Raw genomic sequence first — 144,179 nt, forward strand, 5'->3', positions numbered from 1 at the left:
TCTAAATAACGTTTCGTCGTCCTAGTGTAGAAATAAGAAGGAAAAAAAAAACAAGTATAGGATGGCGATTTTACTATGAGAAGTTCAATGTTGGTGAAAGAAAACAAGAATTCTACATTAAAAAAAAATAAAAAAGTCAGTCGTATCTTACAAGTAGTAAAACTTAGTGTGAGGATCCTCGTCAGATCCTTTTTGTAAGGATCCCGGGGATCTTCCATTCACATCCGTTCATCGTACATCGTGCAGCCAGTTTTTGTCAGGTACTGTTTATATTCAATTTTATATTAAAAATTTAAATAATTTCTGATCGCACGATGTACGATGAACGGATGTGATTGAAGGATCCGATGAAAATCCTCCTAGTAAAATGTAAACTGTGAACAATATCAATGATGATTAGTAGTGAATTATTGATCTGTCTTTTTAAAATCTTATCAAGAATATACTTCAACTTCCTCCTTGATCTTTGACCTTGTAACAAGTGTGCTACTTTGTTTTCCTTTGTTTTTTTTTTTTTTTTTCTTTTTTTCCTAATAGATTTTTGGCGTTGTAATAGTGAATTATCTCAGTGGTTAGAAAGTCTTTCTCTTAAACCTCCTCCTCTTAGTAAATAGTTCATGTTATAAGATAAATAAACAAATTAGTTATTTGGCACTCAGATTCTTGTCCCTTCTGGGGTTTTTTATTGGTTTTCACTTGAGTGAAATCTGCATATAGAAATTTGGACAACTGTGGGCTTGGAGTCTTATCGTTGAGATTATGTGGGCTGGTCCATTATCTGGCTAAGAGGCTTTTGGGCTTAGCAATAAATTTTTTTAAAACTCTTTAAATCCATCATGTCATATTACAAGTCTTAATAAATAAGGTCAAAAAAGTAAGAAAACCTTCTTCATAAAATGGACTTATCATATTGTTAGTTTTCATCTCTTAATCCTATTTGCTTGCCAAAAAAAATCTCTTAATCCTATTGCTTCTGTTATAAGATCCACTCTTCAGTTATAGATGGATCTATGTCTAGTTCTTTTTATATTATACAATAAGTTAGCAACTTGTTAGAACTTTAAGGTTTAATTTTTTTAGTTTTAAAAACGACACTCTACTTTAATTTAATTTATATTGTGGAGTTAGGGGATTCAAACTTGGGTGCATAAGAATGAGCACATAACTATACTCACGTCCACGTTTTAGGTTTTTAAATTAACTATGTCTATACAGGCATAGGGTTTAGGGTTATATTGATGTCCATTTTGTTTCCTTTTGGCTTATTTTTAGTTACGCTCTCTAGAACTTGACTTCGATTCTACTTTGCCATCTGAAACTCAAAAAGCTGCCACTTTACTTCTTGGAACTCATTTTTATCCCATTTTGTCCCTTGAAACTTGAAAGTCACTACTTTACTCTCTGAAACTTGATTTTGATCCTAGTTTTGCTCCCTGAAACTCAAAACTCGTCACTTTACTCCTTGAAACTCAAAATACGCTTTACATTGCCTTGTTTCTATTTTATTAAAAATAAGTTCATTCATTCAAAATTTATAAGTGGTAGTATGCCTAATTTCCTGCTGAAATGACATAAAAAATAATGAAATCAATGAAATTAATGATAAGGTGACTGTAGGTGGAGGAGAAGGGATGAATGTAAAGGCAACGGTAGAGAGAGAGAGAGAGAGAGAGAGAGAGAGAGAGAGAGAAAGGAGAGAGGGGTCGGAAAGATGAAACCCATGAATTTTTGTTTTTTTTTTTTGTTTTGTGCCGCATCATTCATAAGTGGGACCTAATTATGCCACATAAGTAAACATAACAGTTATTAATGGAATATATAGAAACAAGCCAAAGTGGAGTGAACATTGAGCGTTAAAGAGTAAAGTGACGACTTTTGAGTTCCAGGGACAAATGTGGTATTGAAATTTAGTTCCAAGGAGTAAAGTGGCAAATTGGTGATTTTTGAGTTTTGGTGGGCAAAGTGAGATTGAAATTAAGTTCTCAGGAACGTAACTAAATATAAGCCTTTCTTTTTTTAGTAGAGCTATAGCGTTGGTAGGTGGATTAGATGGTTAGCTGTTAAAAGGAAGAGAATATGTAAAAATTAAACTACACCATAATATATATGATTGCTTTCTGCCATTATGATAAATTGTCATCTACGACTTCTATTTTGTTTCTAGAACGATGCATTATATATAGTCTTCAGTTTTGACTATTGGCCAAAATCATCATGTATTAGGCTGCATCATGCATGAAGCTGCAAAACTAGTGGTGCTCACCAAATATACAAATATAAAGCATTTTCTTAGACAAGTTGCAAGTCCCATATTAATGCCAATATAAAGCCAACAGTTACGGCTGGAACTTGATTTTAACAAAAGCCAACCCAGTAGGCCATATTACTACGTACCTTCAGACCCTCCAACCTGACTTAATCCCTCCCAAACAAGATGTCTTTGTTTTCCGTTAGAAGATGCGTAACCAGCTAGGTTTTGCATGCAACACAAGCCTCAAACATCTACGTCAAACTATCTGGAATTTTCTGCACATAATTCAACTAAATAATGCAGTGTTGAGTGAGTAAAATAATTTTTACGTCAAGTTGTTCCTATCATGTGACAATGAGTTTCACGATAAATTTTTATTTCTTATGTTTACATAAGTCATTATATAGCCAGATCATTTTTTTTTTTCTTACTTTACACTTCGGCAATATTTAACAGCTTCAAAGAAAAAGAAAAAAAAACACACACACACACACGCACACATCAAATTGATGAGGCATAATATATATATTTTTTAGAGATACCGAACAAATTTATCCAAAAGCTATATCAACATGTTTGGTGTCAAATCTGGAAGCATTTTGAAATCAAAATCCAATAAAAATATGTCCTTTAATTTAAAAATGAAAAATGGTATAGAATCACGAACCATAAGTCACATTCAAAAGAATGAACACAAACTTATTAAAGCTTGCGTGATCCAAAGTATACGACGGGATTAATGTAATCCAATCTTTTGAAGTTTAACCACACTGGGTACGTTGCTTGCAATACTTGCATGTTGAATGCTGACCCCAATACCTCATTTTACACTCAAAGCCTGATCAAAGCTCATATATATTTAATATTCATGTATTTTAATACTTTTCAATCTATTTATAATTAATTTGGTATTAAAAAAAAAATGAAGGGAAAAAAAAATGGTCCTAACGCAAAGGCTTGTCTAACTCTCAAAGAAAAACAACCAAAACCTAAAGTTTACGAAAGTGACAAGTCAGTGTTTACAGGACTATCACAACATGCATGTAGACGTACTAGGAGAATGGAAAACAACGAGAGGAAGAGGTAAGCCTCGTTTCATTAATTGTGCCCTGATGCAGAATCTTACATGTAATCAGTTGTTTAACCCTTCGAGGACCAAAAATAAATAACATAAGAGGATAAACAACGGTTAAACAGAAGAATCTCCGGTGTGCATTTTTGTTGTAGTAAATGTTTCATTTTCTCAAAAAGCTAATCTCGTATAATCTTTCTTCTATGTTACATAACATGTACCTTTGTGGTTTGTGGTGGATATGAGAAGTGACAACGCCCAAAGCTTGTTTTTCTAGTGTTAAGACAAAGACTTGTCAGGATTGATCAATTATTAGTTGTATAGATTCTACACTTTGCTTGTGTGGAGATTCCTTGCCACCTTGGGATTTCAAATGAATGGAGAACCGTACAAGTTAGTCAGATGTAAACTATGTTTTGTCTCCTAATATATTGCATAGTATATGAATATGATTAAATTATAGTGCGGAGGAAATTACTATAAAACCCAAAGTAGTTTGTATGGAAATTCATGGGATGACCTCATTTTTAGCAAAAATAAAAGGATGCAGAATATACGAAATGGGGCGTTGACCTAAAATGTTGGGTGCTTTTTTCGCAAACTGCTAAATCTTCGTTCAAGGGCACAATAACGAAGATCTAACAGTTAGAAAGTTCAGAATAGAAAACATCAAAACTTATTTTTATTATAAATATTTTACTACTCTAAGTTACATTAAAAATGAGAATAGAGTTTAAACAAAATACGTAATGAGTTAAAGAAACAATTCTTAATCACCAAAGTGATCCACCATTGCTCGATTTTTTATTATTAGAAGTTTAAATTTGAGGACTAGTTTAAAAAGTTAATTTCCATGTGAGGAGATGCGGAGATGGGCAATGAGCCCGCGATAGTATCTTGAGATCTTATTTTAAGTAGAGACAATTTTTGAAGGACTACCTTGAACATGGAAGGTTTAATCCGATTTGACACACATATATATATATATATATTTAACAAACAATATCATTTATCTTTAGAAGGGTGGGGTTAGTATCTTGAGATCTTATTTTAAGTAGAGACAATTTTTGAAGGAGTACCTTGAACATGGAAGGTTTAATCCGATTTGCCATATATATATATATATATATTTTAACAAACAATATCATTTATCTTAAGAAGGGGGCTTAATCCGATTTGACATATATATATTTTATTGTTTTTAACAAACGATATCATCTATTTTAAGAGAGAGGGGGTAGACTAATCCTCACAATAGACTAACAATAATATGGTTCAAATTTGCAATTGGCGAGAATCGAACCTAAGACTTCTCACTTACAAGTGAAGAGAAATATCACTGGAGTAGCGACATATATTTTAAATATGAAAATTCTTGACACTTAGTCAAATCTTGTAATCTAAACATACTATAGAGAGAGGATTCTAGCCGGATTCTCTTTGTGATTATCTCGGGATTCTCAAATCACATATGTGTATCATACATCATGCGATAAAAAACTATTGTAATTTTTTTTATTTAAAATTAAATATAAACAGTACCTGGTGAAAACTGACTGCGCGATATACGATGAACGGATGTAATTGAATGATTCGTGAGATCCTCACAAAGATTATCTGGCCAGAATCCTCTCTCCATACTGTAAAGTTCAATTCATGATCCAGAATCTTGCTTAAAATCAACATCACCACTCAATCATTTTTTATTACTTGAAGCAAGTGAAGTAAATAAATGCAGCTTACGAGTTTTATGAGCTGAACTAAAAGCTCAAGTTCGACTTATTTATAGGACAAGCATTATATTTAATCTTAGTTCGTGCAAGTTATAAACTAAGTTTGAATGAGCTAAATACGAGTTATAATCAAACTTTTGGAGCCAGTTAAAACCTGAGCCTTAGTTTGAACTGTCACAAGCACAAAAAGGCTAAAAAAAGTATATATAATTTTCTTTAAGAACTGCTATTAGTATTTTAAAATTTTATTCTGCACTTTTCACATATATATTTTTTTTTCTAATTATTAAAAAATATTTCCACGGAGAAAAGGCTAAAAGAGTAAAAGTGAGGTCCAATATCCCACCAAAAATCCCAACGACTAGATCCAATCTTCGCCTCAAACAAAAGGAACGGCGCACATACATAACAAAATCATCATTCCTCAAATCAAATAAGCCCCAAATATTGGAATCACTATTCCCGCACTGTCACCCACACACCACCCTTTTGGCCTTTGCTGCCCCTCTACTCTTCTTCCTCCTCCGCCTCCATCTTCTCCAAGCTTTGTACTCTCCGACGACCCCAACACCTAATTCAACCCCGCCGCACATGTCTCCAATATGACCCGGACCCGGCCCGCCGACCCATACACCAACCGCTCCAAATCCACTGGCGGAGGCGGCGGAACCACCGGCATGAGAGTTATAGTCCCTCTCCAGGGCGTCGTCCAAGGCAGGGGAGGTCTGGTTTTGGGCTCGCTCATACCGTGCGCCTTGTTCTATTTCCTCCAGCTTTACCTGAAAAGACACCGCTCCAACCCCAACCCGCCTACGCCTCCGCCTTCGCCGGAATCCGAGTCCGAGCAGGCCGGACAGCTGGTGGAACTTCCAGTCCTGCCCAGGTCCCTGTCTCGGACGCTCCTATCGCCGAGGGGCACGGGTGGACCCGTTTACGTATCGGGTCGGGCCAATTCGGTTCTGAAAGGTGGCGAGTCGCCCTACGACGTTGGGTTGAGGAAGGTGGCGGAGGATCCGTATGACGAGTTGGGTAATCAGAATGGGGTTATTCAATTGGGTTTGGATGAAAACAAGGTGGGTCGAGCTTGCTTTGGCTTGTATTGCTTCAAGTCTTCAGCTTTTTTCAAATTTCAAAATTTTTTGGGATTAAATTTAGACTTTAAATTTGGGAATTTAATGGTGTAGTTATCGTTGGATTTGGTTGGGAATTGGCTTGTGGATAATGCAAAGGATGCGATTCTGGGTGGCGACGAGCTTGGAATTAGTGGTATTGTTTGCTACCAGCCTCTTGATGGATTGATGGAGTTAAAGGTGGTAAGTTTCATATTACTCTTATTTCAAGTTTGTGATTACAAATTATGTAAATTCCAATTGATATTAGAAGTTATGTCCTTTCGTGTAACGGTCCGAGTCGAATTTCGAATATATTGTTTTTGTTGGTTAACACGGGAACCTGATTTGAGTTTCAATATTGTACTCTCTGTATCGATTCGTATGGTTTGTTTGGTTAATATGGGAAATTGACTTTTGGCTTTGGCTTTCTATTTGAATAACAATTGAGATGTCTAAAATGGTTGAGCTTTTGGTGGAATATGCACCCAACTTTTCAGAAAGTGTGTCCAACTTATGACTCAAAATGGTTGAGATTTTGGTGCAAAATGTACCTAATGTTCAAAAGTTTTATCCTAGTCTAGGTCCGATTCAATAATTTGGGGAATATCAGAATAGCAAAGTCACTTGAGACAATCGGTGTTAAGTGGCTAACTGAATGTGGTTTCAATGTTTCTCCGAATGATTTATTGCCTGTAGAATACAATTAATTGCTTGTGAACTTTATAGTTGATAATCTGCACAAATCGGCTAGAAAATGGTATATCTTTCTAGAAGACTAGAACTAGCAGTTGTTGGTCGAATGCGAGTCTGTTTTCTTATAACTAACAGTTATAAGCACTCCATATAAACAGTGGCAGTCAGTTTTCTTTGCCCTGCATTGAGTTTCTGTGCCCTCTCTAATTTTTCCAGACCTGTAGGCAGTGGCAGGATTCATGTCTCAAGTCATGGGGAAGTCAGTTTTCTTCGACCCCTCGCAAATAGTATTGACAGCTGGTGCAACACCTGCAATTGAGATACTAAGTTTCTGCCTAGCAGACAGTGGAAATGCATTTCTTGTTCCGGCGCCGTATTACCCTGGGTAATAACTATTAATTAATGTCAACATTTCTAGAAAGTTTCTGTCTCTAAGTATCTCTACTCTCTAGCTCTAAGAATCATGACTTTTTGAATGTGATATGCAGTTTGGACAGAGATGTAAAGTGGCGAACTGGAGTAGAGATTATACCTGTTCCATGCCGTAGTGCTGACAAATTCAACTTGAGTATAACTGCTCTTGACCGCGCATTCAACCAGGCAAAGAAACGCGGTTTAAAGGTTCGTGGGATTATAATTTCAAATCCGTCAAATCCTGTTGGCTGTTTATATAGTCGTGAATCACTTTACAACCTTCTAGACTTTGCCCGAGAGAAGAACATACATATAATCTCAAATGAAATATTTTCTGGATCGATGCATGGTAGTGAAGAGTTTGTAAGCATGGCAGAAATTGTTGAATCGGAAGATCTGGACCGGAACAGAGTTCATATAGTATATGGTCTATCGAAAGACCTCTCTCTTCCAGGTTTTAGGGCCGGCGCTATCTACTCCTATAACAAGAATGTTCTGGCTGCTGCTAAAAAGTTGACAAGGTTCTCGTCCATTTCCTCCCCATCTCAACGGTTGCTCATCTCTATGCTTTCAGACACCAAATTTATCCGGAAGTTCATTGATACTAGTAGAGAAAGGCTCCGTGCAATGTACCTAAAATTTGTGACAGGTTTGAAGCAATTGGGCATTGAGTGCACAAAGAGCAATGGGGGCTTCAGCTGTTGGGCTGACATGAGCGGGTTAATCCGCTCTTACAGCGAGAAAGGGGAGTTTGAGCTCTGGGATAGGTTGTTGAATGTAGCTAAGCTAAATGTAACTCCAGGTTCATCATGTCATTGTATTGAACCCGGATGGTTTCGGTTTTGTTTTACAACGTTGACTGAAAAAGATATTCCGGTTGTTATGGAACGAATTCGGAAAATTTCCGAAACCTGTAAATCGCACAGTTGAAATATTGTTCATTCATTCTCCAGGTTCAGGTTGCATAGAATTTTTCTTAAGAAATAGCTCTTGCTGTAACTTCAGAGACACTCTTGTTTAGGTCATTACAGAGCTTTACACTGGATCCAAGAACTAAGCACAATCAAAATTCCAATTGACCAAGTCCAATATAATAGCTCCTTAATTTTAGGAGTAACTGGATGGCACGAGTATACTGCTACAGTGGTGTTCCGTGCCAATAACATATGGACGTTTATTAGTTTTTCTTCATATGTTCTTGTATAATCGGCAGAAGGATGTGTATTAATTTTTCTTCATATGTTCATGTATCATCAGCATAGGACGCTATCGTGGCAATTTACGCACGCCATACAAATTGCTCTCAAATTTTAGTGCTTTTCATGTGCTAGTTTAAAGAGGACTCATAGCTCATTGCATTTCTAAGCAATTAGGCCTTCAAATTTGAGATGAGTTTATATAGAGGGGCATGAGCAAACTGTAAAAGCCCTTAACCCAAATAGAATACACTTGGTTATTGGTTTATCTTGTAATAAAAAGGAGAAATTCTCCTACTGAACCGCTCACTATTACAAGGTTTTACTAATTCACACGTTATAATGTGGATGAACAACATAGTTGAAATGTTATGTACTTAAGGTGTAGTAGTGAAATGCTTTTCGGACACCATTTTTCTCCTACACACCTTAGTTTGTTTCTATCATTGAGTCTCCTATGATTTATTCAATTTAAGGGTTAAAATCAAACAGAGGTATGCATGGAGAGAAAAAGGGTACACAAACCAATTTTCACACGGTATTAGCAAATATAGACGTGCTATAACATACGTGGAAGCTGCATTGGTGTGACTCACCGCAAAAAATTACTCGCAGTTAATTCTCATCGAAGAGTTTCAGGAAAATTTCGTTCTTTCCTCTCTCCTCTCTCTCTCCCTCTCTCTCCATCCATTTGTGCACATGAAACCAGAACAAAATGCTACTACATTTCTTAATAAGTATTAGTCTATCAATGACATACAGTAAATGAATGTTTTTATTTGCAGGCTTGAAGAATGTAAGAAAACAATTGGTTTTGGTAAACCCCAAATGAATACAATGAATTGTATCTTTTTTTCCCTATATGCAAAACCCTCCTACTCTCCCCAACTAATCCAACCTTCATTTCAAATTAACTACTATCATCCTGACCTCTTCTCCGGTGAAGATGCATCGTTGATCTGATGCTGAGGCAAACTAAGCCTCCAATCCGTTTCTGATGGATTCAAGAACCTGAATAACCTCAGCCATGCTTGGTCTTTTCGAAGGGAGCTCAGATGTACAAATCAACCCTAATTTCATAACCTGAATCAGTTCATTCTCTACAAAATCCCTTAAGCTTCTGTCGAAGCAATCTGAAGCAAAGCCATTCTCCAATAACCCCCTAACATATTCACACAGAACCACCACCTCGTTTGCAGTTGGACTCTCTACCGGTTTCCTCCCTGTGACCAGTTCCAAAAGAATCACTCCGTAGCTATACACATCACACTTCTCGCTTAGTCTCAGACTCTGAGCCAACTCTGGTGCAACATATCCAACTGCATTGTGGAATTTGGTTAAACCGTAATTATCCAAGATGGGAAGCAATTTCCCTAACCCATAATCTGATAACTTTGGCTCGTATTTCTCATCTAACAGTATGTTGGTGGATTTAATGTTGAGATGCAGAATAGGAGGCCTGCAGTCATGGTGAAGGTAGGCAAGTGCTTTTGCTGTTCCCACAGCAATCTTAAATCGCCTAGACCAGTACAACTTACTATTGCCTCTGCTAGTGCTCGGACCTGGATAATGAAGGCCGTGTAGATTGTCAAACAAATTCCCATTTGGAACAAATTCTGATAGCATCAACTGCATTGTCGAGGACCAGTAGTAGCCTTGAAATGCTACTAAATTGGGATGCTGAAGGTTGCCCAGTCGTCCAATTTCTTGCTCAAATTCATCTTGGTTTCTGATCCTTCCCAGAGTCTCGAGCTTCTTCACTGCAATTGAGACACCACCTTCAAAATTCGTCCTGTAGACTGTACCAATTGATCCACCACCTATTATACATTCTTTGTCAAGCAACGCTTTTGTGCCGGACTCCCAGTCTTCATACCTTGAAGGCAAACTTTGGCTGAAGAGAACCAGCTTACCGATTATAACATTTGAATCAGTCGAGCCAAGTGGCGTGCTCTCAACAACCAATGTCACATCAGCTTGCTTCTTTCTACGGGCTTTGATGTTCATAATGCATACGAGACATACTCCAATAAGAATCAATGCAGCTGCAACAATTGCGATGATGGCAGGGACACGAAGAGCCTTGGGTTTTCTCGAAGTGGGAGTCATAGTACCATTACCAGTTGCTGAGCAAGGTGTGTCCAAAGGAGCACCACAGAGGAAGGGGTTGTTTATAAATGCATAGGAGCCATAACCTTGAATAGCTGTAGGAATGGTGCCTGAAAGCTTATTGGAGGAGAGATTAAAATAGGTTAACTTTGTTAGGTTTCCAAGGGAAGAAGGAATTGGCCCCGAAAGTGAATTTTGTGAAAGATCCAGATATTGTAATCTGGACAGGTTTCCTATGTCTGGCGGGATGCTTCCATTGAGCTGATTTTTATGGAGATCAAGGATTTCAAGGTAAGTCATGTTGTAAAGACCTTGAGGAATTTCTCCCTCCAAGGCATTACCAGAAACATCCCTGCAGAAACAACAAACATAAGATATTTTCGCTTAGATTCAAATGCATTTTCATGTAAATGTAAACAAGTTAGTAATGTATTTGGACTCACAACTCACGAAGAAACATGCAATTTCTTATATCATGGGGTATTTCACCAACGAGGTTGAGATTGTGCAAATCCATGACCTGAAGTAGCTGAATGCTTGCAAGGCTTTCTGGAATAGTTCCGCTTATTGAATTATTACTCAATTCAATCACGACAAGTGTATCCAGATTTCCAAGAACTTCTGGGATGCTCCCACTCAACCTATTGTACCCCAAATCCAAAACCTTGAGACTTCTACAGTTTGTAATGCTCGGAGGAACCTCTCCATCCAACTCATTCCATGAAGCATCCAAATACTCCATTCTCTCACTACAAGTTGTAAAATCAGGAAGCTTACCAGTAAACTCATTATGCGATACATTGAAATAAGTAAGATTGCTCGATCCAAGAACCTCAAATGGTGCTGAACCAGTAAACAAATTGCTACCGAGATCCAATAGCTTCAAGCTCTGGCACGCTGAAAGCTGCTGTACAACACTCCCTGATAAGCCGTTCCTTCTCAGTGACAAATAATCTAACCTGGGAATATCGCAAAGTCGCAAAGGAATGCCACCACTGAGGTTGTTGAAAGAGAAATCAAACCCTTCAAGATTCGAGCAATTCGCCAATGAATCCGGAATTGAACCCAAAAGAAAGTTATGAGACAGAGAAACAAACTTGGTTTTGTAACAGTACTTAAACAAAGCCGATGGAATCTGCCCGGTAAAACCATTCCTCGACAGGTCAAGAAGCCTAATGCTAGGCAAGTCACCTATAAACTCAGGAACCGACCCAGATAGCGCATTTGAGCTAAAATTGATCTTATACAATGATTGAATCTTGGCATACTCGTTTGGTATACTTCCTGAAAATCTGTTCCCAAACAATGTCAAAACCCTCAGATATTTCAACCCGGACAAAGCCGTAGACAGCACTCCACCAATGCTAGTATTCCACAAGACTATCTTCTCTACAAACCCAGCAGAGTTACAGAACACACCACCATAATCCTTGCAAGGATTCCCAGTAAAAACCCATGAGCCTAAACTATTGTACGGATCATTCGTTACATTCCCTTTGAACTGAAGTAAAATCTCCTTCTCAGTTACTGAAGTAACACCAATGATTGCCAAAAATAAAGCAACAGCAAAGCACAACAGGGCAGGAGAAAGGCGAAATGTATGAAGCTTTCTCATGCTAATTACTTACACAGTAAATATGTGCAGTAAAAAAAAGGGGTACCCGTTTGGCATTATGGTAATTGGATCTGAAGCAGATAAGATCCGATTCCTACTTTGCTGCCATTGTTGCACTTGTTTTCGAGTATCCGAAACGCCCCGTCACGATCATGGTAAAAAATCAGCATTTTTCACTTCTGGGTTTTGCTGGAATTGCAGAAATCTCTGAGAGTTCCACCACATTTGCACAGAAAGAGACGATTTTGGCTTCTGGGTTTGTCTCAGTGAAGGCTCAGGATTCAGGAACAACGAAAGATCCAAAATTTAAGAAGCGTTTTGGCTTCTGGGTCGAATCAAAGCACCAAAATTTGAGCTTTTTGGCTTGAAAGAATGGAGGAGGGACAAAGAGAAGTAACGGGAGGCAGGGAGTTATAGGGTTAATTGTGAAGGGGAAAAGAAAATTTGAGGAACATAGTGTGTGTGTCAGTGTGTGAGCTGTGGGGGTTTGGGTTGGCTGGAAAGAAGCAGGTGAGAGAGTGGGAGCCAAAAATTAATGTCACGGCTTATAATAGTCGGGAAGCTCAGCAGGTTTTCTGCCTCCACTTAAACTGATGCTCAACCACGTGCATGCTCTCTCTCTCTCTCTCTCTCTCTTTTTCTAAGCTCTGTGTACTATGGTCTGTCTAAACACAATGATAATGTTCAACTAACAATGAGGAGAGAGAGAAAGCAAAGTGTGTGTTTCTCTCTCTAGGACCAAGTTGGGTCTGCATCTCTCTCACAGCATTCATTCTTCCCCACCAACCAAGCTACCGATTCCCCGATTCCAGTCACACTAAACTATCCAAAGAAAATTAAAAGGAAAAAAAAAAAAGGAAAAAGAAAAAAGAAAAAAGAAAAAGGAAGAAAGAAGAAGAAGAAGGTGTTTTTAATTTGTCTCTACTATTAGTTGACAAGAACTCCTCTCTCGATCTCTCTCTGTCTTCTGCTTTTGCATTGAACCGTTCTAAGTAGACGACTTTGAGACTTTGATAAGACATTGGTTTCGTTGCTTCTTTTTTTTTTAATTGTTTAACAAATATTATTAGTTAATTAATCACTTAATTAAGCATATTGTTCTCTTAATAAAACAACAATTGATTTAGAAATCCATAAAAGAAGAGGAGGAAGAAAAAGTCTACTTTAACGTTGCATTTGCATACCTACTATTTTCCAGCTGGATGTGACAATCGTCTGCATTAACTTTGATGTCAAGTTCCCTCAACTCCCCATCTTTGAGCATGTCAAGGCAGAGATAGAATAAGTCTTGTAAAACTATCTCCGACTTCAAAGGAGATGTCAAAAATATCACATAAATATGTAACAGTTATAAATAATGTATCATTTAATCCAACAAAGATATCAAACCTGACATAAAAAAGAAGGCTGAGTGTCAGGACGTCAAAATGGACACCATGAAGCAATGGCGTCAAATAAGCTTTTTGTTATTTCTAAAGGCACTCAACTTGCCTTAGACCATCTTTAACCTTTGAAGTAAAACCTACAATTTGTAGCCTAGAAAATTTAGGTTTGAACCTAAACAGCTTTTTTACTTCAATCCTTATGGCCTAAAATTTTAGCCCCAGATTATTAAAGAATAAATTTAGGCTATTTTTTTTAAATTAACTTTAAAAAAAAAATTATGTAGACCATCCTAAATTAATTTTATGAACATTTTAACCTAAAAATATTTAAATTCCAATTAATATTGAAAAATCACTAAATCGACACATGAAACTCATTGAACCCTACAGAAGAATAAAATCGTGATAGAGATGGGTGGATTTTGGGTGTTTATAGAATTTTTGGGTGAATTTTGAGTTAAATAATCTTTTATAATTATTTTAGCTGTTTGATTTAAATTTGGGCCGTTAGATCTTTTTTTTTTTACCATTAGATTTGATTATGTTTGATTTCAGCCATTGGATTCAATAAATATATAAATATAAAACTAAAAAAAAAAATTTGATTGTAGGCCGTTGGAGTCTGACGCAAGTGATCGACATGCCCACGTGGGTGGGGCCATGCCGTTCCCTGCCCTTGGTGCGAGTGGTCGCGTCTGAAGTGTTCGTCTAGCATTCAAGCGTCGAGTTCCACTCTTACTGGTGGGGCCTACACCATTTTCTAGGCTATTTCTTGGACAGAATCTGGCATTTTTTTCGGTTTTAGCTTCTAACTTCAAATTAGAACTAGGGTTGGAATGGATTTTTTTTTTGGGGGGGGGGGGGAGAGGGAATAGAAGGGAAATTATAGGTTTTACTCCAAGGGTTGGAGTTGGTCTTACATCAAATGCCTAACATATTTAAGTGTTTTATTTTTATTTTTAAACCGGTAATCACACAACTTTTATTATTTCTGTTAAACATAAATTGGATTATTACTTACATGTTGGTTAACGTACTTATTTTTTATTGGTGACACATAATTTAATTTGCAAATTTAATTTAAAATTTTGATCTCTCTAGCATTATTAAAAAATTAAATATGTTTTTTACATCTCATATTTGCAGATTTGTATTGGAGATGTTTTTAGATCCTTACACATGGCTGACTGTGTCAATTTGTCTTTTCCTTCTCTGTTTTACTTTCCCCTCAATTGAGTACATGTTTACATCTATGCTCTCTGCATTTGACCCAGTTAGGAAGAATCTTCTCAGCAAACTTTGCAGACCCACCTCAAATTTGCTTTTAAAAGAAAATTGAAGAAGAAAAGATTGTTTTATTTGTAATTTTTATATACAAAATATGTTCCATTGTAAATTAATAAGTGCATAGAGGGAGACTCGAAGTTGAATGAAGAGAGTAAAGCATATTTGCATAAGTTAATTTGACTACGCCAAAGTCTATGAATAAATTGTCTTGAATATTGACGTTGCACGAGCAAAGAGGGATACAAACGTATGCTCTTGATTAACTAGGTTTTCTAGGATCCATCAAAATTTGAGAGAACTAAAAAAGTTATGTTATTAATTATTAATTGATGAATACAATAGAAGCCAAAAGGCTTATATAGACATAACCAGACCTTGGAAAGTTCATAGGAGGTCTTAGGAAATAAAAAGACATTAATCGGATAGAAAAATAAAAAATTTCGTTTTTATTACAAACTTTCAAATGCTGTTGTAGGAGTCAAACATCAAATTTGTAAATTTCCGTTTGCCTTCCTTCAGCCCATTTCATCTTCAATCTACTATCTCAACTTTAATTCTTACCATTTCGTCTTTAATCCAGCATTTCTCAATTTTAATTCTTCTTTCCAAAATTTAAAATATTTTATTTATTTTATTTTTTATATCAAAATTGACCGAACTCTTGTACTACATCAAATACAATAATATTACACCAAAGTCCCGAGTTCTACGGCCCGCTCTCCACTATCGCTTGTATAGAAAAAATACACATATTGTAACGGCAACATTTGGCTATTTCATTGGTGGTCCTAAATAGACCTATCATACCTTTTTTAATCTTTTATTTTCTGTTTTTTTGCCCACTTAATGCCCTCCTCTATCTGCATCATCGGACCCTTCACCAAGACGAAAACCCGAAAATGAAAAAAAGAACCGTGGTTGCACCACAAAATATTGAATTGTTTGGTTGGTTAGTCCGGCAAGCACGGCAGAGGACGGTTTGGTAGTTGTAAATTTCTTTTATTTCTCGGGACTCTTTTAAGTGTTCTAAAGTATCCGGTACTTCAAGTGTTATAGACGTTAAATTTTTGTGTAAAAAATAAAAAATCTTAATCTAACAGTTAAAACACCAAAAATGTACCGGGTACTCCGTGCACCCAAAAATATTTGTTCTCTCTCTACACAAAATTTGCTATTCACATTTGTTATTGCATTGCATGGAATCATCATCTTTATTCCTGAATTCAGATATTTTTTTTATACAATTATTTATTATATTTGGCTGTTGGAACTATTATATAATTATACAATTATTTTTTTATACAATTATTTATTATATTGTTTTGTAGGATGGCAATGGGACAACAACTTGGAACAAATTGTGTTATGAACAAAACACAATATGTGATGAAACAAGAGGCCTTGGTTCAATGAATTTTATTAAGATTTGGACAAATTCTGACTGCTAGTCAAGATAAAATAAGTAGTTCTCATACATGTATCGATTCATACAAGAAATTAAATTTTTTTAATGAGAAAATCAAATACCAAAATGCGCACCAATTTATGAATCAACAAGCTTAGCTAAGTGCTAATGATATGCTAATTTTTCAACTTCCTCCTGACCATTATTGTGTGATTCAGTTCACCATTCTAAGGGCCAGAAGACTCGTATAAACATTTCAACTTCTTTCTGACGACCATTGTGTGATTCATCAATGTTAAAAATCGAACCCAAAACTTGCCTTGTGAAATACGGGTCTGGAATTCGTCATTAACCACTGTTCCACCCCTTGTTGGCTATAATTTATAGATTTTTGGTCAACATAACATGAATAACCACAAAAGATAACCTCTGGCGGAATACGCTTTGCAAGTTATGACAATTTTATATATATATTTAATAGTTTAATTTAAGTTGAAAATTTCGATATTCCGACATTGTTTTCTGTTCTTTTAGGTAAACACGAATCGGTAATTAGAACCATTAGCAAGTAACAAGGCATCTTACAGTTTCTCGTTTTCATTATTTGAAGGAGAAAAACTAAAGCCAAACCAGCTGACTCGTCCTATGTGATCAAAGTATCGATAATAGCCAACGTATCAATATGCTAGAGAGCGAGGGGGGAATCTAAATCAATAAACTAATGAGTCGTTCGTTATATACAGTCAAGAATCTTGCAAGAGCTCAATTCCAATCATTGAAGCATCATTTCAATCATATACAGCAGATAATTAAGAGAGAGAGAGAGAGAGAGAGAACAAATCAACACTTGTTTTAAAGAAAAAACATGCCTGCCTGGTATAATAGTGTCAAGCATCTTGAATGCATGTCATGGCTGCTTCTCCTCCGCGTCTTCCACACTATTCATATTTGCATCAATTCAATACAATGACAGCTCAACGGAAGAAGCCCTATGGTAAAATAACTTCATCCCGCACCGTGTTTCCGTCTTCCTGCAACCGAAACTAGAACCATAAGCTTTAGTGCAGCAGTGGCTCTTCGTCCTTTTGTAATTCCTTAAGCTGCCTTTTTGCATACACCGTGAAGAAAATTGTGGTAGCCAGAGTCAAAGAGAAGCCAACTACAGTGAAGATTATCTGTGGGGCTGAAAGACCATGGCGCTCATGTGAAGCGTCTGCCAACGTCCGTATCAGGATCCCACTGCAATGAAATCAGGAGAGGAAGTTTGAGGATAAGTTAAAGCACAATTGATTGGTCCAAAATCTAAACGGAGCAATTTTCATGAGAAAAAGACGGGAAGAATGGTATTATTGATTAACGAACTGGTTACAATGAATTGAGACACCATAGAAGATGCCTTTACAATTGATCGGAACGAGGGCCACTACAACTCGGTATAAATGTTTAGGCATATTCTACTGCAGTAAGCAAGCTACACGGCAACTCCCTTAGCTACCATTACCAATAATCAGAAATTAATAGTGACGTGGTGTGAAGACACCAAGTGCATACTTGGGCAGGGAACTACTAAAGAAGGGCCAGGACAGTAAATGCAGCTTTCAACCATCCAACCCAGTGAAACTATATTGTTAATGGGTTTACAACCCCACATTTACATTGAATACGATCAATGGAGGTTCACCAACAAAAGACATTTGATTCAGTTGGCATTCTTTCTCAAACAAGGAAATTCCTAATTGTGAATCTAGCTCTGGAAACAGATTTAATGCACTTCCAAAATCACCTTAATACATGAGGCACTTATATGCTTATATTCTTAAAACTACTAAAACAGTTCAACATGTATAGATTAAGCACAACCCCATCTACCAGAAGATCTCATTTTACGAAAACATTAATTTCCTGGACTCCTCATAGGATTTTCAAACATAGAAGAATTATACAAATAAATACAATCCAGGTACCTATGCACATATGAACATGTCTTGTTGCCAATATACTCATGCGTATATTTATTCCATAAGATGTGTTAAAAAATGCAAGAGTCCTCAAACGATGGACATAAAGACATGACTGAACCTATGAGTGAGAGAGGGAGAGGTGGACATACGTGTAGATGGCGGCAAATGTTTCTGGCACCATTCCCGCCAAGGACCCTAACAGGTAAGGAACATACTTGACATTTGTTGCCACAGCAGCATAATTATAGATAATGTAAGGGAATGGAGAAATCCGGATTAATGTTACAGCTCGAAACTGATGAAACCAGTCTCCTTCCCCAGCTGATCTTAAAACGGATGCTCTCTTCGGATATTTTTCTAACCACCCCTGCATAAGCATCAAGAAATGTTAAACCACATTAAGTGCGTGCACACAAACACAGAGCATAAACCTGAAAGAAAAAAAAACAATATGTTAAACAGAATGTTACGCACTTGAATTTTGTGATAGAAGAGAGAGCCAACGAAAAATGGAAGTGATACACCCACAGCTGCTGCTGATATGATTAGAAGAAATCCATAGCCATAACCAAAAGTCATGCCAGCCACCCACATAGAAGGTGACGATGGTAAAAGTACAGTGGGAAATAATGCCACAGAAGCAAAGACTAGAACTGCAAGCACTGGAGGACTGAATGTTCTTGTCTCCCAGTTAAGAATTGGAATAATCTCCTATAAATGATATCATCAACAGTCAGCATAGTAAAAGACATTATGACAAAGCTAGCTGAAATAGGAAGAATATACAGAAATCATAAACAAGACCGCTGGATTATAACATCTAATAACCATGATGTAGACTTAATCTCCTATGTTTATTCACCAAAGCAGCAATGGTTTTAGGCAGACACCATGCAATGAATTAACGGCAAGATGCAATTATTTACTATCTAGTCTAAAATATTCGAAATCCGCTTAAAAGTGAAACAGAACATTGATTATAGTGAGTGTGCTTCAGTACTTAATGTCACTGCCACATAAATGACTACAGCCATCAACATTGCCAAAGTCACCGAAAATACAAGCTCCCAACTATAATCCCAAATGTAGCACATGACTCCCCATTTCACCAAAGCTTAATTTTTCACAAATTAGCAGTGTCTTACATTCCAGGAACATAGGACTTGCCACAAAAAGGAAAAAGGGCATTCTCAAATGTACAAATTCTTCTGAGAAAAGAAACGAAACCCATTTAATCAAAGACAATGGCAGTAACAAAATCAGCAAGTTGGGTTGATTGTATATTCAGAACAACAAATTGATGAATTCCAATAAAAAAACTCACACATCCCATTAACTGGACCAAAATTACAGAAATAAGGATGCCGAATACCGAAACACAATCAACCAGAGTTTTACATACAAGCCCTAGATAACAATTAAGCAAAACCCAAAACAAAAACACAGAAGAAAAATAAAAGAAGGGGAACAATTTACGTTATCCATGAAATATGGTCCGACCCATTTTGCAAAAACCCCAGCCAACAACCCCAAGCACATAACCAACAGTACCAACCTAACCCAATACCACAAAGAATCTAACTTTCTCGGAGAAGGTGGCTCCACCTCCGCCTCAAACCCCTCCGCCGTCCCACAACCGCCACGATCACCATCCCCCAACTTCATATAGTCCCCTTTGCCGTCTTCGGCCCCAATTCTCAAAATCAGCTCCGGCACCACCTCTCCCCGATCCTCACAATCGTCATAGGTCATCGGAAAACCCTAGGAATTTTATCAGGCCGCAGAAAACCCCCAATTGGTCCCAGTTTCGGTTCCAAATTGCGGGAAATTTGGGGGAAATTGGAGCCCTAGGAGAGAGAGAGTGTGCTCAATGCGAATGTTTGGTGATGGATCAGAAGGCCCGCGAGTCCATGAAGACTGGTAGCTGCGCAGAGGCGATCGAATGTATGAATTGGAACCGAAAAGCACACGCAAACGAACACCCAAACTCTCACAGCCTATAGGATTACATGACGAACATTTATATACAGCGATATAGATATTATATAACGTAGATGCTGTATTTACGAGACTACCACCCGAAGAAACGGTAACGTTTTAGTGGCGCGATGAGAACGAAGGAAGCAACAGGTGGAGTAACGGTTATATGTAAGCGGGGCCACATTGGATCGGGTGTTGGATTGCCGTTTCTTCACCGCCACGGTAGGTTTGGGTCTCTATGAGTTAGGTGAATCACCGAGTTGTATTTTTTTTTTTTTTTTTCAAGCACTCGCCCTGGGAAAAGGATCCTTGCCGGATCATTTTTTTGAAGATCCTATGATCATGACTATTTATCGTATATTATTCGGTTAATTTTTGTAATTAAATATAAATAATACCTAATGAAAATTGACCACACGATATACGATGAATGGTCACGATCACGTGATTCTCGGGATCCCCAGGAAAAGGATCCGGTGAGGATCCTTTTCACTTACTCTGTATTGGTATTTGATTAGACGGGTTTTATATTTATCTAAACTATATATTAATGGAACCTCATTGTCAACTAAAATTCTATGAAATTATCATTCTAACCTTCTAATTAAAACTGACCATAAATAAGAAATATGAGTAGTGATGTAATTTCACACAACCAAACTTTTTTTTTTTCCCAAAATCTCACCTACATGTGATTTTACACATATATCTAATTAAAAAATAAAAAATAAGGCTCTCCCACTTCTCTCCCCACTCCCATGTTGTCTCTCACTCTCTTCCTCTTTCCTTCCATTTTAAAAACAAAAATGAACAAAATTTCACACACGTTTTGTGTGTGTCCATATGCTAATTTTATTTTAAGTGTCATTATTGGCATTCTGAAAAGTTATTATGCATTGCAAGTGGCTCTTTACCACAGTGGTGGAAAGATGTTGAGCCATTGCATGACGGCGTGAGTTTGAACCCAGTCGGTGGTTAATCTGACATCTATTCTAACAAAATCTATTATTTGACAAAAAAAGGGTTATTATGCACTTTTTGTTTGTGAAAATAGGAAAAGATATCCTCTTCAGATCTTTCCCTCCAAAGCCCAGGGATCAAGTGATCCAAGCCTTTAAATTTTGATTTAACGGCTAAAAACAAATAAGTTAGTAAAAACTTATAAAAGTTATGATAATTTTTAAAATTTGGTTTAAATTTACCTTTGGCTAGAATCTAACCTAAGACCTCTCACTTACAAGTGAAGAGGAATATCACTAGACTGTAGTACTAAGTGACCCAAAGTGAAGAGTTATGCAAATCTCAAAAACCATTTTGACTAAAAAGCCAATTTAATACTATATGTCCTTATCAACTTAATTTTTTTTAACTTTGTAATTATAAACTTAACACATGTTAATCAATGATAAAGGGCTAGAGAGAGGCTACACAAAAAATGAGTAGAAGATATGCTCTCGGTGTCAAAGCCAGGCTAAAGAGAAAATTTGGGTTTTGAGAAGGGAGCAACGCCGACCAAGGTTCAGAACACGGAATATATTGTGCCTTGCTTGTAAAGTAATGCACACAAAGAAGGTATCTAGTACTCAAGCCATGCCCTATGCCCCAATTTACATTGTCCTCCACACACAAGTATTTTTTAATCAAAATCGGCATAATATTATTGAAGAAAAACAGAAAGTACGGAAACTTGAAGCGAATGAAAAGAAATGAAAAGTTACGAAGGATTAGTCAAGTCGAACTATAAATATGTATAAATATATCATCACCTTTCATGCATAAGTTATTGCTACAAGAAGAAAATGTGCCATCAAACTTCTAAATTTGCCCTTAATTTTTTTATTATTATTATATAATTAATTTGTTATCAAACAAAGAACAAATGGATCAAAGACAATACACGCATCGAGCCTTTATGCAAGCTTTCGAAATATTTAAGGATGTAATGGTATAGTTTCGAACACTAATCCGACTTCATATAGAAAATAATACAGAGAAATCTTGCTTACAATAATTAAATTTAGAAACCACATCAATCAGTCGGACACTCGAACCTACACACAGGGCACGTATGACCGGATTTGAACCATTGAACAACACATTTTGCATGAAACATATGAGAGCATGGCAAGGGCGTAACTTCTTCCCCACTCAACATCTTCTCCAAGCAAACCATACATAATTCAGCATTCGTACCATGATTTACTCCATCGGTTATTATAAATGCGTCCAAGGCCTCAACGAACACCTTGGTCGCCGGCTTTGGCCTAGACTGTGACAATTGATATTCACCCGATGCAGCCTCCATCACGATACTTATCTCTAGCAGTAATGCATTAACATCCTCTACTCCATAATTTCCTCTGTGATTAGTACTGCCACTGTTAAAATCATTGATCAACCCTGCAGCGGCTGCACGTGACTTAATTTCATTCCAATAAGCCATAGCAGATCTCATCGAAGCTTGGCTGTGTCTTATTGAGTTCGAGGTCTCTTCTTATGTTAATCATATCATATTGTTGATTTGAGATACTAATCTGCTTCTCAATCTTGATCCTCACGACCGGCTTCTTGCGTCCTGCAACAAGCATATCCTTAACGGAGTGACATATGTTGCTGATCAAATCATCAACGCCGTTAAGTGGTTCATCAGTGTGTTTAATATCACGTCCCTTCTTCCATCGTGGCTTATCCAATGGCAAATGCATGTCATCAACGTCGTTCAATTGCTTATCATCAGTGTGTTTAACACCATGCCGCGTCTTCCATTGTAGCCTATCCAACGGGAACGGGATCTGTATGTTACGTAACATATTTGATACGATGTCCTGAGATGGTAACGAGTGTATATCAAATATTAGTGTAGCAACCAGGTCTCGAATCGAACTGGTGGTGCCAGTGTCATGGTAGCTTTGGAAAACCTCCCAAGAAAATGAGACTTGAGGAAACTTTGAAAGCAAGTGATCATCTGGGTGGCCTGAGTTGTCTACCGTCACAACTATATTGTAGTCGTCGCCGAGGTCGTGGTTGGGATTGAATGACTGCATGGTACGTTTTCTTTGAAGGTGAAGCTGCGGCTTGTGGCCTTTATTATTGTATTTATAGTGATATATAGCTGAGTGAAGTCTCTCACTCCTACTAGGGTTAGAAATTAGTTTTCTTTTAGGAAATTGAGTGTCTGCGATTTCTTATTTGCCTTGATTAATAAAAACCTAAGACAAGTAGCTAGGTTTTAGAATTAGTTTAATTGTAGGGTTTCTTTATATTTCTGGTTTCCAAATCCCTTTAGGAAATCGGGCGTGCCAATTTGAAGCAGTAAACAGTGAAATCGGTTGGAAATATTAATTAGAAAGTGACAATCCAAAATTATCGTATGAATCTGGTGTCAACTATGTAGAAGTTAATGGAGAAATATTGAAGGAAGTAAAAGTCGAGAGAGAAGGAAGATGAATAACTGGTTCATGTTGAAATCAAGGTTGCAGCCGGTCTTGAAAATATCAGTATCAGTAGAAATATCGATATGCAAATTTGTGAAAATATCGACGGACATGTCAAATATCGATATCGTTGATTTAGATGTAAATGATGGAAATTTAAAATGAAATCTTAGGGAGTATCAAACATTATTTTGGACAAAATATAAGAATTTTTCCGATATTTAAAAAATGTATTAGAAATATTGACGATATATGTCAATTTTAAACTAAACTTAAGAACTTTTATGATATGAAGTGAAGTTTAGACTTCACCCCCCTTACATATTTTTTTTTTCCGACTTCTTGGATATTGCCATGAAAATATTGGCCATTGTTGACTCTAAAAACTACCAAGCCTACGTGGCATGCATGTTGAGTAACTAATGAACTAACTACATCCTTCGGTTATGTGCAGGGCGTGCCAACTCGTAGGCTGAGCTTGGCCGGGGAGTAAAATATGCTGATGTTGTGTTGAGCGCGCTGCTGACTTCTTGATCTTGCTACTGCGGCCGAGGAAAGAACACGTCTCGGCCTTCGGGTTCTAGAGCCTAAAGACAAGGCTGCTAGTTTTGCGAAGTTCATGGATCATCGACTCCGGGTTCGGTCACAGTTATTATATTCGTGAGAGTATAAGCACGCTGAACTGACACCATACTATAAGGACACAAATACTCAAAAGAGATGTATATCTTGATGGTAAATGTGGTTCGGCTGTCGAAATGCCGAACTCTAAAACTGACTTGTGAATATCCAATCATAAAACAACTTGGCGTCCAATGTGCTGAGCCTGGTAACCTATAACACCTCACTTCGCCGAGAAGGTTGATGAGATGACCTCCACCAACAAAGACTCAAAAATCCTTGTCGATCGAGACTTGGATAAATAACTAGTTGGTCTCGAAGCAATGTTGTTTATCCAAACCAAAGGTGCTCCTTGATCGACTGATTATAATGTTCTAGTGCTATTTATCCAAACTGAAATTGTCGTTGGTTGCCTTCACAGTGTTGTTTATCCAAATTTGACGGGGGGAGGGGCGAAATCAAGTAGTGTCTACGAATTGCTTCACGATAATTAGGTGGATAATCAAGCATTCGACGTCTATGTCCAGGGTCTGCAGGAAGATTAGCCAATATTTCATCTAACTCAGTGGCCTCACTTTGTTGTGAACTACTTGGAATACTTAAAGGAGGACTTCTTAGAATATTTGAAGGAGGAGGAGGACCACTTGGAATATTTGAAGGAGAAGGACCACTCGAAATGTTTGAAGGAGGATTTAAGCCTTGTTTCTTATAGTATCGTTCCATTACGTAACTGTAAAATGGAGAGGAAAAAAAATTCTTACACTCTTAATCCTAGAGTAGACTATACTAATATGCATAATAATTAAACCAACTAACAATTCAATTAAGCAATACCAATAAGCGTACAAATTATTCAATGAATAAATATTCAATTCAACTAATATGAATAATTGCATACATTATGTAATAATTCAATTAATTCATCAATAATCAAGAATTCAAATTTTAATTTTCACCCTAAAAAATAATTTTATCAATAATCATAGAATCAAATTAATAATCAATAACCATATTAGTGCAAAAATAACATTACAAATTACAAAGACTAAATATGTCCCCAACGAGATTTCATACTAAAAAATGCGTCATGATAGATTTATTATCAACTAGAGCAAAAACATCCGTGTATGATTGAAACCATCCAATATTGAAATTGAACTATTTGATCTGTGGACACTGGAGAGGAGACTAGTGTTGTGCTGGTGGGTGGCCTTCGGTGGGGTGGGGATAAGGTATGGTTCTCTGTTTCAAATTTGAACCGTTTTGCTTTTGTTTTTTCAAAAAAAAAAAAAAAAAATTGTGAAAACTATGTATTAAAGAAGTGCACCAAACGCACCGTTTTACTAAAGGGTGTTTTCAAACCCGAGCCCTATGTAAAACACACCGTTTTACTTAAATGATAAATAGTCTTCTTCTTCCTTCTTCTAATTTGCAAAACACCAGAACTCTGAAGCCCCGCTTCTCTTATCCTCCACCTTGTGCCCAGACTTGGGTGGTCCTCGGAGGTCCTTATAGCATGTTATTTGGGGTGATCCCGGGACCACCCAGGTCCCTTAATAGATCCACCCCTGATTGAACCAGTGGGTTTTCAGGTGAGGGGAGGGGCGGATCTAGAAATCCAGTCCTGTTTTCCGGCGAAGGGAGTAGCGTCCGCCAATCCTCGCCCTCACGTGGCTTCGCCACTGCTAAGATGTGTTGGCGAGAAGAAAGGGGAGAAGGATAAAATCTCAAGGTTGTTGAGAAGCTTTGCGCATGACAATTTATGTGTTGAATTGAAAGGGCCTGAATGATGCAGAATGCCTTGTATTTATAGAAAGCTTGCTTGATGTGTCGTACTATTGTAGGATCTGACTCGTGGAATACTATCCTGATGCCAGACGTATCGAGGCACTGACCTTCTCCCGTATGTTGCTAATCTGCATGTACTTGAAATTATCCTTGAGATAATTCTCATGTACAGGTGCATTTAATCTTCCACGTGGAAGCCAGAGAATGCCCCCTTACTGTTTGTCTCATCAGTGCAGACCCATTGCAGCCAAAAATGTAATCATGATCTTCCATCACCTTGCCATTTATCAAAAATGTAATCATTATCCTCCATCACATTTATATCCGTGCATGCATTCTTTGAATCAAATCATCAAGACTTTACTACCCAACTGCGCTCTAGATAATTCAATATATTATTAAGAGATAATTATTATGATAAAAATCACAATATTATTTTTCAATAATAATTGAAAATCATTTCAACTATTTTAACGTTCAACGATCTAAAATCCTACTCATTCAACGGCCTTCATTACTCGAACCGATGGTGTAAAATCGAGTTCAAACAGCCACATCAAAGAAATTTTAAACGCTAGTTGTAGCCATGCGATTTTTCATGGACTATGTACAGGCTTCATTTCAGAGTTGCAGCCGTGCGTTTTTGTTTTGTAATGTGTGAGAAATTTTCCCTCCTATAATCCCAATTCATAGTAAGCTTAAATTTTAACTGCTAACAATAAAGCGGATACCGCTTCTTAATCCTTTGTGTTTGCATCGACAACCACCTTTCGGAGTTTCTTACTTGAGCTCTTCAAGAGAGAGATGAATCTTGAAAGGAGGTTTGCACACCGTCTATGTATCATATCAAATGGGCACATACTGATTGCATAAACACGGCCAAATTGGTCCAAGGACGTGCCTTGTAGATGTACAAGAGCATCTGCGAAAGTCATATTCGCTTCATATCGGCTAAACTCATCGATTTAACCTTAGTAAACTCATATATAAGCTCGTCAGTGTCTCACTCTTACTTGTACGATTAGGATAAACGAATTAGTTTCCCGTTACGGACCAGGATTTCTAATTTGCCGTAGGAAGTGGATGACTAATTTTCGGTTTCAACAAGCTAAATATCCTAATGTTCGGGCTCTGCTAAGGATGCTAACTGGAACTGAAGTTAATTTCTCTCAATTACAAAGATGAAACTGAAGTTTACAAACGCTGAAAAAGATATGTACGCCGGAGTATATTTGTTGAAAAATGATGCCCAATGGAACCAAATTTGAACTGCCACAATATAGCTTCCCGCTAGACATTTTCCGAAATGTTCTTAAGCAAACTGTTATAAAGTAAAATTCAAAGTTTAATGGTACTCTTAAAATCCGATATACCTGTGCCGGTCATCAGTTTGTCGAAAATTTGAATCTACAAACAGGGCAGGTGTGGCCCGAGTTGAGCCACTGTATGATGCAGTCTCGGTGAAAAATATGAAAGCACGGCAAGCAAGTGACTTGATCCCCACTCAACATATTTTCCAAGCAAACCACGCACAGCTGATCACAACTCGAACCATCAAACACAAACTTGTTCAAGGCCTCGACCGATGCTTTGGTTGCAGGCATTGACCTGAACACTGCCTGATCTAATGACTCTCTCACAACCGTTTCTGTCAATGCCTTATCATCGCCATCCCTTGTATTTCGCCGCAACAGAGCCAAGACTAAGCGCATTTTCGCCAGGTTCTTATCACACTATCCCGAAGTCCCAATAGGGTTTCTATAGCACCCTCCAATCCATGAATATCATCAGCAGAAAGCATAACACTAATGTGATTAAGCCGTGCTACCGCGGATCCCCACTCTTCACGCAGTTGCCTGGCCCAACCCTCTTGTGGAAGTTGAAGTCCATCGTCGTAAATCGCAATCAACGCACGATTGTCCTGATGGTTGCCCAGTATTTCTGATTCCAACTCATCCCGCAGTTCCCTGGCCTGAACTTCCAACATCTGCATTTCATCAAACAATTGCTGTGCAACCATTTTAATCTCCTTCTCGATTTTAACAACTATGCCCAGCTTCCCATCACTCACCATGGCATCGACCCCATTAACTATTTTGCTTATCATGGCTTCCACGCTCTCTAAGGCTCTGTGCTCCTGCCAAAACGCTGCGTTTTCCACCGGAGACGATCTAACGGGAAGGGGATTTGCATGGCGGCGATCATGTTGGATACAACATCTCGTGGACAGGATGTGAAGGAGTGAAAAGGGTGATCAAGTCGGAGCCTTGCACTGTAGGCTCTGATCGGCCCGGTGATATCCAAATCGACATTGTAGCTTATGACCACGTTGACAAGAATCGTGATATGAGGAAGCGGAATCGGTCGGAGGCGACTCGTCAAGTGCGATAACTGTATTCTCTACCGTGACAAAAATTCCATAGTCACGGTCGTTGTTGGAATTGAAAGCTTGCATATCTGTCGTTTTCAGAGATTTGCAGATTTTCCAATTTTGCGATGTTTACGGAATATTTAGCTAAAGATGAAATGGTAGCAATTGTTCCCTAAATCCTCGACTAAAAATCTATTACTATTGATCCATTGACTTATAAAAATATACAGTTATGGTTCCTAAACTAAAAATTCATTACCATTGGTCCCTCAACTTTAATCCAACTAGAGAAATGATCCCTCAATTTAATCCAATTGTAGCATGATTCTTCTAACGTAACTCATTTTGACTAAATTCTGACGAAGTTGACGAAAATGACTATAGCTACACGTTTTGATGAGTTGAGGGACCTCAATTGTAGCAATGGTCTTTCTAAGATAATTTATTTTGACAAAATTCTGACGAAATCGATGAAAAAGATCATAACTACACATTTTGATGAGTTGAGAGACCAATAACAATGAATTTTTAGTTGATGGACCATTACTCCAATTTGATTAAAGTTGATGGACCATTGCTACAATTTACTCTTAAGCTAAATTCTATGACTCAATGGTGAGTAATGTACTCACTTTTTGATTCGCAAGAGGCCATTTACTATAGTGGTGGAGAAGAGTTGAGTCATTTTATACGGCATGACTCGAATTTCATCGATGTCTAATCAAACATCTAATCAAACAAATTTACAATGGTGGTATTACCTCCCCCCTTCTCTAAGTTGGATCCTTCAGTTTCTGCCGGTCTATTTAGGGCAAGTAGAGAAGTTTAACCACCCAGCTTAACGTGACAAGCAACGGAAACTGCATGCCTACATACTAACTTTAATTTGAAGGGGATAGGATCGGTTACTTTCCAGTTGCAATTAGTGGAATTAGACATCACTTTCGTTCCAAAGATGTATGAAAAAAAACTGTTAGATCTTATGTTACCAAGTCGAAACTAAATTTACTTCACCATTCAAGTAAAAACTGTACCGTTTAACTTCTTCGCTTTCGGTGAGGTTGCAATCAACGCCTTGACTATTTTTGCAGAACTCTTGGTGAAAACAGGACCAATACAAACCCAAAAACCTGTCATCGATTACCTGCATGGCAAAAGTCATTGAGATCAGTTACATTGCTTGGTCCACAAGTAACGTTCAATTTTGGTTGCTTGATTGCACTTTCTCTCTTTGCACTCAAATGTTTGCAGGGCATTGACATCATATTTTGACACAAACGTATGTGTCCATATACATGCTCTACCTTTGCTGATATTATGTGCTCCTTTTTTTACTACTATGATTTACATTTCTCCATTTAACACATCTTAACCTAGTAACAAACTAGGATGGGAGCATAATGTATATCTCTGCAGTTCTTGCTGCTCAGGGCTTCATAAAAGTCGAACAGGACACTTACGGAAAGATATTTACATCAAAACATCGAAAATGTGAAAGAGGTGAGATCACCTAACCTAAACTTGTATGTCTGCAATCACACCTGTGTTACGAGTTATGTTAATGTATCAAAATGTCTTCCGATGCAGCTTATTTTATCTAACAGAACAGAGATGTAAGAGCTTGTGCTTAACGTCAAGGGAGTAACAGATGAAATGTTTGCTGAAGAATTGAGTTTGAGGCAGTGGATAAACTCAGCACTCGCTGATAGGTTTCTCGAAGAGGCGGATATACTGGTTCATTGATTGTAGAAGAGGGAAGAAACATGAATGTCACAAACGAAAAAGAAAAAGAAAGAAGAAGAAAATTTCAATGAAAAATAAGAAGAGAGAATAGTATAACTAAGTTGATCCCTATAGATACAACACAAACTTTATCAAGTAAAATCTTCAATAACCTTTGGAATCAACACAAACTAAACCTTAAAGGTCCAATATCCTAGTGGACGTGTGGTCCAATATTCGAGTGGATAAGATGTTGAGTTCTAACAATATTCTAGTGGTACCTACACCGCTGATTTATTTGGTACATTTGACTGACTAAACGGCTTTCAATTCGAATGATTTTTTGTAGAGATTATCTTCAACTTAAGATTAAGAAATTGGTATATGACTTGTTTCTAATACTAATTTCAATTTCTCTTCACGCTTTTTTTTGTACTGCTCATGATCATGAAGGGCATTTATTTATTAATTCCTACAAGCAATGCATAATAGCTTAGTTGAGAGTATTTTAGAGATCAGAAAATAATTTGATTAGTTAGATCCTAATCGCGCAACTTTGGCCAAGAAAAAAAAGTGCAATGGTTTAGGTGCAAGAGAAATTCAAGAATTCACTACCTCAAGAAATACAAATGTCAAGAAAAAAATTGAAATTTCCAAGCTAATTCAATCTAATTATTTGAATTATACAGTAATTGATCTGTCTCCCAGTAATCGTATCCGTACATTATTTGTAAAATCATCATCAGTTTGAGTTTGCTTCTGCTGGCAACTTGAACCTACACACCGGGGACGTATGACACTGGTTTAACCATTCCACAATGCAGTCTCCGTGAAACATATGAGAGCACGGCAACCGAGTGACTTGCTCTCCACCCAACATCTTTTTCCAAGCAAACCACACACTATTGATTGCTGCTCGAACCATCTGCTCGTTCATCAAATACCAACTTCTACAAGGCCTCGACCGCTGCTTTGCTTGCAGGCCATGGCCTCAACGCTACTGCTTCATTTAATGACTCGATCCTAGCCGCTTCTAACACAATATCAAAAGCCCTCGTATTCCGTGTTCTTGCAAGCGCAGCTTCAGTAGTATTGCTTAATATTTCAACCCCAACGCTCGATAGGCGAAGTTGAAACGAATCCAGTCTTTGAATATCAGCAGATAGCACGTCATTATTCTTTTGTCTTACAGTTAGTGACTCCCACTCTTCCCTCAACCTTGTGGCCCTTTCGTCCAGTGGCCAAAGATCATGAAAGAAAGCCTATCATTCAGCCTGACAAACAGTGAGTCCAACTCTTGTTCCAGTCGAGTCAGTTCTCTGCTTCGATCCATTGCTGCCGCGGCTTGATCCTGATTCGCATGATATGGATCAAAACCAAATTCTTGTGTTCTTTCGAGGGTAACGTGTGGCGTGACGCCTCGAGTATTTAAACCGTCGCTTCTTGTCAAATTCCAAAAAAGTGAGCCATAAAGAGCCTCAAGCAATTGATAATCGGGGCAATCCCTTTCTTCTGCTATGATATGTATAACATAGTTACTAAGGTCCTGCATCTTAACTATAAGAAATAAAGTTTGTTGTGTATATGGCAACTGAGGTGCTGTTAGCTATATATATATATATATATGAACAGGTGACATTTTTTCAATATGAATAGGAATAGGAATTCCTTTTTACAATATGAATAGGTTTGTTTATAGTATATTGAAGCTTATTACTAAGAAATACATGAAAGGCCACCTTATGGGTTTCTAAAACTAAATTTCAATTTGAGTTTGAAATCTTTTATATTTGATTGACAAATCTAATTTGAAATATTTTAAGAATTAAGGTATATCTGGTAGTTTTTGTTTTTGTTTTTGTTTTTTTATGCAACGTTATATTTATACTAGGGATATGAGAATAACTGAGTATTAAACTCATCGTCTATGAAATTTAAAACTCATCGTAAGGTTAGTGTTTGTAGTAGTAGGTGGTGACGGTCACTTTGTTCTCCTAGCGGTAAAGTGAGTATATAAGATTAAACAATGTCAAAATTTTAAATTTGAGGATATTACAGGAATTGAAAATATTCATTAAAGACTCAATTTCGCTTTTTATTAAAGCAGCTTTTAAAAACAACCTACATACTGTTCGTAACGACTCGTCCCCAAATATTACTGTTTTTATAATTTTAATTCATGAATTTACGAAAATACCCTCTGAGGCAAACATGTTGACTTTTGTTGACCGAAATGTCGTGTCATGTAAGATTCATTCCCTTGGTGTAGTCTCGTAGTACTCATCATTACGAATGTGTGGGCGCAAGCGGAAGTGAATTTGGAGCTAAAATGAAGATTTTACAATTGGATATATTTCTCCATCATGGACCATTAGGATGGCGACATGTGGCAGATTTCTCCCCATTTTCTGGGGTGTTCCTTTTGCCCGTGACCTTTCTCATTCTCTCTCTCTCTCTCTCTCTTTAGAATTCTCTCTCTCACTAGAACTCTCTCTCTCTCTCTCTCTCTCTCTCTTTTTCCCTCTCTTCCTTTTTGTCTCTTCCTAGGAAACACTCTCCTTCACCTCTCTTCTCTGCAACCCTTTTCCTCTCCATTCCCGAGCAATACTTATACACACATACAAGGATACAACAGCAACAGCGACCCCACCACCATCATCTTCTCCCTCTCCTCGAGCATGGATGCCACACCACCACCACCACTTTCCTTTTCGATGAGCACACCACCATGAACTAAGACCTGCCACGACCACTAAATTAGGATCAACACCTTCAAGCTAGAGCTCAACACTATGCAAGAGCTTATGCTATTGTTCATCACCTTTTTCAAAGGATTCTTCTACGAGTCTCTTGCATTTCCAATTAGGGGTAAGCCTCGGGAAATCCTAAAAAGCCTTTCATTTTATTCCTATGGTTCGATATTGATCTTGTGTACATGTCTTGAATGAACGAAATAGCACAAAAATACATCGGGGGAACTTCCCCAGTTTTTTGACAAGTTTGATTCCTTGTATCCTGGGCTTCAATTTGATATATTGGGTTGCAAGGATTGGTTTAGTTTTGAGCTCGATCGGAGCTCGAGAGTTTCCTGGCCAAATTCCCAAAATTCGGCTTTCTCCTTCGTTGGGTTCGGTAACCTATAAGCCAATCGGGTCAAACCTGACCCGCAACCCAAACCGACCCAACCCAACTACTAATTCAGGCCTAAACCCAATCCAAAACCCAACCCAAACCTTTGGGCCTGTAACACCCCGCCCCCAAAATACTTATTTTCGGGAAATAATTCTGATGATAAGCCCAATTTAAACTCTTGTTTAATTTACTACCATCAATCATTATTCTTTGCTTCAATTCCTTAATTCTTAATTCTCACAAAACTATATCCATATTTTAATTATCAAAATATAGGATTAAATTATCAATTAAATCCCCAAATTTCTTCTATTAAAACAACTTCTCAACAAAAGATTAATTCTCGATTATTTAGGGCTGCATCTAACCCCTGTTAGACTATCTACATATCCTTGAGCAGGATCAAGCCCTTCATAGTTCACCATTCACTTCCTAACTCATTTCCAAAAAAACATTCAAGTGACTAACAATCACTAACTAGGTTCAAACAAGGGAGTCACACCAAATGCATATCAAATATGGATTCAGAATATTGAAATTAGCTTAAAAGGACATCATTGGCTCACTGGTTACGCACCGTCGCAAGTGGCGGTCGGCTACCCTGATTCGTTAGGAAATTTCACTATTTCTAAAAATTCCCAAAATTTACAAAAATGTAGATCAAGTCAAGGGAAACAACTTTTATACCTGGGCTGAAGTCCAATTCGGCCGGAAAACACCTCAAATTGCCCACAAATTGTTGAAAACCCTTAATTTTGGGAGTTCTTGATTTGACTCCAAAATAGCTTCGTCTCCCCCAACCAATCCTTGGGCCTTGCCCCTGGGGTTGAGGGAAGTTTATTGGTGGTGGGGACTGATGGTATTCGTTGTCGGAATCACTGGTAAATGGTGACATTCGCAGGACAAATCGAAACTTTGTGGCTTCGAATTTTAAAATTGAGTTAGAAATTTAGAAAAATAATACCACAAGGACGTTGGGCTCGTCGAGATCTTTCCATAGACACCAAGATCACCCAAAACGGAGGTCGGATGAGGGAGATACAATTAGGTCAAAATTGATGGTTCACGGGTCGAAAGCGACCCGTCTCCTCCCTCCTTTCCCTCATTTCTCCCCCTTCCTAATGGCTGCCTCCCCCTCCTTTTTCTTTCCCGCACTCTCCTTTCCTCCCTCTCCTGACACACCCCGACCTAAATCAGGGCATGCTGACCGTCATGTGAGAGTGACGTAACCATGTGTACAATGCGGAAGTAATAATGATATAAAGAAATACGAGTGAATAAAAACCAAACTACTAAAAGTACTAGCTAAAATAAGGTGCTAGTGCAAGATTAAGTGTGAAATACACAACTAGAGCATAAGTAGCCTAAGTGCAGTTAGGCAGGACAAGTACCAATTATACAACACCCAAAGGTGATCCTACATTTGTGATGTTCTATTAGAACCACTGTCGAAATCCCCGTGAGCCACCAAAGCACTTCTACCTAAAACCTAGAGGGGCGCAAAACAAAAAGTGTGAGTGGGTAAAAACAAAGCTTTCAAAATCATTTCATTTCTCAAAAGTTCTAACCCCTCGCCGTAAAACCTGTATAATTTCCCAGAAAATATAATATATGCTATATCAGAAATCATGCTCAGGATGAAAATCCATAGAAAGATACCATGCCAAAGTATCACAATGAAATGCCATAAGTAGTCCAATTAAAATATATCAATGCCATATATCATATCAGCCAGATCCACCTAACGTGACCTGCACAGCTGAGTTTATAGCTCATAACCAATCTCAATCATATCAAATCCCGCACACGAGTCGGAACCACCTAAAGTGGTATGTACGACAAGACTAGGTGTAAAATAAATATGCTCTAGTGCTACGATCACGTGAAGACTGTGCGAATGATCGCGAGTCACTTACGAGTCGGAACCACCTATAATGGTCTGTACGACAAGCGTGTGCACCAAACTTGGATCCAAGGTGAGCATATGGTGTAGAAGGTGAACATCACGTGAAAGGCTGTGCCCTAACTCTGGGCGGGAGCACTAACACCAGGGTGCAGGTTTATGAGCTCTCAATGCATCACATCATATCTCGCATAACTAAAGCAATCTCATGTCTTTAATTTATGAACTTACCTAGCACTTACCTGTGCGTCCGCAGCACCAATCATAAATATATGCAACTATTAATGCATAAATAAAATAGGCAGATACTTTGCATGGCATTTCAAAATGTATAATCATTCAAATTCATTTTTTGGGAAAAATCTCAAGTGTATAGGTATATACGGAAAACCAAAAACCCACTCACTGATATGTCAAAGGGTCATAGCACCCAAGCCTCGATGGACTGCGCTCGTCCTGAGGATAGGTCTCACCTATATGCGAAACAACTATATAAATGTTATTTAAAGCATATAACCAAAACTAGCTAATAACTTCTCATACAATGCTCAAATGGGATGTTTGAATATACCAACACGATCTACTCAACCTCATGAACATCTCCATATTTTTAGAAAAAAATTTCAACCACCCACGCGCCACCACACGCCGACCAAGCCACGGCCAGACGCGCCCTGACGCGCGGCCAACTCTAATAGAAACTTAATTGCCGTTTGGAATATTCCATTAAAACTTTAACAGAAGTTAATGGCGTTACCTGACGCCATTAGAATATTCCGTCAACTTTGACGGAATATTCCTCTCCTTCTTCGGCAAGCCTCATCGGTCGCCGCCATCAGAAACTCGAATTTTTGTCGATTTTTGGAAAAACTTTAAAGCGTCATATCTTTCTCATTTCTTAACCAAAATCCATGAAATTTGTACCAAAATGAAGCTTACCACGAGTAGAACAAAACCTTACCACTTTTAGGACTTAAATCCAACGAGATCTCGTCGGAAAAACCAACGATAATCCGGCCAAAATTTGAAACTCGTCAAACTAAGCTTCCCAACGTCCAAAACACTTCAAAATTACTCCTCGAGCTTCGTGAAGACGTCCTAGAGCTTCCTAGAACCTCAAAATTCACTGAAAATTCCACGATCACATAAACAATGCTCACAATCTAGGATTTCTGGGTTCTCGGGTTTTCGAAGGATTCATGTATGAATTTGTTCCTAAGCTCACAAGGAACACGTCGATGGCTTCCAAAACCTCGATCTGTGCCTGAATTGATTGGTTCACGAGTTGATCGTACGATTGTACGGATAATAGATGAAAATCGAGAGAGTGAGGAGAGAGAAAGGTCAACGGGTAAGGGTATGGGTATGTGTAAATTTAGTTCTAATTGGGTCCAAACAATTAGGACTTAACATATTGATCCACCTCTAAAAGCATGTCACACACAACACATCTGAACGTCCAAGGGCAAAATAGACATTTCACACTGTTGATAAAACATAATTCAGGACGAGCTGTCACAACCTACCCTCTTAAGAAAATTTCGTCCTCGAAATTCAAACAATAAATACAATCCACTAATAATCATAAAATAACCTTGGATACATATCTCTCATCCGGTCCTCTGACTCCCAAGTAGTTTCTTCCATTGAGTGATTTGTCCACAAAACCTTCACCAGGCGCACGGTTTTATTTCTTAGAACCTTATCTTTCCAATCCAAAATAGTCACTGGCTTTTCATCATAAGACAAGTCTGGATTAATTTCCAATGGTTGAGGATGTTTCACGTGCAATGGATCTGAGATGTAATGACGAAGCATGGAAACATGGAAAACATCATGCACTTTGGACAACTCTGGAGGTAATTCAACTCTCTCGGTGATCACATATGGTCCAATGTACCTAGGACTTAGCTTGCCTTTCTTTCCAAACCGTACAACACCTGTCCATGGTGATAACTTCAGAAACACCCAATTACCTACATTATACACCCGGTTAGTGGCATACCTGTCTGCTAAACTCTTCTGTCGATCCTGGGCCGCTTTCAGGTTAGATTTAATTACCTGAATATTCTGAGTAGTCTCATCCACAATCTCAGGGCCCACCAACACTCATTCGCCAACCTCTGACCAACATAAAGGTGTACGACAAAATTTGCCATAAAGGGCCTCAAATGGTGACATAACGATACTTGAATGAAAGTTGTTGTTGTAGGCAAATTCCATTAAATCCAACCGCTTATGCCAAGCATCACCAAATTGCAATACTGAAGATCTCAACCTATCTTCCAACGTCTGAATGGTCATCTCTAATTGTCCATCTGTTTGAGGATGATATGTTGTACTATAAAGTAATCTCGAACCAAAAGCTTTCTGGAATGCTGCCCAGAACTTAGAAGTAAATCAAGGATCATGATCCGAGATAATACTAATTGGAACTCTATGGTGCTTCATAATCTTCGATATGAACAATTCAACTAATCGGCTTAAAGAATACTTCTCCCTCACAGGAATAAAATATGCTAACTTAGTAAGCCGATCAACTATCACCCAAATTCCATCATAACCATTCTGTGTGCGAGGAAGCTTGTACACAAAATCCATAGTAATATTTTCCCATTTCCATTGTGGAATGGGAAGTGGCTGCATCAATCCAAAAGGCTTCTTTCTTTCTGCTTTGACTTGCTGACAAATGACACACCTACTCACATACTTAACAATTTCTTTTTTCATACCTGCCCAATAATAAAATGGTCGAATGGTATGATACATTTTAGTACCTCCTGGATGCATTACATAAGCTGAAATATGTGATTCATCAAGAATTGCTTTCTTTAATTCCATATTATTTGGCGCATACATTCTACTCTCCTGCATAAGCATGCCATCAGTTTCTCGAATTCTGAAGTCTTTCTTCTTCCCCCGATTCCTTGCTTGAATTATTTCTTGGGTCTCTTCATCATCCATTTAGGCTTCAAGCACTTGATGAATTAAAATTGGTCTAACTTGAAAATTAGCAAGTAAGTCTTCTTCTCGTTCTTCCACCCCTAACTTCACTCCAGTGGACCTTAAATCAGCAAGAAGAGGAAAATGACAATAACAAATGGCATTAAGTTTAACTGGAGTTTTCCTACTAAGTGCATTAGCCACCACATTTGCACGACCAGGGTGATACTCAATTGTGCAATCATAATCACTAAGTAACTCAATCCACCTCCGTTGCCGAAGATTAAGATTCCTCTGAGTAAAAAGATACTGGAGACTCTTATGATTTGTGAAGATCTTACATTTTTCACTATAAAGATAATGTCTCCAAATGTTCAAAGCAAAGATAATGGCTGCTAATTCTAGATCATGAGTAGGGTAATTCATCTCATAAGGCTTTAATTGTCGTGAAGCATAAGCAATCACCCTACCATGTTGCATCAACACATATCCCAAACCATTTAGGGAACCATCACTGTAGACCTCAAAATTGCCACTATCATCTGGGAGTGCTAAAACAAGTGCATGATTGAGATAATACTTCAACTGCTGAAAACTTTGCTCACAATTATCATCCCACTCAAACTTAACTTCTTTTCTAGTCAACCTTGTTAATAACAAAGCAATGACTGAAAAATCCTTAACAAACTGTCGATAATAGCCTGTTAGGCCAAGAAAACTCCGTACCTCAGTGACGATTCGTGGTTGTTCCCAATTCTCCACCGCTGCTACCTTTTGAGGATCTACTTGAATACCTTAAGCAGATATAACATGTCCCAAAAATGCCACTTGATTCAACCAAAATTGGCACTTGCTAAACTTAGCGTACAATTGATGCTCCCTTAATCTTTTCAACACCAAGGTAAGATGTCGACTATGATCTGATTTAGACTTAGAGTGTACCAGAATGTCATCAATGAAAACAATGAAAAACCTGCCTATATATGACTGGAATACTCGATTAAAAGCTGCTGGTGTATTCGTTAATCCGAATGGCATCACAAGAAACTCATAATGACCATAACGAGTCCTGAATGCGGTCTTAGGAACATCCTCACTGCTGATCTTCAACTGGTAATAACTGGACCTCAAATCAATCTTAGAAAACACACAGGCACTTCGAAGTTGATCAAACAAATCATCTATACGCGGCAATGGATAACAGTTTATTAATTGTTACCCGATTTAATTGCCTATAATCAATACATAGCCTCAAAGTCCGTCATTTCCTCCTTACAAACAAAACTGGAGCTCCCCAGGGTGAAGTACTAGGCTGAATAAAACCTTTATCGACTAATTCCTGCAACTAAACTTTCAATTCCCTCAATTTTGCAGGAGCCATTCTATAGGGAGTCAAAGATATAGAATCCGTACCTAGAAGCAAATCAATAATGAACTCCACATCTCGGTCTGGCGGCAATCCAGGTAAATCATCAGGGAATACATCAGGAAAATGTCTAACTACTTTAACATTCTCCACACTACTAGGAGCAACATCATTCAACACTACATAAGCTAAATATCCCTCGCAACCTTTTGATAACAACCTTTTTTACTCTTACAGCCGAAATAACACCATGCCTCACCCCACTACGTTCACCCACAAAAGTAACTTCAGGTAATCCAGGACGATGGAAAGTAACTTTTTTCCCATAGCTATCTATATTGGCACGATTATAATGCAACCAATATATGCCTAAAATCACATCAAAATCAACAATATCTAACGGGATAAAATTAGCTGGCATAACTACATCTTCCACCATCACTAGACATCCTGGATATACACAATCAACATAACATATCTCCCCTCTAAGCATAGCAAACTCTAAATCATACCCTAGAGGTGTATGATGAGGTTGCGTCACTTGAGCAAATGTATGAGAAATGACAGAATGTGTAGCACCACAATCAATTAAAACTCTAGCAAAGTGACCAAGAATGTTTAACGTACCCATGATCAAGTTCGGATGATTCTGAGCATCCTACAGAAAGATATTGTTAATACATCCCTAGGCTTGTTGTCGTCCCCCACGACCTCTATTAGCTTGATTACCTCGCCCATGTACACCTTGTCCCTGACTTGGCTGACCAGATTGCCTTCAAGTTCCTGCACTACTGGAAGCAATATCTACTTGTTGGGGTTGTCCTTCCTGGTACCACTGAGATCCACCAGCTGGAATGGGATGATACGGCGTATACCCTCCAGGACACTGAGGATACCCACTATGGTAATAAGGATCCTGGGAATACTGATACTGTCTTAAAGCATAATGAGTGGCGTCACCCTGATAATGGTAAACACCGTCACGAATCATCTGTCCATAACTACCAAACCCTGGAACTTGCTGGATCGGCGCTGGTGGTGGCAAAGAAGGTTGCTGGGGTCTCTTCTGATTCTGGGGACAATTTATAGCTTTATGTCCCATTTGCTTATAAGTAAAATCCACTGCTGCCCAGCCTACACTCTCCAAAATGCCTATTATTACATCTGCGGTACAACAGAACACTTCCTCTACTAGCATCCCCCTGCCTCTGGAATCCAGGACCTCTTGAAAATCTACCACCTCTCATCTAACCAGAGGCACTAAAACCTTCGCTGGAAGAATTGGAACTAGCTCCACTTCTCTTAAAGCTCTGAGTCTTGCGAGGTCATTGAGAATATTGACCTTTACCTTTATCATCTCTCCTCTAATTCCCATTCTTTTTTTCTTCTTCTTCACTCTCACTGGGCATATTTTCTGAATCCTCAATCCTCAATAAAATCTCATAGAACTCCTGATAAGTAGCATAGTAAGTAGTGGTCGCCATAAAGCGCCATTTCTTTTTAGTACCCAGCCTAAAACGACGTAACATCTCCACTAGATTGGCAGCAATCTTTGGATGACAACAAGACAAGTCAGTGAATCTCCTGCAATACTCATTCACCGTCATCTTCCCCTGTTTCAATTGAGTAAACTCTTGCTTCTTGCAATCAATATACTCAGGGGGAATAAACATTTTCTGAAACAACTGTTTAAACATTTCCCAGTTAGCAACTTCCTCTGGGGTCAATTGATAAGCCTCATGTCGCCACCGGGGTGCTGGTTCTTTACCTAAGAACCATGTAGTCGTCTCAACCCATCTTTCAGGAGGAAGACTCCCCTGACTCTGCATCACGAAAAGCTTTTCCAAATGGTTGAGCCACTGCTCTGCTCATTCATGTCTTTCATTTCCAATAAAATTATTCAGCTTCAAATTATAAATAGTCTCAAGAGGTGTCCTTTGGGGAGGACGAAGAGAAGACTGAATAGCATGAGCAATAGCTTCCCCTAACTAAGCGATATCGGGGAAACTAGGCTCAACAGAAGGACATAGATCTCTACGAGGCGACATAGTTCTGACAAAAGACACTAAAATAATTAGAAAATTCACAAGATATGCAGGATTGCAAAACTAGGCTCTGATAATAACTGACACACCCCGACCTAAATCAGGGTGTGCTGGCCGTCACGTAAGAGTGACGTAACCATGTGCATAGTGTGGAAGCAATAATGACATAGAGAAATACGAGTGAATAAAAACCAAACTACTAAAAGTACTAGCTAAAATAAGGTGCTAATGCGAAATTAAGTGTGATCCTACGGCCAAGGGTGATCCTACATTTGTGATGTTCTGTTAGAACCACTGTCGAAATCCCCGTGAGCCACCAAAGCACTTCTACCTAAAACCTGGAGGGGCGCAAAACAGAAAGTGTGAGTGGGCAAAAATAAAGCTTTTCAAAATCATTTCATTTCTCAGAAGTTCTAACCCCTCGCCGTAAAACCTGTATAATTTCCCATAAAATATAATATATGCTATATTAGAAATCATGCTTAGGATGAAAATCCATAGAAATATACCATGCCAAAGTATCACAATGAAATGCCATAAGAAATCCAGTTAAAATATATCAATGCCAGATATCATATCAGCCGGATCCACCTAACGTGACATGCACGACTGAGTCTATAGCTCATAACCAATCTCAATCATATCAAATCCTGCACATGAGTCGGAACCACCTAAAGTGGTATGTACAACAAGACTAGGTGTAAAATAAATATGCTCTAGTGCTACGATCACGTGAAGATTATGTGAATGATCGCGGGTCACTTACAAGTCAGAACCACCTATAATGGTCTGTACGACAAGCGTGTGCACCTAACTTGGATCCAAGGTGAGCATATGGTACGGGAGGTGAACATCACGTGAAGGACTGTGCCCTAACTCTGGGTGGGAGCACTAACACCAGGTTGCAGGTTTATGAGCTCTCAATGCATCACATCATATCTCGCATAACTAAAGCAATCTCATATCTTTAATTTATGAACTTACCTAACACTTACCTATGCGTCTACAGCACCAATCATAAATATATGCAACTACTATTGCATAAATAAAATAGGCAGATACTTTGCATGGCATTTCAAAACGTATAATCATTCAAATTCATTTTCTGGGAAAAATCTCAAGTATATAGGTATATACGGAAAACCAAAAACCCACTCACTGATATGTCGATAGGTCGTAGCCCCCAAGCCTCGATTGACTGCACTCGCCCTGAGGATAGGTCTCACCTATATGCGAAACAAGTATATAAACGTTATTTCAAGCATATAACCAAAACTAGCTAATAACTTCTTATACAATGCTCAAATGGGATGTTTGAATATACCAACGCGATCTACTCAACCTCATGAACATCCCCATATTTTTAGAAAAAAATTTCGACCACCCACGCGCTGGCCAAGGCATGGCCAGACGTGCCTCTATGCGCGGCCAACCCTGATGGAAACTTAACTGCCGTTTGGAATATTCCATTAAAACTTTAATAGAAGTTAACGGCGTTCCCTGAAGCCGTTAGAATATTCCGTCAACTTTGACGAAATATTCGTCTCCTTCTTCGGCAAGCCTTGTCGGTCGCCATCGTTTTAAACTCAAATTTTCACTAGTTTCTGTAAAAACTTTAAAACTTCATATCTTTCTCATTTCTTAACCAAAATCCATGAAATTTGTACCAAAATAAAGCTTACCACGAGTACAACAAAACCTTACCACTTTTAGGACTTAAATCCAACGAGATCTCACCAGAAAAACCCACGATAAGTTGGCCAAAATTTGAAACTCGTCAAACTAAGCTTCCCGACGTCCAAAACACTTCAAAATTACTCCCCGAGCTTCGTGAAGACGTCTTAAAGCTTTCTAGAACCTTAAAGCTCACTAAAAATTCCACGATCATGATCAGATGAACAGTGCTCACAATATGGGATTTCTGGGTTCTTGGGTTTTCAAAAGATTCACGTTCTAAAAATGGTATGGATGTGTTCCTAAGCTCACAAGGAACACGAAGATGGCTTCCAAAACCTTGATCCGTGCCTGAATTGATTGGTTCACGAATTGACTGTACAATTGTACGGATAATGGATGAAAACCGAGAGAGGGAGGAGAGAGAAAGGTCAACGGGCAAGGGTATGGGTATGTATAAGTGTATGTGGTCCTAGTTGGCAACAAAACAACCAACCACAAACTAGGAAAAATTTAGTTCTAATTTGGTCCAGACAATTAGGACTTAACATATTGGTCCACCTCTAAAAGCATGTCACACACACCACATCTCAACGTCCAAGGGCAAAATAGACATTTCACATTGTCGATAAAAAATAATTCGGGACGGGCTGTCACATCTCCCTTGTTGCCATCTGGCAACTTCTACATCGTTTTTTTTTTCTTCTTTCTTCTCTCATTTTCTTCCTTCCTAAAATATTAAATTCCTATTTTATTTAAAAAAAACTTATAACGTCCATAACTTATCCTTTCTCGTCTCGATTCACGAATGGCCTTCGCCTACGCGCTCGTGGTGTTAAGCTCAATTCAAAAACATTAAGAGTGACAACCGAAGATTTACGGATTTTAAATAATTAATTTCCAAACTTCAAACTTCGTAACTAGTTTAATTAAAATCTAATTTCAAATAAATTAATATAAATTCTTGAAACAAAACTTTAAAATTTCTCAATTCAAATTTTTCATAACCATAAATCAATAATTTTCAATTTTTCTCCACATATTCATATATTTAAATTTTCAGGGTATTACAGGGGCTATGTAATTGGCCTAACCCATTAACCCTAGCCCATTTACCCAGTAACCCAGGCCCAACCCATTTACCCTAGCCCAGATCCAACCCAACCCGAGCTAAACCCAAGTTCTATGGTCGATGCATGGACACGCGTGGAGGACTGCCATGGTCGGCGTGTGGAGCACAAGTGCCTTCGCGGAGGTACTGTGCTCCACCGCAGTCCACTGCGGCGACCACATGTGGTGCCGAAAACTCAACTTGGGGCGTGGCAGCACATGCAGTGGCACGTGGCCTTCTGAGCCGCCACCTTGTGGCAACGCGTGGAGGAACCCGAGGTCCCTCTTCAAGTTTTTCAACATGCCGAATCCGAATTTACTGTTCGTTTTCCCAAATTCCATCATTTTAGTTTAGTTTTACTAAATTGTCCCTATGTGTGTTTAGCTGCATCAATGGGAAGTGACTCCATCCTCACTGGCTCAAGCGGCTTCCGTGAAACAAAATATCTGTGAGTGGACCCCTTTTAAATTTGTATGTTTTTATAAAATATGAGGCTTGCATGCATTACATATTTCATGCATTGAATATATTTTATATTATGTTTTTTACGGATTTCCATACTTCTGATTTATTTAAATTGCTTTTACAAAATATTATGATTTATCGAAATTACGTTTTACTAAAGGATATAAATTATTGGATTCTCGCATATGGAATTCTATGGCATTTGAATATGATTTATTATGGATTTATGAGTTTAGGCTTTGAGATTTTGAGCTTCGGATTGATATCAGGTTTTGAGATATGTTTTTGGTGCTTATCTAACGGTTTATCATACAACACATACACACAACCGGGTATGTAGACGTCTATGGCCATATGACACAATTGATGATATTGATGACATAGCCCCAGCTTCATTAGCCCAAGGCTAGTGTCGTTGTGATATGTTATGTGTATATGTTTATTCTCCAGCGTACCTCGGAGTCGTACAGCTTCACCTTTGGGTGATGGATCCCCCATTTCTTCACTGGCGTAACCCAGAGTTGTACAACTTCACCTTTGGGTGATGGATCCCCCATTTCTTCACTGGCGTAACCCAGAGTTGTAGGTGATGGACCCACTGCACATACATATATATATATATATATTTATGTTATATCCTATTCTCTGGGGTAAACCAAAGTCGTACAGCTTCACCTTCGGGCGATGGACCATGGTTTCTTCACTGGCATAACCCAATGTCGTACAGATTCACCCTTGGTGATGGTTATGCCTTTGGGCCACTATGATACCCCTAGTGAGTACAGAGTTATCGAGATATACGGATTTGCCTTAGGGCGGCGATAACATCATCATCGAGCATTGTTTTACACATATATGTTTTACGAACCTTTTCCATCGCATGCTAGAGTTTTCAGAAAATCTACTATGTAGTCGAGGCACACAATCCCGGCGTCGGGGCACTCTTGCTTGGGCACCTTCGAGTCTCCTCTATGTAAGGCCCATTTCTCGGTTTGTACCTTTCTATAATATTTTTTTTTCACATTATTCTTGGTTAGTTGTATGCTCTGAACATGATTATGCTTTGGTTTAATTCGTTCTAATTATGTATTCTTAATTGTATGCATGTTTAAAATGGCTTCGTCACCCTCAAGTGTCGGCCAACACGTGCCTATCTTGATATTTGGGGATATCGGGATTAGGGCGTGTCATTGTTTTTGAAAGATGATGTTTGAAGACCATTGCTTTTAAAATAAGTGATGTTTTAACTTTGCCAAACTCTTTTTTATTGCTTAACTTTAAAGTGAAGCAGTTTTTTGCGAAAAAAAAAGAGAAAAGCAATACCAAATAGAGACTTAGCCAATCCAACTTAGCCCATGAAGTAGGGGTGGGCATGGGCCCGACCCAATTTAGATGGTCTGGATTGGACCCGTTTGAAAATGAAATGGTGCAGTACATATCCTATATTTTAAAAAAGGGTAAATTACACTTTACCACCTTAGGTTTGAGGTCTAATACAATGCCATACAACATCTTCAAAACATTTCACTTCATACCTCACCTACTATTTTATTTCAATATAGTACCTCCGTTACATTTTCCATCCATTGATCTGTTATAAGTTGACATGGCTGCCACAGTTGTGCCGCGTGGCTGCCAAATTTGTGCCACATGGCAAAAAAAATAAAATTTTTATTCATTTAAAAATAATTAATTAAAAAAAAGTTATTTACAAAAAATAAATAAATAAAAATAAAAACCCCAGCCCAAAACCCATCTTCTTCCCCTCCCCCTCCCCATTCTCTGCAACCTAAACCCCCATCCCACCCACCCCACCTCCCCCGCAAGCCGCAACCCCCCAACATCGCCCCCCCCAACCCCAACCCCAAGAACATCAAGTATATCAAGTACTTCAAGTACTCAAAATTTCAACAGAATTGAATTGACTTCAAGAACATCAAGTACTCAAAATTTCAAAAAGCATAAAAAGAAATTCAAATAATTACACTAGCTCTATGTATATACTTCAAAATTCAAAGCTAGAACTACGTAAAACCTCATCAGGATCGACAGAAAACTTCAAAAAGTATTGAAAAATTCATATTTTGCGGTGAATTCTTAGAGGAAGCACGAAATTAACAAAAAATGATCAAACGAACATGAATCAATCGCAGAGAAACTTACAACTAAGATTTCGCCGCCGAGGATCATGTACCTGAAGTTCATCGCCCCTATTAATAGCTGACCGATAAGGCAAAACGCGCATTTCGATTCTTCTTCTCCTTTTTGGATTGTGTTGATGAGGTTTTATGAGATGGACGAAGATGATGCAGGGGTTTTCGGTGGGGTAGGAGGGGGTGATGAGGGGGTTTTCGATGGGGTGGTTTGGGGGGGGGTTTAGGTTTCAGGGAAAAGGGTGTGGTCAGGGAAGAAGATGGGTTTTAGGGTGGGTTTTTTTTTTTTTAAATTTTTTAATTATTTATAATTAAATATTTTTAAATGAATAAAAAATTATTTTTTTGCCATATGGCACAAATTTGGCAGCCACTTGGCACAACTGTGGCAACCACGTCAGCTCTTAATGAACCAATGAATAGAAAATGTAATGGAGCTACTATATTGAAATAAAATAGTAAACAAGATATGAAAGTAAAATGTTTTAAAGATATTATATAAAATTGTAATAGATCCCAAACCTGAGATGATAGAATGTAATTTACACTTTAAAGGCGGACCTAACCCGATGAGTTCGAAACGGGTCCCCTTGTCTTTATTTTATTTTGTTTGGCAAAAATTTTGTCAATTTTTTTCACAGTTCCACGGTTGTTTGCCATTCTTCCCTGCTTAATTTTTTTCAATTGGAGACCTTCCAGGATACAACAGGGACTTCGTCCCTTTGCCTCAGCCACCGATTTCATCAACCCGCCCGATTTACCCTTCCCCGACTCCATAACCGCCGGTTCTGATATCTAGTATATATTGAGTGATTAGCTTAATCACTACTCGGGGTTTTAATCGTGGGATTATTAGGATTAATTCCTGCTTTTTAGTAGTGTTTGATATAAGTACCAGCTAGCAGTAGTCACTCTTGGTGTATAAGAGCACTTGTTCTGTGGTTTGTTAAAAGATGAGCTCTGCCTCCTCCTCCTTCCTCTTCTTCCATAGCCATTCTTGTGCTACTTGCAGGGTTTAATGGGGCATTGAGATTTGGATCGCATCGGATTCCTTCCCAGGAATCGGAATTTCGGTTGCACGAATCCTCCACCGCCTGATTCTTCGGGTTTCGGATCTGCCGTGTTCGATTGACGGAGATGTCTTTCTCCTCCGCTTGCTGTGGTAAGCGCCCTAGAAGGCCAAGTGCCCTTCCAGATCGAACAATCCGGCCCTCCCTACGAAATTGTACGGTTGTTTGAGTATTTGGGGAAGAGCCACCTAAGTTAAGAGTTTTTGTAATTCTAGGATAGTATTTCACCCTCTTCCTCCCTCCCTTCTCTGCAGCCAAAAAATGGTCTTGCAATTGCATGCTCCTCTTAATAACCACCACCACCACTACAGCCACCGCCGCCACCACTTGCAGATTCAGCGTCGTCTAAATATCCACCATCCACCTCAAATCCAGCTGCCTAAGCTCTCTTTCAGTATCCCAATCTCGCCGTCGCTACGCTTCTCTCTTGCTTCCCGGTCGATTTCTCCTTGTTAGTATCCGTCTTGCCATTTTCTGCTCTTTTTATTTGAATAAAAATCTAATATTTTCATTTGGGTTTATCATGTTTTGTTTGTTGAGTACAGTGCGATCGCAGAAGCTCTCGGCTTCGTTGGATTCGGGTTCGGGTCAAAATTATGCATCCGAACCACCGCAGGTGCCTCTCTCCCTGTTCTCTTGTTTCATTATTTTCCCCAAATATCTTTGTGATCTCACATCGAGTTTATTATGGACTTGGATCCTCTCCTGAGTCCAAGGAGAGAATTCTCCTGGCCAAATAACTAGGATCGTTGGATGAAAATTCAACGGTTACAAACAGGAAGGTTTCTTTAAAATTATAATAATTATAACCGTTAGATTTTCATCTAACGACTCAAATCTTTTGGTCAGAAGGATCCTCTTCTTGGGCTCAGGAGAGGATCCAAATTCGTTTATTATGATTAGGATAATGTAAACACGTATGTCTTGTGCTACTGATAGAAAATTAATCATGTTTTAAAAGCTAGAAAATTAATCATTTTTTTAAGGCTAGAAGATTAATTATTATTTTAATGCTAGAAAATTCAACTTTAATTGAGCTCAAATGTCAACTTAAATTTTATAACGACTGCAATGCATTTTGTTGGAGCACCAAACCCGGGGCTTGTTCTTGCCATTTGTACTATAGTCTAGTAGTGGTTTTAGGTTTGATTTTTACCAAAAGCGATCACATTACATGCTAGCTTATTGTGAGGCTTAATCGACCCTTTTCCATTTAATGTAGATAATATCGTTTGTTAAAAAAAAAAAAAAAAAAAAAACACATGGGTCGATCATGACTGGCCATGGTACCACGCCAATGTGCGCTTGATTGGCTGGGAAGGGAGAAGGGGTGACGGCAGGAGAGAAGGGAAGGGAAGGGAAGGGAAGGGAAGTGAAGGGAAGGTGGTCAATTTATTTTCTCAAATTATTTTTATATAAAAAATAGTAAATGAAGGTAAAATAGGTATTAAAATATGTGGGTGTGATGAGCAGGATGGGTGTCAACAGAAGCACTCTGAAATAAATGTAAAGAGAGACATGACTTATGGGAAAAGTTAGACCAACCCAAACTTCGACTTGGCGTCTTTCATTTACATACCTTATTAATTTCTGTTCATCTACACAAGGCATTTACAAAGTAATTCGAGTCATATTGATTGTAGTTATTTTATGTCTTGTTTCAGATCCCTCAACAGACTACGGTTTCTTTCCTGGAGGTCCTGAAGAAATCAAATTCTTTTCTGCCACACGTAACCCTTGCTAGCACGCTGTTGGCTCTCGTCTTTCCACCTTCTTTCACATGGTTTACCAACAGGTTCTTGAACTTTGTTTAGATGAATTAGTTGGTCAACATTAAACCTTGTTTAGATGAATTGGTTAGACAAACTGAACTCCTTTCAAGGAAGATTAATTGACTGTTGAACCACTGTGCTTAAACATGGAGTTTGGATGAATGTGGTTGTTAAGTGAAATACATACGAAGAATTTATACTATTTTCCTAGAGACTCAAAGATAGGGATAGAGAAGAAGTGGATTCTATTTTCCATTTTTTTTTCCTTATATAAACCTTTTTCTACGGTCCAGGTACTACGCACCTGCATTAGGGTTTTTGATGTTTGCAGTTGGGGTTAATTCCAGCGAAAAGGATTTCCTCGAAGCTTTCAAAAGACCGGCAGCTATTTTAGCTGGTTATACTGGCCAATTTCTTGTCAAGCCGATTCTTGGATATGTTTTTGGCACTATTGCAGTAGCAATATTTGGTCTTCCAACTCCAGTAGGTAAGAATATTCACCATGCCTCCCTGTCAAAACACTAGAATGAATGTGCTGACTGGTATATGTGATCAGGTGCTGGGATTATGTTAGTATCTTGTGTTAGTGGCGCCCAGCTCTCAAACTATGCTACTTTTCTGACGGACCCTACCATGGCCCCTCTAAGCATCGTCATGACGTCATTATCTACTGCTTCTGCTGTATTTATCACACCACTCTTATCGTTGTTGCTTATTGGAAGAGACTGCCTGTTGACGTAAGGGGAATGGTGTCCAGCATTATGCAGATTGTAATCACACCAGTTGCTGCAGGCTTGCTTTTGAATCGGTGAGACACCAACGCTGGATAATATTCCTTTAACATAGTTTATTTGGAGAGATTCTGACTTGTCTTATATAATTGCACCTTCAGGTTCCTTCCCCGAATATGTGGTGCTATTCAGCCATTTTTGCCTCCTCTCTCTGTATTTGTGACAGCTTGCTGTGTTGGAGCACCACTTGCCATTAACATTGAGTCTGTTATGTCTCCTTTTGGACTAACTGTTTTGTTGCTCGTTATAGCATTTCATTTGACGGCTTTCGTAGCCGGCTATTTTCTTACTGGCGTGGTCTTTCATACGGCACCTGATGTTAAAGCGCTACAAAGAACACTATCTTATGAGACAGGTTCCACCTTTGTCTCTTATCACTTATCAGTCCATAAATTTTAGGAATTTCCGACACTAATTAATCATTTGCTTTTGTAGGAATGCAAAGCAGCCTTCTGGCCTTGGCCCTTGCAAATAGATTTTTCCAAGATCCGCTCGTTGGAGTGCCTCCGGCAATCTCTGTGAGTCGATATCTTGACTTATTTACCAATTTTGTTTTCTTTTTACACCAATTCAAATCATGTCACAAACTTCTACAAGCGGAAGGGTTCTTTGAGCACTAACTTCTGCGTTAAGATTAAGATATTCACTATTGTACTTTGATCTGCAGACTGTGATCATGTCTTTGATGGGCTTCTCCCTTGTCATGGTTTGGGCCAAAAGGAAAGAAGAACAATGACAAAGCCCGTCTCAAATTGTCGGAAGTTGGCTCTGTGATTCTTGAGGACTTGCATATGGGGAGCTTTCTTTTTATATGTCGAACCGTATGGAGACCTATATGACTGTAGTTTCGTTGATTTTGTACTGTTCAAGTTTTTCATTTTATACAAACAATAGTGGGGTACGGAATAAATTGAACTTAGGATTGTTGATCTAGAAGTAAATGCTCTCAACTAGTTGAGCTACACCAGCCCATCCCTCTCCGAAGCGCTAAAATTTGTATCAACTTGTTTTGTATATTATTCCTAATGTAAAAATTATGAGTTTCCACATTTTGAATAAAATCACTCTCTCTCTCTCTCTCTCTCTCTCTCTTGAGTGTTATTGACTGATTTATTATCCGTATTTTTTGTGGTCAATGATTCAATGGTAAAATAGTGACTTTGTTATGAGCACTTGTATATAAATGTTTAGAATGGGACTAAGGATACATCAACCTTGAACTCTCTCTCTCTCTCTCTCTGCTTGCCCCCTTTCAAATGACCAAGCTTCCAATCGTTGGCAGCAAATAGCGCAACGTCTTTTGGCATGCATGTGAGAACAGCCAAATGATGCTTCAACAGCTGAGTCGAGTTGGATTATAGTGCACTGATTTACAGAAGGGTTTTAGAGTGATGAAAGAGAGAATGATCTCAGAGGATATTTAGGCCAAAATCTACACACATGCTTTCGGTGTGTAGTGCTTTCATTCATTCACAACTGTCCAAAAAGAGCCTTTAGGCTTATACATATAAGAGAGAGTCTATGAACTCATCTCAACCATTCAATTAGATGTGCCCTATGAGACACTGCCACATGCTCACATTTGGGCCTAAAGAAGCTAGACTTAATCTCAACCCTTGATCGATAATAACCATACAAAAGCTAGAGATTAACAATTAAAATAGAGGTTTAACCCTTAATTCCAACACTCCATTATAAGGCTTTAACCGATTGAACACCTAACTTGCTTCTCTGCGATAAATTAAGAAGGAATAATGAACAAGATGAGTGGATCATAGCAAAAAAAAAAGAAGTTGCTGACTCTGCGATAAATGACACAAGTGACTCCTCTTTATGGAAGTGTAGTCTTGACAATGGGCTCTTGCTCTACAAGAAAAGAGTGGTGTTGAGCCCTCACTCTGAGTGGAAAAAGAAAATTTTAGAAGAGTACCATTGTACTCCTGCTGCTGGCCACCAAGGGGTACTCAAGACATACCAAAGGGTCAAGAGAGGCTTCTATTGGCAAGAAATGAAAAGGAACATCAAGAATTATGTGGCAGAATGTCAGGTGTGCCAACAAAACAAGGTGGAAACCATTGCTCCACCAGGGTTGTTGCAACCCTTGCGAATTCCCCAAAGAGTTTGGACAGACATCAACATGGATTTCACAGTGGGGCTGCCTTTATGCAAAGGGAAGTCCGTGATATTAGTGGTAGTCGACAGGTTGTCTAAGAGTGCTCACTTCATAGCGATGTCCCACCCCTACACTGCAATTACAGTAGCACATGCCTTTATTGACAATGTGCTGAAACTACATGGCATGCCAAGCTCAGTGGTCAGTGATAGGGATCTTATTTTTGTCAATGCCTTTTGGCGAGAATTGTTCAAATTACAAGGGTCAAAACTGTGCATGAGCTCTGGTTACCATCCTTAAACTGATGGTTAAACTGAAGTGATGAACAGGTGTCTCGAGACCTAGTTAAGGTGTTTTGTGGGGGGGTCAACCAAAGAAGTGGGTTCAATGGCTCCCTTGGGCTGAGTGGTGTTTCAACACCTCCTACCACTCATTTGCCAAATTCACACCTTTCGAACTCGTATATGGCTACCCTCCTCCTGAAATTATACCGTATGAATTTGGTACTGCAAGGGTGGAAGCTGTAGAACAAAGTTTACTGGAAAGGGATAAGGTGTTATCTATGCTGAAAAACAACCTAGAAATGGCCTAGAATCGCATGAAGATGCAGCATGACAAGAAGAGAATGGAGAGGCAATTTGAAGTTGGGGATTCTGTGTATCTAAAACTGGTTCCTTATCAGTTGCAGACCCTATCTCCTCACAGCTACCATAAGCTTCAACCACGATACTATGGACCTTATGAGATATGTGAGAAGGTTGGGAATGTGGCCTATAAATTGAACCTGCCATCAAGCACAAAAATTCACCCTGTGTTTCATGTGAGTCAATTGAAGAAACAACTGGGAACTAAAGTGACACCGTAGACTGTTTTACCACAGCTTGTTGAAGATGGATTGGTAGAGGATACACCTGTTGCAGTGTTGGCAAGGAGAATCTATAAGAAAGGAGACGTTGCAGGAGTTCAATTACTGGTACAGTGGCAAGAGCAAGGAGAACCGGAGCCTACTTGGGAGGATTTTGATGAGTTCAAAGCTAAATACCCTTCATTCCCTCTCTAAAACCTTGTTATGACCCAGTTGTGATTGCCTTAGTCACAGTAAGAATTCAGCTAATAGTAGTAAGGACTAAAGTGTAAGGTAGTTAAGGGTATAATTGTAGGGAGTTAAAAGTATGGGGTTTGATTGTAATGAGCTTATAATTAGTAGAAGGTTTCACGGAAATGTTGGGGAATTGTAAGCACGAGGGGTATGCATGCCTCCGAATTTCATTGTAAGAAACAGACTTCCACAAATCAGTAGAATATCCTCTTTGGTTCTCTCTCTATCCTTTCGCCCTCCTTGCTTTCATAGCTACTGGTTCTGGTCGATTCTCCGGTACCGGTGTGGTTCCTAACAGACCCTGACCCTCGTCCAACCCGCCTCAGCTTCTGAGCTGCTGCCCTTGAATGAACCCTCCAATGCCCTCTCGTTGCCCACCTGGGCCATTCACGTGTCCAGCGTCGGTCGAATGGTGAGAGAGACTCATTTTGTTCTACTTTTGCAAATGGGGTTTTGTGAATTTGTTTTAATATTTGCATTTTCTTGTTAATTTTGGTTGGATATTTCACACTAGTGGTTTGTTGCTTTGGTAATTTGAATTTGGTTTGTTTGGTTGCAAGGATAACAGCAATGGCGTTGGTGTGGCAGTACGGGGAGAAGTCCGGGTTCGAATCTTGGAAAGGGCTGTCGTGGGGATGGTGAGTTTATATTCCAGTCTTTCAAATTCTCGCGATGAATTTCGGTTCGAAATTGATTGGTTTCGTGATCATTGATTAAACCAAGGAGCAGATTTTGTGTCTGTTAAACTTAGTTATCATGAATAATGTGGAACTTATTACTCCATTAACGTACTTTTAAGAGATTGTTGCCCCTTCGTTTCCAGTAGTTTTTCGGCTGAAATCATACTACTCGCATCAAATAACCAATTTTTTTCAAACATAAGCGGGGAGATGAATATCTCTGCATATTGTCGAATATCCTACTATTCCACTCCAACCCCACAATCCGAATAGAGGCCCGAATTGCAGAATACCAAGGAGAGGAAACCATCTTATTTTCCCAAATCTCCACAAACTCAGCAAGAAGTAACAGTTTATACCCAACGTTAGGAACAATCTACTCAAAAATTTCCAAGTGAAGAAGCAACGTAAACACATATGCTCAGCTGACTCGTCCTCGTCTTTACACTACACACTCTTCTGAGGAGATAAGCAAAAGCACAGGGCTTCCACTTTTTCAGAGCATAGCACATGTATTGGTATTATCATGAGCCAGCAAGCAAGATTTGAACTTTATGGGTCACCAGTTTTCCAGATAATTTTATTGATTTGTCCTTTGTGCTTCACTTGTATAGTTACCAATACTGGGTAAATGTCTCTAATATATCTTCGTGATGGCATATCCATGAGTTGACGATAAGGTCAAAAACTGTACTACGGAATGGTAGATTTCTGTTACCATGGTACTTCTGTGTTAACCATTGTTTTCCTGGAAAAAAAAAAAAAAAAATCTCCTTAATGCTCATCTAACTTGAATAAATATCGTCTTTGAATTTCTTATTTTGTTAAGTTACTTGGAAGTTAGAATATAAGGGCACTAACAAACAAGCTCACAAGTTACGACTTAAGTTGGCAGCCTCATGTCTAATTAACCAATTTTACAATTCAAACGGATTAGGGTCTCATATTTTAGAACTTGGCTTTCAACATGGTGTTGATATCATATTTAGTCTTAAGTTAAAAGTTTAATTTCCAAGTTACTATATATCCCTTAAGAAAGAAACTGGGGGTTGGGGGCTGGCTGGTTGAGGAGCTTTATATAGAGCTTGCTTTGGTGTTTTACATCTATTCAAATGTCTACTGCCTCAGTTTAACTTTTAGTTTATTGGTGTACGTTCCCCTGCTTGGTGGAGCACTATGTGCATGCACATGGCATTTCTTTTATAACTCCGAGTCTCTTGAGGTAAGAAGGGTGGCCTGAAGAGGGCTCTTTCTTATTCTATATTCTTTCTAAATTCAAGGACTAACCGCTGTACTGAATCACAAAAAAATCCGGAAATACATCGATGACTTGTAATAGAACTTATGCTTGATAGAAATATTAGTATCATATAGAGTCGACGAATGAGGTGCGTTCATTAAAAATTTTAAAATTCACAGACGAAAAAATGGCAAAAAAGAAAGTATTAATTTCCCTTATATATCTTGCATCTATAGTATTTTTGCCTTGGTGGATCTCTCTCTCATTTAATAAAAGTCTAGAATCTTGGTTTACTAATTGGTGGAATACTAGGCAATCCGAAATTTTTCAATGTTTTTTTTTTTTTTTCTTTTTAAATTGGACATTTTAAGAGGCAGGAAAATGAAATGGTTCAAACACAAAACAATTTGTTGATCATGATTGTAAATTGCAACAATCAGTCGCTAGATTCTTATGAATTTGTCCCTTCAATTACAACAGGAACTGAGTTTTGAGACAAAATATCTACAGTGACTTTGTTCCTCCTCAATGAGTTGTAGGTATTGGTGGCCCTTCAAGCAGCTCTGACAGTTAGAGGCAATGCCACAATGTGTATTGCTGCATATCGTATTTACAGATCATCCGAACGCTCCAAGAATCTTTGAAATTTGTATATATGGAAACACAAATCTCATTCCTACAAGGTAATATATCTCCTTGTCAGACCAGTGAAGTTGACATGTTAAGAAAGAAGGTATTGATCTTTATGCTGTGTGCAGGTATCTGGATGCAGAATTACCGAAGCTTCACTTAAGCGATGGTAGAAACTTGAGCATTGATGTGATGTCATTGTCATTTGGAAGCTTGTCACTCAAAGTGTTGAAAGGAGTCCGACTGGTCAGGTGCCCCCATGTTTCGAATGATAGCTTTAGTTCTTCAAATTGGTTTGATGGTCTATATCCTTTTCCTGATTTGTGAGTTTTTCAACCATGTGAATTTACTGGAAACTTCGTTGTACAATAGCCATTGCGTTGCTTGCACCTGAATTAGTGAATTAATATAATCCTTGCGTATTTTATGCATAGAATTTTATTCGTTGTTCTGTTTCCTTTATGCTTCGCTTGTCTACCTGTGATTTCTTTGACCAATATGATCCAAAACTGAGAAAGCTGAACTTTTTTGAAGCTTTTTAATGTTATTTACACTAGTTGAACCGCTTCGTAATCCCGCTGTAGATAACTCCATAAAGACAATGCCAGTATTCTCATCACTAATTGAACCTCTTGCTAATCTTGTTCAAATTCACTCTGGAGGCAATGCAAGTTCTGACAGTGTTTATTTAGTCCGAACCTATGCGAAAATTTTGTCATTTTTCAGCTTGTATGCTCATTTTCTCATCATAAACAATGGGAATTTTCTTGATTCAAATACTGGTAAGATAGCTTAGATGTATTACTAATTTGTTATCATTTTCAAATGAAAGCTCGAAGCCAATTTTATGGCATGGTACAACTTCCAAATTGCTTTGAATTGTGGCATAGTAAAACCCATTAACTTGCCGGTCCTTTCGAAAGCTACATGTCCTTTTTATGTGATGCTGCAATGTCTCCAAATTGCTTTAAACTTGTGGCCTAAAATATCACACAGCATTACTCTGTGTATGTTCTTCCTCTTTGCAGTACATGTCAATAAAGATGACCTATCCATATCTCTCTGGCTTCGCACTGTGTTCTCTCTAGTGAAAGCAATCCCTATTTAAGAGAGAGAAGGTCTGGGGTTTGCAGCTTTAAAGTTGCTGAAAGAAATAAAACTTAGAAAATCAATAGTATCACATTGGGCTTGTGTTTGATTTCCGACACGCTCCGCTTGTAATTCAAGTAATTAAAAGTATTTGATTTTTTTATTAGGTTGCGTGTCCATTTCTGGCTCCTCCCCTGATATGGGTTGCATTAAAAGGGTGTGACTTCAATGCTACATATCATTGGGTGTGGGTTCAATGCTACGGGTGTTTTAGTTGTTTAGCCCTTCTATATATAAATAGATTTTTTTTTTTTTTTTTGCCTTTTCTAAAAAATGGACCAGTTGGTGCTTCGCCACAGCAGTCCATCCTTTCGAGGGCTGGGAAAACTCGTAGAAGCATTTCAGCCTCCTCTTGGCCACCATTGTGTGATTCACCAGGCCAGGAATATAATCTAAGATGTGCTGTGTGAAATACTTTTCCAACCACTAGGCCACTCCTGTGATGGTTTAGATCTTCTATTTATAGTCTTAATCATTCATTTTCGTATCATTCAATGTTGCATAATATTGAGAAATTTTCATATTAAAAATATTGTATATTATACACCCCATAAACGTACGTATATAACTAGGTCACATGAGTTGTTTGCTACTCACTCTAATTATAGATCTGTCATTGACTGGGGTGACTTAATAATTAGAGTATATTGAAAGCAACCAACAATTCATGTGAATTTCACTCTCCAAGAGGCATAACTAATATACTACGTGCATTACTCAACCACATGTTCATGCTCACATGCCCTAAATTTGAAGCCTTTAAATTGATCAGCCCAATGTAATTTAAGTCAGTGGTTAGGGTAGTGTACTAGTACTTTGCATCTAAATTCGATCTTTTCTTGCAGAAATTAAAGTAGTTTAGAATATCTCTCGTTGGAAATAAAATAGAGAGAAAAATGATGAGCCCTCAACCATCGTAATCAGTACATGAATCAAGATGTGGGAAAGAGATACAAAAGGCTGCCTTGTACCTGCGGTGGTGGAACAACTGGGAATATGGCTATACATGTTGCTTTGGTGATGAAATGTTTCACCAAACTAAGAATATAATTACTTTATCTTTTTCCCTTTTGGAACTAAAAAGAACGATATGAACATTTATATCACTTTAAAGTTATGCCAAGAACATTGAACTCATTTCATAAGTCTGAAAAATTCGACTAGTCAATGTGTGTATTATAGCCATGCATGATTATTTCATTGGGACCATTTAGTGGTGCACGTTGGTCTCTAGGATTGTGACCCTTTACATGTCATTACCACAATTTTATTGGTGTATTAATATTGTTTATGTTGTCAAACAATTTAGCGTGTTATGTTACGATATTGGCAATCTAATAATTATAAACCACACAACACATTTAATGCAGGTTTCTATCAAATGTGTAATCCAAGTTAGGCAATTTGACATGCATGACATACTTTTCTTTTTTTTTTTTGGATAAAATACGATATGATTTAATTAAATGCCAAGAATAGGCTACTCAGTATAAGGGATGGAGAGATCCTCCTTAATTAAATCACAAATCAATGAGGGGGTTTCATCAAACCAAGTACAACCACCTTTGTAGAGGGCAAAACGAGCAAGCCTATGGGCAACAGAGTTAGCTTGATGATGAACATGGGACACAGTATCTTCAGTGACCAAGAGCAATAAAGATTTGGCATCTTCAATGATAGGTCCGATGGTAGACACATTCAAAGAAGACTCATTTAAAGCGGAAATGATCTAAAGTGAATCGCTTTCCAACGAAATGCTTTGTAAACCCCTTTCGATCACCATCAAAAGACCCTCTCTAATTGCAAGTGCTTCAATGTGAATAGGAGAGAAGATGTCCCCAAATCTCCTACTCGTAGCAGCCACAAAAGTTCCATTTGAATCGCAGAATATCAATCCCACATCACCCATATTAGTTTCCTTGCACCAGTCACTATCCACATTAAGTTTAAGCCTTCCAGGTGGAGGACAAGACCATTTCTGAATGGGAGCATGCCTTCTAGGCAGACGTGGCTTGAAGTTGATCCTAAGGTATTCTTGCCACCAATCAATGGCACATCTCATAACAGCACTTGGAGAGGGAGAGGTTGCCCCACCCCAAAACTTGAGATTTTTGTTGGAAATGTGCCCTAAAGCTAATCATATGATGATACTTTATGGGCATTTCACATATTAAACTAATTTGGTTTAATATAAAGGGCAAAGATTATTGTTTAAAGCTATCTCATGTAAATGTTATATGCTTAAACGATAAGTCCAGTTAGATTCATGAGATCATTCTCTTTCGTATACATATCCTAAACGTTCCTGATTATAGGATTGTCAATTGGGCATTGACAGTCCGTTAACATCAGTACATGCTATGTCTTCTCTTAGAGAGAGTGACTGGTCTCAAGTCATTGGTGTGATTGACACCAAGACAAACATGTAGGTGCTCAATAAAGAATGAGTCCACTGAACGTGATTAACAAAGAGTTCTCATACTCATGTCATGTGAGAACTCATGGTTGGGATAATGTAAAGTAGTCCTTTGACCTGAGGCATCATAGTTGTCTTATGGTTAGGTCCTTGATCTTTGACTATGTCAAAGTCACTCCGTTAGACAGTGTCCAAGACATAGTTGGGGTTAAGCCACTTAGCCATGGAGGCAAGTGAATGCACAACAAGGGATCTCTAACCTTGAAACCGTTTGAGGCAGAATTCTTTGTGATATGATTAAGAATCTCTGGCCATAGTATGAATGAAATTTAGGAAGTCATTCCAAATCACATTCAAGGTAATCATATAAGTAAGAGTATCATATTGGATATTAGACATGAATAAACTATCAAACCAAACAATGTGGTCAAGAGTATTGTATTAGAGAAATACCGTATTGCATTTTAATCCCAAACTGAATAGGTTCTCCATCTCTTCTAATTAGCTTGGGTAGCCATGACATACTGCTAGGTGTCACTCATGGTTTATGGAAGCCCTAAAGGTGTATAATCACTAAAAGGAGAATTGAAAGTAAGTCTCAATTCACAATCGATTTGAAGAGTTCTAATCGCCCACTGCCTCACTAAAAGGAACCTAATGGATCATACACCGTGTAAGGTAAAGATTGAAGAAACAATTGAGATGAGTAAGGATAATTAAGTGGTTTAATTATTTATGACTAGGATTAATTAATACGTTAATTAATCAAACAAATAAATTTGTTTTAGCTCTTGAGTAATTAGTGGACATCAAGGCCCATTGGGCTAAGAACCGTTAAGCCCATTAACTTAAGTTGTATGACAACTTAATGACTAAAGACTCAAAAGGGCCTAAACAGCTCAAAGCCTTTAGAAGGGCGGCCATATCATGAATGAAAATTTTTGGTTTTTTTGTCACTTAAGTGAAGTGACTATATAAAGGACTTGATAGCCAAAATTCATTAGGGTGCTCTCTTGAGGAAATTGGAGAGAACAAAAGCTCTCTTTTTCTCTCTAGGAGGCCGGCCCCCTTGGAGGGGATTTACTAGTATCAATCCTCCTCCAAGGTCACTCATCTCTTCTTCAAGTCCCTCCTTGGTGTGGAAACTTAGAGGTTCCCTTTCTTGGGAACTTGAAGAATCCATTCAATCATCCTCCTCCAAGAAATCCATGGAGCTAAGAAGTAAGGAATGAAGGCCCTCTCTCTTGGGTGATTAGCTTTTGCTTATGCAAAGAGGTGCTTCAAAGGTATAAAAGTTTCTAAACTCTTTTCTTTAAGATTTGAGTTGAATCTTGGTTCACCATAACTACTAGGCCTTGAATTTCATGGGTAAAGTTTTGTTTTTGAGTGCATACAAGCATGATTCTGCCTTTAATTGTTAATTGCATGCATAGATGTTGCTCAAATGAACTTGTTTTTAGAAAATTTTCCTTCAACTTCTAACATTCCAGATTGCCCAAAGTATGATAAGAATGCACTCAAAATCCAACGATCTAACTTCATTAACCATCGCCAGTGCCTACTCCTTCAGAGATCTTCCATAATTCTGCCCATGTCTTAGCCCTATCGAAGATGCAAGCCAAGTACACCTTGCAAACAGGCACTCAATCATGAGATGCCCTACCGTCTCAGATTCCACCCAGCAAAGAATACAAGTAAGATCCAACAGGACATGCCGTTTATGAAGATTATCACCAGTGGGAATTATGTTGGAGATAATTCTCCAAGCTGCCATTTTCACTTTGGGAGGGACATTGGCCTTCCAAAGAGAATCCCACAGCACCGAGAGGTGTAATACATACCTCGAAAAGGAAGCAGAGATAGTTGAGGGGAAGATCCAATTTCGAGCAACATGATAAACACTTTTTACTGTGAACAGACCCCGGTGTTATAATGTCATATTAATTAGTCATTAGTTCTTCGTATGCTCAAAGGAATGGGTCGAATTGCATCCATCTCTTAATAGAAATTGATGGACCAAGCATATCCAACTTCCATCTAGCATCTTCAGAAAGCTCACTACCATATTCACATTACATTCCTGTGATTTGGGAGAAAAAGTCGAAAAGTGGATGGTAGTGGCAGCCATCTATCACCCGACGCCATTATTGAGGTACCATCACCTATTTGCCACATGGATCCTTGCAAAATAACTTCTCTAGAGGCACAAATGCTACGCCACGCATAGGAAGCATTAGATCGAACACTCGCCTCAAGGAAGGAGGAGTGAGGGAAATACTTTGCCTTGAAAACTGAGACCAAAGAAGTAGGCTCTTGGATGATCCTCCACCCTTGTTTGGCCAAAAGTGCAAGATTAAAAACGTATAAATTACGAAACCCAAGCTCTGCCCCTCATTTTTTTTGGGCAAACACAGATTATCCCAAGCCACCCAATGGATTTTCCTAGAGTTCTTAGACTCATTCCACCAATAAGAAGCAAATAATTGTTGTAGTTCGTCACATAAATACTAGGGCAATAAAGTGGGATTGATTGCGCCACCACTTTGACTAGCAATTCCCTTGCCGCTGCAGTGATAGTTTTACCTTTCCATCCCTGCAGTTTCTTCCATAGACTTTCCTTGATATGAGTAAAACATGCCCCTCTATTTTAATCGATGAAAGTAGGGAGCCCCAAGTACTCCTCGTGTCGATCCACTCTTACAACCCCAAGCACCGTAGCTAGGTACCCCTGATCATATCGCTTAATATTTCTACTAAAGCAGATCGCACTCTTTTGGAAGTTCACTTGTTGCCCTGAGGCTCCTTCGAAACACACTAGAATCTCCTTGACCATCTCACAGTCCTCCTGTGCAGCACGAGCAAATATGAAACTGTCATCGGCGAAAAGTAAATGATGAATGGGAGAAGCCTCCTGACTCACAATGACCCCTTTGATGGCACAACATCGTTCCTTGGAGGCAATAAGCACAGAGAGTCCCTCGGCACAAAGAAGGAAATGGTAGGGGGAAATGAGGTCTCCCTGCCTCAAACCCTTCATCCAGTGTACATAACCACAAGGAGATCCATTTACAAGGTAATATATCTCCTTGTCAGACCAGTGAAGTTAACATGTTAAGAAAGAAGATAGTGATCTTTCGTGTGTGCAGGAATCTGGATGCAGAATCACCGAAGCTTCACTTAAATGATGGTAGAAACTTATGCATTGATTTGATGTCATTGTCATTTGGAAGGTTTCACTAAAAGTGTTGAAAGGAGTCTGATGGTCAGGTGCCCCCATGTTTCGAACGGTAGCTTTTGTTCTTCAAATTGGTTTGATGATCTATGTCCCTTTCCTGATTTGTGAGCTTGTCAACCATGTGAATTTACTGGAAACTTGGTTGTACAATAGCCACATAGTTTCTTGCAACTGAATTAGTGAATAATAATACAATCTTTGCGTATATGATCCTAAATGGAGAAAGCTGAACTTTTTTGAAGCTTTTTAATGTTATTTACACTAGTTGAACCGCTTCATCAATCCCGCTATAGCTAGCTCCTTAAAGACAATCTCAGTATTCTCGCCACTAGTTGAACCTCTTGTTAATCTTGTTCCAATTCGCTCTGGAGGCAATGCAAGTTCTGACAGTGTTTATTTAGTTCAAACCTATGCAAAATTTTTATCATTTTTCAGCTTATATGCTCGTGCTCTTGTAATAAACGATCGGAGTTTTCTTGATTCAAATACTGATAAGATAGCTTAGATGTAGTATTTATTTGCCATCCTTTTCAAATGAAAGCTAGAAGTCAATTTTATGGTATGGTACAGCTTCCAAATTGCTTTGAACCCTGGCATAGTAAAACCCATTAATTTGCCGGTCCTTTCCAAAGCTAGATGTCCTTTTTATGTTATGGTGCAATGTCTCCAAATTACTTTAAACTTGTGGCCTAAAATATCACACAGCATTACTCTGTGTATGTTCTTCCTCTTTGCAGTACATGTCAATAAAGATGACCTATCCAAATCTCTCTGCCCTGGCACTGTTTTCTCACTAGTGAAAGCAATCCCTATTTAAGAGAGATGAGGTGGTCTGGGGTTTGCAGCTTTAAAGTCGCTCTGACTAAAAGTTGCTGAAAGAAATAAAACTTAGAAAATCAATAGTATCACTTTGGGCTTGTGTTTGATTTCCGACATGCTTCATTTGTAGTTCAAGTGGTTAAAAGTATTTAATTGTGTTATTAGGTCATGTGTCCATTTCCAGCTCCTCCCTGGATATGGGTCATAGTAAGAGGGTGTGGCTTCAATGCTATGTATCATTGGTGTGGCTTCATTGCAACGGGTGTCTTAGTTGTTTAGCTCTTATATTTCTTTTTTTTTTTTTTTACTTACAATGGGACCAGCTAGTGTTTTTGCCGCGGCAGTCCACCCTTCTGGGGCCATGAAGACTCAAAGAAGCATTTCAACCTCCCCCCGACTACTATCATGCAATTCACCAGGCTAGGATCCAAACTTATTACGTGCTGTGTGGAATATGTCTCCAACGACTGGGCCACACCGTCATGATTTATATCTTCTATTTCTAATTTTAATCGTTCATTCTCATATCATTCAATGTTACATAGTATTGAAGATATTTTTTGTATTAAAAATATTGAATATTACACACCCCATAAACATACGTATATAACTTGGTCACATGAGTTGTTTGCACCATGAATACAGATCTGTGATTGACTGGGGTGACTTAATAATTAGAGTCTATTGAAAGCAACATTGATGTCATGCCAACAATTCATGTGATTTTTGGGTAAGCAACTCAACTCTCCAAGAGGCATAAACTAGTATCCTATGTGCTTTTATTCTCAATCACATGTTCATGAACACATGCCCTAAATTTTAAGCTTTTAAATTGATCAGCCCAACATATTTTAGGTCATCTGGCCAAGGTAGTGTACTCGTTCTTTACATCTAAATTTGATCCTCTCCCACATAAATTAAAGTAATTTGGAATACCTCTTGTTGAAAATAAAAGAGAGAAAAATAATGAGCCCTCAACCGTCTTAATCAGCGCATGAATGAAGATGTGGGAAAGAGATACAGAAGGCTGCCTTGTACCTGCGATGGTGGAGCAACTAGCTAAAAAGATCCTCTCTCTTTTCGTCTCTTTCTTGCATAACGAGTTCTGAATCTTCTGGTATGGCTACAAATCTTGCTTTGGTGATGAAATGTTTCATCCAACTAATAATATAAATTACTTACTTTATCTTTTTCCATAAGGCCCTTCCCCTTTTAGACCTAAAAAGAAAGGTATGAAACATATACTTAACTTTAAAATTATGCCGACAAGATTGAACTCATGTCATAACTCTGAAAAATTCGACTAGTCGAATTGTGTATGCTTGATTATTTCCTTGGACCATTTAGTGGTGCATGTTGGTCTCTGGGATTATGACCTTTGCATGTCATTGCCACAATTTAATTGATGCATTAATAGTGTATGTATTGTCAGATAATTTAGCGTGTTATGTTACGATATTGGCAACCTAATGATTCAAAACCACGCATGTACTGTATGTAGGTTTCTTTCGAATGTGTAATCCAAGTTAGGCAAGTTGACATGCATGATATGCTAGACTATGTAGTTAGAGAAAATATATTTCAATTGAATTTGTTTATATTCATTTATGTAGTGACTTACATGATACAATCATCTGTGAACCAATGTAGTAAATAATCCAAACCAGTATAATTTAGAATATATATTTTAAGAGAATGGATCCCTGGTTTTTTTTTTTTTTAATAGAATTAGTTGTGGGATCCAAACGATATCGAACTTCAAAGTAACTTCACACCTAGCAATCCCCTAGGGTATTGGGCAATCCAACCCCCAAAAAATTGGTGAAGCCCTTCCCATTAAGGCCATCTCTAATGAAGAGGCTAAAGGTCAAAAAGCCAAAAATGGACCTGATTTGTCCAAAAATTCATCGGCAACTGATGTTTGAGCTATAATTATATGGAGGCACTTTCCACTTTATTATAGAGGCACTTTCCCTGACGCCCAATTGTATATTCAAGCCACTCCCTCGACGCTTGACGTATACATGGTTTCATTGTTTTATATTCAAGGCATTCTCTAGCCCTTGAATATTTGCAGAAGTCAAACAATTAACACAGGTGAGCACTTAACACACACACAACTCTTTTTCTTGCATGGATGCTTATGTATATGTATAGTAATATGGATATCAATAATTGCATGTTCTATAACAAACATTCTGCAAAACTAATAAAAAATAGTTAGTAGCCAAAATTGTATTATGTTGTCAATAATGAAGTGTTGATAACACACAATAATATAATTGAGAAATATTACTTTACCATTTTACTCCATCTCTCTCTAGGTGATATTGATGCATAACCCTATTTGGGTTACAAAGAGCAATTCTATTGAAACATAGCTTGCTCAGTTGTACCAGTCTTAATCACGACATCATCTTCGTCCACCATGACTCCCATTGGTGAGCTTGACTGGCCAAGGGCAACGTTGTCGTTACTACTTGGTGGTAGCGTTCGAACACCGGTGAGGAGATGGAGAAAAACGGTTGATTGCTTTGATCAATTTGGTGTGAAATTATGGTTGCCTCCAAATTAAAAATCCAACTTTCTATGAATAATAGTTTATGTAACTCGATTTGATTTAGGGTTAGATTCATGGTGATTATTGGTATTTCATTTCTTTGGCTTTAGGTTTTCTGGGGAGATTTCCATTGTTGGTTGAAGGTGTTTTTCATGGTAATGATCTCAAAATATAAGTATACAAACACGGAATTTAAGTGGTTTGCCAATTTGACTACGTCCATTAGGATTGTGTTTGTATTTGTGGTTCACTAAAAATGAGATTTACAAAATATGAAGAAAGTAGCTTGAAAAGCCATTACATAATCTACACAAATTGGATGATAAAGAAGAAGGGAAGGGATATGAGAAAATGAGGATTTTCTTCTTTGCTGCCGTGGTGCTGTTCTTTCTCTTCTCTTCTCTTCTCGTTCATTTATATATATAGAATCGAATCATATCAAGGATGCTACTATGTTAAAGAACTTCACACACGTCTACATCTGCATTTCAAATCCACATGTTCTCAAAATATAAGTATACAAACACGGGATTTAAATGGTTTGCCAATTTGACTACGTCCACTAGGATTGTGTTTGTATTTGTGGTTCACTAAAAATGAGATTTACAAAATATGAAGAAAGTAGCTTGAAAAGCCATTACATAATCTACACAAATTGGATGATAAAGAAGAAGGGATATGAGAAAATGATGATTTTCTTCTTTGCTGCCGTGGTGCTGTTCTTTCTCTTCTCTTCTCTTCTCGTTCATTTATATATATAGAATAGAATCATATCAAGGATGCTATTATGTTAAGGATCTTCACACACGTCTACACTTGCATTTCAAATCCACATGTTCTCACTGCATTGGAACATTTGGAAGCTTGATAGAGTTGCATTTGAGTGAGAGTATTGCCTAAATAATTAAGATTCCTTTAGATTGATAAGTAAGCACTTCTAATACCTCAAAGTGTTTCCACCAGCATGCAAATAGACTAACATATACAGGCTATAGACTCCACCTCTTCACCCTAAGTATTAGCTTCTATTAATTACTAATTTCCACCTCATCCTTGGAAGAAAAATGAATCAAGCAAAAACTACTCAATTAGTCCCTCCTTAAGCTCTCAGCTCTTTGTAAGAAAAATATCAAACTCTATTGATAAAATTCCCACCTCTCACTCTATTAGTAATTACGTATATTTGTCCAATGATCTTAAACCAAAATAGAGGAAATACAATTACAGAGGGATACAACACTTTTGTAATATAGAAATAATATGTATACATACCTTTTTGTTTTTTTTAATACAAGGTATTACACAATGATTGATTCAAACTCAACAACTATATTTGAAAACGTCCAAAGGTAGTTTAGCTAAAATAACTAATAAATTTAAAATATAAACTTAAAACTAATAAATTATTGAGGGGGCTATATTTAGCCCCTTCGGTTAAAGATGGTATATGAGTATGACCAGACACTGTTTATTTAAAAATAATTTTTTGGAGGGCTATAATTATGAACGAGGCTATATTTAGCCATTTCGATTGGAAATAGCCTAACTTGGGCTCCAAGGGAGCCCAACATACACCCCCATGCCCTAATCGCCTGTCCAGTGATTAGGTGGAGTGACATTAGGCTAACGTCACGGTGGCATCAACCACGATTTTGAATTTTTTTTTTTGCCAGGCGCACCCAATTCATGCGAGAGGACGGGCACGTCCCCCACTAGGATTTCAGGGGTTCCGCTTGCAGGCGCACTAAGTGGCTCCAAATTAGGGTCTACGTGCCATTGGAAATCTGAATGGTAAAAAAAATTTGAAACCAACCCTAATGGATAGATGATGTGACACACTCTGGACTGTTGAATTTCAAATTTTTAGTAATCCAAATGTCCAGATTGATTAAATTAATGAAAATTAGAACAAATTATAATTATAAAAAAAAATTATTTAGTGTGTTTTTGTAAGTTTATTTGTTAAAAGTCTACTCGAAAATCTATCCTGGTGTGACAAAATTGGTTAAAAATCCTATCTAAAATTAAAAATAAATTATTTTTTTTTATTATTTTATAAAGTAAAAAAATATTTTAATATGAATTGCTTAGGCTATTCAGTTTAGAAACGAAGATACACTTGGAAAGTTTCTATTCACTAAGGGTAGTAATTACCTTGCTCAATAGCCTGGGGGGGGGGGTAATAGCTTAGGGTATATTTTTTGGGTGGAGTTGCTCTTAACAATGTGAATTGTCCATTTTTCAAGTTGCATCTTATAGATCATCCTTGCAAAATATTAGCCAAATTGAAAATATTTGAGGCATCTAATTGAGTTCAAAGAAATTAATGAAGGTCCAAGAAACATTGAAATTTCACATGACAATTGAATGGGCAAATGATTTCGGATTGAATTGAATTTTTGCAAGGATGATCTATGAATCAAGATTTACAACATAGACAAGTCAGATCGTTGAAGTTCGATGTGGAGTGGCTCCTATAACTAATTCCCATTTTTTTCTAAAAATGGGGCTCCCTTCATATGAAGGGCCTATCTAAACATATGACTTGTTAAGGCATCTCCTATGCAGAGGACTAAAGGTCCAAAAGCAAAAAAATGACCTGATCTGTCTAAAAATTCATCTCCAACCGATGATTAGACTATAATTATATGGTGTCCACCAAGCTATTATTTGGCTAAATGGGCATTAGGCTAGCCAAATGTAGCCCCCCTCTTAGCTCTTTTTTGAGGCTCAGCTCCTCAATTGAAATAATTGATTCAAATTCAATGGATACAATTGAAAACATCCAACGGTTGTTTAACTAAATTCACCAATAACTTTAAAGTATAAACTTAAATAAATTATAAGGGGTCTATGTTTAGCCCATTTCGTTGGAGATGGTATATGAATATAGTCTGACACTGTTCATTTAAAAATAATTTTTTGCAGAGCTATAATTCTGGGAAGATCTATGTTTAACCATTTCTGTTGGAGATGACCTTAAAGTTTATTGAAAGCAACATTGATGTCATGCTAACAATTCATGTGAATTTCTGGGTGAGCAACTCAACTATCCAAGAGGCATAAACTAATATACTATGTGAGTAAACCACATGTTCATGATCACATGCCCTAAGTTTAAATTGATCAGCCCAACATAATTTGGGTTAGCTGCTCATGGAAGTGTGCTCGTTTCTCGCATCTAAATTTAATCTTCTCCCTCATAAATTAGAATAGTTTAAAATATCTCTCATTGAAAATAAAAGAGAGAGAACAATGATGAGCCCTCAACCATCTTAATCAGTACATGAATGAAGATGTGGGAAAGAGATACAAAAGGCTGCCTTGTACCTGCGGTGATGGAGCAACTAAATATGGCTATACATGTTGCTTTGGTGATGAAATGTTTCATCAAACTAAGAATATAATTACTTTATCTTTTTCCCTAAGGCCCCCTACCCTTTGAGAACTCAAAATAAAGATATGAAACATATATATCTCTTTAAAATTATGCCAAGAACATTGAACTCAAGTCACAACTCTGAAAAATTCGACTAGTCAATGTGTGGTTACTTCCAAGGACCATTTAGTGGTGCATGTTGGTCTGTAGGATTGTGACCCTTTACCTGCCATTGCCAAAATTTTATTGATGCATTAATAGTGTTTGTGTTGTCAGATAGTTTAGCATATTATGTTATAATATGGTCAATCTAATGGTTCTAAACCGCACATGTAATGTAGACTTTTTTTTAAAAAAAATGTTTAACCATGTTAGGAAATTTGACATGCATGACATACTAGACTATGTAGTTAGAGAAAATATACTTCAACTTTTTTTATTTATCTAAACTATCTACCTCAACTATCTATCAATAAAAAGGAAAACTAATGAAAATGATTTGAAAAGTTTTAGTTTTAATAAAAAATCATGTTATAAGTTTTATTTAATGATTAATACAAGACCCATATTAAAGTAGTCCAACTAAAAATGGCCCAACTATAATAAATTATTATTTGTCGATTTTACCCCTAACTTTTTTAGGTTGAGTTCCAGATTTTCATCGTTAACGAAGTTCATTGTTGTTTTGCAGACCTTCTTCTTTTTCTTTGAAACAAAAATATAGGTTCTTATGCTATTTAATTTATATTTTGTATTATTTCGTTAAAATGTGATCGTCGTTATTATGCATAGTGTATTCAAGGTATTGTTTTTCAATTTTTCTTTGTCAGTGGAGTTCATCGTCTGTTTCTCCAGAAAATAAATTTGAGATCTGCATGCTATTAAATAATAACGATGGGTCACTGTTTCTGGACTGTAAAAATAAATTATTTCTGGATTTTAAGTAACAATGTTTCTGAAATTTAAGTCACATTTTCTGGATCCAAATGAAATAGACACACTATTTTTTAAATGTAAGCTATAAAATAAATAGTGAAATTCACTGTATTTGGATTCAAAGCAAAATAAGCACTCTGTTTCTTAAATATAATCAACTGATGAATGAAATAAAAGAAACAGTCAAAGGTTAAAACATAGATTGTTTCTAGAATCTAAGTCACTGTTTTTGTAATTTAAGTCACTGTTTTTGGATTTTGGTTATTTTCTTTCCAGATTGTGCTTGTTTGTGCATAGACAAAATAAACGTTGTATTTTTTTTTTCCAGAAATAGTGTTATGTTTTGGGTTCTCTAGAAACAGTTTTCTGTTTTGGTTCCTTTTTTTTAAGACACTTTTTCATCGGTTTCTGCCATTAAACTTCTTTGAACTTGTTTTAGCAGCTTTGTTCCGATGAATGCTTCCTTTTTCAACTTTGATGAACTTTGATTTGGTTGTTTTTGAAATGGAGGAATTTGATTTGATAGGAAGACAGGGAGTTATTATGGAGGTTTCGTGCTGGCTTGAACTTGGTGAAGAGTCAGGACAATATCGAATCATTTAGGAGTATTTATGGAAGTGTAGATTTGTAGCAGGTTAGGCTTGTAAGTTTAACCTGTGGACAATAGTTTTGGATGATTTTTTTTATTAAACTTTGAACCCTTTTGATTGAATAACATTTTGAGATGGTTTTTGGTTAGATATTTGTTGGCCCAAGCCATTTTCATTAAAGCTCCCTTAATAAAACCCTCTTTGTCAACCAAAAGAGGGTGAAAAGGCTATTTATTCTTCTATCATAACAAAAAGTTATGAGCAGTAATGTAATTTCAAAAAATTAAATTTTGCTGCTTTTATGTAAGCCTCACCTAATTGTGATTTTAGTATATACCTAATATTTAAAAATAAAAAATAAAAAACAAAAACCTCTCTCCCCACTCCCACTTCCACGTTTTCTCTCCCTCTATCGTTCCCATTTTTTTTTAAATAAATAAATTCACGCATACAAAGTGTGTAAACATATGCTAGTATTCATTTATGTAATGACTTCCTTATTGCAATCATCTGTGAACCAGTGTATTAAATAACAATCCACATTATACTAATTCAGGATATATATTTTAAGGGAAGGGATCCTAATTATTATTTTTTTATATGCAGATTAGTTGCGGGGCTCAAACGACATTGAACTTCAACGATGCAAACCGAATACTTTTCAAGTTACACCTCATAGATCATCCTTACAAAATATTAGCCAAATCGAAAATATTTGAGGCATCTAATTGCATTCAAAGAAATTGATGAACACTATGGTTTAAGAAACATTGAATTTTCATCGTGACAATTGAATGGGCAGATGGTTTTAGATTGAATTGCATTTTTACGAGAATGATCTATGAATCGAGATTTACAACATAGATGATTTAGATCGTTGAAGTTCGATGTGGAGTGGCTCCCCATAATTAATCCCTTTTTCTTTTTCTTTTTCCCAAAAATGGGAATTGCTCCATATAAATGGCCTGTCTAAATATATAACTTGTTACATCAGTGTGTTTCCTTTGTCATTCAAGTTTAATTTTCTGTAGAGACTATATTTGTAATTCAAAAGACAAGAAAAATATAATTACAGTTTGCTCACATTCACTGTTCTAAAATCCCTACCTAGACCCCGTCTAGGCACTAGGCGGCTGGTCACTGCCCCGATTAATATCTAGGCATTTGAAAATTAAGAAATGGCACCTAGACCTACTAAGGCGTCCGCCTAGACCGCCTAGGCACCCCCTTAGCCCACCAAGACCCGTCTATGTTGCGACTCACTTAGATAGAAAATAGATAACTTTTATTTTGTATTTTATTTTTTTCAATAAATTGTAAATGACTTGTTGAATACTTAAATGAACACACGTTATACGCTTATTTCCTATGGTTTCATTATGTTCCAATAACTCATAATATATATGTCATTCTAGTTTGTAGTTTATGATGAAATTATATATATTTTATGTATACATAAACACTTATTTACACGATATATAATAGATTTGATTAAATCCGCTTAGGTGGCCGCCTAGCCGCTTAGGTGCTAAGCCCCAGCCCGTCGCTCGATTAGCACCTAGCATCTTTTAGAAGCAAACTCATTTTCTTCCCATGAATATTCTTTTTTTTTTTTCCCTGTTATCAAATGATTCTTACATACCCTGTTTCTTTCTAATCTTGAATTGAATAATAAAAAAAAAATCAATAGACAAAAAATAAATAAAAATGTGCAAAAGAAGAAAAGGATTGTGTATAATCATTTTCCTTATCACTAAAATGGTTTTATTTTATTCTTCAATATATGACTTAGTTTAATTTTTTTTTTCTTCTTTTGTTTTAATTTAGAAAAGGCTTCATCTCTTCTTGGTATTTTCCTTTTATAGTAGCATTAACCTTGGAAGTCATCATCCGATTGAAGTGCAGTTCTGTGTCACGAAAGCTCATACAAATATGGAGCTGCAGACTAAGTGATTGGTAGAGCAAAGCTCATGCGTTAAAATCAACTTCAGACCACTTGAATTATACACTTTATCATTGAAGCTTGACATCTCATAAATAGCCTGCAAAATTAACTCGCATACAAAATTAAATATCTTTTATTTTGTACTATTCTTAAAGGTAGCTGAAATGGGATGTTTACTTCACCAGAAACCATAAGGTTATGTGAGTCCTAACACAAAATTCGGAAGAGAAGTGTTAAAAACTTTCTCATTTAGACATTCTCAATTCTCATTCTCATCATACAATGTTGTATGATGATTGGAACAGTTTGCTTTCTAGGTTGCTCTTTAAAGATCATATATGCAAAAAATTAAGTAAATTCGAAATCATTTAACCATATCTAATCGTTAATCAATACATAAGCATGTTTCTCACTTAAACGTTGATATTGTGACAACGTTAATCGAATGGTTAAATGATTTCTGATTTAGTTCTTTGCAGAGTTAATCTATATGGGGCGATCTAAAAAGTAAGTTCCGATCATCAAACAACATTGCAGAATGAAAAGGAGAGTCGAACCAAAAAAGTAGAATGAGAAGATTCAAGCGAGAAGGTTGCTAATATCCTCTATTATTATTTTTTTTTTTGAACAAAAGATATTATTTACACTATGGGATGGTGGAATAGGCTAAGCCTCATAATGAGCTAGTAATAATGTGGTTCAAATTCGCATGTGGCGAGAATTGAATCTAAGACCTCTCACTTACAAGAGAAAATGGATACCATTAGACCATAATACTAAGTGGGTGCATCAAATTAGAGCTCTAATTAGAGGGAATGCCATTCCTAGTTAATAAGGGATGGGTTTCCTAAGATTTAAGATGAAACGTAAAGTTTATTTTGTACAAGGGTATTTCGACAATCAAATGTTTTGTTATTCATATTGATTCATGATAGTTAATATACACTTTAAATTGAAATCTCTATTTCCATTTCATGCTCACACCAATTCCTACTCATTTCGATTCCTTCTTATTCCGATTCAAAATCTTTAGTAGTTAGAGGATGACAATTTCTTCACTGCTCCCACCACTTCCATCATTCCATCATTGATCTTTAAGGAAAGTAAGAAAAATGAAGTTCACTTTGTAGATATGTGTGTGAAATGAGGGGATTCTAACAAATCAATGTCAATGGGACCATTTTATTTTTCTCCTTTTGCAAAAGCATAACTTTATAAAACTCAAGGGTGCATGAAAGTTGGATTCTTTATTAAAAAAAAAAAAAAAGGGACAATGTTCAAATGGTTAATGCACTTTTTGGCACCATTGAATTTGAAAATTCGTTCATGAATGTACATTTCAAGGATTGATTCCTTTCCTCTCACTAGGGCTATGTTTTTAAGCAAAACTTACGTTTCTCTTCCTTCTTCTTTGCTTATTTATCGATCCTTCATCATTTTGCTAATCAGTGTTTGTACTCTTTGTATTCAATTAAGTTTTTCAAACTTTTTGCTCATTCATCGATCCTTCATTATTAGTGTGTATATTGAATCTTGGTTTAAGAATTCTACAATCAATCATGTGTGTCGTGGATGCAATGGGTTCGCTCATAGATTTGCACGGTTTGAGGAACCTTTGATGTAATTCAAGATAAGATGTTTTGTTTGACAACAAGTCCATTGTTTAATCATTGGTGTGTGGTATACTCTCCTTCGACTATGCTCAAAGCTATGAGAAAGTTGTAATATGACCACAGTATGCACCATCTCCTCTTATACGGTTACATTACATGAATGCATATTGTATTTGCGTCAAAATAAGTTTTTGGATTTGTGTATAAAAAGTTCTGGAAAATGAGAATAAAACAATCAAAATTTTGCACCATAGCGATTTGAGGCAGGTAACAATGTGATATCTATTTTTTGAAAATTGACACTTTTATTTGTGATTGATATGAGACTTCTTGCAGGCAAAAGATGGGTTGATTGAGTGTAATGTTGGAAAAATAAAGTTAACTTAATTGATATGACTTCTTGCAAGCAAAAGATGGGGTTGATTGATTGTAGTGTTGGAATAATAAAGTTAAACTAATGAAGGGTCAATACTCCAAGAATTTTTACACGTAGTAAATTGTCAAATTTCAAAAGACATGAGTCAAAATATTGTTGATAGAAACTAAAGGGGTGCAAAGGATAGCCATCCCTTTAATTAACTATCACTAGCAATTGGCACACATGTGCGATGATGTGATGATGTGAGGAGTTAAAATGATGATTATAAGTTTTTCACTCCAATGTGGAATAATTTTTTTTTTTTTTTTGTGTGCAAAATATACATACTTACCACTCTATCCTTATTTTATTAGTTCTAATTTGCTTTATTGTAATATGAAAATGGTACAACCAGAAATTAAAAGAAAGGTTGAAATGTAGCTTTTTCTTAATTATTAGTATAGAAATATAAATAGAGGGTGTTCCAGCAAGAAGAATTATAATATGAAATCTAGTGGGTGTTAGTAGGGTTATTTTAGTCAGTTCAGTGATAAGTAGTAGATGCACAACTTGGTTCAAAGGGTGCTTTCATTCTTTCATCTTAAAACTCCAAATGCATTGACTAAAGCTATTTTGAATGTATTTTTCAAAGAATATTGCCAGATACATTAGATTTGTAGATTATATTTTGTACACTAAATGATATCAAAATCGATAATTAGATTATTACTTAATCGTTGATAAACATGCTCATTTTCTATTGATGACATCTTATTTGGTTTGTTAATTTAGTTTACAAATTTAATCTTCCTAACATTACTTTTTTTAAAACGATTGGAAAAGCTTTTATTAAAAATATTTTTAGAAATAATTATTAGTAAAAATGCTAGTAAATCCTAAAAAATACTTAAAACGTTTTTTGAAAAAAACATATAACTAGTATTTCTTGTATTTGAAATTTAAAAATATTTTATCTAAAAATATCTCCGACTATTTTAAAAACATATCTAAAGAGTTCTTAATATGTGACGGGACCATCAGTCTCACTTTTTTTCACTAGTAAACCAGATCAAATACGCGCTTTCTCTATCTCTGTCTCTCTCCCCCTCCCCCCACTCACTTAATAACTGATATAACAGAAATATAGTTAGAGGGGTATTATTGTAATTGGAATATATGGCTATATAAGGGATTGTATAGCTAGTATTTCATTAAGTTCATTTTGTATACATTTTATCCATTCAATCAATACAATCTTTCTAGTTTTCTCTCTATCATCTTTCTTTTCCCTTGTACCAACTTTATATTTTGCAATGTAGTTAACATGGTATCAGAGCCACCAAGGCTGACGCCATGGATCTTGGTGGTCGATTCCTCTTCTATCTTTCTTCATTACTTTCTTTCATTTCCGCGTATTTCCTTATTCGTAATACCAGAGCTCTTTCTTCCTTTCTTTCTATGTAAACTTCTCTGAGATTTCGCATAGGTTTTCTTTGATTTCATCTGGGTTTCACTGCAAATTTTGCTTCCCATCCAACTCCGCCGCCGTCTTCCGCTTCAGCCACGACTCGATGCTCTTGCACTGGTTGTAGAAATTCGTCATATCCACCACCAAGTCCTTGATCACAAACATGTGCGGCGCTATCTTCGTCAGGCAGGCCAGGCCGTTGCAGCCGTCAATGTTCATGGCTCAGGAGCCGTAGATCCCTTCCTGGCAAGATCGCCGGAAGGTGAGAGTCGGTTTCCATCTCGTTCTTGATCTTGAAGAAGGCAGATCCAGACGGCAATGACGAAGACGCAGTTCCTCTCCGCCGAGGTTTCCATCTCGTTCTTGATCTTGAAGAAGTCAGATCCAGACGGCAATGACGGAGACGAAGTTCCTCTCCGCCGACCTCCCAATTTGCGGACGCAGAGAAATGGCAGAGGCAGAAATCAACCCGGTCACCATCTCTCTGTTGATTCCATCTCTCTGTTGATTCCGTATCAAGCCGGTCACCATTTTTGCGTTTCCGGGCTTCAACAACTGCGAACAGAGAGGGAGAGAAGATTTGCTCCTTCTTGGTTGGAATGGTAGTGTTCCTCGGAATCAAAACAGTCATCACACCTCCAGTGGTCTCCAAACCGAGAGACAGAGGAGTGACATCAAGAAGCAACAAATCCTGAACCTTCTCGTTACCCTCACCGCTCAGGATCGCAGCTTGCACAGAGGCACCATAAGCAACGGCCTCATCTGGGTTGATACTCTTGCAGAGCTCCTTTCCATTGAAGACGTTGATTGGTTCTTGGTGGAGTTTCTTGGTTCTAGAATTATGGGGTTTCAGCAAAGTAAAGGTCTGTGCATTCTACCTGTTTGTTGATTTGTCTCAGTGAGAATTTCTTTATGTTTGATGAATTCCAAGGCCGATTGTCATCGTCAACTAATTTGCTCGTCGGTTTCTTGAAGAATTGTTAATTCTGGAGGCTTAAAGATTTGGTTTTGGTTCAATTTCTGGTAGTCTGGTTGGTCTAGGAATGTTGATCTTACTTCCCTTGATAGTCTGGTATGCACCATGCGTGTGAATTCTTGCATTCTGGTATGTACAATTTTGTGGTTGTTCCGATTGTGGTTTGTGTCAAAATTCAGACCTGTAATGTCTAAGAAGATTGTTCAGCAGCTAACTGAGGAGTGGTGCAGTATTTTCCTTATTACAGCCTATAATGTCGAGTCTAACCAACTCAATTGTTAGCATGAATCTACAGTAAGTCCGGTTATACGATGAAGTTTGATGAAGTTGTAAACGGTAAATCCCACGAAGGGTAATTCCGTGATGTAAGTAGGTAAATCCCACGAAGGGTAATCCTACATAGCTGTTGATTTTCTGTTGTTGAAATTGTGAAGGCCAATGCCACTGTTAAGAGTAGTTGTATTTTGGTAAAATCCACAAAGGGCGATCCCGTGGTGCTATAGTTAAGGCCGATGCCACACTATAGTTTGTTATTTTTCTGTTTAAAGGCCGAAGCCAATGTTAAATGAAGTTGTTGACGGTAAATCCCACGAAGGGTAATCCCGCAAGAAGTTGTTATAACCGGCCTGAGGGTGTGTTACAATTTTATAAGAGGCTTTGTATGGAAAATTTCAAAAGGTCCAGATGAAGAAGGTACGCCACAAATCACTGGAAAGGATTCAAATAGTTGGAGAATGGGAAGTTGTTCTCAAATGTCCTGTTGAAAAGCTTCCAATGGGTACGTTTCCAGTCAAGGTTGCTATCCCAGTGGTTCCTACTATCAGAGTAATTGTCACCTTCCCAAAGCTTGAAGACTTACTCCAGATCAGTCTCAAAATATCTGGCTAGCTCAAACTTCACTTGGATACTCCAAGTTTAGTTTGAGGGGGGGTAATAACTGATATAACAGAAATATAGTTAGAGGGGTATTATTGTAATTGGAATATATGGCTATATAAGGAATTGTATAGCTAGTATTTCATTAAGTTCATTTTGTATACATTTTATCCATTCAATCAATACAATCTTTCTAGTTTTCTCTCTATCATCTTTCTTTTCCCTTGTACCAACTTTATATTTTGCAATGTAGTTAACATCACTGTCCCCAGTACGCTTCGATTGAGGAAGCAAAAGCAAATCAAAAGAGAAAAAACCCCGGATTTATCTGACTCACATCCCACACGATTTAGCTCCACTACCACTTGAAAAAACACTCACTAAAACTACTACTAATCTCCCACACAAACTGCATTCTTCAAACTTCAAATTTGAAAACTAGCATCTGGGTTTCTCCGGGAACTGTTCAAATTTGAAAACTGGCACCGGGATTTCTTCTGGGAATTGTTCAAATTTGAAACTGGCACTTGGATTTTTCTGGATTTTTTTTCCTGGGATTTCAAAGATAGCACATTTTTTTGTGTTCCTGCCCTGCCCATTTGTGAGCTGAAAGATCCATTTTTGAAGTTTCGTGGATTACAATGGCGGCGTCGGGCGGGTATAATTACCGAGATGGCGGTCAGAGGGGAGCTTTGAGGGTGGATAGGCCTCTCTCTGTAAATTCCAACCCCAAGTCTTCTGTCAAATCCAAGTCTTTGCCTGCTTCTGGGCCCCGCCGGAACAGTACCGGCTCCACCGGCGGCGGTGGTTCTGCTGGAGCAGGAGGTGAGGAATTTTGGGTTCTGGTGCATTTTGTGGTTTGAGATATTGAGGAACTTATTTCATGTTTTTTATTGTAGTGGTTTTGATAGGTATTGTGTGTGAAAAATTTGTCATTTAATTATGCACTAGTTAGATGTGTGTTAAGGAAAATTAGATTTGGGGCTTTTTTGGCTAGTACTGGCAACCTGTATTTGCATATCTATACAAGCAGGAAAAATACTTCCACAAAGTAAAAGAAATAAAGTTGCCGAATTCGAAATTTCACTTTCTGAGGATGGATAATTTTTCTAGATTTTTGGAGCCAAATTTTTCAAATTAGGGAGCATTTGTCGACCCAAAAAAAAAGGGAGCATTTGATTGTTTTTTAATAAATTGGGGCAGACTAAGTTATGCAATCATGTAATAGTATGTCTGTACAAATGGTATTCCACATGAATCAAGTATACAGAAATACTTTGGTCAATCAAAAAATGAGAAATAAATTATGGGGTCTTGTGTGGATTCTATTTTGTGCATACTTTATATGTAGAAAGCTCAAGCCTTTTTATGGTCCTTTATAATTAAGTTGTAAATTCATTTTAAATGCTAGTTTAGTAGGATATTTCAATGTAAAGTTTTGCCATTGTTGGTGAAACTTAATCGTTCTTTTCTTTTGTTCTTGTAAATGCTAATCAGCAAACTCCTCCATCCCTACTAGCATTACTTTTCCCAAATTGTAATTTTTGTTAATCAAAAGAGGTTCCTAGTATGAATTCCTTTTCCTTTCCCATACTTTAATAATTTATATTCTGAGTTCGTAGTTGTTCATTACTTCATTTGACCTTCTTTTATTGGGTATAGTTCTTGGAAGAGTCCGAGTAGCTGTAAGATTGCGACCACGTAATGATGAGGAAATGGTTGCAGATGCTGATTTTGCGGACTGCGTAGAATTGCAACCAGAGGTATCCTGCTTATACCTAATTTAGTTACATCTAACTATCTTACTGCTGTTTTAAGGTCACGGAAATTAAATCTGTTGTGCTTTATTTCAGCTAAAAAGGTTGAAACTTCGGAAGAACAATTGGGACACAGATACTTATGAATTTGATGAAGTGCTTACTGAGTTTGCATCCCAAAAGCGTGTTTATGAAGTAGTGGCAAAGCCTGTTGTTGAGGTGCATATGCGTAAAACATTAGTTTCCTTCTTGTAGTCATTTAAAGCTCTATTTTTTCCACTTTCAAACTGTACTTTTGGAAGTTTATTAATATCGGGAATTTTTTTGCTAGACATTTAGTCTGTTCCAAAGGTCCACATAATCTGTAACATTCATCTTACTGAAAGTTTTTCTTCTTCATCTCCTTATGTTTTGAATCGCACTATGTTTCAAAGACTATTAGTTGTCGCTGCTAGATTTTTCCGTTGGAAAATATTATGCTTTTGCAGTTAAGAATATTATACTCTACTTGTAACTGGTAGAATTTAACGTTACAAAATTTTATGTTGGAAACTATACCTCCCAACCCTTAGAGATTGGAGTTAAGATTTTGCATAAGCTTGTTTCTTTTTTTTTTATTTGTTTGTTTGTTTGTTTATTTGTTTAGGCATGCTTGAGTTCGTACAATGATGATAATGGAATTTGTTCTCTTAAAGAAACCAAATTATACTCGGAGAAACTCAAAGGTAGCACCCAAGTACCACTTGACCGTGTGCATTAGATATAATCAAAGAGTCTCTTAAGTTTTGGGATATCATGGACATATATGTAGATCTAGACAACAATTCCTAACTTGCTGCTAGCTCATTTGGGTGCGTATCCATGTCGTGCTATCAGAGGAGACTGAGCTTATTGGTTCATGCGGTTTTGAAGCTTTTTAGGGCTGTAGGCTGTACACGAGTCGATCATCTTGTGTGGGATTGTAGCCTGCTTTGTCTTTGTATGTAACGGGTTTCTCCCTTAGCAAGGACACCAGCTAAGGACTAAAGGGGGAAATTTGTGCTTTAAATGTCATTTGGCCGTCAGTTGGGAAAATTTCGAGTATGTATGCAGGTCTAAATAACCAAAATTACCAATTTTTGCTGGACATTTTGGGTAAGGATTTGTGGTCTTACACCTTACAACTATTGTCCCAAAAATCTTAAATTTATTGGGTGTGAGGCAATAAATACTTTATATCTTAACACTCCCTTCATATGTTGGAAATGTATAAGCATATGTATGTTTATATATCTATATTTATAAATATACCTATTCATACTATTAAGAAGCTCTTGTTTTGCTTCTATGTTTTGTGGAAGTTCCTTCAAGTGACATGCCATCTTGTAATTTCCTTCACCAGAGTGTTCTGGACGGTTACAATGGAACGGTCATGGCATATGGCCAGACCGGTACAGGGAAAACATATACTCTTGGACAACTTGGAGAGGAGGACACTTCTGCTCGTGGAATTATGGTTCGTGCTATGGAGGATATTTTAGCAGATGTATCTCCAGAGTCTGATTCTTTGTCAGTCTCGTATTTGCAGGTGGTTTTCCTCTGAATCTGGTGTTAATGATAGGCTTATATATCAGTATTATTGTTGGTTTAAAGATTTCTCATACTGGTTCTTTATGAATGTATGCAGCTTTACATGGAAACCATACAGGACCTACTTGATCCTGCGAACGATAACATTTCTATTGTGGAAGACCCAAAGACTGGTGATGTCTCAGTACCAGGGGCTAGCCTAGTTGAAATCAGGGACCAGCAGAGTTTTGTAGAACTACTAAGATTTGGGGAAGCTCACCGCTTTGCTACAAATACGAAATTAAATACTGAATCTTCCCGTAGTCATGCTATTCTGATGGTAAGTAATTTGTTTTTCCTGTTGTTCTATGCTTATGTTTGTGAAAGTGAATGGAATCCATTGTAGATTGTATTATTGATTCTGTTTTAGCATTAAGAGATATGTTTCTCAAAGAAATGGGATATCAAGTGCTACAGGTAAATGTAAAGAAGTCTGTCAAGGGAAGAGATTCAGCTCTTTCAAGCCAAAATGGGAACAATTCTCACGTGGTTAAAAGTCTAAAGGCTCCTGTTGTTCGAAAGAGCAAGTTGGTTGTGGTGGATCTTGCTGGTTCAGAGCGCATTGACAAATCAGGTTGGGGCATGTTATGAATGGAGATAAAAACTGTTTCCCGACTTATGCTTGACTGACTATTCCTTATTTTCTTCCCTAATACAGTATTTTGTTCTTGAGAACAGATAAACTTTGTTTTAAATCCTGAACTAATTATCTCAGAAAATTTAGTCCTTTCTTTCCATAAGCTTAGGGTTTCTATACCAGCCATTATTCAGGAATGGGGTATTATTGTAGAGGTGCAGCTGCCTTACATACTCATTTTTCTCTATCGTAAGCATTTTGTTTATCGTGGCAGGGTCTGATTTTGGTTGTTTGTTAATCTTTCATATGCCAGGAAGTGAAGGACATACACTAGAAGAAGCCAAATCAATTAATCTCTCCTTAAGTGCACTGGGAAAGTGTATTAATGCATTGGCAGAGAATAGTTCACATGTTCCAGTCCGAGATTCAAAACTCACAAGATTGCTTAGGGATTCATTTGGAGGTAACATGCGTTAAATTTTGCATTTAGCATTTTCTTGTTACACATTAAATTTTAGGAGGAAATTATAGCAATGGTCCCTGGACTAAAAATCTGTATCCATTGATCCCTGAACTCGTCAAAACGTTGAGCTATGGTTCTTTTCATCAACTTTGTTATAACTTCCATCAGAATGAGTCATGTGCGTGGAACGTGAGCTTGAATTAAGGGGCAAATAAGGAAAACCGAATTTTTCTACCGAAGTTAAAACACTAGTGATCAAAATTTAGCAAAACCCAAATCACAAAACTTCAATTCCAGCGCAAAGTTCAAAACAAAATCAAGTGAAATCAAAAGGGGCGGAGATGAAATTAAGTTTAACTCCACAACAATAACAACAGAAGCGGCAAGAAAGAAGCATTGGAGCCTCTCTGCAGAGTCCAGTGACGCCGACCACTCCCTCTCTTCTACAAGTCTTTGAATTGGTCAATTTCGCTGCTTTGCTGTTGACTTCGCCTTGTGGGCTACCCAACTGTTTGGCAGGTCCACCGTCTTGGCTGTCCAGCAGCTTCTGATTGACTGAATTTTGTGATTCCTTTTTGCTTTTCATCCTCTGGAGGTTCCATTTGAGCTTACTCAGGTGAGGGAGCTTAAAGGAGTGTCTAATCCTTTGGAGGTGCCATGCACATGAAATAGTATTTGGTTTTCCTTAGCTGCACGTATTAACGAGTGCAGGACCAATGGCCACAGATGTTTAGTTTAGGGACCATTGCTACAATTGAGTTAAAGTTTATGGACCATTGCTACAATTTCTGCACATATTAACGAGTGCAGGACCAATGGCCACAGATTTTTAGTTTAGGGACCATTGCTACAATTGAGTTAAAGTTTATGGACCATTGCTACAATTTCTTCTAAATCTTAGTAGAATATGCTATCTTCATTCAGGTGTATGCATTTAGATTTTTTGCATGGGTATCTCTCGAGTATGATTCTGGACCTTCTCAAATAGTTGGTGACGTCTGTTTCCAATAGATTAAAGGACACGCAATAGATTAAAAGACACTTGTCTGTCATAGATGAATAAAGAAATAATAAGTAAAATGTTGTATCGTTCTATGCTGCTTTTTTTAAATACTAAAAAAAACCCTTACATGAAGCCGGATTTGCAGTGCATCTTTCTTTTGACATTACTAACCTGTAAATTCCAACAGGCACAGCAAGAACTTCACTGGTTATTACTATTGGTCCATCCCCACGTCATCGAGGAGAGACAGCTAGCACCATCATGTTTGGACAGCGGGTGGGTATCTAAGTCACTTCCTTGTTTCTTTATCCTTTGAATTTTCCTCTCTGGACGAGATGGTAACTTAGTGTAGTCATAATAGGTAAATTTCTGCCAAATAGTTGGTTTTATCTGTATTACCAAATATCACTGGCAGTGAAAAAAAAATCATGGAAATACTTTGCGCAAAATATATGTGTTATGCATATCTGTTATTTGGAAGATGCTGAAACTCTTTTCCTACTTAGGCTATGAAAGTGGAAAATATGTTGAAATTGAAGGAAGAATTTGACTACAAAAGTTTGGCCAGGAGGCTAGATATACAATTAGACAAAATCATTGCAGAACATGAGAGGCAGCAGAAAGTATTTGAGGATGAGATGGAAAGAATGAGCATACAAGCACAAAATCGGATCTCAGATGTTGAAAGGAACTACGCAGACGCACTAGAGGTAAATTTTTGTACTGATATTTGAAAAGCTAGTTGCCTTTCATACGATATACACTTTTAACGTGTTTTAGCCAAAGAATTTTTTTGCAAATGAAAATATAGCTGGTGATATTTGTTTGCAAAGCAAAAAGAAAGAGTTTATTGTATTGTCTTGTCAGCCAGCCTTGAGCGTACTTGTGCTCATTTTTTTTCCCAAAGAATGTAAAGGCTTTATTTAGATCCATGTTTTTTCCCTAGTAGAAGGAAAGATTGAAATATCAGAAAGACTATATGGAATCAATAAGGAAGCTCGAAGAGCAGTTGGTGATTACTCAGAAAAAGCATGACAGTGAAAAAATCACAAATGGACACGAGGACAATGGCTCTAACATGATGTCAAGCAAAGAGGTACTATGGTCTAAACTCTAGAAAACAATGATATATATGTTTTGCATTTATTGTCATATAATTAAATCATTAATGTTGAACATCATGCCCCAACAATTCTTTTCTTAAAAAACAGACAACAACAACAACAACAAAGCCTTATCCCACTAAGTGGGGTTGGCTATATGAATCCTAGAACGCCATAGCATTTGGTTTTGTGCCATGTCGTCCCTTAGATCCAAGTAGTCCATGTCTTTTTCTAGAGTCTCTTTCCAAGTCTTCCTAGGTCTTCCTCTATCCCTTTGGCCTTGAGCCTCTATCTCGTAATCACATCTTCTAACCGGAGCATCTGTAGGTCTTCGTTTGACATGTCCTTTAAAAAACAGACCATACAACATATCTACACTGGACATGCATGCTATCAAATATGTATATCATGGTCGTTTGCTTCTTTTAAACTGTCAAATAGTAGCACAAAGTTGTCGTAATAGTGCTCGCTTGATTTTAGTTGATATGTATCTCACCTGCCCCTTGCCGAATTGATACTTTTTTGGCTCTCTTTTTCCTCTACGTATTGCGTGTTGAAGAGTCTTAACAGTTTTATTGTACATAGAGTTGCAGGCTGCATGTGGAGGAAATTGATGACCTAACAAAGTTGCTCCAGAAAGAGACTATGCTTAGGAAGGCTGCTGAAGAGGAAGTGCAAAATCTTAAAAGTCAATTGACTCAGTGGAAAAGGTCAGAGGTGAGTTATCACTGACATAATAATTTTATCTCATATAGTCAGTCTTTGACATCTTTTTGGTGTTACATAGAAATTATTTTGATGTTCTAGGCAGCTGGAAACTCTGAGATCTTAAAACTTCGTAAGATGTTGGAAGATGAGGAACATCAGAAAGAGAAACTTGAAGGAGAAATAGCAAGACTACACAGTCAATTGTTGCAACTAAGTTTTGAAGCCGATGAGGTGCGCCACACGTAAAATTATCAAGTATTTTATGAATCTGAAATTTTGAGACGTTAACTCTTACAATGATAGTGATGCTGTGAGCTGTTAATTTTTGAAACTGAATTAGAACTCTCGGCATATGAGGAGGCCCAATGGATCCCTCTGCCCATTTACTTCTGTACATGTCTATTTCATTCTGCATCAAATGGGCCCATAAGTATCACTCAAGTTAGGCAACATCTCATTAGAGGAGTTTGTCCAACAAATGAAATAGACAACATCTCACTACAAAAGAATATCCAACAAATGGGCCCATCTCATGATGAATCATGAAATATACCTGGATTTCTAATGGATATGCTTTTGTAGACAAGTCAACAACTAGACAGGAGTGGGCCGGGAAAAATTGGTGGTCTTGAGTCCCTTATGAGTCAAGTTAGGCAACCGCAGCTTAAAGATTCAGGAAATGGGGAGAAAGCCTCGATAGCAAAACTCTTTGAGCAAGGTTACTGTTCCTAAGCTACTTATTCTCTCTTCACGGTAGATTTTTTTTTTTTAAGTGCATCCATCTTTCCTCTTGTTTATTACTAACAAAAGGCAATATTATCAGTGGGATTGCAAAAGATCTTGTCATTGCTTGAAGCAGAAGATAATGATGTGCGGATTCATGCTGTTAAAGTTGTAGCAAATCTTGCTGCTGAAGGTGACCATTTTTTGTCTTCCTTACACAGATACTGTAGTATCACATGCTTATTAGTTTTTCAAACCATTCCTGATCTTCATTTATAATTATTTGTGTATACTTGGAAAATATAGTTGGGTGTTAGCTGCAGAACAATGCTTCATATTGAGGCTATAGAACTTCTTCTTTTAGTTTCTATTGTTTGTTGTGTTTTGTTTAGAATCAGTGGCAAGTGCAAAGGAAATTAGATGATACTTCATGATATAATTGTGCAAAGAATAAAAAATGCATAAAATAATATATAGGAATTAATGCTTGGATCAGGAATCCAATTTTCAGTCCTGTATTGATAGAAGATCCTCTTATGTTAATTTAAAAGAAAAGTATGGTAAGCTACCAAGAGGGTGTATGAAAAGCTTGGATGAGACAGGGATCTCCTTTCACGTGGTAACATTTGATTTCGTACGTTCTTTATCTATATTTGTACTGATTGCATATTGTATACAATTTGTCTCCTTGTGTTTTGGTCGACATGTCTCCCTTGTGATATGATTCGCGTGGGTTAGGATTGTCATGTTGAATAAAGCTCTACCTACATATCTGATATTTCTACTTCATAATATCAATATTTTTAGTGCTCACTGCATCAGCAAGCAATAACACGTGTTCTCCTCCTAATATTCAGAAACAAATCAGGAGAGAATAGTAGAAGCTGGCGGTCTTACATCCTTGCTGATGCTACTTGAAAACTCTGAGGATGAAACCATACATAGAGTTGCTGCTGGTGCAATCGCAAATCTAGCGATGAATGGTATAAACTTGAAGTCCACGTTCATAATTACAACATTGGCTGAGAAAGTCGCAACTCTCTAATATGCGCTTTAATTCTTCTTTGGTGTTTTAAATCAGAAACCAACCAGGAGCTGATAATGACTCAAGGGGGAATTAGTTTGTTATCTATGACAGCAGCCCACGGTAAAGATCCCCAAACCCTTCGAATGGTTGCTGGTGCCATTGCTAATCTATGTGGAAATGGTAAACTTTCTGACCTCTTAATGTTCAATTCCTTAATGATATCCTTAATCACACCAAATAAGCCCATCAAGTTGCTAAAATACCTAAAGTAATCATATTTACCTGAAATGAAAACTCATGAAATCTTTCAGAATTTAATGTTTTTCTGTAGCAGCAATTATTAAGCTCATACTCTAGATCACAGTTACATTGTCTACACTAGTTGGACACCATGGTAAAGCCATCTTGTATTCTCATATTGAGGGGCAGTGGGGGTTTTAATGCGTCACTAATTCACTAAGGGTCCGTTTGGGTGAAGGTCTGGTTTTGGAAATCCCAAATCCTATCCACTTTGTTTGGATACAATTTTGAAAGGGTCCTGAAAAGCCTGGGATTAAATTGGAGCTTTGGAAGGGTCTTTACCAAACAAGGAACCTAAAACCCCCTTCATTTGCTACTCCCAACATTAGTAAATTCCTTGGTCCACCAAAACCCCCTTCCAAACGGACCATAAGTGCTTGTGGTTGGGTTAGTCAGATTAACTCAAATAAGTAAACGACTCATGAAAAGATTGATGTAGTAGTTAAGGCTTAACTTTTAAGAGGTTATAATTACATCAAACTTCATCCAAACTAGGTATTTGGATTGTGGCAAGTCCATCTGGTATGAGAGGTGTATTGAGTTCGGAAATGCAGTTTTTACAATTGCATTAGTTCCTTTTTGAAGTGCTTGTAGTGGCGTCATGAAATAAAAGTTTAATACAAGTTAGTCTACTCTGCAGTTACTGACAAAAATGAAATTGCATTGCTCAGATAAATTACAGAATAAGCTACGGGGTGAAGGTGGCATCAAGGCGTTGCTAGGAATGGTCAGATGTGGACATCCTGATGTTCTTGCACAAGTTGCTCGAGGAATAGCAAACTTTGCAAAATGCGAGTCTAGAGCATCTACACAAGGTAAAGAGGCTATGTGTTCATGGAAAAGTTATTCCTGTGCGTGTCTTAAAAAAGTATTCTGTGCTTAGTTTCAATCACAGGTTATCACTGTCCGGCATTACTTAATAAATTTGTTTTCATCTTTTGATAAAAAATTGATTTATGAAGAATTCGTGAAAGCATATATAGTTTAATCATGTGGACAGAGTTAAAGTGGTTATTACCATTATTTCATTGTAGGTACCAAGACCGGAAAGTCTCTTCTGATTGAAGACGGCGCGCTTGCATGGATTGTACAGAATGCTAGCAATGACGCCTCACCAATCAAACGCCACATCGAACTTGCACTCTGTCACTTGGCACAACATGGTAAGCTTTCCACTTCCCCAATCACTATGAAACAAACTAATCTTCTGTCAGAATGTTTGCTCACGTTGTTTAGTTTCTTTTTCAGAAGTGAATGCTAAAGACATGATCACTAGTGGTGCCCTGTGGGAGCTGGTCCGCATTTCTCGAGATTGTTCACACGAAGACATAAGAAATCTTGCATATCGAACACTAACTTCGAGCCCTACCTTCCAAGCTGAACTGCGGCGGCTACGGATTGATAACTGAAAACTCATGGCATTATGGAAACAATGTGAAGGTGTGGGAGATGGAGCAACAAGTACCTGCCTGTATTAATCTCAAAATGCAGCAGCAACAAGCATGAAAACTTAGGCCAGTTAATAGTCCGAATATTTAGTTAATCACACACAAAACTCTAATTTGTTGATCCATTTATTGTCTATTAGTTCATGTTTCAGCCGAACATCCCACTGTGGCTTCTAACTAGTTTGTATATTGATTTGTATATGAAACAAATTGGAAATACAAACTGACTTATTTTATGTTTGCCGGAGGTAAATGATTTCCGCTTAGTTTCTTGATTTTTCTTTAATTCATTCATTCAAGACTAGAAATTTTACTTTTTATTTTTTTATCAAATGATATTATTTACACTAAAGAGGGAAGACGATGGTTTAGTCTTACAATATGTTAGTAATAATGTGGTTTAAACTTACCTTCTGTGAGAATCGAACTTATGACTTCTGACTTATAAGTAAAGAGGAATACCATTAAACTGTAAAATTAAGTGGGTCAAGACCAAAAATAATTAGATGAGAAGAAAAAAAATGTACGAAAATCATTTCTCCAAAATTGGTGCACTATCATACACGACAGACGGTCTCTGTAACATCCCACATCGCCCAGGAGAGTGATCCTTAAATGTATATTTCCATCTCAACCTAGCACGAGGCCTTTTGGGAGCTCATTGGCTTCGGGTTCCATGAGAACTCTGAAGTTAAGCGAGAAGGGGGCTAGAGCAATCCCATGATGGGTGACCCACTGGGAAGTTGCTCGTGAGTTCCTAAAAACAAAACCGTGAGGGAATGGTAAGCCCAAAGCGGACAATATCGTGCTATGGTGGTGGAGTGGGCTCGGGAAGTGATCCACCCCAGGTCGGGATTTGACAGTCCCTCACCTCCAAAAATATAGATAAAATGAAATAAAATAAAATGGATATTCGGGAATAAGGACAAACAAAAGATTACCCCTTGTATTCATATGTACAATCTCGTATTGACAATTCTAAAAGACACTTTCGGGGAGTAAGGTTGCTCAGTTGCAATAAAAAAACTGCCAAATATAAGAGAGTTCATACGGAGTAGGATTATATCTCATAATTTTTTTCCTCTCTTTCCCTTCTCTCTTATTTGAACGATCACGATTAACCCATGTCGACATTTTATTTTAATTTTTTTTATAGAAAAAGTAAGACAATGAAAAGTGTGAGAAGAGGAAACGGAAGAGGAGAGAAATATGAAGGGAAAATCCTACTCCGTGTTTATGTGGCGCATAGGAATGGCACATTTATTTCTTGAGACTTGTGACATACCTAGTGTTACTGTTACACTAAAAAATTACTAATTGAACTTTTGGAGGTATCTTAGTACTTTGTAATGATAGAATTTTATGGGGTAATTTTCATTATATTACTTCCTTGAAATATATACAAATACAATCCTTGTTCTATATGGAAACAATAATCAATAAAGGACAAAACAATTATTCCTTCCTAATAAAGGACTCTTACTATTTACAATATATTTACGTACTTATTTTTAATAACTCACATTTACACTCCCCCTCAAGTTGGTGCATGGATATCACTCATGCCCAACTTGACAAGTGAGTCACTGAACTTTCGACCACACACTGCATGAGTAAGAACATCCTGGATTCACAAACGATATTCATACAATCTTCTTTTCAAGCTTCTCTTTAATAAAATGCCAATCTACCTTCACATGCTTTGTTCTATCATGCTGCATTGGACTGTCAGCTGTATCTCTTGCTGACTTGTTGTCACAATACAACTTCATGGTCTCATTCGGTTTAAACCCAAGTCCCAAAAGAAGTTTTTGTAGCCAGAGGATTTCAAAATTTCCTTAAGCCATTCCTCTATATTCGGCCTCAACTGAAGACCATGACACCGCCTTCTGTTTCTTACTTCGCCATGTCACCAAATTCCCTCCAACAAAGGTAAAGTACCTAGAAGTAGACTGTCTATCAGTTACATGACCTGCCCATGTTTCCCATACAATACTCCTTTTTCCAGGTGCCGACTTCAAGTATGCCAAGATATGCATAACAGCAGCTATATGATTCACATTTGGTGAATGCATGAACTGACTCACAACACTCAGAGCATAGGCAATATTAGGACGAGTATGAGCCAAATAAATCAGTCTTCCTACAAGCCTTTGATATCTACCTTTGTCGACCAGTTTTTGACTTGGATTCAAACACAAATGATGCTTCTTAACAATAGGAGTCTCTACTGGTTTACATCCCAACATACCATTCTCTTTTAATAAATCCAGTACATACTTACGTTGAGACAAGAAGATACCTTTAGACGAGCGAGCAACTTCAACTCCTAGAAAATATTTCAAATCTCCTAAATCCTTCATTTCGAATTCGGCCGCATGGTTTCCTTGCAACTTGGACATCTCATCAACATTATCTCTTGCTATAATCATGTCATCTACATAAATAATCAAGGTTGTTACTTTATTTTGTATATGCTTTACAAATAAAGTATGATTAGAATCGCTAAGATGATATCCATTCCTTTTCATCACTTGAGTAAATCTATCAAACCATGCACAAGGTGATTGCTTAAGCCTATAAAGTGACTTACACAACCGACATACTCCGGTATTCCCACCATTGCTATATGCAGGAGGAAAATCCATATATACTTCTTCCTCCAAATTTCCATGGAGAAACGCATTCTTCACATCGAACTGTTTTAATGGCCAGTCCATATTTGTAACTAAAGAGGTAAGAACACGTACCATATTCATCTTGGCAATTGGGGAGAAAGTCTCTTGATAATCCACCCCATATGTTTGAGTATACCCTTTAGCCACCAACCTTACTTTGTATTTGTCTACCGTTCCATAAACCTTATATTTAACTGTAAATACCCATAGGCATCCCATTGTCTTCTTTCCTGCGGGTAGCATCATCACCTCCCAAGTATTATTTTTTTGTAAAGCCAACATCTCCTCATCCATTGCTTTTGCCCACTTTGGATCTTTTAGAGCTTCCTCCACTCAAGTTGGTACTTGAATAGACTCCATATTACTCACCAAGGTCTGACGTTCTGGTGTAAGCTTGTTACATGATACATAATTGGCTATCAGATACTTCACCTTCCTTTCAGGAGAAAACCTATCAGGAGGCACACCTTGATTTTGTTTTGGTGGCAGTTTATAAGTACTCACATTATTAATTGGACTAGTTACACAGTCATTTACGATACTTACCTCAGGCATATTCAGAGAAGATGTATTTGGCGGTACGTCGGAACTAGAGAGAGAGGGTGTACTAGGCTCGGCAAACACTGGTGTAGTGGGCTTGACAAGGGACTGCTAAACAACAGGACATCCCTTGGCAGTAACTGGCCGAGACTCTCTTATGGGTTTGTTCAGATTCAACCTCAAATCACCAACATCATCCGAGTTGTCAATACACTCGGTACCCACTCTACATTTGACACTAACAATTCTAGGTCTTACACGCTGTTCAATAATCACATCTCCCTCTAGATCCAACCAACTCAGATCACCAACAGTGTTCTCCCCCTGGTGATTTGAAGTGGAAGGTACGAAAATGTAGAAATATTCTGTTTCAGAAAAAGTCACATCCATGGTTACATACAGATGCTGGGTTTCAGGATGGTAACATTTATACCCTTTTTGGTGAGAAGAAAAACCCAGAAAGACACACCGTAATGCACACGGATCCAATTTACTACGATGTATTTTCTAAATATGAACATAAGCCACACAACCAAAGACTCGAGGGGTGAGAGTATTACTTGACACCACTGGAGCATGTTGTGTGGGGACTTGAAGAGGTGTTTAAAAACTAACCACCCGAGAGGGCATACGATTAATAACATACATGGCATAGGTAACTGCTTCAGGCCAAAAATGCTAAGGAACCGAGGCCCCAAGGAGTAAGGCACGGGCTGTTTCCAAAATGTGGCCATTTTTACGCCCCTATTTTGTTGTGGAGTATGCGGACACGTGGTTTCATGGAGAATGCCTTGATCACGTAGAAACTCCGACAACTCAAAATTGATGTATTCTCCTCCATTATCAGAATGGAGAACCTTGATAACAGAAGAATATTGTGTTTGAATCATCTGAGCAAAGGACTGAAATATGGCACTAACATCACTTCTATTTTTCAACACATAAAGCCATGTCATACAAGTGCAATCATTAACAAATGTAACAAACCACCGAATTCCTAAAGAAGTAGTAACTGGAGAAGGCCCCAAAACATCGGAATGCATAAGATCAAACGTAAGAGGTTTTTTATTCATACTAGGAGGAAACAAAGCACGATGACTTTTAGCAAGAACATATACTTCACAACGTAAGTTTGATTCATTTATTCCACTAAATAAACTAGGCAACATATGCCTTAAATATTGAAAGGATGCATGCCCTAATTGACAAAGCAATAACCATACTTCTTGTAGATTACTATCATGGAACACTCGTACTGCATAAGCTCTACCATGAACGACATCATCCACATAGTACAACCGCTCTCTCTTAGTGCCACACCCAATTATCTCATTGGTCTGAATATCCTGAAGTAGACAAAAGGACGGATACATTAAACACAATCTAATTGTTCAGTAACCTATGGTATGGAAAGTCAATGATGTGATAAAGATGGAACAAGTAAACATCGGTGTAAAGGGAAAGAGGTCGTGACATACACGGTGCCAGCACCAATAATAGGGGCACAGGTACCATTGGTAGTGGCAATATATTCCTTGTGAGATGTTGTCATACATTGAAACCTATTCTTATGATATGTCATATGATCCGTTGCACTAGAGTCCGGATTCCAACATGTATGATGCTCAGTATCGGAGGCCAAAAGACCATGCCCTACAATACCTGCAGTGGAGGATGAGTCACCATAGGTAGAACGAGTTAACAAGGTTTGACTCGGGTCATGAGAAGTAGGCTTGGCCTTCTTAGCCTTCGATGGAGCAGTAGCTAGGGAGGCACGACCTCCATTATTGCCCGCACTTCCACGCTCCTTTGCACGCAATTTTTTCTTCAATTCTGGAAACCAATCAGGCACTCTATGCTTAGCAAAGCACGTATCCTCAGTATGACGCGTTTGTCCATAGAAAGTACACTTCAAATCATCTTTATTTTCTCGGTTGAAGGGGCGAGAATTTAAAGATTGATTAGAAGGATTATTAGGACGAGGAGCACTAGCTGGCAGAGAGATCATGGCCATGGACGACAACCCTCCTTGATTGTTACTTCCATCCATCAATGTGGCATGTCGTTATGCTTCACGCCGAACAATAGAAAACACCTCTTCAACAGATGGTAAGGGTTGAGTACGTAGAATATCATTACGTACTTTATCATAACATCATCCAAACTCGCCTAAAAAGCATACACACGATCAATTTGAATTTCTCCTCGAAGAGTCTTGAGATCCACAGCACACTTAATCTTGATTGGTCACCTTTGATCTAACTCCTACCAAACGGACTTGAGATCAGCATAATACACACCAACTGGTTGGCCCTCTTGATGGAGTCTGAAAAATTTAACCTTAAATTCATAAATTTGAGAAATATCTGAACCGTCATAATAGGTCCGAGCCACCTCTTCCCAAACTTCTTTAGCAGTACGTAGGTGAATAAAAAATCCCATGATAGTAGGTTCCATGGAATTAATTAACCACCCTTTTACTATTACATTCAATGTCTCCCACGTCTCATACTTAGCATTATCCTCAGCCGGCTCCTTGGTACTCCTAGTCACAGAGCCTTTCCTACCGCGTCCAGCAATGTGCATCCCTAAAACCTTGGACCAAAAAGGATAATTTGATTCATTTAGTTTCACTGTGTTCGGTACTACAGATGCATCACCCTGAATAACAACATGATTCAATACTGGATTATTGGTTGGGTTACAAACATTACCCTCCAACTTCAACACGCCACTGCCTTCCTCCGATGCCATTCTACTTTACCCAAACAAAAAAAAAAAAAAATAGCAAAGCCGACACTGATGACCCACCACACTGTTGTACACTCAGCAATATCACACACACACTGCTGCACGCAGCAATATCACACACGCACAGTGACACTGATTTATGCGAGAAGAATTGGGGAAAAAAAAAAAAGTTGACTAAGCACAGCGGAAAAACTAGGGTTACGGCAGCCTTGGCTCTGATGCCAAATAGAATTTTACAGGATAATTTTCATTGTATTACTTCCTTGAAATATATACAAATATAATCCTTGTTCTATATGAAAACAATTATCAATAAAGGACAAAACAATTAATCCTTCCTAATAAAAGACTCCTAATATTTACAATATATTTACATACTTATTTTTAATAACTCACGTTTACAGTAGTTGCACCAAAACAATTGCTGAACCGAACATATCATCGGTAGCTTCACTTGATCGTGCATGCAATATTTTTTGTTTTTGTACAAAATTCATGCAAGTTAAGATCCCTTTAAATTAAAGATAATGTGTTGTGGTCTAAGTTCAACTAAAAAAGAGAGACAGAAAAGATAGGTGTAGGGAAATTTTTTGTGCCTTTTTGCGTATCTTGTATCTTTATTTATAGTAAACATAATGGACTTACTTGCTCTACAAGTAACAAAGCCTAAGATCTTCTAGATTACATAGGAAACCTAAACACAATGTACTAGGATTTATACAATTAAACATGCGGTATAATTCTTACTACAACAATTCTAGATATGAATAAATGATGCTTTGATAAATTAACACTTAGGTCTCATTTGGCAGCTCGAACTGTACTGACTATTTCCATTGAATAGAGCACTGATAGTATTGACTAAATAGTCGAGCTTTTGGTGAAATATCGGAATAAAAACTGACTATTTAATCTTGTGTTTGGTACTGTACTATAAATAAGAGGTCTTCATACTGATGTTAATTTTAAGAGAAAATTGATGATAAAATGAAAAAGAAAAGGGAAAAAACCATAACCATTAATAGAAAGAGATAACGAGAAAGGAAACACAACCCTCAGAAGCATGGAATTCCAAACACCTACATTCCAAGATCCCCCAAAGAGCCAAACCCAAATAAAAAAAACGCAAAGTAACAACCTAGATCACCAAAAACACCTAAACGCCATAAAATTCAAATCTGATGAAAATTCACACTTTGATTAAAACCCAAAAGGCAAAAAGTTCAGATACCTGTGAAAGAAGCAAGCTTCTTATCCAAAATCAAAACTTTGTATTGAAGTTGGAAATCTACAGTAAAAAAACCTAATTTCTTGTTGATGGAGAAAAACCAAAAGCCAGCGACATATTATAAATTTGTGATGTCAATAAACAGAGAGAGATAGAGCATAATAAAGACAGAGAGAGAGAGCGCGCGCAAAAGAACAGATGATGAAGACGAAGAAGATGATGATGACCCAACGGAAGGCAGCGAGAAGATGACTTCACAAACAGTGTTGCGCAGAAGCAGATTAGCCCGAAGGGAATGGAGAAACAGTCACATTCCCATTATTTTCAGTGAACCTTAAACCCAAAAAAGTCCCCTACTACTTCCTTCTTGGATTTCGCCAAATCGTCCGATGATCCTTCGTCTTTGAATTTTGAATCAGAGTCTGAATTTGGAGAAAAGGGTTAGTTGATAAACTCATAATTCATTAATGATCTTCTTGAGTAGTGTGGTTAATATTGTAATTGGATTGCTCATGTTCATTTTCATAGAGTCAAGTTCTTAAATTCATCATATTCTCTTATTCAAAACTCTTCATAACGTTGCGAGGACTCCCACATTTTATTTTGCCCGTAAATCTTCATTGGTTTTGATCTATAAAACATCGCAGTTTCGAACCATTGCTTCCGCTAATTTTAGGGTTTAAATTGAAATGTGTCTTCTTCGTCCTCACTCTACCGGTTTGTGAGTTGGGAGTTGCCTGAGTTTCGTTTACCAGCAATAATGGAGGCGTTGGTTTTGGGTTGTTGGGTGTAAAGATAAAATCCACTACTCTCTGTTGGTTGCAAAGGCAAATTTTCGTTTCCATTTTCTTTCGTAAAGGCAGTTTTGGAAGTTTGATTGACACATTTTGTTAGTTAGGTGAGGTGTAGAGATACATCTTATGAGTTAAATAAAATTTTCTTATAAGTTAGCGGGTGTGAAGTGTATAAAACAAGTGGAGCAGGATTAATTAATCTTGTGACTGTTTAACACGTAAGTGCACCAAATAACCCAGTATTATTCCTATCCGGTGCTTTAAGTGCCAAACGAGGTTTTAGATAATATAATTTTTTTCAATTTTTGATACCGCTAAAATAATTAAGTAACGAATTGCATGGATTTGTTGAAATGATGCTCTCAAGAACTGCTAAACCGAAATCTGGCAACAATAACATCTATTTTGGATCTTTCATGTTGCAGATTGTGATATATTGGGGAGAAAAGCAAGTGATGGATCGGTTCACCCAAATTTTCGACCACATAGGCATCAAATAATTGTGGGAACAAATTGGTGAGAAGCGACTCTAGAATAGCGGAACTTTATACATAACATGGAAATAAATAATATGTCATTGGATGACTCCCGAACGACAATTGTGCCTGTTCATATGTAAAAATTCGTGAGGTTGTAGTTGCACTTAGGTTAGGTATACGGAGAAAAGGATGATAAGTGTTCTTTGTTGAGAAAAAGAAGGTGAACGATACGTGTAACACCAGAGAAGCTACAAAGGCATAAGGAGGTGTGGCCGCACCTCCGGTCATCTGAAATCGATCTTAAGAGCGAGAATTTGCCCTGATTTCTCTGAAGCTGCCCAGAATGTTGCCGCTGCGCAGCCTTCGCTGCGCCTGACTTTTTTATTTAGAACACCTAAGCCAAAACAACATTGTTTTGGGCATGGGGAAAAAAACGAAGTGAAAGTTGAAACAGTGTCGTTTCGTTAAAAAAGATATAACATAATAGGGGATCACTTCGCTTGTCCCCCATTATACACGGAGTAAGATTCTCTTTCCTCCTATTCCTATCCCTTTTCCTCCTCTCATCTCACAAATTGCTTTTTGTCTTCTTCTGGCAATTAAAAAATTAACACAAAATATTGATGTGGCTTAACCGTAACCATTCAAATAGGAAAGGAGGGAAGGAGAAGGAGACTAGAACGGGGAGATAATCCCACTCCATTGTACACACTCCAGACAACTCGAGATAAAAAGAAGGCAGAAGCTCTGCATTGACCCATTGGAAGCAGCAGCCAGCACAGCAGCAAGACATCGCCGCACAGCCACTCCTTATCTTCCCCCCACCCACCCCCCCCACCCCCCGGGGCCGCGGGCGGGAGCCACCCCCGGAGCCGCGGCGGGAGCCACCCCCCGGGCCGCGGGCGGGGAGCCGTCGCCTTCCACGTTGTCATTAGCCACCAGGCTCACCACCGTCAATTTTGAGGTAAATTCCCAATTTTTAATTTACTATGAAATCTTGTTGTGAATTTATACTTTAAATGATGGATTATAAGCCTAGTTATCGTAAAGCAATTCGTAGATACTACTTATAAAAAGATCCTCGTCAACCTAAAACCCACTTAATGCCAAAAAAAAGTTATGAAGAAGGATAATCGATGTCTTATCACTATTTGGTTTGATTTATTTGAGTGGTTGAAGTATAGTATAATAAAAGATACTACATTTTGGTTCCTTTCATGTCAAAGCCACCAAAATAAATTGCAAGTAACTAAGGACCAAAGCTTTCGAACAGACTTGGAAAATGATGAGACTAAAGAACCATAAAAAAGCATCTTCAATGGATTGCCAAGGAGCATAAGGCTCGCCAAAAAGAAAGAAAATTCATTTTCACAAATAAAGCAACAATTAGAGAACAATGCAGAATAAGATGGTCAAAAGATTCCTCAGCAATATGACAAAGAACGCAATATGAATCTGAAGCCACTTCCCGACGTTGCACTAAATCATCAGTTAACAATCGCCCATGACAAGCTTTTCAATCTACTAAACCCTTACGTGGTTAAACTCAAATAAGAGTAGTGTTTAACAAGAGATCATGTTGGCTCTTGAAAAGTAATCAATCATGCATAGAGTAACTTAAAAATTAACTAATTAAGCGGACTTCAACAATGTACAAGGCTAGTAATTTCTCTTACTTGACAGAACTGTTACACGGTTAATGATTAGAGAAATGACTTATGCTCACCATTTTCTCCTTCTATAAACTCTTGTTTATGTACATGCATTATTCTCCTTTAAATTTATCAATCTAATGCCCAAGATAAACAAAGTTGTGCATAATGAGTAAGGAGGTGTGTGAAAATTCTCAATAATTATTCATGAGTTTTGAGTAGGTGAAGTTATAATAAGTGAGGTTTTGTTCACAGTTAGATAAAATAACATGTTAATTAAACTACATTAGTGTTTCTTAATTAGAATCTGTTGTTGGCTCAACACATGTTGCAAGGTAACAACAGGATGATAAAGAAAATTAAAAGTTAAAAGTAACTAGAAGAAGCAGCCGACTCCAACAAAGAATGGATAAGTTTAGTAAGCTTCTAAAGGTTGGGGAAAAGCAAGAGCAAAGTTGTAAGAAAGCAAGTTCGACGAGTACAGGTAGCCATTAGCTGCAGCTGCCTGCCCAATCCTTATTCTCTGAACCCGAGAGAGAGAGAGAGAGAGAGAGAGAGAGAGAGAGAGAGCTGTGGGCGTTTAATGGAAGAGTGGTGTTGTTGAGTTTGCCTCGAAAAGGAGCTTGCAGTGCACGTGTAAACCAGTACCAAAATATTTTCATGTCTCCATATCCCTAAATATTTCTGATAAAATCTCTCTCTCTCTAAAACAAAGGAAATAAGAAACACATGGAAACTCTAATGAGCCCATACCTCCTTGCTTCTCCTTCTCTTATGCACTGAGCCATTCCTTTCAAATATCAGAGTTTTAAACCCTAAACAATAATACTGCGACTTCGATTACTAAGTAAATACAGGTTTAGTAATACTTCTCTTTATTTTGTTAAAAAATATTTTAAGTTCGAATTCTCTATCCAAATAAAAGAAAGCAAACAAATTAACTATCAGAAATAATTTCTCTCTCTCTCTCTCTCTCTCTCTATATATATATATATATATATCAGTATATAGGTATAGTAATTATGATCAGATCTCACAAAACCACATAAAATATAGGTTAACGAAGAAGAGGATCGATGAACATGTTTGAACTTATTTGTTGATACAAAAATAAGTACTAAAAGATACGCAGAAGGGTTTGGTTTGAACAGCCCTTTCTTATTCATGGTAGAAAAGATTAATCAAAATAACAAGCCAGCTTGAAAACAGATTGTTCTTCTTGGATGTTGTTTCTCTTCATATTAAACAAGCTCTGGCAGTAGTACGTTTCACAAATAAAAAACTCACCAAGAATAATCCATGAAATATACAATCTTTCAATCAAACATGTAAAACATATGGTACGTGATCTACTTATCGAATATTAATTAATGCTAAAAACAAAACTCAAAAAAAAGAAGGAAAACATACTAAAAATCTGAAATGCTGATCGACGACAAACGCAAATTCTTCTATCCACATAGCTACTACTTAGCTACATAGTCGGTGATGACGCATCTGGTAACATGTAGTTGATGATGACAAAGTGAATTAGCTCTCGTGATGATCCAATAGGATGGTCCGGTGGTTAGAATGGCGGGCGGCCAGTAGCCCAGTACGCTGCCTCGGCTGGCAATTGCATGGAATTCAGGAGATTGGGAGGTAACCCATGAAAAAGAGGCGGATTTGAGTTTGCAGCTTCCGCCATAAGTTGTTGCTGCTGATGCTGTTGTTGCTGGTTCTGATGACCAACTCCGCTTGGAGACCCAAGACTTCCACCTCCTCCGCTTTGCATCGGTAGTTGACCCTCGTCTTCCTCCAGTGGAAGCCGCTCATATGCCGCGTTGCTAAACGAAGCCGCCATGATAACAACGGGCCAGATGCAATTAGCGTTCCCACAACGCTTCCCCCTACTACTTGCCCTTGCCCTCCTGCCAGATATATAGTTAAACCAGTTGCGGCAGGCGGGGCTGGAGGAGGCAGAAAAGACCCTGCTAATGACAAGATCTCAAATCGACCGTGCAAGGTCACAATAGACCCTGGGGAGGCGGGCTGCCTGAGGGTCACATTCGTGACAGTGCCGGTCCCGCTCATAATGCAGACGCCTCTCTGGCGCCTGCGAGCAAAGGTGGCAACACTCTCCACTATGTCGCACCCGTCGGCAATCTCCATGACGTGGGTGCGGAGCGCATTGGCGCTGTCCCGGGTGATGATGATGGGGGGCTTGGGCTTGTTCTTGGATCCAGCAGGTCTTCCTCGGGGCCTTCTCGTCATTTCTGATCCGTCACCACCGGACATGGTAACATTGAGCTCTTTGCCTAATTCACCTCCATTGCCACCGCTGTCATTGTTGTCGATATCCCGCTCTCTCTTCTGTCCCTTGTTAAGGCCGCTGCTTCCGGTTTGCTCGTCTTCGGAATTCTGTTGCTGGTGGTGGAACTGAGGATGCTGCTGCTGGTGATGCAGGTGGAAATCTCTTGTATGGAAAGGAGGGGGAAGAGAATGGGTGTCCATATCTTTATGCTTAAATTTTCAGTACTTACAAAACAAAACAACCTTATTCTTTCCCTTAAAAACAAAGAACCCAATAAAGTAGCAAGAAATTGAGGATAGAAATGAGTGCTAGCTAGCTAGCTAAAGCTAGAGTTAAAAGGTTCGTGTTGAGTAGACAAATTCAAAAGGAGAGAGAGAAAGTGGGATGAGGAGCTAGCAAAGAAAAGGAAAAGGAAGACTTGGGGTGTCTCTCTTTTAGGGTTGCTTTTAATTGTTTACCTTGTTTAGTGAACCAGGATTGAGCAGAAAGGAGGAGGGAGTCGCTGAGCAGATTTGTGGTGCCACCAACAAAACTGGAGCTGAAATAGGCATGCTATTGCTTCTTCACCCTTGGCTGTTGAAGGTACAGCGAAAATAAGGTTAGGGTTAATTTTGTTTGTTGAGGATTTGGGAGAGAAAAGAAGCGAGGAGGAAGAGATGAGGAGGAGAGAAAATAGGTATGGGATGGGGGGTGGTCTTGCTCTTTGAAGGATCGTGAGTAGAGTATTGGGTTAGGGTTAGATTGAGATGAGAAATAGAGAGGGGGATGGATATGGGTTTGGTTTCGGTAAGAGTAAGACTCTACTACTGCGTGCCTATGGGCGGTGGAATGGTCCCCACACCCCCTGTTTCTCTCTCTAAAAACCTCTTTCTCTCTCTGAAAATTAGATTGAATTAAGGACAAAGCTTGGCTCTCAAAGATTTGTAAGAGTTTACTTTACAAAGCATTACGTGGTTATCTTACACAACTTTGTGCTTATAATTGAAGCTGTATGAATTATAATCCAAGGATTATTTTTGTAAAAAATTAATGAAAATTAATGTTGTTTAGTTAATTAATTGTAATAGACAGATAGACAGATTGTAATGCATTTTGTAATTCTGACTATATAAAAATATACAGTTTAACAATTGAATGGTCTCATATTTTATTCATTTTTTTGTAAAGATGGTTTTACATAGTGATTTATAAGATTAATGATTTAGAAGAGGTTTTTGTGGATTTAATCCTCTGTTTTAATTCTTGAATTTGTAAGTCACCGTCAATTTGTACTATAAACTTTTATTTGACCAATTAGTCTCTGAACTTTTTATAAACATATAGCTATTAACTTCTTACCATGCGTCAGATTTTCAAATCCATTATTTCGTTCATATTTATCACGTGAAACATCACATAAGCCAGTTAAGAGAGTAAGGACTTCATTTTATATCTATCTCAGATGACTCGTTATACAAAAGTCAATATTTAGACTTTTCTTGAAGTTAAAAATCGTATTTACTCTTGACCGAGGGAAAATTGGGATCATGTGGCAAGAACTTGAATAATTTGTACAAAATTTTATTTAACATTTGTTGCATAGAAGTTCAAGCTAAAACTTAGAAAGTAAATTGACCAAAACCTCTAAAACAAAATTAGGTAAACGTTTTACATTAAAAAAAAAAATGTTAAATCACACTTTAGTCATTGTAATAAAAGTTAATAAATTAAAAACTTAGAGAACCAGCTGCCATATATGGGACCATTCTGTCTCCAAGTCTCTCTTGTTTTATTTAATCACATTGAACACCATCGAATCAACTAATGTTGTGAATGGCACTAGGTGTAATTCGAAGAGGAGGCAAGCATATGCAGCTGGCACACTAAAATTGGGCTCTCGTGTGTTTACATTGGCACCAGAGAGAGAGAGAGAGAGAGAGAGAGAGAGAGAGGGGGGGGGGGGGCGTGCTTCAATTTTCCATGACCCACATGCACCATGGTTCTGCAAATTCTATCTTTATCTTCGATAACGTTTGAACCTTAACGTTGGGCTCCATTGTCCACTTGCTTTTGTAACATGACAAGTGTCTATTCCCCCGCTGCTTTCGGGTCTCTTTCTCTAAAACTTCATCTTCCTTTCTTGGATGTCTACTACATGAGAGAGACCCTCATGTGTTCTTGTTTCATTTATCGATTGTGTCTTTCTCACACTTTACATGATTTTTTTATGGAATTTTAACAAAAAAAACTCCTAGTATTGTTCACTTTAACGAAAAACTATATTTTTACACTAAAAAGTCAATCCTAGTACTATTCACTTTACCTTTTATTTTGTTATTTTCGTTAAAACTCAAAGTTTTCAAGCTTTTTTCATTAGTTTTCTCTTCTTTTTATTTTTATTTTTTATCTCCATTTACTACATTAGTTACGTGATAAAACTGATATATCATGTAATATTAGAGCGAGCACATAACACTTGATGTATGCGTTAAGTATAAAAGAATCATAATAATAGTCTAATGAGTGAACTTCATTTGCCACAGGAGATGAGGGAAGTGAAAAATCAAACTTAGTATCTTATAATACAAGGAAAGAGGAAAGGAATACTATTAGTGGTATCTCATTTGTTTTTAGATACGTAACATCATTTGTGACCTCAATGCACATAAAAGATTAAGGAGAACTTCTAACCTTTTGATATGATTCTTAATTTGTACTTAGGTGAGTGCCTTTATTAGCTTATGTTTTCAATCTTTTGAGTAAGACCTTGAGATGGTTTCCATTGGCCCGGGTGTGTACTTCCGTTTGGCTTAGGGTAATATTAACTATACAAGTATCCCACTAAAACATAAAAGAAGCAAAACCAAACAGTACTTACTTAACTACGTGTTTCTCCATAAGCCACTTTACAATAGTGGAGTTTAGAATCTCATGCATGTTTAAAGAAGATGTAACCTTAAATCTAAATATTGAAACAATAAGATAGGAAAAAACAATAGATTGATTCCGTTGTTTAACTAGAAAGATGGGCCCCTTCATAATATTATAGATAATTGACGCTTATGTAACTCCAACATCATAAATTGAAGGTTTGATTGGTTAGAATAGGAGTTCCCCCAAGACACACTCATAGTCATGCGTGTAAGACCTATTTGTCAAAATCTCTCCTAAATTTATATTTCACTGTCAGTTTACCTTTCATGAACTTTAATTTTAAGCAAGTACCCACGTAAATTTTTATTTATAGCTCAATCCCCCACTATTGTTAAATCTCACCACATTTCATCCATAATTTCGTTAGTTTAAGGGCATCTACCCGGTTTTAACCCCCTCCCCACCCACTCCCAACCTCAAACCACCAGCCACCCAAATTTCAGATCAAATTCAAAACAAATATTTAGAGGGATAATTGACTGAAATTAAACTTCAGAGAGTAAAATGGCAGTTGGTTACAAGTTGGAAGGAGATTTCAAGAAATAGGTCTAGGTGGAAGTACATTTGCAGGAGCATAAAGAAATAGCCGAACATTGAGAAAGTTGCTTTTGAAGCACTATGATGGCCCTTCATTTTCAAGGTTTTTGAAGTGCAGAAAAAAGGTAGATTAACCAAGAAAAAATATATATGATTACTAATTGTTTGAAGATTTAAACCAATAAGAACATTCCTATTTTTATTTGAGCACTGGAGTTCTCAACTAATTAAGTGATTCTTGATAAGGACCTTAGAAATATGATCGGCAGCTTATGTGTACGTGTTTGTATATGTATGGTTATAGGGGTCGCTCAAGGTAACCCATATACGTCCATGAAGTAAAAAAAGAAAAAGTGTTACTTATACTCATCTTGTGAAACTGGTTACCAATTTAAGTTAAAATCAAAATTTTCATCTAAGTTTCGTCTTAAAGTTCGCATTGGATTCACATTCATAGTTGATAATTCATCTTGTGAGTATTTTTTTTTTTCCTCTCAGAATTTGGAGAAAATCATGATTTTGATAACATTTTGGACTACACCACGTGAGTATAATTTCCCACATTTTTTCACTACATTGGTTACCTTGGGACATCCCTACGACCACATGCATGATATATATGTATAATTTGGCCTGTTATGTTTATATAGTCAAAGCAATGCCATACGTTATCTTAAGTCAAACACTAATCATCCAATATTTTTAAGCAGGATTATCTGATTTGTAGGTAAATCTCATAAATTTCTTGCGTTTGCTTAGCTTTTCAAGCTTTGTAGGTTTTCTTTTAACCATTACTTTAATCATGTGTTTGCTCTACATTGACTAATACTCGCATGTCATGCCTCCAAATCGAATCATCCCATATGATACACTTCTTGAAGGTTCACGTCTTTTAGCACTCCATGTCACACCGATATCATCTTTAATCAGAGTCACAATTCAAGTATGATAGCTTAACTTAAAAGTCCCAGTGCAACTTATGTATATACCTTAATGTTGAATAATCACTAACCTGATGTGGGGGGCAATTGTATTTGATCTATATTATTCTTAACAAGTTACATTCCACTACTTTTAATCAATTTATTAGAGTATATTACATGGCACATAATATACATAATCCACAATATGTTTTTGTTTATGTCTTGCATATAAAAGCTATCCAAATGTTTATAAATAACATAAGCAATAAATCTTAAGTAGCTGATTAGTCAATAGATCAATAATAGACAAAGAACAGTCAAATATATAACATTTTTCTTGATATATATACATATATATATATAGAGAGAGAGAGAGAGTTTATCTATTTTTGAGAAAAAATCCAAAACTAAACTAAAAGACCAAATCTAGAAAACCTATTTGAATATATAGCTAGGGTAAAGCATTCGAGACAATTACATATGGAGGGACAGGGTGTGAAGGGTAAGGGTTGGTTGGTGTAGGGAAACAAATAGCAAAATAGCAAAAATATAGGTTTTAGCTATAGGCAGCATGGTTTGACCGCATAATCCAGAGTGTTGGGGGCGTGGGAGTGAGAGCAAAAGACGCGTGGGTGGCGCTGACAGACAGCAGAAAGAGCCACTGCACGAGCGCCGGAGAGTTTGCTGCCAACACTGCAGCAGCCTGCACTGCACACACAAACTTCAACTCGATCTTCCATGCATGTGCATATATGATTCCATCTGTATAACTTCAATCGATCTCATCCATCGCCATTGATCCACCACAATAAAAGTTGAAACTACTTCCAACACGCAATACCAGTTACTGTTTTTTCTTCTTTCATTCTTTGTTATTTGCCTTTGATCACAAACAAAAGTAACAAAGAAACAAAATTAAGAGGCTCATCACCCACTCTGCCCTTCTCGCATGCACTCTTTGAACGCAAACCCATGTAACAAAAGATGCTCTTTGTCGGTCTCTACCTCTCTTTGTGGACCCCACAAACCCTTTGATCGATCCACCTGTTCTTCAACTTTCATTTCCCTCCAAACCCTCCAAAATCCAAAACATGTCAAATAAATAGACTTTTTTAAAAATCTTTTAAAATTCTTATACCATCTCTAATTTCGGGTTAAAATCGACAATTTTTAATCTAAAAAATTTAGGTTTTAATTAAGAAATAGTTTTTTCTCCAACTCTTCTGGATTGAATTTTTAGCTTGAGATTATTAAAGAATGAATTTAGGATTAATTTTTTTCTTAAAGTAACTTTAAAAAAAAAAAGAAAAAAAAAAGTATGTAGACTGTATATCCTAATTTAATTTTATGAAAATTTTAACCTAAAAATATTTAGATTCCAATAAATATTGAAAAATCACTAAACTGATACCACGAAACTCGGGAAACACTATGAAAGAATATGAAACACATGAAATAATTTTTTTAAATTATTTTAGCGTTTGATTTAAATTTGGTCCATTAGATCTTTTTTATTACCATTAGATTTGGTATTATTAGATCTTAACTGTTGAATTCAATGAATTTATAAATATAAAATAAACAAAATTCTACATATATAGTGGACCAGCGCACTAACCTAGGGGGATTCTGGCATAAATTTGCCTCAAAAATGAGTTTTGGGTTAAAACAAACATATTTGATCCAAGGTTTCGAGCAAGTTGGAGTAGGTTTAGAACCTAAATTTGAGTTTTACTCCAAGCATTAAGAGTATGTCTAATTGACTACACATAGATTCTAAAGGTTTTTAAAATCTTTCCAAATTCTTATTTGACTACACCCCTAAGACACCCAAGTTGGTCCACACCATATGTCAATATATAACCACGTACCACAATAGTTGTTCATGTTGTTGCTATATTACAAATATATACATATAGAAGTATGTTCTTATGTCACCGTCTTAACGACATAATGTTGTCAGATTGTAAAACTAAATTACTTAGAAATTTAATATTTGAAAGTTTAATTTAGATTTATAATGGGACAATATAAACATTTGCCTCACAACTATTTTGTGCTAAGAAAACATATAATTATCGTTATACGATTACTTGGTTAGTTAATCATCTTGAGCTGGTTTTTATAGGACCACCCAAAGGATAGTACAAGTCACGACAAAACAATTAGCAAAACATTGTTAATTATGCGGATTAGATTATATGAAATTGTTTTAATTTGTGACAATTAAGTCGCACAATTGCTAGGAATATTCTTTTGCAAAGGCCGGTCATGGTAGCTATATCCTTTTGAAGAATTTTTATTTATTTTGAATAAACGATATTATTTACACTAAATGAAAGGGGGTGGACTTAGCCTCACAATGGACTAGCAATAATGTGGTTCAAATTAGCCTTTGGTGAGAATCAAACCTAAGACCTCTTATTTGCAAATGGAGAGAAGTGTCACTAGATCGTAGTATTATGTAGCCATTTTAAAGAAGTTTTAAGGTTGCTTTCTTCAACACTTACAATGTTTTGGGCGTCAATGCCTCAAATATGGCATATCACATCAATAATCAACTAACAACTTCAATTAGCAGGTAGCTGCCGCCACATATATATTATCACATTATTTCATAATTGATAGGCACCACAATGAAAGTTTGATGCATAATCCAAACATAGCCGGATCTTGTTTCTCCTATTATTTTTTTTTCAAATAGTTGACCATTTAAACTTCATTATTGTAACGAGCAATCCATATCACGGCTACTACATAATAAGAGAAATATTGGCATGGCCCAACGGCATGAACATTGCCATTTGACTTTGAAGTTAAGAGCTTAAATAGGAACTTAGTGAAACAAATGTATGATTAATTAATACAAAGAACTCCTACCATCAAAGTCTTACACCGTATGTACGAGACTACAATGTATTGATATTAATTTACTTTAACGATGGTGGATATATGCGTGGACTATAGTGAAAATTACCTTTTACTAGTATTAACTACTGTCACCCCACTATATATTAATATGAAGAGAGCGGGCTAAGCCTTACGCCATAGCAATGTGGTTTAGCTTCGCCTTTGGTGAGAATCGAACCTAAGACCTCTCACTTACAAGTGAAGAGAAATACCACTAGACCATAGTGCTAAGTGGCAAATTTACATGTTATGCAAGTGAGAAGACAGTTAACAGAAGGATAGGGGTAGAGTGGTAAAAGAAATATATATGGGTAATTTTAAAAAGTTGTTTTAGAACTTCAATCCTTAAAAAAGATTGAAATTTAATTAAAATTTAGTGTTTGTTATAAACTTATTATTTAAGTGTGATTGTGTAAATCCTAGATTAAAATTGATTCTAGTTAATCTTCCCTATTAGGACTTGTATTCCTTAAAGAAGAAGGATTTCTTCCCTCCCTTATTAAAGAAGAAAAAGGATCTCTCTCTATTCTTTCTTTGTGTCGCCGGCCCTCTCTAGCTCTCTTATCAATTAAATATAGGCCACAACACCTTATCAGCACGACGCTTAGGAATCTGACATGGAAGTTTTCTGCATCAAACCAGTTCATTAATATTATCACGCAATCAAGTTCTTTCAAAACAATCGTTTTTATCTCAATATTTTTGCATCCCTGGTAGCATCAACATTCACCATAATGCATGACCCAACTTTACATTTTTCGAATTTTAGATTCTACATAAATTATGTATGCATTATATTCATATTTATTGAATTATGTGAATTTGACATTACCATGAATTGCATCAAATATATGTCCATGCATTAAATTATTTATATGAATATGCATTGAATTAATCTGGAAATTGAAAAAATTATTAAAATATGAATTAGGGCTTCGTTATAAACCCTTCCACCATGTGAGTCGCGGCTGGCGAGTTACCAAGTTATGGAGCCACTAGCCTAGGCGTGCAACTTGAGTGGCTGAGTCGAGCTGCGATACCATAGAACTGGAGCCGAGGGCTCCTGGTTTTGAAACCCAGAAAAACTCGATGCCTTCAATGGCGTCTCCACAATAACATGTGGGCCTGCAGCCCAACCTCAACCTTGGGTCACCGTCACAATGGCCTGAAGCTCGTCCATCGACGAAGATTGACTGAAATTCCTTTGAACCTCATCAAATTTTTTTTTTCGAAATTCCAATTTGAATTTCTAGATTTTTTTGTTGAAATGTTGAGATTTCAAAATGTCCGTTTGTAATCATGCTTGAAAACACCCAAAAAGGGTACCCTCTAGTCTTCCCATCCAAGATTTGGCCACCTACAATGGCAGTGTTGTCATCTTCTCTGGCGACAACCCCTAGCTTTGCTAGGACTTCTTGGTCCAAGCCCGATACTAGTTTTTGAGCCTTGACTAGGTCTGAAAGAAAAAAAAGGGTTTTTTTTTTGTTTTTTTCTTTCTTTTGGGCTCATTACTGCAAGCCCAAACCCTCATCTCGACCCGCTTATGACACCAACCTAATTGGGCCTTCGTGTCCTCATGTCCCCGCTGCAGTGGAACCCAACCCACGCGGTAGTTGTGAATTTCCTGTGCTGTGACACACCAAATCCCAGCTTCACTAGTGCATCCGTGCTCCCCACCATACACAATTGGCGCTCCCTTTTGGGCTTCTACCATCTGGGCCTGCACTTGCAACCCAACTCTGTGCATATGGGCTTATTGCCCTGGCTCGGCCTGTCTCATATCCAGCCCACATTTAGGCATGGACCTCACACCACCAATTTTTCTCAGTCCACCCGTGGGCTTTGGTACATATTTTGGACCCTGAGGTTTAATTGTTTATTTTTTGGACAATTTGGGTTTTATAATTTTTCATCTGCACTTTAATTTTTGGCCCAAAGTCCAAATAATTAATTCAATTATAATTCTAGACCTAAAGTTTATATGAACTTGAAGTTCATATTGTTTCGAAACCTGAAGTTTCTAGAAACATGCCTTGTTTGAAAGCCTGAAGTTTTCTTTAAAAACATCACCCATGAAAACCCGAAATTTTTCTCATGAAACTTTAAACCAATACATGTATACTAGAACCTGAATGTTCTACTCCTATGTGAATAGATTGATTTTTTCTCCATTACACTAACCACATCTTATCCATTTATTTTGTGATAGGAACATGTCAAATTTGAACAAACTCGACTTCACCGCTTTAGAGGTCTCTGGAAAGAACTACCTCAAGTGGGTCCCTTCATTGCAAAGAATTTGCGTCTCGCCATTTAAGATGAGACGGACAACCCGGTTGGCGAAGTTGAGAAAGCCATTGCCATGATCTTCATTTGAAGACATATTCATGATGTACTACAAACTGAGTACCTTGTTGAGGAAGATCCACGATCACTTTGGGTCGCTTTGGCTGATCGATTTGATCACTAAAAGGACATATTCTTGCCTGAAGTAAGACATGACTAGCAGCATTTGCACTTCCAAGACTTTAAGCCTGTGAATGAATATAATTTTGAAGTTTGTCAAATCCGATCACTTCTCAAGTTTTGTAATGAGAACTTGACCGAAGAGGATCTCCTGGATAAGACATATTCGACATTCTTTGCTACTAATATTGTCCTGCAACAACAATATAAGGCCTAGAAGTTCACTAAGTTTTCAGATTTGATCTCCATTTTACTTCTCATTGAAAAGCAGAATGAGTTGTTGATGAAAAATCATCAAGCTCGACCAACTGGGGCAACTGATATGCCTGAACCACACTATAGCACGAACTAACACCTAAAACACCAACATAGGTGTGGTAAGGGCAACCAGAAGCCACCCCGTCAAGGTCAACAGAGCCAAGGCCCACCTAAAGGAGGAAACCGAGCCTAGAAGCGCCATAACCTCGCTCCCAAGACCCTAAACTTCAAGAATAAGGGCAAAGAACCTGAAACCATGGATGAGTTCATGTGTTACCACTATGGTTCAAACGACCATTGGTCCCGTGTTTGCTGTGCTCCCCAGAAAGTTGTAGCTAAATATCATTCTCGTCGTAAGAAGTTTAAATCAAATTTTGTGTAAGTGGATGAACCAAAAAGTACCAAGATGGAGGTTTCTGACTTTCAAAAGGGCTGTTATACCTATGGAAAACATAAACTATTTTTTTAGTTGAATTTGGAATAATGGGGCCGAATTCCACTATGTGGCCGAACCCCCATTATTTTTTGGTTTAATTTTCAACATTTTTTCTTTATGTTTGGATCATTTGTTGGTGATTTGTTTTTGGATATTAAGTTTTTAATTAATTACTACCCTTGAATACTTAAATTATTTTGAATGGATATTTGTTTTTAGAACTTTTATGCATGTAACCGATTCAAATTAATTTTTATTTCTAGGTATGACTAGTGGGAAAGTTAGTTGTCTAGCAGATAGTGCAACCACACACACCACTTTGCGTGAACGCAGTCTACTTCACTAACTTCATACCTAAGAATGCACATCTGACAACCCTCTCAGGTGCATCCAACCTGATCAAAGGATACGACAAGGCATGTACAACATTGTCCAATGGTACAATCTTGACCATTGATGAGGCTTCCAGAAGAATGTTGTTGAGTTTCAAGGACATTAGAGAGAATAATTACTACGTTGAAACGTATGTAGAAAACAAAGTTGAATTTATGTGCATCACTTCCTACGAATATAGCTAGAAGCGTATTCTAGAGAGAATGAAGCGTATCCCGAGTGGTCTGCATATTACATCCATACGCCCTATAGAGAGCCACTATGTGGCCGACCCTACCTTAGGGATCGCACACGAAATTACACTTTGGCATGATAGTTTGGGACACGTTGGACGGACAGCGATGCACCATAAACTCAAATCATCACACGAGCATCCACTAACCCGAAGTTTAGGTTCGATTCAAGGAATCGCATGTCAAACCTATTATATGGGAAAACTTATTATTAAGCCTTCTTATGACAAGATTCACTCGAATCCTCATATTTTTCTACAAAGGATTCAGGGGAACATTGGTGGACCGATTCACTTTCTTTGCGGACCATTTAGATATTTTATGGCTTTAGTTGACGCTTTCACTCGTTGGTCACACGTGTGCTTGTTGTCCATAAGGAACGCTACATTCTCCAAATTGTTGGCTCAAGTTATCAAGTTTAGGGCTCACCACCTTAATTATCCAATCAAATCTATTCAACCGGATAATACTGGAGAATTTACATCTAAAACTTTTGATGACTATTGCATGTCGGTTGGGGTTGAAGTTGAACATCCAGTACCCCATGTTTACACCCAAAACGGCCTGGAAGAGGCATTCATTAAGCGCTTACAAATGATTGCTCAATTGTTGGTCATACATACCAAACTCCCGATCGTTGCTTGGGACCATGCAATATTGCACGTAGCCATGTTGGTCCACCTAAAGCATGTTGCAACATAACCATATAGTGCCATTTTGTTGGTTACCAGATACGAACTCAACATATCGCATTTGCGTGTTTTTGGTTGTGCGGTCTATGTGCCGATTTCACTGCCTTAACGTACAAAAATGAGGCCTCAGCGAATGATGAGAATTTATGTGCCGATTTCGCCGCCCTTACGTACAAAAATGGGGCCTCAGCAAAGGATAGGAATCTATGTCGGATATGATTCTCTTTCAATTATTTGTTACTTAGAACCTTTGACAAGTGATTTGTTTACTGCTAGTTTCGCGAATTGTCACTTCTATGAGACAATCTTCCAATCGGGGAGATAAGAGCGTTAACGTTCCTGAAAAACGACGCGAATTATCGTGGACGACTCCCACTTTGTCTTATTTAGATCCCTTCACCGCTCAGTCTGAAACTGAAGTGCAACGTATATTAGATTTTCAGAGCATAGCTCAGAGCATGCCAGATGTTTTCATCAATCTAGCGCAAGTGACAAGATCACATATTCCAGCTGCGAATGTGCCTACAAAGATGGATGTACCAAATGTACGATGAACTTCTCTCTTGGAGGCCCAGATGCCATTTTGGCTTATCCACGTACATTAGCAACTAGCCAATCATCTGCCCATACATAGAAACGTGGTAGACCACTTGGTTCAAAGGATTCACACCCCCGAAAGAGAAAACCCACGACACAAGCCCTTGAAGAGCCTACCTTGAATTCGACTGTCGCATACTCATTCTATCTAACTCATGAGGAAATTGTAGATTACAGAAACGTCATTGAAGAGACGAATCTATCTCTCGAGAATCGTAAGATTTCGGTCTATTATGCTAGCTTGAATGATGTTTGGTGTAGAAATGAGATGATCATCAACAATGCATTAGCATATGTAGTAGCTACTGAGATCATGTTGAGCGATGACATTGAACACCATTTCGTTGATGAATGTCTACGTAGAACCAATTGGTCAAACTGGAAACAAGCAATCCAAGTTAAATTTGATTCGCTTACGAAACATAAGGTGTTTGGACTTGTAGCTCCTACTCCTTCACATGTGAAGCCCATTGGCTACAAGTGGGTTTTCGTTCGGAAGCGTAATGAGAAGAACAAAATTGTGCATTACAAAGCTCGTCTTGTTACGCAAGACTTCTCACAATACCCCAGGATTGACTATGACGAAACTTATTCACCCGTTATGGATGTGATTACTTTTCGCTACCTTATCAGTTTGGTAGTTTTCGAAAAACTGGGTATGTAGCTAATGGAAGTAGGAACTGCATATCTCTATAGGGATCTTGATACGAAAATTTATATGAAAGTTCTCGAAGGACTTACATTGACTGGATCAAATATTTCCAAACCCCGGAACGGGCTCTCAATTCGACTAAGGCGTTCACTCTACGGTTTTGAAGCAATCCAGAATAATGTGGTATAACCGTTTGAGTGAGTATTTGAGTGGTCACGGATATGTGAACAACAAACTATGCCCTTGTGTGTTCATTAAGAAGTCACATTCTGGTTTTACGATTGTTGCAGTTTATGTCACATGAACCTCATTGGAACTTCTGAAGAGCTCGAGAGAACTGTCGCGCACCTTAAGTCAGAAATTGAGATGAAAGATCTAAGAAAGACTCGATACTGTCTTAGTCTCGAGATAAAGCACCGTTCAGATGGAATCTTAGTACATCAATTGAACTACACCTAGAAGGTGTTGCGCCGCTTTAACGGGGATAAAGCAAAAACTTTGAGTGCTCCTATGGTTATTCGATCGCTAGATGCAAAACAAGATCCCTTTCATCCAAAGGAGGACGATGAAGAGATTTTGGAGCTTGAAGTTTCGTATCTAAGTGCGATAGGCACTTTATTATACTTAGCTCAATGCACTAGACCCGACATCTCATTCGTTGTTAATCTTTCGGCAAGATACAGTAATGCACCAACATGTCGACACTGGACTGGTGTTAAAGACATCTTCCGCTACCTCAAGGGTATAGCGAATTTGGGTTTGTTCTATCCCTACAAATCTTCAAGTGATGCCGCACCCCTTATCTCGAGTCAATTCTCGCCTTGTTAGTTATGCCGACGCATGATACTTATGTGATTCGCATAAGGCACGTTCTCAAACATGTTATGTCTTTACCATTGGAGGCACCACAATCTCTTGGAGGTCAACTAAACAAATCTTAGTTGCCACTTCGTCTAATCATGTTGAAATTCTCGCCTTACATGAAGCAACTCGGAATGTTTTTGGTTGAGAGTAGTCGTGGGCCATATTCAAAGCTCATGCGATATTTACCCCGTCATTGACATCCCGATGACGATCTATGAAGACAACATAGCATGCATCGAATAGCTAAAGAAGGGTTACATTAAAGGAGACAACACCAAGCATATTGTGCCGAACTTCTTCTTCTCACATCAACAACAAAAGCATCAGAAGATTAAAGTCACGCAAATCCGTTCACAAGACTATCTGGCCGACCTCTTCACCACATCACTACTGAAGGCGACGTTTCAGAAGCTTATTCAAGGAATTGGTATGCGTAAACTTTTTGAGTTGTAAAATTGTTAGTTCTCTTTGGAATTACGTCAAACTCAGGGGGAGTATCATGAAGTATACTTGCTTGATCTTAATGTACTCTTTTTCCCTACGATTAGGACCATTTTTCCCACTAGGTTTTTCCTACTTGATGAGGTTTTGACGAGGCACCTACCTTGGGTTGATCATATCCCTGATGACGTCCCGTAGACATTTCATTTGACTTTGCATTTCTAACGCATTTTTCCTTAGCCTATGGGTTTTGTCCCTAGTCGGGTTTTACCATAGTCATTGAGTTTTTTGTGTGACTTACTTCCTTATGCAAGTTCCTACCTTATTTAAGACTAGCATGTTCCCATAATCAGTGCTGACAAGTCGACTTCCTCAACTCTACATGATGTTGAATTTACTTGAGTATTTTCACACTCAAGGGGGAGTGTTATAAACTTCTTATATAAGTGTGATTGTGTAAATCCTAGATTAGATTTGATTCTAATTATTCTTTCCTATTAGGACTTGTATTCCTTTGAGGAGAATGATTTCTTTCCTCCCTTATTACTATAAATAAACGCACTGCGTAGGAAGAATAACACATCCTCGACACAATCATACAAACACATCTCTCTCTCTATTGTCTTTCTATGCCGCCGACCCTCTCTCCCTTGTCAGTTAAATATAGGCCACAACAATTTTAGATAACATATTTGATTATAATCCTTTGATGTGTACTTTAATTCAAATTCATGTCTTGTTTTAATATTTAATGTGTATTTTATTAAATGTTTCCCATTAAATATCTGGATTTATTAATATACACATTTTGATTTATTAATTTTATTTAAACTTTCTGTAATATATCCTTATAAATGTCATTAAATGAGAAAACACTAAAAATATAGTGCACACATAAGAAAAATATGTAAATACATAAGTGTATTGAAAATAATATTAAAATGAATTGATAAACCTAGCAATATGCATGTATCGAAATATATTATAAGGAATTAATGTACCCAAATGTTTGTACTAATATGTATTGTATTAAATTAATATACCTAAATGTCAACTGGTTAATAGACTTTGTTCTTGCATCCGAGATTTCTTGTTTGAATCTCCCTCTCATAATTTAATATAGATTTCCTATCTTTTCAAAAAATAAAAAAATCCATTTAATATTTGTGTTTTTTTATAAAGATTCACTTCGAGTCACTGAGAACAATATTGGAGCATATAGAGAGGCTTGAAAAAAAATCCCCAAATCAAACAAGAGGTTGGTTTGGAAGTCTTTCTAACTGAAGAAATCTCCCATAACAACATCGAAAGTTACCGCTGGGCTAATCTAATGGAAAAAATTAATCCTGCTTCGAGCTAGCTAACAACCTAACAAGAGTTACATGAACAGTCGGTCAGTAGTTTGCATTTCACATGCACCGACAGTGTTACAACGTACCGTAATCAATTGAAAACCCTAGCCTGTCTTACTCTTGACAATCACTCAAAAAGAACTTACGGTAGTTTCTTCCAACAACCGCACACATCCCTCCTAATTTGACTTGAAAGTTAGATATTTTTGCAAAGGCTGTACATATGGGATGCATCCTAATTTCAAGGCTTTCGATGTGAAGTTGGCAACGTTAAGTTCACGGGAAATTAATAAATTTAAAAACTACGACGACATGCGATTGTTCCTAAGTAAGACCCTTGAATAAAAACAACTTTGATAAAATTAATATTTTTTCTTATTGACTTGTTATATGATATGTATAAAGGTATTTTTGCAATGAGCCAACTCATCGATAATCAATCTCAAACACCTATTGAGCTGGAATAGAGACATCTTCTAATTGGTGAAGACAATTGTCACTAAATCCAATCCTAGTTGGCTAAAGTGTTTATGCGAGTTTTTTTGGCTCTCAAAAAATTGAATTGTTGTGGTAAAACCACCAATTGGTCTTTTTTTGGTATAAAAAAATCTAGTTAGTTCAGCTTTAAAGTTTGAGAAAGTGAGTATAACCAAAGTTTAATTTTGTGGTTTCCTAAACGATAGATAATTAATGTACAAGTCTTGATCAGTTAGTGGAGAGACTTTTCAAAATGCCAGGAACACAGGCAATATGCCATATATTTATTGCACAAGTGGAGAAAAGTTAGTTAGATGGTTTCGACACATGAATCTAAAGAACTACAGATGTTTCAATTAGAAGTTGTGATTATAAGATGGAATCTCAAAGCAAAAGGGTAGAGAAAGACCTTGAAAGATTTTGAAAGAGCTATAAGAAAAGATATGGAGTACTTAGAGCTAACGGAAGACTTAGCGCAAAACTAAGAGCAATGACGTTATAGGATTCATACAGCCGACACCACTTAATGAGATAAAGTTTGGTTGTTGTTGTTGTTGTTGTTGAAGTGTCCCTCTACTTTATAAATTACATATGACTTATGTGCTCGTGTTCTAGACACAGTGAAAACTCTCTCCAGTTAGTAACATGGAAGTTAGATGTTGGAAGTTGAGGTCTTCAAGAAAGGCAGGCTCTTATCTTGAGGAAACTAGTGGATGATGGTGATGATGAATGAGAATTGAGATAAAATACAAAACAGAAAGGAAATAAAGTTTTAATTAGTTAATTAGAGAGTGTCACGGCCTTGATGCTAGGGACTTAAATCATATTTTAATTAGCTAAATGTTAAGTGCATTCCAATAAACAAATCAACCCCATTACCATCTCCCTTAATAAATAATTATATCTACAAACCAAGTCCATGAAATGGGCACATAATTAAACCCTAACCCCCATGTGAAAGGCATCAATGAATGCCTCGAATCTGGCTCTGGCATGGCTTCTTTCTGCTTTGCTTTCTCTCTCACCACAACAAGCTTCCCTATATTTCCGGTTCGAGGCTGCTGGCTGGTTGCGACCCATCTTCTTATTCTCCAGGGAAGACCAACAATAGAGCTTCACATGTGGATGTGGCCATGTGGGTTTCTTTATTTCATAAAATTGGTTAAAAAGCATAGATAGATGGTGAGTTGATGATGATCAACTAATTAATTATGCTCATTATTTTAATTAGAGATTAATTAATTAATTTAGCTTGAAAACGACAAATTAAGGCAGCCAGCCACGTGATGGATGGAAATTTGCTGTAAGGAATCTTTCTGGTCATGCATCGCGTCAACTGCTTAATTGAAATTATCAACATTAGTTAATTAACCATTAATCAACCACTTGTTAGTTAGCATCGCGTCAGCACCCTCCTAATTCAATTTACACCAACTATTAATCCTTATACCCTTTAAACTCAATGACACTTTCAAATTAGTTCTAGTAGGAATAGGTATAGCTACCTTGCATTGATAAATGGTACATCTAGTGATGAAATCCAAATCCAACCAATGAAATATCCATAATTTACGATATCCTCATTCGAAATCTACTTGGAATTCAGTCCTCTCATATCTTAATTAGTTACAAAGATTGAACGTAATTTAATTATTTGGCAGCCATAGAAGTGATTAGGTTTTTTTCAATATACCATAGAACTTGTTGATTAATTAGGACATGTTCTCACACATGGAATATGTTGGTGCTGTGTACCGTTAACAATTTCTTACTTCTATTGTTTTATTTGCTTGGCTTTCTGCCGACTTTTATGAAATCTCTCTATTTCTTGAGTCTCGACTCAAAACAAAAACATAATACTAAATGCTAAATGCGTGCTCTAATGTATGCCAAAGACCTAATTTTGGTTGCATGCATGGAATATGGACTAAACAATTTTGCAAGCCAGGCAAAGTTTGTTGGCCGAAAGGCAATACTTGATGTGCAATTAACATAGATATTAGTTAATACTCAATAGGGTTCTAACTTTCCCAAAAACCTGTCTGTATAATTAACTCATCATCTCCTAGAATTCAGTTCCGAAGTAACTGATGAAAGTGGCAATTATTTTCTACAGGGAATTCTGGTAGAGTGATTTCATATGTGTTGACACTTAATTGATGCAATGAGAATTGTTTTATATATATATATAGTGCATGATTAATTTTAATTAGTACGAGATAACTTGGAAATTGAACTTTACGATTTTTTAATATATTGAACTAAACAAGTAGTTTAGAAATTCTGAAACTAAAAGTATCTTGTTTCTTTTTAACTTGAATTAATATGGGTAGAAATTTGTCTTCATCAGTGTACGGATTGGAAATCTAAATAATGAAAACAAAACTTATATAAGATAGCTTTGAGACAATGCTTACATGGTTTCTTAACTTTTAAATTTCCATCGTTTATAATATTTATAACAACTAAAATAACCAACTAAAAGTGCTTTCTTTTGATTGTTTTCTAATATATTTTCGCTAGTTGACAATCTTAAAATGATTTACTTAGACACACTTATCAAATCTGTGTACTTTCAATATACCTAAGTGTAATGCTAGATATCTTTTTATAGTTTCTTCTGGTGTAATTTATGTTGGGATAGTACTTGTTTTGTGTATATGGATCATTGTCATGTTTGTAAAGTTGAGTTTTTTAAATGGAAGAAATTAACAAAGAAAAATTGTACAGATTTTATTGGATAAATAATATTATCCTTATGTCGCTTGTTGTATAAAATCAAAACCAGTATGATTTTACAAGTATGTTTTGTTCCTAAGCAACAATTGTTTACAAATTGATGTTTTGGAAAATATGACACTTTATAGCTCAATTATATCTAATTTATTGGACCCACTTCCACGATGTGAGTAACGAGATTATAAATAAATGTAAATAGTTTTTTCCAATTTAAATTCATTATATCTAGAGTCATATTATACCAAGATCATGAAGCATACTTGAAAATCTACATATATACTTTTAAATATTTGTAATTAATTAAAAATCAATGGTAAATCTTAGTAAAGGATCTTTCTTACAAATGGAAAACTACGTCAGGATTTTCACAATCATATTTGACAAATGGAGGTGAAATCTGAGATGAACGTCACACATACATTGACTAACTCTTGTGTGCTATATTAATTAAAATTTAATTAGTTGATATCACATTGTAATATTTACTCGTGACAAAATACAATGTTACATTGTAAGATTTTTCTTTAGATAAATCAGGTGTTAGTGGTTTTTCTTTTGCATGAGAGTGATATACTTCAGACCACTTGACCCATAAACAACTTTGGTATCATGGCCTAGCCCAAATGTTTGTCCCTACCCAAACCAACCAAGCCCAGAAGTTGACATATAATGGGCACAAAGTGAACCACAGCAAGCCCAAATTTCTTAATTTTTCCTTTACTTTGTTCTTAGGGGTATTGTTTAAGGGGAAAAAAAAATACTTTTTTCTAAATTTTGTATTTTAAAGTAAGTGGTATGGACCTTAGTTAGAGAGAAACATTATTTTTACTGACCTTAGGAGAATTGTTTCTATTGCATTTTTATTAGAAATGAAATGATAATTGACCTATGCCAAAATATAAAATTATTTAAAATTAAACTAAATTTTCTATATTTTTTTTATGAGGAGTTGTCATTACTTGTGCACAAATTGGTAAATACATGTTAGTGAGTCCATGGTATATGTGCCACTATATAGATTTGCTAGTTGGAAGAGATTTAGAATAAAATTACTTAATTTTTATCATTAATATACTGTTTTAATTTGTTGATGGAGAAAACTATGTCATTGATAGAAGTGGAAGAAGCATAATTGGATTATCGGCAATAGCTAAGTATATTGTTTTATTGTTGCTCAGAAAGAAGTGGCAGATGCGTGGCACCATTTTTGACAGATATTTGTAAGGCTCATTCTGTAATGTATTTCAATCTTTCGAGTTGTTTATTTTTTAGAACATCATTTATAGATTATTTTTACAAAAAATGAAACAAATCCGAAACTATTAAGATATTCATTTATAGTGAAAAAAAAATGTACATATATGGTTCTGCAAAGAAACCATAAACCCTTGATTCAATGGTCATACAGTTTTCAGATTTGGGTGATATTTGATAGACATGACATTTGATGGAAGACCTAAAAAACAAATGGTTCAGATCGTTAAAATAAATTAGGGAGTGAACCAACTAAAACGTGTGTAAAAAATTATGTATAAAAAGTGGTGTCACAAATATCTCTCAACAAATATAATTTCTTATTACTTATTAGTAATTACATTCCTCGTGATCATTTTTATCATAAAAGTCTTTTCGACCAAAAAACATTTGATGTCAAGGAGCACTGGTCAAGCCACCTTGAGTTGTCTGCTTCAAAATGGCATGACATTTTTATTGTCTCTTTAGGTAAATCAATTGTTTCATTGCAACATTGCAGCTTGCAGTGGTGAGCCAGTTTTAATCACAGGGGACCTTCACAAATATGAAACTTTATTTTTGAACGTATGGAATACTATGTTGGTTGATTGTATTTCTATTTATTTATATCAACTCATAGATGGAGAGAAATTATACATCATAGGTTAGTATGGTATTTTATAATTGTTTATTCTTATAACACAATTGAAATAGTTTTTTTTTTTTTTTTAAAGCACAGCTGTAAACACGAAAATCCTGCGACAAATAACAAGAGAACACGTGTACAAAGTAAATTTGTATTAATGAATTCGTAGGATTACAATCTCTGTTTACAAGTTTCCTTTGATTCGATCTCCGAAAGATGTGAGGATGTGTAGGTTGTTGATCCCAAGGGTCACGATGACTTGATCTCGGATGAACGGTTGCCGTGAGGTTATGGCTCTTGGCGATATGAAGGATCGGCACGGGTTATAGTGCTTGGTGATTCTTCCAAGGTTTGGTGAAGAACATAGAGAACTTTCTGAATTCTTCTAAGTGTTTTGGGGATTTGGTGTGCTTGAGCTTTGGCAACACAAAATCAAATAATCAATCTTGCCCAATTTGGCATTTCTATTTACTTTAATTTTAATTAATTAATTTGTTTAATCTAAATTAAAATCAAATATTAATTTCCGATAAGCCCTCGCATGCCATGTAAGCCCTTGCATGCCAAAATTTAATGCGTTTGGTGATCATTTATTTTCACCGAAATTTGCATGTCTACAACAGCAATACCAAACAAGCCCTAAGGATTGTTGTTGCCTTACTTAATTGTACTCCAAATTAATGTTTGGTCACACAATTTATTATAGGGATATTTTTGGTCACCACCCTCAAATGATGATGATGCTCACCATCATATTTATCATCATTGATGAGTTTAAATTTCCAGATATGTGTAGTGAATAGACACAAATCTTAAAATTTAAATTTATCCAATAATAATAAGTAGAGTAATGAGCATTACCACCATTTAATAGTAGTGAACAAAAATACACCCTTTATTATACCCCCAACATGTGACAGCCCGTTCCGGATTTTCGAACAGTAGGGGTGAAATGACGATTTTACCCTTATTATGGTTGTTTCGTTGTGTGGTTGTTTTTGGGTGTTGCTTGGCTGGTTTTGGACCACACACCCACCACACTCACTCACCCTCTCTCCCTGCCCCGTCCCGAGCCTTCTCTCTCTCCCATTCCTATTCTTCTTGTACGGACGACAACCAAAACCATTGAAGCCTTCACAGATTGAGGAAACAAATTACATATTCGTGCTCGTGAGGTCCTTGGGAGTTCAACCATACCCATTTCAGGTAAGAATACCTTCGTTTTCACGTCGAACTCGGGATACCCCGATTTGGTCACTGTTCATGCACACGTTAATTCTTGTGTTTTTGGGAATTTCAAGCCTGTAGGAAGCTTGGTGAGGTCCTTATGAGGCTCGGGGTGGTTCGTTTGAAGGTTTTGGACGTCGGGATAGTGAGTTACAAGCTTGGCCAAAGTTTGTGGTGTTTTCCCGGTGAGATTTCGTGGGTTTTAGTGCTTGAAAGTGGTATAGATTTGTTCCTCTTGTTGTAAGCTTCATTTTGGTACCAATTTTGTGAAATTTGGTTGGAAAACGAAGAAGTACAAGGTTTTAAAGTTTTCTCGGTTTTCCGGCGACGGCGACGGCGCCGGAGTTTAGCCGGAGAAGACGACAGAATATTCCTAACGGCGTTAACAGAATCCGTCAGATTTAACGGAATATTCCTGACGGCGTTAACTGATGCCGTCAGTGTGCCAGGCATGTGCCAGCGCGTGGCCGTGCCTTGGCCAGCGTGTGGGGGCACGTGCGGCGTCAGAAAATTTTTCTAAAAATATGGGGATGTTCCTAAGGTTGGGTAGATCACGTTGGTGTATTCATACACCCCATTTGAGCATTGTATGAGAAGCTATTTCGTGATGTTGGTTATGTGCTTTAAAATTAACATTTTTATAGTTGTTTCGCATATAGGTGAGACCTATCCCGAGGACGAGCGTGGTCACTCGAGGCAAGGGGGTTACGACCCTTCTACATATCAGTGAGTGGGCTTTTGGTTTTCCATATATACCTATACACTTATGCTTTTCCCAGAAAGTGAAATGAAACGTTTATACATTTATATGCCATTTATTTACGCATTATTAGTCACATATGTATATATATGTTTGGTGCTGCGGATGCACAGGTAAGTGACAGGTGAGTGATGATTTATGTTTATGTTCAGTAATGATTTGAGATGCATAGAGAGCTCATAACCTGCACCCCGATGTTAGTGCTCCCGCCCAGAGTTGGGTACAGTCCTTCACGTGATGTTCACCTCCCGCACCACACGCTCATCTTGGATCCAAGTTAAGTGTAAAGTCCTGTCGTACAGACCACTTTAGGTGGTTCCGACTCGTAGGTGACCCACAATTATTCGCCCAACCTTCACGTGATCGTAGCACTTGAGCGTACTTATTATACACCTAGTCCTGTCGTACAGACTACTCTAGGTGGTTCCGACTCGTGTGCAGGTATAGTTAGTGAGTTGGAGATTTGAGCTCTAGATTCAGCCGTACAGGTCACGATAGGTGACTTCGGCTGACAGATTACATGGCATTGATTTGACATTACCTGAGCACTTGCATTTTATTTTGAGGCATTTGGCATGGCATATTTCTGAGCATGACTTATATATATGTATATTCTATTTTTCTGGGAAGTATACAGGTTTTATGGCGATAGGTTAGAATCTTGTTTATGAAATGGTTTTTGAAAAGCTTTGTTTTTGCCCACTCACACTTTTTGTTTTGCGCCCCTCCAGGTTCTAGTTGGCTAGTACTTGTGGTGGCTCCCCAGAGGATTTTCCCGGCATATCTGACAGATTATCACCAGTGTAGGACCACCTTTGGGTGTGTTTATGTAGTGTTGTTTCTCCCGGACTGCATTAGGTCTTCGTGCTCTGAACTTTGTTTTCACACTTACGCTTGCACATGTATGTTCTTACTTTGTGTAAAGCTGGTTTTAATTTATTCGTACTTTTATTATTATTTTATTAGCTTCCGCACTGTGCACATGGTTACGTCACTTCCACGTAACGGCCAGCATGCCCTGATCTCGATCCGGGTGTGTCAGTGCACAAAGATTTTGTTATAATTGACTTTCCCGAAAGAGAAATTAGAATCCACCGCTCCATTTTTACAATGTTTTGACTAAACATCTAGGGTATTTTAATTTTTTATTAAAATTTTTGAACTTTTAATTAAGGTGCTTTAATTTGAGGCCACATCAGCATAATTGAATTTAAGCTATTTACATGTCATTTTTATACATTTAAACTCATAATGCTATATATTGGTTTCTCAATTTGCCATCATGGAGCATTTATTTAGGCATTATCTTGATTAACTTATTATCAAAACCCATTGCCTTTATTTTAGGAACTATCAAAACAAACTTTACACATTTTATCTCTTTACTGATATGTTTAACTTTTGATGTGGTTCTAGATAGGGGTGGAAAAATTTCCCGAAAATCCCGAACCGAATCGAAAAAATCCCGATCCCAAACCAAAAATTTCCCAAACCGAAATTTCCGAAATTTTCGGGATGCTATCCCGAACCAATCCCAAAATTTCGGTATGGGATTCGGGATTGGCTTCTCGATATTTCGGGAATCCCATACCAAACCGAAAATAGATAATATTAATTATTATATATATTTATACATATATATATTATTCTTTTATAATTGATGCTAGTAGTTTCTAATTCATGCTCAGCAACCTAGAATGCCCTACACCTTGCATATTTTTCATGTTCTGTTTGATATTCATGTGGATTTTATTATTGCTGCTGCCATGGCTGATGATTTCAGAAGGCTTGATTCTTTTGTCTCTCAACAGATTGCAAAAAGAGTTTAATTAATTTGAATTTTGACTATGATAAAAAGAGTCAAGCATGCCAATGTTCAATTAAATGGTAGTGTGAATGAAATGAAATTCCTAGTTCATAAATGTGTTCTTGAATTATATATTTGAAGAACAATTCATAATTTCATATTTCAATTTGGGATTCCCGATTTGTCCCAAAATCCCGAAAATATTTCGGGATTCCCGAAATTTGGGATTCCCGAAAATTTGGTTTGGGATTGGTCTTCAAATTCCCGTCCCGAAAAATTTCGGTTTGGGATTCGGGATACTAGTTTCGGTATGGTATCCCATACCGAACCACCCCTAGTTCTAGATTTCAAAATATGTTTTTTTTTTTAATTTTTTTTTTTTATGTTTACACTTCCTAGTTTTTCTATTGTGTAGTGTGGGTACGTTCGTGGCTATGTTTGTTTGGGGAACTGCTGAAAGTTTACTAATGTTCGGTATATTTGACTAGTGAACACAATATTAATTGGTACAATTAGTTATGTAGATATTATAGTTGATTTGTTCAGTTTTCCTTTTGCTATTTAGGTATGTTTGTTTGTATGTAGTTGGTACGCTTAATATGAAACTAAACATACTTAAAATTGTGGTATTTTATTGGTACGTAAATATTGCAGGATAAGTTTATCTGTATATAGTTGGTACGTTTTTTTGTACATAATTGCTATGTTTAAAATGAATGTAAACACTACCAAACTGAATTTGATTCCAATGATGTATGATACCTTATATACAAACTATTGGTATGTACCATTAGAGAGAAACATTTACTTTTGCCGATTTTTTTTTATTTTTTATTTTTTTTAACAAAGGCTTGTATAAGTTTGTCAGGTTGGTAACAATGGATTTGGATCCTCTCCTGAACTAATGGAGAGGATCCTCCTGACTCATCATCGTGAACCGTTGGATTTTTATCCAACGGCTACAATTATTATAACTTTAAAGGGACCCCCCTATTTGTAGTCGTTGGATAAAAATCCAACGGCCCACAATGATGGGTCAGGAGGATCCTCTCCATTAGCTCAGGAGAGGATCCAAATCCGGTAACAATCACTTTGGGGAATTCATAACGTACCATCATATTGGTACGTATCAAAATAAACATTTCATAGTGTACCAACATATATTATAGCTTACCAACATACTAGTTGGAAATGTATGTCCCAAAATAAGAAGTTTATATCGTACTCAAGTTGGAAATGTATAGCATATGAGTAGTTTGTAACGCATCAAAATTAACGTTCTATAGCATATCCAAATTGAAAGTATATAATGTACTAATAGTTTATTGCGTACCAAAATTAGCAGTCTATAGCATACTCTAGAATTATATAATGTACCAAATTAGCGTTCTATAGTGTACCTTGAAATTGGATAATGTACAAGTGATTTGTCATAATAGTTTGTTACGTACCAAAATTAGCATTCTATAGCACACCTAAGTTATACAACATACCAAAATTAGCATTCTAAGCATTGCAAAATTTGTATACAGGCATTGAGCAATTTGCTCAACTTGAATGGCATTTGGATTGTGGCCTGATGTCCGGTACAAGGATGCCTCTCTTTGTACATGCCAATTTGATTTTTTTTTTTTTTTGGTCAAAGAGATATGCAGTGCTAGCAATTGGAACCTTTTAACAAGCTTTTTTTTTAATTTTTTTTAATTTTTTTTTTTTTATATATATATATATATTTTTTTTTTTACGAACAAGCAAGGTTTTGTATTAACACGTTGAGGTATATATCAGTAGAAGAACATATCAAGTCTGCTAGGTTTTATAATTAAAGACTTTTTGCTAAAATTGAGTACTAGAATATCTATCTACTAAATTGTAGGAGCTTTGGATAATAATTTGAGAATTAATTGGTCCATTAAATATGATGGCAAATTGTAACAACCCGTCCCTAATTTTACTTTTTTATTAATTTTAAAAGCGTGAATTTACGAAAATACCCTAGAGGTGAAGGTGTTGACTTTCATTGACTAACGTGTGGTAAGACGTACTAAATATTCTTTTAGTGTATTCCTAAAGTACTCGACGATACGAACGTGTAAGCTCAAGCAAAAGTGAATTTGGAGTTACGGTTAAAGTTTTTCGAAGCTACGGACCGAATGTATTATGAAGAAATAATTATTCTAAGTATATTATATTATTTTGTACTAAATGATTGGGCCACAAGGGTCGCTTAGAAGAGGAATGGGGGAGAAGAAGAATTAGAGGAGAAGGAGAGGGCTGCTGCCTAATCAGGAAGAAGGGGAGTTTCAGGAGGGACAAGATGAAGAGAGAGAAGGAGGGAGAGAGAGAGGGAGGGAATTAGCCAGATTCCCTTGACCCGTTTCGACCTGTGCCTTCTACCCATTTTCTCCATAATTCCCAATGATTTTCCATCGGATTTTCCACAAATTGGACAAAGCAACATTCCCAAACATCATCTAGTCCTTCCCTTTTCCTTTTCCTTGAAATCGTGAAACCCGCACCGGTGGGTGCTGGAGTTCCTTGTCTTTGATCGAAGAAATCTGAAACAAATTCCTCCGATCACCACCATCCATAGCATCCCCTTGGGGCCGAGAACAAAGCCCAAGCAATGGTTGGGGCGTCGAAGCTTGTTTGGAGGCAAATTAAGGACACCCAAGTTAGGGATTTCCAATGGGTTTCTGTAAAATTGAGGTGTTTCTCGGCCAAATTGGCCTTGGTCACAGGCGCCTATCGTTCGAGACGCCTCGAGGTGCATGCTAGAGAACCAAAGCGTGTACTACGGGTGAGTGGGTCTTTTCCTTTCTATCGTATATGTATATATATATGATTAATAATTCTACAAACATTATAAATTTTAATATTGCATATAATTACTGTGAATGCTTTAAAGTACTAGTGTGAACTACGAATGGCTTGATCCCTATTTAGGGTATGTAGGCAGTCTAACGAGACGTTAGATGCAGCCATATAATAAATGAGACTAAATAATTGAGACAATAGCCTTGTTTGGGGAATTGAGCAATGTGAGGGACATTGGTGGAAAATGTGAGATTTAACCCTATGATTTGGTGGTTAAATGTTGGTCATAAATTAATGTGTGAAGAATCAAGAAATTAAAGTAAGGAAACGTAAGTAATGATAGTTAATTAAACTAGTGTCTAGTTAGGCTTATCACTGATAATTATTCCCGAAAATAAATAGTTTAGAAGTGGGGCGTTATAGATTATGCATTTCACGCCATGTTGTATATATATATTTGGAAACACTATGTTATGGTTGAGTATTAGATTGCATCATGGCATATCCATATGTATATTATGTGCACATAATTATTGTGAATGCTTTGAAGTGCAAAGGTGAATGCAGGACACACAAGTAAGTTCAGGTGAGTTTATGGTATTAGCTGAAATGATAGAGTTATGGCATGACTACATTTATGTTTTAGGCATCTCCGACCTTGCCGTATAGGTTGCCCATGAGTCGTACATGTTATATTAGAACCTGTATCTCGGTGTTAGTGCTTTTGCCCGTGGCCAGGGCACAATCCTTCACGTGATGTTCACCTTCCGCACCTTACGCTTACCTTGGATCCAAGGTAGGTGCACAGTCTTGTCGTATAGACCACAATAGGTGGTTTCGACTCGTAGGTGACCCGCGATTATTCGCACAGTCTTCACGTGATCATAGCACTTGAGCGTATTTATTTACACTCAGTCCTGTCGTACAGACCACTTTAGGTGGTTCTGACTCGTGTGCGGGTATACTTATTGAGCTATTGGCTAACATGTTATTGAGCTATTGGCTAGCATATTGATGAGTTATTGGCTAACATGTTATTGAGCTATTGGCTAACATGTTGATGAGCTATTGGCTAGCATGTTGATGAGCTATTGATTCAGCCGTACAAGTCACATGAGGTGACTTCGACTAGCATGTTGATGAGTTATTGATTCAGCCGTGCAGGTCACATAAGGTGACTCCGGCTAGCATGTTGATGAGCTATTGGTTCAGTTGTACAAGCCATAATAGGTGGATCTGGTTGACATACCATTTCATATTGATTTATTTCACCTGGGTTACTTATTCTTGTTGAGATATTTGATACAGCATAGCTATGAGACTGTTATTTTGGTTATGGTTTTGAGTTATATTCATGCCTGTTATTTTCTGGGAAATTATACAGGTGTTACGACGAAGTGTTACTGCCTTTGGTAATTGAAATTGATTTGAAAAGTTTTGTTTTGCTCACTCACATTTTCTATTCTTGCACCCTTCCAGGTTCTAGCAGCAGAGTTCTGTATCGACGAGGAGTACAGATGTCTTCTTATGATGGTATAATCATTATCTTACCTTACTGTACTATACCTAAACTCTTTATCACGCATGAAATGGGTCTAGACCCGCTCATCAAGCACTTGTGTACATAAGCACTTATAGGTTTTAATTTATTCACATTTTATACACTATCACACTTTATGGCTTCGTCACCTTTCAGGTGTCGCCCAACACAGCTCGATTCGGGGTCCTAGTGGACATTCCGGGTCGGGGTGTGTCACATATTATGTAATTTTGCGTTAAAAACTAACTAGTTATAATATGCACGGCACCTAAATAGTAAGGAAAAGATTAATCAAAATTTAAAAAGTAATAGATGTTTGATCAAAGAAGCAGTTCAATAAGGCACTTAAATCAAAATGCCCCTTCCCGAAAATAAGAACATAATGAAGCGATCATAAATAATCAAAGTTAGCATTACCTTTTGTTTTAAATCCTGTTGAAGATAACCAAACATGAATGAGAAATGCTAATGAGACTCTCAAAAGTAAAATTCGTTACGTATTCTCTCTCAATTCATGTTTTGGCACAACTTCCATGCCAACATTATAAAATATTATGCAAACAATATGAGGTAGTAGACAAGGCTGGCCCTTAGAATTTGGGGGCTCTAGGCAAGCCTTTAAAGTGGGGCTCCAGAGTTCTCTGACTCTGACCCTTTGTACATTTATATGTAATGCTAGGGAGACTAAATTAATATCATTAAAAATTAATATCAAAAGAAGAAATATATATAAACATTGAGTAATGCTAGGGAGACTAAATTTGTAGAATAAATTTTGGAAACTAAAGGACATGGAAGTTGATAATTGGTTTATTACTTAAACATTGATAAATGTGCTCATTTATATTGGTGACGCATTATTTAGTTTGCAAATTTAGGCTACAAATTTAATATCCCTAACATTATCCATAAACATTACGTAAATATTACACATCTTGCGTTTTTAGATGCAAGTATACTAATTAAGTTTACATACTCTATTTTTTCGACCAATTTTTTTTCAATTGCCTATGATTTTATTTTTTTAACATTTTTATTGAATTTGAATTGTCAAAAAAAAATTGGGAGCCCTTCCAAAGTAGGGACCCTAAGTAAACGCCTACTTCGACTATCTTTAGAACCAGCCTGACAAAAAATTCATGAAAAACCACTCCTTAGCGTGTCTCCAAGAGAGTATATAAAACATGTGTAGCGGTGAAAGAATCATTACTAGATCTGGACAAAGTAACGAGTTACAAGTCTAATCCCACTAGCTGATATAGAATCCTCCAAAACTAGGACAGACTTGAAAAAGTATTTTTCAGACAATTAGGTGGAAACTGTACTCAAATTTGAAGGACATGAGTACTAAGTAGTTGGATTTGGATCCTATTCGAATTCAAATTGTAGGAATCCTAGGAATTTTCATACCTTAGTCATTCATCGTGCATTGTGCGGTCGTAAATCATTTGACTTTTTGATTTATTTAAAATTAAACACAAATAGTACCTGATGAAAACTAGCCTCACGATGTACGATGAACGGCTATGATGTGCGGATCTTAGACAAAGTGGATCTGGAGAGGATCCTCTTCCTAATTAGTGTTATATAAATACGATTTCCTAGACCCTTAAACTTTTGATCTTCAAGAAACAAATGGTGACCCTCTTTCTTTTTCTCTCTTTTTTTTCTTTTTTTCTTTTTTTTTTTGGGTGAAGAATGCTCACTGTCTTGATCATTGGAAGGGTTGGGTTAAATTCTTATTGACTTAATACTTATTTGTTTTTACATCTATTCATCGCCTTTAAAAAAATGGACTAGTTTCTGCTTTAAATGGGAGTTGGTTTTACAAGGGTTGGGCTAAATTTAGTGTTGGAATTTAGGATATTTTATTGCTTGAATTTGGGCTTAGTTCGTTAGAATTAGGGTTTCGTTTTCTTGTCTATTAAGGTTAAGTTAGTTCTCTATATATATGATAGTTTGTAACTCGTAGAAGTTAAGTCATTCACAATGTAGTCTCTTCGAGTTATGTAGCCGTCTCGGTAATCTCGTTTAATAAAATAATTTTTATAGTCATGTTTCGTTTGTTTGTCCGTTTATTTTCAACTTTCAATTGGGATGAGAATTGGGCTAGTGATGAACCACATGTATAGCATTAATTTTGTTTTGGCACCACAAAGAAATGCACTGGCCTACAAATCAGGAAGCCACATTGTGTTTCCACCCTTAATGTTAGAGTAAATCACAAGTTCAAATATCATGAAGGAAAATCGAATGAAAGAAAGAAAAAGTCATAAAAGCGGAGAAATTGTATACAACTTGTAATGATTGGTTTTTAAGTGGAATGAGGATATATATGATGGGGCATGTTGCTTACCATCCTGCACCAATTGGTGTGAGTAACAACCACAAAGTTCAACTGACTGGTGAGAATCTATTCTCTTTATATCAGAAACTTAGCCATTCATATGTGGTCTACAGACAATACTTCAATCTTCTTGCCTTCTGAGTCAGTAATTTTCACCGACTTTTGGGAATCATGGGATTTGATGATATGTGGGGAAGGCACTACCTAGCTAGCAGTAAATCCAATATGATTTTTCAGTGTTCAATCATTGGATATATGTGGTAGAACTAAAATGCAAATTTTGCTTGTCATGTTTAGTAGTGTAGGTCTCTGCATTTCTCTCATTAGCAGTGTGATGAAAACTTCATTCCATGGAAAATGTTGTGCAAAACTTAAATAATTGCTGTATATATTGATGGCATGTATTAAGGTGCATACTAATTTTTTTTCAAATTAATTTAAGATGATATTGCGATTATGGTAAAATGTGTTTATGTGCGGGAAGGAGGATGCGAACTGAGTGCAAGAGAAATCATTTCCGCTCTAATCAATGTGATTACGTCCACATCTGCATGTTAATGTGCATGTTTGATTTCAATTTTTTTGATGTTGCCTGAGTCTAATAACTCCACTTTGTCTTTCTATCTTTCATCACCTCCATCTCCTTTTTTGTTTCCCTTCTTTAATCTTTGTTCTTACTTTTTGTTAAAAAACAATCTTTATTCTGTCTTTTCTCAGTACTTTCTCTTTATTCTCTCTCAATTTCCCTATCCTACTTTCCCAGGTCTTGCCTGAATACATGTCCTATATAGAGGCTTTAACTGATCTATATATCTTTTGCTGATATTCTTTAGGCAAAAATTAGTTCAGAACTGTGATATTATCCAGTTAAAAGAGATCTAATTTTATAAGCTTTCTTATAATTGCTTGCCATATTGAAGAATTCATGTTTAAAGCATTGGTTTGTCCATGAAACAATGCCCTAATATATAAGACAACCAATAACCCTCCTGCAAACTATGATGTGATGCTAGACAACTGTTAGACCCGAAAAGCTTAAACAAACTCATAGGAATGTGCCGACAACGTACATCATGCTAATATTGTTACAAACATCCCACACACACGATAAATTTTTTGAATAAGTTTGAACTTGGAGCATTGTTGCAATGTTTGAAAACCCAAATTAAGTTTTTTTTTTTTTCGTGAAGAGCACTTTGGCTTGAAGTTCTTTGGGTCCGTGTAGTTACTGCAGTAAAATTTTACACTGACTGATTTTGGGGTGGAAACGCAACCCAGTTGATGATTAATAGGCATGCATATATTAGCTAGCTAGAGATGAGCTTCTTTGTGTTTATCTTGACTGACCTTTCACTCTTCCTCGTCAGACTGATGCATGAATAACCATCGTTCAATTAACTGGAAAATGGAAAACGAAATCCAGTACGCCTCTCTATCTTTGTAAGAAAAGATAAGACTAACCATATAACCTCTCGTTTCCTTGACGTCAAGCTTCAAATTTGTGACTTTGCATAATATGTGGTTTTTTTTTTCTTTCAAAACTTTGCATAATGTGTTGAAATAATTACCTGAACTTCTCAGCGAATTGCTCGGTTACCTTATTTGTTATAATAATTATTTATCAAAGGACCATGGTTTTACAGAATTGAACCATGTGTATTTATTAGAAAAATTATTTATTAACTAGGGTAGGCTCGATCTGATTTGGTCTGATTTACCTCAAACTGTAAACGACCTAATGTTTAAGTTTACGGTTTGGTTTGGTTCGATTCGGTTCAATGTATGTTAAACTATTATAGCCAAGAATTAGATTAAGTTGCAGCAATCACAATCAAGTAAAGCACAAAGACCTTTTACATATAAGACTATTACAATACGCTAACCTGAAGAACCTCCACCTGAAGAAGCCATGAATGCTGCAAATCAATCTCAGTGCACTGCAACTCTTCTCCTCTCTGTCAGATTGTCTCGAGCTCTCACTAAGAATAGGACTTAGTTCCAAAGAGAGCAGCAATCTGTGAGAGCAGAGGTCACAGTATATATGTAGACATATATATCTCCTTCTCATAACTCAATAAGGATTTCCTCATATAAAACAACTTATGTTTCCTAATACATATGAGTTTAATGCTATATCCGAATCCTTCATAGACAAGAATTAGCATACACTTTCTCATAAGGCTTTCTTATACTAATTGGACCAATACACTCATCGTCAAAACATCCAACCTCATGTTCATATTCTTACCGTGCAGGCATCAAACTAGTAGTTAGCACAATTGAGCCAAACCACCGATTTGGTTTTAATTGGTTGTGAGAAAATATTTTGTTTTCTCTTATATATATCAAAGGAAACTTCCTACTGTAAATTGAACGACAGCTGGAAAAAAAAATTATCGATGAAGATGGAGAAATTTTGAGAGATTTGATGTCTGGTGCGAAAAATAACCAAACTATAAGTTGAAGGTACCGTTGTTTAGTTTGTTCGGTTTAAACAGTTTGGGCGGTTTTTTTTTTTCCACTCCTACCTCTAAACACTGTTTTAGTTAACTCCCTTGTAGAGTTTTTTAAAACCTAGTTTACAAAACCTACTCAGTAATTAATCACATAGGCAAGCATCTATTTAATTTTTTAACACGTCATTAGGCATCTGAGTTGATTCTATAATTTGTTTCTGCTAAAGGTTGCATTTTCTCTGTGTATTCCTGATTATTTTTTTGTTTGATCCACAGGACATTCTTAAGAATGTTGCATCTCAAAATACACGTGGTTATATCATCGGATTTTGTATTAAATTCTCTCCAAAAAATAATGTAATTAATCATCGTCTCCATGATATATTCTCTGTTCATATTCCTATCCATCAAACTTACATCATTGGTTCTGTATAGAAGGATCCTTTATAGAATCTCGTCGAACTTCATCTCCTACAAGTAACTAACTCAATCCGAATCGATAAAAACATATGCGCACTCAAAATTTGTTCCTTCTACTCACCTTGGCTCGAGCTGTATAGCGAAAAAATCAAGCAAGTCCAAACTAGTGGCTTCATGCTTATCTATCGCATCTTTGTTGTACTTCCCAAATTGCGTTGTAAATGGTGAATTTTACAAACGTTGTTTATGTAGCGTGACTTTTACCACCTAATAGAACAATTCAGTTAAAAAATGACATGTGTTCAAGATTACTAATGAGTTTTTATATCTTAAACATTGATCATCTTTATCACTCAATATTATCATGGAATAAAATTACTCCTATTTTTTTAAATAAAAATTTATATATTATATATGATCAATCAAAGAGAGACGATTTAAATAGAATTCCACCAGAAAACGAAAATATAAAATAGACCACAGTGACTGCTCATGGGATTAAGGGTCGATAAATGATCATGCTTTTTCAATGGGGAACAAGTGGAAAGCAAACTAGTTGCTCACAATAAAGGAAGGAATTATGAAGGTTGATATAGATGTGTGTATCTGCGTTAATGTCAATATATCGACGTTGTCCAAAACACCAAAAACAAAAGAATACATATAAATTTTATAGGAAACTAGATATTAATCCTTGAAATAGATTATCTTTAGACTAAAACCTTAACCAAGATAAAAAATTGATTATAGTCCTTTGACTTATGTCCAAGTCAGCATTTATATGTCATTTTTTTTCTTCTTAAATTATTCTTGAGTGAATTATAATGTCTCATATTTAATTTATTTATAACTTTTCACTTTATGGATAACAAAAATGATTCTACTTAAAAATGAAACTTTTTGTTCAACCCAAGATATTATCTTCAACTGTGTAAGAAGAAAGGGCTAGGGCCACCGTCCACATCTAATTTTTCTTCTTCTTATACATCTAATAGTGCATGATTTATTTTTACCAATTTTTTTTCTAGTGTTGATGATGTATTTTTACCATCTCATACATCGAATCTCCCGATTTTTTTTCTTTTGATGTTAATGTATCAATACTTCCGTACCTATATGTATGTATGTGCAGAATATGTACTACACTTCCGCACCGCTACTTCCGTACCAATGCTAACGTATCCATACTTTCGTACCTCTATGTATGTATGTGCCTATGTGTACGTATGTACTATCACTTCCATACTGATACTTCCGTACCTATGTGCACGTATATATGTACCTACACATATGTACCGACACTTATCCAATTCCTATATATAGATAATAAGGAGTTGTTATACTATTTTTTTGTGATAGATATATATATATATATATATTAAGGGTTATTATTTAATTTTTTAACCTATTATTTTTGTAGTTGATTTTTCTATCTTTGACTTCTTAAGGTGACTGACCTAAAATTACTATAGACTTAATTTGTTTGTCAGCAAGTATAAATTAGTATAATTTACCTTAATTGGATTTATCTTATTGACTTTCGTATCAAAATTTAAATGTTTTTGAATTTTGAATGGTTTATTAACGGAATATATTTAAGCCTTAATTATAGAATAGGTTGACAATTTAAATGGGAAAGTTTGTAAATATGGTAGGTAATAGTGGTATCTTATAATATGATGTGACATCCCACATCGCCCAGGGGAGTGATCCTTATATGTATATTCACATCTCTACCTAGCACGAGGCCTTTTGGGAGCTCACTGGCTTCGGGTTCCGTAGGAACTCCGAAGTTAAGCGAGAAGGGGGCTAGAGCAATCCCATGATGGGTGACCCACTGGGAAGTTGCTCGTGAGTTCCCAAAACCAAAACCGTGAGGGAATGGTAAGCCCAAAGCGGACAATATTGTGCTACGGTGGTGGAGCGGGCCCGGGAAGTGATCCGCCCCGGGCCGGGATGTGACAATTTGGTATCATAGCCTAACCCTGGTCGCGTGTGTGCTGAAGAGGACGTCGGGCCCCTAAGGGGGGTGGATTGTGACATCCCACATCGCCCAGGGGAGTGATCCTTCTATGCATATCCCATCCCTACTTAGCACGAGGCCTTTTGGGAGCTCACTAGCTTTGGGTTCCGTAGGAACTCCGAAGTTAACCGAGAAGGGGGCTAGAGCAATCCCATGATGGGTGACCCACTGGGAAGTTGCTCGTGAATTCTCAAAAACAAAACCGTGAGGGAATGGTAAGCCCAAAGCGGACAATATCGTGCTACGGTGGTGGAGTCGGGCCCGGGAAGTGATCCGCCTCGGGCCGGGATGTGACATATGATGTGGCGGTGAATATTAAATTAGGAACTTAAATAAGATTTTAAAATCCATTTAGGTTATAATATAAAAATTATCTCATATAGGCCCTAAAATCTAAATGTTCCTAAATTTTATTTGGTTTATTGTTTTGGTGTCTAATTTCTAGGTGGCTCACTTAACTCCAAAAAGCAGATTAGAATCCACTTAATTTCTTTTGAGAATTACTAAGAATGGCAAGACAGATTTCAGTCATTTGCCATGGCGTCTTTGGTTTGTTCGTCAAAATTATTTGGCTCTTTTGACAAAATTGTATTATTGTTTTTCTCATAATTTTTGAGAAGGTAATTAGGTTGTTGATCTTTTGGCTAATTATTAAGTTGATCATGTTGATTCTCATGGGTGGGGATCATGTCCCAAATTTTGCTACTACAACTTATTTTAAGGGTTTTCATTGGTTCCCTAAATATCGTTTCCCATAAATTTATTTTCATTGCTTTTTTGAGGGGTTTAGTTTTTTATCATTTTTTCATGTCCAAAATACCAAGAATAATAAAACAAAATTGTCCAATGCACAACCATTTTGTAAACTACAAATTTTTTTTATACAAGCGATATTTTATTCATTAAGATCATCTAAATCACGAGGAATAATTTAAACTCGAGTGCAGAAAGAGAATACACTTCTCTGATAAATTTGACTAAATCACTTATTCATTTTAATTTTTCATTTTCGTTTCTAAAAAAGTATATGTGGCCCATCACTTTAAACATTAACAAAATACTTATAAAGCAAAGTTGAAGTGCAAGTAATTCAATTATTAATTGGTTGGCATTGGAATATGAAAGAAAAAGGCTTATACATATGGTGGTGCCCATAGTTGTCTAGCTCAGAATCTCATAAACACTAAACCAAAGAATTATCTCAACCTTTTACAAACCCAGAATATCTTTTATCCCGAAGAGTTTAACAAACCCAGAATATCTTTCATGTTAGTCTTCATATTCGGATATCTATAACTGATTTCACGTGACCTTCATGTGATGAAAATTACAAGGAAAACCTCGCAAGGAGGTTATGTCCGAGAAAGTCGGAGCTAAGAAAACCTGGTGACTTGCGCTCGAAAACCTAGGGTTTGGACGACGGCGCGTACAGGAAAGTGTGACAGAGACGGCTATTGTGCCGGTGAACGGGGCGTGGGTGTGGAGAAAGGTGTGCGAGGCGTGCTGGGTGTCATGGAGGACAGAGATACGGAAGGTATTATGGAGAACTAGGGCAGAATTTAGGAAGTAAACTTCAATTTACGGATAAAGAGAGGGAGGGAGTGGTGATCGGCAGGAAGGAGGTAGAAGAGGCTCTGATTGGGTTTCACCATATTCTGTTGGCAGAGGTGCTCACTGAAAGGGTAGTGAATGCGGAGGTGTTCATTGATCGGTTCACATCGTTGGATTTAAGAGGGGGAGGGGGGGGGGGCAATGCCGTATGAAGGGTTGGAGGCTCGTATGGATTTAAGGGGCAATGTTCTTCGATCACCGTCGCGTAGAACTAAGAGTCAAAGTACGGGGGAGGGAAGTGGGCGAACTGTGGGGTCACGAAGAGATGGGGATACGTATCATGATGGGCTGCAGGGGGAACCGCGGCGGAGTGATAGGGTAGGGAGAGCGGAACAGGAGCGTAGGAGGGACGGGATTAATATCGAGGGAGATATGGAGGACACGGCCTCCTCACCTGGGAAACAAGACAAAAATGCTCGACAGGGTGGAGAGGGGAGTGGGAGAAGGGAAGGGGTTCCGTAGCACTCGCCAACTAACTTTACCAAACATAACCAAATTAAAGCCAATAAGGTCTCGAAAACCCAATCCGCCAAGTTTCTTGCCCATGGTTAACTTCTCCCATGCCACCCAATGACTAACCATAACTTATTCCATTTCCTTACATGTGGCCACGGGCAATTTAAAACATGACATCGCATGGTTCGGCATCATCATTGCAACCAATTTAATCAAAATTTCCTTCCCAGCCGGAGACAAAAATTGCTCCGCTCACCCATCAATACGGCCTTCAATACCATGTCGAACCGATTCAAACATGGCCTTCAATACTTCCCAAAACCGTCTCTAGCCTGAATATTCATTTTTGCTACAATATGCTTTTTATTCTTCTTCAAACAACCCTTCCCAAAATAAATATAACTTTTCTCTAGATTAATAATTTGACCCGAAACCTTACCATACTCCTCCAATATTTTAACTACGTTCCCTGCCTCCGTCTCGTCCGCTTTACAGAAAACCACCGAGTCATCCAGAAAGAACAAGTGAGTGATTGCCGTTGCTCCCAGCGCCACCCGCACCCCATTAATCATCCTTTCCATTTCATGTTTTCGTATATAGGACGACAGAGCTTCAGCACATATAAGAAATAAGAAAGGTGACAACGGATCACCCTGCCTCAACCCCCTCTGAGGATGAAAATAGCCCGACATGTCTCCATTCACCATCACACTATACGACACCGTAGAAATGCATTCATGAATCCAAGAGCAAAATTTAGGATTAAAACCCAAATTTTCCATTGCCTCAATCAGGAATCCCCATTCCACTCGATCATAAGCTTTCGCCATATCCAATTTAATCACCATTCTACCCTCTTCCCCTTCCACACCTTGCTTCAAAGAATGCAATATCTCATGAACAACAAAAATATTATCATGGATTTGCCTTCCCAGAACAAATGCTAACTGATTGAAGCTAATAATCCGATCCATCACAATCTTTAACCTTTGTGTCAACACTTTAGCAATTACCTTGTACACAACATTACATAAAGAAATCGGCCTGAGTTCCATCATTAGCCGCGGAGCCTTCACCTTCGGTATTAAGACAATATGAGTATGATTGAGCTTTTGTAACAAACGCCCTAAGTGGTGAAAAGCTTGCACCATCCGTATGATATCATCACCCACCACTTCCTAATGATCCTGAAAAAACCCAACCGTAAACCCATCAGGTCTAGGTGATTTAGTAGCCGGAATTTGGAACACAACATCTCGAATTTCATCCGCTGAGAACAGCCGAATAAGCTCCTCATTCTGCCATGTATCCACCTTCCCACCCACACAATCCACCACCTCCCCTCCTTGTTGAGAACCCTCTGATTGATATAAGGCATTGAAGTAATTAACCACAATCTCCTGTGTGTACACTGGATCTTTTTGCCATACCTCATTATAATCTTCCAACCCCTACAAACGATTACCCTTCCTCCGTTGAACCGTTTAACCATGAAAAAACATTGTATTTTTATCACCTTCTGGGAGCCATGTATTACGAGATTTGACCTTCCAATATAGTTCTTCCTTCTTGAAAGCCACCACCAATTCTTTCTCCTTTCCCCTAATAAAATCTTGCCGAACACCCTCATTGATGCGTAAATTAATTTGACACACAAATTAAACCCTATTTGTGACGATTGTAGTATATATGCAAGTAGGGATCGTTCTAAAACGGGGATTAACTAGGGATGCTAATCTACTCAAAACTGACTCAAAAACATAAAACTAGGCTTAAAAACAGAAAATTAGAATCTAATAACTCAAAACAAGCTAAATAAACTCAAAACACACGAACTAAGTTAAATTGACTCAAAACAAGTCCTAGAAAGTGATTTGGACGAAAATTGAACTAAAAAAAACTCAAAAGACTCAATATGGACAGATTATGACGAATTGAGACAAAACTAACACAAATAAGAACTAATGGGTTATTTGGACGAATTTTGACCTTTACTTGACTCTAAACACTAATAGAACTAAACTTAAATAGATTCTAACTAAGTTAAGACACAAAATATTAAAGCGGATTGATTTTAACGAAATTAACTAAACTAGGCAGATTGCAAAACTAAATAGATTAGACACTAAATTGGTTGAATTGAATGGGTAAAGGCTAGTTAGAGGGTCCTTCTCCACACATGCACATATGCAACACAAATTGATTTCCAATTATTATCCCTTTAAACCATGAATGACAATGCCCCAAATTAATTATGAGAAGCACAAATTAACATTCAGATTTTCCTAGTTTCATTGAATTGGATGGAATACACATTGACAACCCAAATTATTCTTATCAAGTTCCCTACATGAATAGCATAATAGAGATACAATCAAAGATCATTAAACTTTGTGAAAATCATAAGCATTGACAAGGCATTCGTAACTATGAACTGCATGATACTTATGCCCAGAATTTACTTAACACAATCATGACTAGTGACTTTTACTACTTGTGAATATAAGTTCATAACGATTAGGTGAAATTCCCTTATACTCTAGCATCAAATTCATGCATGAAAACTAAGTATGCATCCTTAATCAATACACAAGAACAAGTTCTCAATAAATCAGTTTAAGTAAATTGCATTCACAATTCAAGAAACAAAAACAGGAGGAAATCAATTCATATAAAACATATGTCCATGGCTTTGAATTCACCTCTAACTAAGAAAAACTTAGTTACACATGTTCATAACAATTGAAAAGCAAATTAAAATAAACATGGAAATGAAACGAGGGAAGAAAAAACTCTGAAAATCTCCAATGGATGTTGATTGCTTGCGGCACAAGGTCCTCTTTCTCCTATGGAAGCCACGGCAACCTCCTTCTTCTCCCAAGGTTGCGGCAAAGGTGGTTTTCTGAATATATGATGGGTGATGTGTGTGAATCAATGAATTGATGAATGGAAGGATGTATGGCTATGCGTGGGGGTGTAAGGGGGATGCGGCAAAACTTAGATATGTATATATAGTGCACGGCAAACCCTAGGAAATCAGAATTAGGGTTAGAACTTAGTAGAAACAAAGGATTATGGCCCTTAGGGTGCAGCACAAGGCTTGGGAAATAAGTCATAGCCCAATTAATTTCTGATATGGACTTATACAATCCAAATCCACAAGGAAAAAGGGCCAATTCAAATTAGAATCCAAGAGGAAAAAGGTTAGGGAAATTCGCCAAAAATTAGGCCTTCTAGAAACTATGTGGTTTGTGGCAGATTTTGGTACTTCTAGAAGGAATAAAGGGGGAAGGGTGCGCGCGGCACCCTTTTAGGAGCAGATAAGGCTTCTAGAAATCATGTATTTAGGTCCCCTTGCAGCTGGAAATAAGGTGGAACAAGATTAGGTTAGGATAAGATAGGATAAAGTTTGGATAAGATAAGGTTGTTAGGATAAGTTTCCATATTTCTTGCTCTTTCCTTATCTTCTTTGTCTTAAACTTGTTTCTCCAGATTTGTTGCATGTTCCTACCCTTTTTTTACTCCAAATTCGTCCATCCACCTTGCTCCATATGCAAGCTATCCATATAAGCCCAAAACTGCCCTAAAAGGCTCAAAATTGCCTTTTCTTGCCAACTTTGTCATTAGGACCTACAAACACACAAAAATAGCTTAAAACACTATAATAAGTAGTAATTCACTAACTAAATGCAAGGAAACAACATAACTAAGTAGCATAAATATGCTCCTATCACTCATCCACTATTCCGTTTCTAATCTCATCCCAAAGCTCTTCAATACGCCTTTTGGAATTCGGTTTCGTAGTCTTCTTCCATAAACCCAGACGATACCGAGTCCCTTTCAATTTTTCACTTACTTGAAATGCGAAGGAACCCACTACCGATTCCTTCCAAGCAGCAGAAATAATCTCTCGACATTCCGACTTCTTCCCCCCATCGAGAATCATAGAAGAAATGCCGTGACCCTTTCAAAGAGGCTCCGTTAGAAGCCAGAATTAACATAGAGTGATTAGATCCCTCCAACACCACATGCTTAATTTTCACATCAAGGAACAAATTCACCCATCCCAAGGTCGCCACCCTACAATCGAGCCTTTGTTGAATCAAACCATCATCCTGCTTATTCCTCCAAGTAAAGGGATAACTTTCAAAACCCAAATCAAGGA

The 144,179-nt window shown here is 37.3% G+C and overlaps 7 protein-coding genes, 1 long non-coding RNA gene and 1 pseudogene across 8 annotated transcripts; 3 read left to right on the forward strand and 6 right to left on the reverse strand.

Moving 5' to 3' along the window:
* Positions 1-5,453: 5,453 nt before the first annotated feature.
* Positions 5,454-8,227, forward strand: LOC103962366 (probable aminotransferase ACS10). The gene is made up of 4 exons (XM_009375065.3): positions 5,454-6,129; positions 6,241-6,369; positions 7,086-7,246; positions 7,350-8,227. The coding sequence occupies exons 1-4, from the start codon at positions 5,659-5,661 to the stop codon at positions 8,203-8,205; spliced, it is 1,617 nt and encodes a 538-aa protein (XP_009373340.2). The 5' UTR covers positions 5,454-5,658; the 3' UTR covers positions 8,206-8,227.
* Positions 8,228-9,228: 1,001 nt separating this feature from the next.
* LOC103962364 (probable LRR receptor-like serine/threonine-protein kinase At1g12460) lies at positions 9,229-13,162 on the reverse strand. Its single transcript, XM_009375064.3, has 2 exons — positions 11,024-13,162; positions 9,229-10,932 (listed from the first exon to the last, which is right to left on the reverse strand). Exons 1-2 carry the CDS (start codon positions 12,193-12,195, stop codon positions 9,447-9,449), a joined length of 2,658 nt encoding a protein of 885 aa, XP_009373339.2. The 5' UTR covers positions 12,196-13,162; the 3' UTR covers positions 9,229-9,446.
* A 3,805-nt stretch (positions 13,163-16,967) lies between these two features.
* LOC103962363 (transmembrane protein 64) lies at positions 16,968-20,251 on the reverse strand. Its single transcript, XM_009375063.3, has 4 exons — positions 19,710-20,251; positions 18,708-18,944; positions 18,383-18,600; positions 16,968-17,511 (listed from the first exon to the last, which is right to left on the reverse strand). The coding sequence occupies exons 1-4, from the start codon at positions 19,983-19,985 to the stop codon at positions 17,331-17,333; spliced, it is 912 nt and encodes a 303-aa protein (XP_009373338.2). The 5' UTR covers positions 19,986-20,251; the 3' UTR covers positions 16,968-17,330.
* A 7,190-nt stretch (positions 20,252-27,441) lies between these two features.
* LOC103962367 lies at positions 27,442-28,511 on the reverse strand (annotated as a pseudogene).
* Positions 28,512-34,610: 6,099 nt separating this feature from the next.
* Positions 34,611-42,764, reverse strand: LOC125475167. The gene is made up of 2 exons (XR_007256522.1): positions 42,698-42,764; positions 34,611-34,770 (listed from the first exon to the last, which is right to left on the reverse strand). It is a non-coding gene; the product is annotated as an uncharacterized LOC125475167 (long non-coding RNA).
* A 5,264-nt stretch (positions 42,765-48,028) lies between these two features.
* LOC103962368 (probable sodium/metabolite cotransporter BASS5, chloroplastic) lies at positions 48,029-51,655 on the forward strand. Its single transcript, XM_009375069.3, is given in 10 exon segments — positions 48,029-48,166; positions 48,266-48,462; positions 48,557-48,627; positions 49,676-49,806; positions 50,077-50,270; positions 50,340-50,501; positions 50,504-50,591; positions 50,676-50,929; positions 51,010-51,092; positions 51,242-51,655. Coding segments are annotated over 9 exon segments (1,242 nt in total). The 5' UTR covers positions 48,029-48,166; positions 48,266-48,272; the 3' UTR covers positions 51,311-51,655.
* Positions 51,656-78,915: 27,260 nt separating this feature from the next.
* Positions 78,916-89,609, forward strand: LOC103962369 (kinesin-like protein KIN-UA). Its single transcript, XM_009375071.3, has 19 exons — positions 78,916-79,481; positions 80,319-80,419; positions 80,510-80,632; positions 81,795-81,980; positions 82,080-82,301; positions 82,439-82,595; positions 82,912-83,061; positions 84,252-84,340; positions 84,571-84,774; positions 85,014-85,160; positions 85,753-85,884; positions 85,975-86,106; positions 86,458-86,593; positions 86,699-86,791; positions 87,456-87,581; positions 87,680-87,805; positions 88,597-88,740; positions 88,960-89,088; positions 89,174-89,609. The coding sequence occupies exons 1-19, from the start codon at positions 79,298-79,300 to the stop codon at positions 89,332-89,334; spliced, it is 2,742 nt and encodes a 913-aa protein (XP_009373346.2). The 5' UTR covers positions 78,916-79,297; the 3' UTR covers positions 89,335-89,609.
* A 1,602-nt stretch (positions 89,610-91,211) lies between these two features.
* LOC125475158 (uncharacterized mitochondrial protein AtMg00810-like) lies at positions 91,212-92,093 on the reverse strand. Its single transcript, XM_048579529.1, has 2 exons — positions 91,967-92,093; positions 91,212-91,810 (listed from the first exon to the last, which is right to left on the reverse strand). The coding sequence occupies exons 1-2, from the start codon at positions 92,091-92,093 to the stop codon at positions 91,212-91,214; spliced, it is 726 nt and encodes a 241-aa protein (XP_048435486.1).
* An 8,591-nt stretch (positions 92,094-100,684) lies between these two features.
* Positions 100,685-102,576, reverse strand: LOC125475335 (AT-hook motif nuclear-localized protein 24). Its single transcript, XM_048580064.1, is given in 2 exon segments — positions 100,685-101,346; positions 101,349-102,576. Coding segments are annotated over 2 exon segments (924 nt in total). The 5' UTR covers positions 101,989-102,576; the 3' UTR covers positions 100,685-101,062.
* Between the last annotated feature and the right edge of the window lie 41,603 nt (positions 102,577-144,179).

Source organism: the organism of the source record quoted next, unplaced genomic scaffold (assembly GCF_019419815.1).
Source record: "Pyrus x bretschneideri cultivar Hongxiangsu unplaced genomic scaffold, Pyrus_bretschneideri_v1 Contig14, whole genome shotgun sequence".
In the NCBI taxonomy this organism is placed as follows: Eukaryota; Viridiplantae; Streptophyta; class Magnoliopsida; order Rosales; family Rosaceae; genus Pyrus; species Pyrus x bretschneideri.

Coding starts and splice junctions, on each gene's coding strand:
- LOC103962366 (XM_009375065.3), top strand. CDS start 5,659: ATGACCCGGACCCGGCCCGCCGACCCATACACCAACCGCTCCAAATCC. Junction 6,370..7,085: donor GATTGATGGAGTTAAAGGTG/GTAAGTTTCATA, acceptor CCAGACCTGTAG/GCAGTGGCAGGATTCATGTC. Junction 7,247..7,349: donor CCGGCGCCGTATTACCCTGG/GTAATAACTATT, acceptor TGTGATATGCAG/TTTGGACAGAGATGTAAAGT.
- LOC103962364 (XM_009375064.3), bottom strand. CDS start 12,195: ATGAGAAAGCTTCATACATTTCGCCTTTCTCCTGCCCTGTTGTGCTTT. Junction 10,933..11,023: donor TGCATGTTTCTTCGTGAGTT/GTGAGTCCAAAT, acceptor TTGTTTCTGCAG/GGATGTTTCTGGTAATGCCT.
- LOC103962363 (XM_009375063.3), bottom strand. CDS start 19,985: ATGACCTATGACGATTGTGAGGATCGGGGAGAGGTGGTGCCGGAGCTG. Junction 18,601..18,707: donor TCTTCTATCACAAAATTCAA/GTGCGTAACATT, acceptor ATGCTTATGCAG/GGGTGGTTAGAAAAATATCC. Junction 17,512..18,382: donor ACATTTGCCGCCATCTACAC/GTATGTCCACCT, acceptor ATTTCATTGCAG/TGGGATCCTGATACGGACGT.
- LOC103962369 (XM_009375071.3), top strand. CDS start 79,298: ATGGCGGCGTCGGGCGGGTATAATTACCGAGATGGCGGTCAGAGGGGA. Junction 87,806..88,596: donor TGCTAATCTATGTGGAAATG/GTAAACTTTCTG, acceptor TGCATTGCTCAG/ATAAATTACAGAATAAGCTA. Junction 89,089..89,173: donor CTGTCACTTGGCACAACATG/GTAAGCTTTCCA, acceptor TTTCTTTTTCAG/AAGTGAATGCTAAAGACATG.
- LOC125475158 (XM_048579529.1), bottom strand. CDS start 92,093: ATGGACTGGCCATTAAAACAGTTCGATGTGAAGAATGCGTTTCTCCAT. Junction 91,811..91,966: donor TACCGGAGTATGTCGGTTGT/GTAAGTCACTTT, acceptor TTATTTATGTAG/ATGACATGATTATAGCAAGA.